This window comes from Phoenix dactylifera, chromosome 16, assembly GCF_009389715.1.
Source record: "Phoenix dactylifera cultivar Barhee BC4 chromosome 16, palm_55x_up_171113_PBpolish2nd_filt_p, whole genome shotgun sequence".
NCBI lineage: Eukaryota > Viridiplantae > Streptophyta > Magnoliopsida > Arecales > Arecaceae > Phoenix > Phoenix dactylifera.
The window spans coordinates 11,259,683-11,385,100 of record NC_052407.1 but is presented as its reverse complement, the minus strand read 5'-3'; the positions used below and the strand labels follow the sequence as shown (position 1 = coordinate 11,385,100).

Below are 125,418 nucleotides of genomic sequence, written 5' to 3'. Positions count from 1 at the left end.
AGAACGGAGTCCGAGCAGAGAAGCGTCTTCAGTCGCCTCGGCGCAAGGACGCATACGGTACAAGGTACCCATTTATTTAATGTTTTTACATTACCTATTATTGGATTTCTCTGTCGACGCCCTCCAAGAATGGAGTCCGAGCAGAGAAGCGTCTTCAGTCGCCTCGGCGCCAGGACGCACACGGTACAAGGTACCTATTTATTAAATGTCTTTACATTACATTACCTATTATTGGATTTCTCTGCCGATGTCCTCAAAAAGCGGACACCGAACAGAGGAGCGTCTTCGATCGCCTCGGCGAAGAAGTGCTCATGACACCGACACATTGTTGCAAGTCCGGTGAATCCCCGTCACGGGCTGACGGGTATGCAGTCCATTTGTAAGAAAAAAATCCGGTTCGCCCCGGCAACCCGAGGCTCGGATTCGAAATTCGCCGCATTAAGAAGTCCCAAGTCCTAACGACCGCCCTAGGGCTTAGTCGAATTCTGGACTAGGCTCGGAAAAACGTTCCGAGCCCAAACCCTTGGTATAAGCACAAGCGTTGCTATACCATTAGTCGAAGAACCGAGCAATGGAGCTCGGCAAGCCAAACTCTAACTCAAAACCCTGTGGCGGGAAAAGCTGAGGCCCTAGAGCCCATATCCTCGGAACCTAAAACGGATCCGAGCAGAAAAACTTAGGCTACGACAGACAGAGTTTTCAAAAAAAGAAATGGATATTCATTTCAAAAAGGCCCGTAGGCTAAGTACAAAATCCGGGTTTGGCCCTTACAAGTATGGGAAGCCATCCCGATTTTACAAGAAATAACAAAAATTACATCGGAGGCTCAAGCTCGACCACCTCGGCCTCGGCAGTACTAGGAGTGGTTGGCTCGGCTGCCGGGACCTCTTCGATGGCCTTGGCGGCAATAGGAGTAGCCTCGGGGGCGACCTCGGGGGCAACCTCGGTCACTTCGGGGATAGCTGCGGCCGCCTCGGCCCCCGAAGTTTCTGCCTCCGCCTCCGGGGTTTCTGCTTCTGCCTCCGTCCTCCCTGCTTCCGGCTGGAGCAGGTTAACATCAAAATCTGGGAGAAGCCGCCGCAACTGATTGCGGAAATCCCGGAAGCCTTGGATCAGCCCATTCACGCCCTCCTCAGCCATGAGTTCGTGAAACTCTTCCGACTCACGGAAGAGCTTCACTGCGTTTTGGGCGTTCTCCCGGGCCTCTATCTCCCGGGCCTCGTGGTAAGAGGCTCTCCGCTCGAGGCCCCTCAGCTCTTGCTCGAGCTCTGAATGTCGGAGGCGGGCATTTCCCACCTCCTGCTCGCGGGAGGCCAATGCCTGCTCGGCCTTAGCCAATCGAGCCTCCGCGGCGCGCAGCTCGGATCTTGCCAATGCGTGCGCGCCCTTCTCTTCATCGAGCTCGGCGGTCAGAGCTCGAATCCTTTCATCGGATGCTCCGACCTTCTCTTGGAGCACCCGTTGTTCGGCCTCAGAGGCCTGGTACTTCTCTTCGGAGGCTTGGTACTTCGCCTCGGCGGCCATGTACCTTCTCTGGGCCTCCTCATAGCCGCGCTGGCACCTCCGGGCTTTCTCCCGGTATTCTTCAACTAGGTGCATCAGCATCTCCGTCTCGTGCAAATACTGTAAAGAAGACGAAAAGGAAAACATAAGACGCCGCTAGTAGAAAAACAATACAGATTACCCAGGCGAAAAATTTTGCTTACCCGGACGGAGTTGCAGCGCGTAGCGTCCATAAAAGCGTTGTAGCTCATGGACTGCATTATGGCCCGGTCGGCCGGGAGCAGCGCGAGCCGAAAAACTTCGCGCGCCACTCGCGGGTTTTCGAGGGCCGAATCGCCCTCGAACACCGACCAGGTGGGTGCGAAGGGCACCCGTTCTTCCGAGCTCAAAGGGCCCGGGAGGCCAGCGCCATCTGGCCTAGGTGGAGCCGACCCCGAGGCTCCTTGACCGCTCCCCGGCTGGGAGCTAAGGGGCTGGGGTCGGGCGAGCGGCTGGTCTAACCGCCGCACAACTACAGCGGGGCGTGCAAGCACGGGACCCGCTGAACTCCTCCCCTGGTCGGCAACTGGAGCGTCCTGCCGACCAGGGACTTGCATCAAGGGCGCCGGGCATGGGGGCGCCATCGGGGTTCTGGAGCCCGAGCCCCCGGAGCCCGCGCCCTCTTCCGATCAGCCTCAGGGCGCGCGGGCTGAGAAGGCCCCGCCTCGGAGATAGCGGGGCGAGAAGGCCCCGCCTCGGGATGTGTAGGGCGGGAAGAGCCCGCCTCGGCCACCACTGCCGCCGAGGGAGTCGAGGTTGCCGAGACCTTCTGCTTCTTCCTCGGCTCCGCAGGCTCCCCCGAGAGCTCAGCTGCCCTCTTCTGGAAGCGGGCGTAGAGGACTTCGCTCTTGGTCACCATTTTTGCGATGTCTGCAAAGATAAGCAAAATTAGAACAATAAGGAAATAAGAAGTTGCTGTAACTATCCTTACCCTGAGGACGTGCCGAGCTCAAGCCCACGTTCACCAGGGCGTCCTCGCTAATGAGGCCGTTCAGCAAAATCCCGTCCCCAAGGCTGCGGATGGTATCGAAGATCTCCTGCTCACGCGGAGAAAGCTGGGGGAGCCTGTTGATGGATTTAAGTTGGGCCGGCCTCCACCTGGGGTCAAACCCCCAGGACCGTTCAGAACCCAGGAAGAAGAATTTCTCCTTCCAACCATGAATGGATGAGGGGGCACCATGAAAAGTGGCCGACAAACCCGGAGGGCGATGTAGAGCCACTCCCCGTCTCCCGGGTTCGACTTGAAAATAAAAAGTCGCCGGAAGACGTTGACAGAGGTAGGAATCCCCTGTAGTAAACACAGTGACAGGAAACCCATCACTGTCCTCCAAGCGTTTGGAGTGAGTTGCGCCGGAATCAACTGGCATACCGCCAGCAACTCATTCACAAAGCTGTGAAGAGGAAATCGGAGGCCGGCCCAGAGTGACTCCGAGTGCACTCCGATCCGGCCTACCGGAGGATCGGTTACCCGATCCCTTCGCCTGGCGGGTTCCAAACGGAACCCGTGAAGAGGGAAAAACCACTCTTCGGTCATCTCGACCTCCAGGACACTCATGGTGGATACTACTTCGCTAGGCAAAGAACCCATTACAAGAGAGGGAAATCAAAAAGAAGGGGGACCTGGGAAAGATGCCGGAGAAAAGGGACTTCGGTCTGAGGAAGGCTGGGAGAATAGGAAGCTGGAAGCAGAAAGCAATAGAGAGAGAACAGGGGACCGGGGGAGAGTTTATATAGACCTCCCCAATAGCCTGGATCAGCAAAGAAAGCGCTGCATCTTGGTTAGATGATAACACGTGTCGGCCTAAAAGACAGAACGACGCATTTAATTAGGGCTAGCGCTTCGAACGTCGAAGCGCCCCATCGGATCGTGCGGAAAGGCGTCCGCAATCGAAGATCGTGCGGCCCCATCATGAGCCCACGACGCGAGGACGCTTCGCAAAAGGTGTCCCAATAATGAGGCTCTTCGGGAAAGAAGAGACGCCGCCTATTAAAGGCACCTCGAAGCGTTCGATAACTCAAAACGCGCAGTAAATCAAAATTTTCGGAATTCGTAATGACCCAATTAAAGCTACTTCCCGCGCTCCAGCTGATGGCCAACTGGAGCTCGGAAGTCGGGGGGTAGTGTTGGGGGAAGAACCCCAAGCCATACATTCACGGAGGCGCTCGGCCGAAGAGCGCCAGCCGGAAAGTTGCTCGGCCAAAGAGTGCCGAACGGAGAGCTGCTCGGCCAAAGATCGCCGACCAGAAAGCTGCTCGGCCAAAGGATGCCGACCAGGAAGGCGCTCGACTAGAAGGCGCCGACCAGAGTGCGCGCCAAGAGGTGCCCAACCAAAATAAGCTGCTCGGTTAGAAAGTGCCGACCAAAGACAGCGCCGAGGCGCTCTGCTAGAAGGTGCTCGCCTAAAGGGCGCCGACCAGGAGTACTCAAAGCAGCCCCGCCACAGGGCGCCCCATTGGGCGATCAGCTCGGCTCGGCACCCTTGCCGAACCGATGCCTTTACCAAATGTTCAACCCCCGCCTAAAGTCCAAGGGACTTGACAACTCCTACGGCTTGCGACCTGCCACTATCTCCAAGCCATCAAGGCATAAGATCTCCGCAGGCGTTCGGCACAACCTGCCATTAATGCATGAGACTCCCTCAAGTCTCCGATACACTCAGGCATTTAATGAACACGGCCCAAGACAATCTCCGGATCACTGAACCATCAGAGCGTATGGCTCTACCTGGCCGCCGGTTCATTCGGTAATAAATGCACTTACCATCCATAGACCCCAGGCCCGCTACGGCCGGCGGTTCAACCACTCCAACAGGTCCGATCGACCGTGACAACTCCCTGGTTCCGGTCTGATTCGGCCCCGTTCTCCACTACGCCATAAATGGGCCAAATCGTGCCCAATTATCACAGACAGGGACAAATCCCCCGGTTACCTCCCAGGTAACGTAATCCCCCTCTATAAAAGGGAACATGGGAGAACCAAGTGAGGAGAGAGAAAAACGGAAACAAAAACAGATCCCCGGGACTGAACCCTCCGGGAAGCACAGACGCAATTGAGGACATCATCCTCTTCGTCTTCTTTATCTTATCCAAATGTTCTTGCTGTCTTCTCCATATACTCTCTTCCCTGCTCTCTCCACATACTTGCCCCCTCTGACTTAGGCATCGGAGGGCCGGCGCCGGGGAGCCCGGCCACCGGTTTTCCTTGCAGGACTTGCACACCCCCCGCAGCGGAGGACGCAGCCGGCCGGCGCACCGCCGCCCGCCTCCTACAGCAGCGGAAGCCCCTCCTTCCCCGGCTTCGCGGCGGCCCCCGGGTCCAATTTCCAGCAACATGATTGGTGAAAGATTGGATGACCCGAAAAGTGACAGACATTGAGAATCCAATTATTAAAGTGGCAGCACACAATCAGATAATGATTGTGATTGAATCTTAACAACATGAAAATATCTTTCTCATTGACATATGGGTTCATCAACAATAGCCATTATTCAGTTTGTTTTGGAAAGGCTATGGGAGTCATTGTGGTCAACTGCCTCAAATATCTGACAGTTCCATCATTGGTCATGGTCTAAGAAAGAAAAAATAAGCTACAAATTTGCCTAAATTCTTCTTTAAAGAATAAAGTGAATTATTGCCCTTGTCCATTTTTTAGTTTTCACTCTCGATCCCCCCCTTATATTTGGCCTTCTGCAAGCACCTTTAGTATATTTCTTAGGGATGCACCTTACTTTCCTTTTTATGCTGCACATTTTTCTAGTAATATAACTCTTAATTTATGAAATAATAATATTATTATAACAACTCAACTACATCAAAAAAAACAAGCTGGAGGTGTTATTTTGATTTGTTGGCACTATATAAGCATCCAAAATCTATTCAGTGTATAGTCAATGTGTAACTAAACATATGTCTGCATGGATTCTTATATACTTTGCTCTTTTAAGTCCTACGTCTTTGCCAGACCAAGAATCCAAATTTGTTTAAATCCAATCACAAATAATATTATTGTTTTCTCATTATAGCCTTTTATTTGTCATTATAATATCATTAGCAATTATTTATCACAAAATTGAAATACTACTTTTCAAGATAAATAATAGCTCTATATAATTGTCATGACCATCAACAATGTTTACAGCTAGGGCCTGCAATAAAGGAAGATTGTTGTTTATTGAAACATTGGGTCTAACATGATGCATGTCTGAATATCTGATTTATTCTAACTAAATGAGTGTCTCTAATTGTCTCTGTGTGTGCTGAAAGAGAGAGAGGGGAGGAGGAGAAGGAATTATTACTTGGACCAGATCCATCATGGATTATTAGTAAATTTATCCTAGTGTGTGCTGCTATTATACATAAAAGAAGAAATGGAGGAAAAGAGATTAAATTCATCCTAGCTTGTGCTGCTATCACACATAAAAGGAAAAAAAAGAAAGAAAGGAGGTAACAGTGACTACGACTATATGTGTTGCTTTTTGGTTGGATTGATCCATGATAGACCTAATCCAACTAATAAGTTTGAGAGAGAGAGAGAGGGGGAGAGGGAGATAGTTGCATTAAGTGGGCATGCAACTTGTATTCTTCTAAGAAAAGAAGATCAACTCAAATCAGATGTTGCTGGCGTCATGGGAGATAAACCACAATAAGTTGGCGTTGCTCATGGGTGAAGAGCACGATGGTTGTGCAAAAGCTAAATTATAAAATTCAAGTTCCAATAGAAGCTTTTAATCATTATTGACCTGCACTCTGGTGGAGGGACCAACAAGTTCGGCAGAGAGAGCTCTATTTTATTTCTTCAGACCGTTACTTTATAACTTTAGCTTAAATTTGCTAGGTTAGATCTTGAAGAGTCCAAGGCATAGCTGTCATTACATTTAAACTTAAGCTAGACAATTCAGTGCCAATGAGAACGATAATGACCACAAAGCTATGTGGTTATGCCACATGGAAAACATGGAGAGAGTCATCCATCATTAGCCATACTGAATGTAATTTAGTGTCAGCTTCACCATTATTAAAGTTAGCTTTAGGTGCAGATCCCCATTGCATTATGATTTTTTCCATTGCATCATAAAGGCGATCTATTGCTGTAACTCCTAGTTTGGTAGGGGAGATGGATCCTTAGGAGATCTAGAAAGCATATTATTAATTATTTGTATGTTTACACAAAGGAAATGATACGTGGACGCATTAGAAACACAATTTGGAGTGGCAGCTCTCTTTGTGGACCCAAAAATCTTTCATATGTGCTTCTTGTGTGGCTGCCACTCCCACCTTGAGTTTTAGACTTCATTTTATCTTCTTCCTTTCCTTCACACCTTCTTGTTCTTTTCTTATTATTAAAGATGCCCGGTCTTTGGGTCACCTCCTATACAACGCAGTTTTCTGGGAAGGTTCTCTGGACACATCAGGAGACTAACCCTTCACAGTTATGTCATTTTGTATCTCTTGACTTTGTTGGCTGCATCTACACCAAGATAGGATAAACAGCCGTTGTACCCCGGTCTAGCTTAAACCAAAACGGCCATAAGGATCATTTAAAGCTGGTTTAAATAGGTCCACTAGCAGGCATTAGACTCATTAAGTAGCCTAGGTTTAACAAAAGTAAACAACAAATGACAATAACAGCCAACTGAACCGATGGAGATCGGACACGAAATGCATTCTCAAGTAGACCAGGTCCCTTTGAAGCTTGACCTATGCCAACAGACTTGTTAATTGCTATCTCTTACCTCAACAGTGAAGGAGACAAAGTTCATATCTAATTAAACATAAAATTGCAAATCATATCCACTGTTACTTATAATTGGATTTTTCTGGTAGAGATGATAATGGTTCCACTCTTACCTTGTGTTTGGTTGGGGTCATAAGAAAGAGATAGATGGGATTGAAAAGATGGATGACCTCCATCCATCATTTGGTTCAAAAAGTTTTAGAAAAGATAGATGAAAATGAGGGATTACCCATCCATCCTGACCCACCAATCGAAGTGGATTTCTATGATGACAAAATTATCCTTCACTAATTTTTTGATAAAATCCTAACACTTTTTCAGTTTTTCATTCATTTTATTTATATATATTTTTATTTTACCTATACTATTAACCCTATAGTATGAAATTTCGTAATTTCGTTACTAACTATATTAATTTTAGTACATTATTTCCATAATTATAAGTAAATAATTAAATTGTCTTCTATTTTCTATTTATATGCACTCTTTTTAGCTAGCTGTCTATATAAAATTAATTAAATATTTAAATTAAATTATAAATTAATTAGTTATTTATATAATTAATATATGAATAAATTAATGCATATATAATTAATTTATAAATTTATTTATTTAATCAAATTTAATTCAAAATAAATATTTATATAATTTTTATATATTATATATTATAAAGATTATAAGTTTATATATTGTCCTACTTCTTAAGTATAAATAAGTGTTATAAATTGATAATAATAATACTTTTTTTTAATCAAAAGTTAGTTCAGTAAAATTATCATACAAATATCATCCATCCTTCCTTTCATTTCTTTTATATCAAAAATGGAAAAGAATCATTCCCATCCATTCTTCTACGTTTTACCAAACACACGGAAGGATGGATGGAATACCCATCATTCTTCTCCTATCTATCCTTCATCCGATTACTCCTTTGTACCAAACAAAAGATTAATAATGTACAGAATATAGTTGCACAATAGAGAGAACAAAACAATCTACAAAGAATAACCCTAGGATGCCTCAAAGCGGTTCATCTAGGTATCGCTGATGTTAGTTCCCTATGTACGGTAATTAAGGTTGGAGTTACCGTAAGGGCAAATGAAACAAAGTTGATACCACCAGAACCAATCCCAAGTCTCTTTAGTGGAAGCAACCTAATGAAATAACAAGGTTACAAGGATAGAAAATGTTCCAGTAAGAATGATTCATAGATTTACATCGGTTTAATATAAAAATGTTGAACTAGAATCTTAGCTCCTACATCAAAAACCTAATTCAGTTGACCTGATGAAATTATAGAATACATGACCAGCTGACTTTTGAATGAGTCTAACAGGGGTACCCAGCACGCAAAAATGATAGATTATGTCATTGCTTCAGGACAAGCACTGAACACAGTAGCGACATTTCTGCTCAGTTAAATTTAAGAAGCATTGTAGTCTTTGCTGTATGATTGGAACATTAAGCATCCAAGATCAACTTGGTCAAGCAATAATCGTATAATATGACTCACCAACAACAATGACGCTCAAGGGCAACAACCACCACCAGAAGCAAATGAATAAACAATCCAGATGTTCGGACTCCAAAAAGAAACAGAAAATGAGAGATGAAATTTACAATGGCAAACAAATGAATATGGTCAAGCACCAGCAAATACATGTGGATTACAGGAGTAGACAGCCTTGACTTCAAGCATCAAGCAATTTCACAGCAACTTCCAATACAGAAGAAAATGTATGGGAGACATGATCAAAGAAAATTACAGCAGCAGTTCCAGCAAGGAGTTTACCCAATCCAACAAGCTAGAAGATTTTGTTGTACTGGCCGGTGAGAGAATCTCTAAGGTTGGAATACAGTCCATAAAGGGAGTACTGCTGGAGGTTGGAAACCTCATACCATGAATTGAGGACAGCATAATGCTTATCTGTTCCTGAGAAGGCCAATTGTATTCCAATGCTGCAATCAACTGAGCCACCCTGGTTCGCGCTCTTGCAATTGGATGTTTTAATTGCACATTCTTGTTTGTTCAGACAAACGAAGTCTGACTTTCCTGAACATGAAGCACAACCATCTCTCTTCCAATACAAGTTCTGAAGTGTACCCTTTTGGAACTCAAGTACCTACGTAAGCATTCAAGTAGACAAATGAATATACAACAGAATTTTCTGGCTTAAATTTCTTTATTTCCAGGATCTTATGTTACTAGAATACCAGGGTAAAACTGGTAACAGTGTATGAACTGTTACTGACAAATGTTGGAAGGGATCGTGCTGCATACTTCCTACCGGCAAATGCTACCATGAATCCACCATTAGTCACCTAGCAGTTGCATGAAACTTCTCCATTAAGAACTGCATTTTCAAATTGACAATCTATATATTTGAACAATCCAAAGACAACAGGCCAGGAGAGAAAAAGTTTGTCAAGGTTTGAATCCAAGCATGGCTGTCATTTATAAATTAAAACTAGATAGAAGTATGGAGCTTTGTCAGTAAAATTATCGTGGAATAATCCCGTCTGATGAATAACCATGCATATGGTTATGCCCATAAAGAAAAAAGATGACAGAAATGTGCCATCATCAATTTTTTTTTATAACAAAAAAGCATAGGAAAGCAGCATGATCCATAATACAAATCATTGACATAATGCAAGACATAATTAAATCCAAAAAATTGAAGAATAGACTGACTCAAGCAAGAGATTGCAATGGCAAAGCCCAAAGTTTAGCACTGTCAATTTGAAATCCCACAACACAAGATGTGAATTTCAATTTAATCCTAAGTAAGATAATGCTGATGGGCAAGAAAGCATCCTTTTAACTGTTATTATGATCAAGATTTGAGAATAGTCCATATCGATCTGCATCTAACAGTTTTGCAAATGGCATGTTTGGGATTTCTACATTTCAGTGTAGAGTTCTTTACATTAAAAAGTTCCTTTGAAGTTTGTGAAACACAATCTCAAGATGACTTTTCCTCCAAAATGAAAGGTGAAAACATGTCTCCACCACCACTGATTTTATTACTCAGAAAAAATGGTCACAAAACTCGGGTTCTTCACCTCTGGAAGGAGACAAATGCAAGGGTTGATGATCACTTAAACAAAAAAATGATAAACAAAACCTGTAAGTAAAAGATGCATCGCAACAAGGAATTCCATACTTACCCAGAATGTGGGGTTAAAAAGAAATGTCAAAATGCCATCATATATAAGAAGATGCTCCTCACTTTATTAGTTGAGCAGCAAGGAATAAACTCAAGTGAAAAACTAAAGCTACATTTCTCAGCATATTGTCAACTAGTTATTTGCTATACATAAGCAAAATATGATAAAGTAGATACTTTGTTGTTAGGTGCTCCAACTACAGAAACCATACCTACTCTACAAGCATATGGAGATGTAAATAAAGAAATTAACTCCTGTCTTTTTGAAACCATGGCCCTGAAATACGCTCACTTGAAGATTCACATTGCAAGCAGATATTCTAAACGATATCAATAATAAATACAAAATTAAAAGTATGGCACATGAAGCGACACCTCAATAAATTTCCTACCTCATCCCCTAGAAAAAGCTAGAACATTAACTGGATGTAATTAATTCCACAAAATCATCGCAGGGCAAACAAATGGAAAGTGTCGGCGATAAATCTTATGCTACATATCTAAAGATAAAAAAAAGGGACCATATAATTTAAAAAATTATAACAAATTAACTAGAGTTCAGCAGTGTGGTTAAGCCCATACATGGGTTGATACATGATGCCAACAGCTCTCACAATGGTATCGAGATTCTTCTTGAAAAATATGTGCATGCATCCGAAGCAAGGATGGTAAGAAATACTAAGAAGCAAGACAAAAAAAAGGACCAATGAGACTATACAAAGAATAGACTTGACCTCCCACAACTCTCCAACTTATCACCCATTCATTGTTAACTGTGTTATAAAGACGGTTAAGCATATAAACCTTATCAAATATCGGGTAAGGAAAGAAATTCCAGAATAGAACAGAATAATACCAATGCTTTTCTCACATATTCTATAACGTTATAGGCTCTGGATCTCTTTTTCCACCTCAAGTCCCATCGTTAAGTAAAAGAAGTCATTTCCAAAAGCTACAGTTTTGCAGTTAAATTGTGGATTAGGTGGCTATCCTTTCCACAACACACAGCTCTAGATGGAGCAAGTTCAAGCCAAGCCCTTTTAAAGAGAATATTAAAGGCTTATATGCACGCAAGTAATAGAAGAAAAGAGTACTGTCTCTACAAATTCAAATAAGCCACAACAAAATGACAAGAATATTGCTGCTGCCAAATCCAAATTGAAGACTCTTCTCAGATTCTCACAAACCACATCTTTCTTTTGGATCTTGCAGCAGCAAAAATTGAATGTATACATAAACCAGACAAAGATGTGGGTAATAAAATGGACCTGTCCACATTCAATCCTTCCCACAGCCATCAACAGTATTCTCCAGCCTTCTAGGAGAAAACAAATATCCGAAATAAACAGCTTCCAAACTTTGGATCCCTTAGAATGCATCTAAAGCTATAGCTCCAGGATATTTCTTCTTGTCTCCATAATGGCCATTGCATATGTAACCCTTGGGTGTTATGACAAGCTTGCAAGAACAGAATAATTGCATCAACCCACTGTCATAGATCAACTGCCATGTATATTTTGATTCTCACCCAATACATGTATAATCTAAGCTCCACTTCAAAACAATGCCACTTTCAATGCGCCTCAACAAATTGATATGGCACATCATTAAGCCCCCAGTTACCCTATTACCTCAGTGATAGCTTCCATATCTACGTTCCAACCTACAAAAGCAACTATAAACATATTTCCTTTGGAACATAAGAAAACTATCATATTTCCTCTCCATGTTTAATGATGACTGCCATCCAATTATACAGGAAAAACTTGTGAGCCAGTCTATAATAATTGGAAACCGGTGAACTGAAACCTCACATGAAGAGATAATGGATCAACCTACTCAATAGTTGCATGGCTAAGCAAATTAAAGCTACCTTTCAAATTCACAATATTTAACACTCAGTTACATCTCAAGTCAAGGGATTTGCACAGACAAAATAGAGTCAGCATCAGTTGTTAGTATTCAATGCTATGATGCGTCATGTATGTAGAATGCATGTTGGAGCAAAATGCACCTCATACCCATCTGACAATTGAACTAAACTTGGTATTGTAAATGTGGTTTGCAGATTTATGCCCATATTCCATCATAATCTCACAGAGAAGATATATTTGTACTGATCCACTATGTAATGACAATTTTTTGGGGGCTAATTGCGAGAAGCTATTTCAAAGAGATGTAAGAAGTTTAACTAATCATGTATAATGAAACAATACACTATATTTTACCAAAACATGAAAGTGTGAATTCTGGGAAAAAGCCTGCATGACCTTGGTCTTGCTGAGACCATTGTGGCTTTTTGGTAGATGATTGCCTGCATGTCTTCATTCTTTACATCAGTTCCCATACATAAAATAACTCAGACCCAAAATCTCTGAGTCCATTTGTTCTCTTGGGTCAAACTTCCAACTGAAATAAGCTCCATCAGTCCACATTGGTGTGTTACTCGGTTCCTTTCTTCTCTTGGCTCCACACAGATCTTTTCTCCATGCAACTTATGATTCTTTCCTTCATCGTCCCACATCAATAGAAAAATTATAGCCACTTCTGAAGAAGCTGTTTATTCACACCATGAGCAAGCAAAAATATGAAGCAAGCTATCAGACCCATATTAAAGCAGTCATCTAGCAAACATGAATTGAAGTCCACTAGACGTGCGTCACTCCAGTGCTAAGCAAAGATAAGATGCAAGCAAAGTTGCTGGATAGTCCATGTTAAAGCAATCATCTATTGAACACAAATCAAAGTCCACTGTACATTGCATTTTACAACTGTACAAAATTTTTGACCAAAGTGCGGAATCTCGGTACTAGGTGCTATACCGATACATTATTTGTTTGGTACGGGTTGGTATGATAGGATATACACCCTATCAAAATGGCCATCGAACCATTTTTCTCACCTTTTTATCTCAGTATACCTTGGTACAGATTTGTACGCACCTCGATACAACTCGATACAGAAGAGTTGGCAGTTCGAGACGATATGGCAATCCATGCCCTTGACTGTTTAATGGACCAAAATTGGGACACTATCTCCCTAACTTCGCCCATGCTTGCCTCCCCGTCATACTTGTAGCCTAATACTTGGCCAATTTCCTCTCCTTCTCTCTTTCCATCATGTCCCCTAGCCATAATTGCCTCCAGCCTTTAGTTTAGTCAGCCCATTGATGCATCAATATTTGCCCTCTACAATGGATACAATCCATGTACCCAACCTCTACATTCTTTCTCGTAAGTCCATGGGTAGGGCCACCTACAATTATTTTGATCCATGGAACAAAGTCTTTCTCTTCTTCTCCAGGCTCGTTGATCGTCTATGAGGAAGAAGAACTAGATCCAAGTAGTGCCATGATCTAAATGAAGCATCAGGCCTCAGACATGTTAAACATCTACTCTATGGCACAATACAAAAGGTGTTAATGGTACCAAGCCATGGTGGGTTTCAAATGAAGAATAATAGCTTCAAGACAAATAGCTGGTTACTATGATTTATTTGCAAAGTTACGACATGTTTGATCCCATTGGGAAGTGGATTGTGTTCTTTTTTTGATCAAGGAATTTTGTTGTCTTCAAAGATGAAGTTTGCAAGACTTTCTAGCTTTTGGTTTGCTTGTGTTTGGGTTGACATCTTAGCTTTTGCTCAAGGTGCCATAAATCCTCTTCTCTAACATCATCAGTGACTGCCCTGATTTCTTGACAATTTTCTTTAGTAGTATTATGCCTTTGATTAGAATGTTGAGGTTGATGCTGTAAGTAATGAACATTTCTCTTCTATTAGCAGTTGGGCTTGGAAAAACCATACAAATCCATGAAAAAGTTCTAGACAGACATGCATGTAGGCAAAAGCCACATACATCCCCCTCTCAGAAGATGCCCCACATCCCATTAACCTAGCCTCTGGTTAAGCAAATAAGGGTGTGGTGCAAATCGCTTGTAGGTCTAGCACTAGTGTAAAAGGTTGTGAACTACTATGCCTAGACTTGCACCTTGCGGGTTGACGTATTGTGTGCCAAGTGGCCTACAGATGCAGTAACAAACCACATCTGTAAGTTTCTATTAGCAAGGAGAATCTCAAACTATTTTAAGTATTTCATTCTTCTTAGAGCATAAATTGAGGCAGCATGCAATTATTCTTGCACAAAAAACCCAACACAACTGTGAAAAACAAACGAAGAAAGTTCATAAATATTCTGAGAAATACAAAGCATCATATCTTTCATGGTAAATATCACAATTATAAGATGAGATTTAGTTGCATCAAAATTAAACATAGTGAAAACAAAGTATCTCCTAAATGCATAAAAATATATCTCATGGTTCTTGAGTATACAAACTTTTGTGTAGTTTCGATATCCCATGTGATTAAAAAAGGAGTGAGAGAAACATGCTACTATGACTATATGCATCCACCAATTCTAGCTACTTGGCCCATTAAATCAAGGTGATGGCTAGACAAGCCCATTCATGTATGTACCTTATTGGACAAGATAACTAAGAGAAATTTGATTAGATTAAAGCCCATCTAAATTGTTTTACTTCAGAATTACAATAATTTCTTTGAATTCATATATTAACTAGGCTACCATGGGTTTTAGCAGTCTAGTCTCGTATGTCATAGCATTATTCAATCTAATTGTGGTTTGAACCCAAGCTTCCAAATGGAAATGGCCCCACCAAGATATGATGCTAGCAAGCCTAGGTTTCTGCTTCATCTGAAATTGCACTGTACTTATAATTTTTCTTTGATAACTATCAATGCCTAACACAACCATTAACATCCATATGTAAAATTATTAGACATAGTAACATAATATAACTTACAAATCCAAATTCATTCCTTAGACAGGTTGAGTCATTTTACTCTACCATCTTTGCAACACCTACATTCACATGCTTCTTTTTATTATAAAAAAAAAGAGGGCAGACTAGTGCACGAGGCTCCCGTCATTGTAGGATTTAGGAAGGGTTAGATGTATGCTGCCTTACCCCTACATACTAAAGAATTTTTTCTATATTTCGAACCCATGACCTCCATGTCACAATAGAAAAACCTTACTTTGCATAAAGGCTCACACCCTCTATGCTTTATTTTTATTACTTAATGCCAAATCTTCAATAGTTTCTTGCTTAGGAAAAGGTTTAAACCAAGATTCGCCAAATCAATATCGAGTCGCACTGGCTGGCGACCGGTACGGTACCCATACATACGTACCAAAATGTGGTGTACCAAAACTAGAGGGAGGGAGAGAAAGGAGAGATAGAGGAAGAGAGAGGGTTGAGAGAGAGGCCAAGACCTTCGAACTCACCTGAGAGAGGCATTTGACGACGGCTTTGCAAGTTGACCGAGGCTAGAGGAGGATGCAGAAGTGGGGGAGAGAGGGGAAGCAAGGGCTTCGAGAGCTTTGAGTCCATCTGACCGACTCCGGATCCTGGCAATGGGGACCCCGAGAGAGAGAGAGAGAGAGAGAGAGAGAGAGAGAGAGAGAGAGAGAGCTATTCTAGTCAAGACGTTATCATCATCATCATTGTCGATGGGAACCAAGGACTTCAACTAAGGTGTCGGGAGAGTTCCAGCAGCTCCGAGCCTTAGATAGAGGGTTATTTATAAATCTTGTTCGGATCGGTTGAACCATGCCGATAACCAATTGGTCTAGTTCTGTACATCCTGAACTGGCAGGTTCAGCGCAATTCGACTTACTTTGCTTTAATTTTAACCTTTCTGGTTTTAAGTAGTCCCTACGGATTATAATTGAATCATTCTACATTAAAGCAATAGATTAAACAAAAACCTTTTCAAATATCAACTCTACCATACTTGCAAATTTTCCTTTTAACTATGATGAGCTACACATGCATTTGCACATACACTTTACTAGCGGTGGTAGAAAGTACCAAAGTTTTAAGCGCTGTTGGCATGAAGCATGCCAAACAATGGCCAGCATAACACACACCATGTTGTGTTCTTTAGTGACAAGCAATATCATGATTCATTGAAACTCAATAAGTAAATAAATATAAAGATTTTTTCAAGGTTCGTCATATCAATATCCAATCATACTAGCTGGTGACTGATTTGGTATAGTACCAATGCATACCATAGCAACCTAAGGCAAATTAGAACTAGGATGATGGAGAGGGAGAGGGAGAGGGGAAAGGGAGGAACAAAGAGACAGGGCGAAGAAACCGAGGTCGTCTGTCTGAGTGAGAGAGAGAGAGAGAGAGGGAGAGAGAGAGATTGAGAGAGCGAGGAGAGAAAGGAAGGGGAAGTGAAGTTGCCGGGGTTATCGACGTCTTTGAGAGAAAGAGCGAGAGGAGAAAGATAGAGGAGGCAAAGTGGGGAGAGAGACTGAGAGAAAGAGCGGGGGGAAGAAAGAGAGGGCAAAGCCACCCGAGTGGTCATCTTTAGGAGAGAGACTGAGAGAGAAAGAGAAAGGGCGAAGTGTATACCTATGGTCGTCGTCAAAGGTGGCAGCGATGATAGCAGGATGGCCACGTCAAAGCCCTAATCCTAACCTAACACGAGAGGGAGGGAGAGAGTGATCGGGAGGCGAGGCAACTCAGGATTGGGTCGGGGGGTTATAAAGACAACGACCACTTAAAGCAAGCAAAACAGGATGGTTTTGCTCGATTCAAGTCGGTCTAAGCCAATTTGAGGTTTCCAAACTAAAGTTGCATTTCGACCCAGTTGCCACTCAGAACTCGATGGGTTTGCCCCGAACCGAGCAATTTGGGTCAATACATCAGACCTTGGTTTTTTTGGCTCAGTAGCAAGTGATAACAAGACACATTGACCAAAGCCAAATAGGGATTCGTGGAATTTCCGTTTTTGAATTGCGTTGGGGAAAATCTACACATTTGTTCTCAAACCCTCTTTTTAGACGTCGAAATGGGCTTTCGCCTCACAAGTCAATATAGGTTGACATTGGTTAATACTCTTGCTATGCAAGATACCATGGTACACATGCATGTCTTGTGCTAACATCAATACAGCCAACACTTGAAAAATATCAAAAGATCTCTAGTAATCAAAAGATGGAAATACCTCAGTTGAATGCAAGCATTTGAAGCAATTTACCATAAAGCACTGTATTAATGGATGTTCTAAGAGGATCTACTTTGCAAGAAAAATGGATACATATTTAAAAAGGTCCAAAATGATTGATTGGCATCACTCATAAGAAAGATAAGCAGTGGCATCATGGACTAATGTGCATAACTAGTGGTTGTGGTGCATGGACCAAGAAGGGGGAAGAAACTGAGCTATGTGGTTCAAACTTCAAAATGCATTAATCTTATATTGATTGTGAAGATTCCCATGGAGCACAATTGAGATTCTTTTTCTTTCACATATGGAAATGAAACATCTACAAGGCCCAATGAGAAAGCTTTAACATGATTGGCTATTCTCTTTTTTTTTGCCATGATTAGGTTGGTTGTATGATATCCCTACCATAACTAACAAGTTTTAACCCATCCATATTGCACAAATTTTCCTGAATGCATGTCAAAAACCAAAGTGATAGTAATATTCATTTGATGAACGCAGAGCAGCAGAAATTACAATCTGAGACCTTTAATAAGGTTGAATATGCTGTAGAATATCATAATGGCGGGAGCACAAACTGTTTTTTGTGATAGGTGGAAAATATGGAAAGAAATAGAATTATGGTATCAAGGGAAGATTTGAGGATAGAGTTGGGCACTGGGTCGGGCCGCCCACAGCCCGGCACGGCCCAGCACGAAGCGGGCCGTGCCAGCAGTGCCGGGCCGTGCCTGGCACGGCCCATTTGAGAGGGCCCGTCACAGGGTACTGGCCCGCGGGCCGAGCCCGGCACGGCCCGCTTCGGGCCTGGGCCGGCACGGCCCGCTCTAGGCCCGCGGGCCAGCCCGGCACGGCCCATAAGGGCCTGGGCCGGGCTGGCCCGCGGGCCTGGCACGGTCCGGGCCTGGGCCTGGGCCCGGCCCGACTCGATAAAAATTAATGCTTCATAAATTTCCTAAAAAAATTAATAAATATTGAAAACTAAGGATTTATGAATATAAAGCCACCTTAATGGTGGGGGGTTTGGCATAGACCCCTACCAGTTTATTAATTTAACTCAAAATGGTACATGAAGGGAGGTTTGGACCTTGGTCTGACCTCTAGAATACAATAAGAAACTAAGAAAGGGCCGAGGTTTGGACCTTGGTCTGACCTCCAGAATACAATAAAAATGTACAATTTAAAAAATTAAGAAATCTTACTAATCATCAGTGATTCAGTGAATCAGTATTCACTCTTCAGTCTTCAGTCTTCAGTCTTCAGTAGTGTTTGTATCATCATCATCAGAGGATGTTGTATTATGTCCACCTTTATCTTGAAGTCTTGCCTCAACATCCAACCAATCCTTGAAGCAGAGAAGCATCTCCACCGTTTCGCCCGTCATCCTACTTCTCTTTTCGTTAAGAACACGCCGACCTGCACTAAAAGCGGATTCCGATGCTACCGTGGACATCGGCACAGCTAAAATATCGCGTGCAATTGCAGACATAACAGGATATTGATTTCTAACACTCTTCCACCAAGATAATACATCTAGATTCTCTATTTGATTTTCATCATATGCAGACTGAAGATCATTTCGTAAATAAAATTCTAGTTCACTACTTAAAGATGAAGAAGATGAAGAGGAACTTGAAGCATGTGTGTGTCTTCTCTGTGCAATGAATGAAAAAATAGATGACGAACGAGAACTACTAGAAGAAGAAATAGAGGTTTGTATTTGTGTTCTAGATCCACGAATTTTTTCATCATATATAGCATAAATATCATAAAGAAGTTGTTTTACCTCATCTTTAGCAGATTCAGAATCTTGATTCATATTTTCAGAATATGCATCAAGTAAAATTAGCACGCCATTTAATTTAACTCTAGGATCAAATACAGCAGCTAAGTTATGCATAGGACATATCTTGTCCCAATACTCATTCCATTTAGATTCCATTAGGTCAATAATAGGCATTAAAACATCATCATATCTATGTTCTGCAAATTTTTGACTAATTATATATGCTTGTTGTAAAAATGAACATGAAGTAGGGTAATAAATACCAGAAAGAACATTGGTAGCATTATAAAAACTAAGCAAAAAATCATCCAAAATTTTTCCTTTATTCCAATCAGTTTCAGACAATGTAAAGCCTAATCCACGATCATTAATATATGCACTTAATAAGTTTTTATATGGGTATGCATCATGTATCATGCTATATGTGGAGTTCCAACGAGTAATTACATCAAGTTTAAATTTTTTAAAACGTTTACCATGATTTATGCATAATTCCTTAAATTCTTGAAGTCTTGATCTTGAAGCATGAATAAAAGAAACTGCATTTCTAATTTTTGAAATCACATCTTGAATCATGCCCATGCCAGCTTGAACAGAAAGATTTAAGATATGACATGCACATCTAATATGCAGTAAATTTCCATCTAATATGGGATGCAATGAGTCTTTTAATAATGCAACAGCAGAATTATTATTAGATGCATTATCAAAAGTAATAGACATAATTTTATCATTAATATTATATGAACATGCAGTTTGATAAATAATATTTGAAATTTGTTGCCCAGAATGTGGAAAATCAAAAGCACGAAAAGCAAGAATACGTTTATTTAATTGCCAATCATTATCAATATAATGAGCAGTAATGGCAATAAAACAATTACTACCTACAGATGCTGACCAAATATCAGAAGTTAATGAAATTTTTACATTTAAAGTAGAAAGTGTTTCAATTAAATTTTGTTTCATTGCTAAAAAGTTGGTCATAGCTACTCTTCTAAATGTACGCCTACTAGTTCTTTTGTAAGCAGGTTGTAGGTTTAATTGAACATATTCTTCAAAATTAAAAGATTCACATAAACTAAAAGGTAATTCATCCTTAACTATCCATTTTACAAGTGCTTTTCTTTGATTTTCATGATTATATGCAAAATTACCTACAAGTAATCTTCCTTGTATATTAAGGGTACTTTGAGTTTGAGCATGAGAATCATGCATCCTATGACTCTCTTGATGTCTTTTTAAATGCCCTGTTCCCCCACTACTACTACAACTATAAAGTTTGGGACATTTTTTACATCTAGCTTTCCAGACTCCATCAACCATAACTCTATCAAATTCATTCCATACAGCACTAGTCCTCTTACGAGAAGAGGTTTGATCTTCACTCGGTTCACCAGTTCTAGAGGAACTAGGAACATGGGGTTGGGGATTAGTTTCTTCTCCTTCAGAAACAGGAATGCCAAACTGACTTTCCTCAAAAGATGACATATCTATGATTAATTCAAAAAATAAAAACTAACCACAAGGAGGAATTGAGTAGAGGGTCGGAGGGCAGAGGCAGAGCCGAGATTCCGAGCTTCCTCTTGTGCTCTCAACAGAAGCGACCTTCTCTTCTCAACAGGAACCTCCTCTTGTGTAGCACTTGAACAAACTAAAAATTAAATTGCTAGAAGAGCACTTTAGAAGAGAGAAATAATAGCAGTAGAGAAGGAGAGAATGAGAGGTTTGGTGTGGTGAGAATGAGGGAGGAATGGGCTATTTATAGAAGCCCCAAAAAAAAAAATTTCCCAAAATACCCCTCAATTCAGCCGTTATTGGACTGTTGGGAGGGGTAAAATGGACTTTTTCCCGAAAATAGCCGTTGGAAACGGCTATTTTCCTCCCCCCTCTCCAGACGGGCCGTGCCGGCACGGCCCGTCTGGAGCCGTTGCGGGCCGTGCCTGGCACGGCCCGTTTGCGCCCGTTACGGGCCGTGCCTGGCACGGCCCGTGGCGTGTCGTGCCCGGCCCGGCCCGCCAATAGACGGGCCTGGGGCTGGGCCGGGCTGGCGTTCCGTGCTGGACGGGCCGTGCCAGGCACGGCCCGTTTAGTCCTTTGGCCCGGTGGGCCTGGGCCGGGCCGGCCCGGCACGGCCCGTTGCCCAACACTATTTGAGGATTGAAGAGACCAACAGTTTATGCCATTAAATACATGGAGTTGAGTAACCCAGTGGTCAGGCATGCCTGTAACTAAATCAGATTGAAATATACCAAAGATAATATTAAGAAAAGAAAAGGAGAACAAGGAAAGCGAAGAACTGAGAGTTAGATGCTAGGAATTCATCCAGGAAAAATATCAATAATCTAAGCTACCTTTTAACTGAATGGAACAATCCTAATATAATAGCTAGATTACTCATAACTATATCACTGATGAAGAAGGAAAGAAACTAAAAAGAGCTATGCAGCTGTATTCACGATATTTTATAGGACAGCATTTAAAGCAGCATGCTTTCTTGTAGCAGTAGAATCATATTGCAAAATCCTTCAGTAAGTGGTCAGATCTGATGACCTCATGTCCCATCCTGTCCCACTAATCATGTCTTTTAAATTGCAGATATTTCCCATCCTGTCTGCTAATCACATCTTTAAAAAAATAAAAATACCAAACAGTGAGCCCATGTTTAGAGACACAAAATCCTTGATAGCTCTCAACAAGGCCCAACTACGACACTTATTCTAGAGTTTCAGCTGAAAACATCTAAGTGAAACTTGTTTTCATTAATGATTCTCATATACAAATTGGATATAAGATCCAGCTGATGCAAGTGGAAACATCACTTTTGCTCAACAAAAAGACTTCAAATGGTTGCGGCCTTGGCTGGACTCCACAATTGCAATGCCAACTTCTTATGCCCATTCATGAATGTATATTTGCAGCTAGATTATTATGACAACACTTTCTCACTTGAGCATTATCAGCCAAGATATTGGCAGCAGGCAATAGAAAACAGATCGCTCACATCTACTAGCAAATATGTCAACGGAAAATCAAAGAGCAACTCTCTTGTAATCATTTTAAGAAGCAAATGAATGAGGTCATATTTTGTACTTCATATTGAGGTTTCATTCATCTACAAAATCCATAAATAATTTAAAGCAGTTTGTAATAAAACCATCAAATAACAAGGTTGCATGTCTTCCTATGAGAAAGAAGTTTCGTTAAAAATACAGTTGTTTCTCTCTCAATCATGACAAATAATATGCTTCTAATAAACATCTGTCACATGATTCATAAATACCATCATTGTCTTCAATACCTGACACACCTAAGGTCTCAAGCCAAGTTCAAAAACTCGGTTTCAGTTTCAGCTGGGTCTGCGGAGTTTCGGTTTCAGCCATTTCACAAGATTCACTAAAAGTTTTTAAGTTTTGGTTAAAAAAATCAAAAAAAAATAAAAAATTAATATAGGAAAAATAAAAGATACCAAGAAAATTAATACACAATATCTTTGAAGTATTTCTTATTAGAGGGTGAGCCATGGTGCAATAGTAAGGTAGCTTTATTGTGATCTGGAGGTCATAAGTTCAAAACATGGAAACAACCTCTCCATAAACGGCGGTAAGGTTGCATCTATCTAACCCTACCCAGACCTCGCAATGGCAGGAGTCTCGTGCAATGGGCCACCCTTTATTTCTTGTTATATGGATTTTTTATTAGTGTTGTTATTGACAATTTTAAGCTAAAGTTAGCATTACATATAAGTGAAATTCATTAAATACGCTGGTATTTTGTATTGTAAAATAGTTAATTCTTGAACTTTGATTGTTCAAAAATATTAATTCTGAAGCTTTTATTGACTTGTGGATTCGAATATCTATCCACATTTTAGAAGAATTTGTAAGTATATTAAATCTTGGTATTTCTCTCATATTCTTGACGATAAGTAACCATCTAATCAAACACATGTAATGTAATTAAAGTGTTGTATGTTATCAAAAAAATATGTTGCTTATATGAAAATTCTTGTAGTTAGTTATTCTTTATTCTTTACAATATACTATAGTAATTGATAAGGGCCTTTCCGGAGGTAACAACTTGTTAAGGATTTTTGTCTATCTCCCTTCTCAATGAAAGAAAAAACATTTGAATTGATACTCGATAACCTATGTACTAAATAATTAAAAAAATCCCCTTATATTATTGAACACCAAAAAAAGAAATAGAAAATTCATTTATAGTCAATTTCCATCAATTTTGACTAGAACTGGCTGAGACCCTATGAAACCGGTTAGTGTTGGCTAGAAAAACCGATAGAAATTGCTAAAACTAACAAAATCCAGAATAGAAGTTCAATTTTGGTTTGGTTTCGGCCAAAGATCAAAACCTTGGTCTCATCTTACCCACTTTTATCACCCTAGGAAATTTTTGAGCCATGGTCTAAATATTTGATTAGAAAATGGTACAATCTTTTAATATACTAGTTCAAAAGAGATTGCCTTGAGAAAACTTCTATGTCGTTGCCGACTTGCTCCATCAATTTTGAGCAAAATATAATCAATTTTCATTTTTAAAAAAGGTCAAAAAATTGACCGAAATCAATATTGAGGGGTTGCTTCCAATTAGTTTCAGCCAAAATATCTACTATATAATGTGAAAGCCTCAAAGTCCAGCTGGCAAGGCTGGACTCCGAGGCCTTTGTGTACTGAATTTCCTGCCGATATGTTTTTTTTTTTAATTCTTACAGTCCCAATGGCAATGTTTCTACCAAGTGAAGCCTCTCTCTAAAGGGGTGGGGCATACTGAGTACTATTTTAGAAAATAGAATTCTATTGATCAATGAGTTTATAACTTTTTTAAGAAAAGGTTTCTTAAGATACCTATTTTATCTAAAAACCTCATTACCACAACAATTTTATCGCAATCATCAATCAAATATTCCTTATTAAATAAATCATGTCTCTTGTACATGCAGAAATCTAGTTGTCAATAGTGGCCTCAAGGCAATAACTTCTGAAGCCAAAATCTTAAACCTTAAGATGCCCATTTCTTTGGATGCATGTGTGAAACATGACTTATCTAGTCACTTGTAAAAACACTTGAACATGACATCATCTCTTTTCTACCTTCATACTAGGTTTGAAGAGTCAACATATCAACTCCCACATAATGCAAAACAGCAGAAGTATAGAAGTTCAATGAAAATCAACAATCAATCATCTTTTTATATCGCTCCCTAGCAATTTAAAAGTATTATCACTAGTGTTGACCAAGTATCGTAATTAATCATGCCATCCTATATTGCAACTCTAAGGCCGGCATCCTACATTATTGTGGCAGTGGGTCGGGTTCGGTAGGGTTGAGTAAGGGCAATAACAGAGAAAATCTTGACCCATACCCGTTTGACTCGACATTAGGCCAAGAACTCTTGACCCATATCCACCCATGGGTCATTTTGGGTCACCCATTTGACCCTAACCTAATCTATTTTGGAAGACTCAATACCTAATAAATCCATGCTAATAAATCAAATCTAATATTTATAAGTCTTACAAGTTAACTAGTATCAAGAAAAGGACTAATTACTTAAACAATTAATATCCAAGATAGAACTCTACTCGTGATCCAAGTCATATCTTCGACCCGACGCATTTAAAGCTGGGTCAGAAAATCTGACCACCCGACCCTTACTTGAAAAACTCTTGACCCAAACCAACCCGTCGAGTTCAATCGAGTTTCCGGGTAGGGTCAATTTTTTCCATTCCAACCTATACAATACATTACTAGAAAGCACCAAATTTCATAAATTCCCATCCTCATAACCAAGGCAAGTGTCTTCTCCTTTCAAGCAAGAATTGGTTCATCCTTAGGTCATAACTAATGAAACGTACATAAAGTGAAAAATACTAACATGAGTATGAGAAAGTTTCTATCAGATCTTTTTATATGATTTTTCAAAGATAAAACTTAAAAACGACTTTTAAATAGTCATAAATTTCTTTCAATTACAGAAATATATTTTGAGCAAGTCAAGAGTTGTTATCCAGCTAATGCAACAGAATGTAAGGCGTGTTTGGCAATGCTTCTACTTCGGCAGAAACCCATTTTAATAAGCATCTTAAAAGATTAAAAAAGTAGTATTTCATACTTCTAGTGCATGGTAATAATGTGTTGTAGGAGGTGAATCACATGGGTTGTAAGTGTAACAAAGGTGCAAGGGCGATTAACAAGATTCAACTCTCAATGAAAGCTAGAGCAAACTGAAATTTGAATTTAGAAATCAGACTTAACTACAATTACTCAATTGCATAAAATTAATCAGGACTGTTCTAGATTGTTTGCATTTGTATTAATATTTAAATTACACCATTCCCAAGTTATAACCAAACCTTCAACAACTTTTAATTCAGACATACCCAGAAATACGTAGCATTTATTCAATTTTATAAGATCATTTTGCAACTTCAATAACGATTGAGGTTGAGGTTCAAGATTTGCATGAAACAAATTACTCTAGATGCCATTTCGCTTCGAGCAGAATCAAGTTTGGCTTTGCAGCACCAAGTATGGACCAACTTGCATAATCGCAACTTGTAACCAAGAAACAAGGGAAAACTCTTTGAAGAATAATCTTCATACAATGGTTAATAAAAAATTATATGAATGCTTGACCTCAAAATCAACCGCAATCCGCAACTCATATATAAAAAATCATGATCAACTCAATATAATCTTAGGATTAGCAAAAGAAGAGATTAAGATGTTCAACTGTCCAAACCAGTCAAGCCTTTTATGTTGATAGAAGAGACCTTGATTTGTTTCAGCCCTTAACTCCAATTTTTAGTGAGGCTTCCACCATGTTAGTTCTAAAAAGGTAAAAAAGAAAGAAAGAATTCACATACCATCTTAGACCATTCAAAGTCCAATAACTACAAAAGGGACATGTTTTTGAAATTTAATATATCGACAGGTTCAACTCATCAAACTTCTCCATAACTTGTATGGTAATGCAACAACATAATCATGGATTGTAAAAGTTACATCCCTTTGAAGTATAAAGGGAATTGAAAATTTTGGAAACAGACCTTTAGAGTTATCAAGACACCTTGTAACAAAACAAATTGACTTCTATATATAATCCTAGACCTAAAGAACCCTACATAAACTGAAATTAGTTCACAAAGGACCCAAGTAACCTAACAAGAGTTTGTGACAATCAAGTTATGAATAGTAAGCAACGTAAGGTTTACAGTAAGCATCAGAAGAAATAATGATTGAGAACCCTAAGTTCTTCTATTTTCAGTTCTTCTCATGCAATCTTCTAATAGAACAAGCTTCTAGGTCCAACTCTCATGCCAACATCCTTAAAATCAACAATCTAGAATTGGATTTTTTTTTTCTTCTTCATTTTTGCTGATATAAGAATCAAAGGCATCTGAAGACATATTAATGTTCTAAATTGCTTTTTCCTCTCCATTGGCAATGAGATCTTATGCATCCTCAGTTACCCCACATTTTGGAAAATTATATAATTCCAATTTGTACATGTAATCCATATTGAGGAAGCAACAGCACCATGGCTGGCAAAGAACCTAGGTGGTGAACCCTTCAAATGCTGAGATAGATGCCTCTTCAGCCAGGTGGCCACCTAAAGAAATAGGATCAAAAGGTTTAGGTGTCTGTACTTTGGGAGGAAAAAAAGGAAAAGAAAAAGGATCCACACAAAGGAGTCATTCACCTTGACCACTGTAGTTGAGTCGTCAAAATCAGTGGTTAACCATCCCTATCTCCTTTTCAATGTCTTATGCCATCTCTCTTACTCTCTCTTATTTCCTCTTTTACTAGTGGGTCCGAGAGAAAGGTGCATTTGATGCTTGCATGTGATTAATTACAATGGAAAAAGTATTAATTGTTGAGAAGCTCAATACAAGCAGCTCCCAATTTTAGTTGATATACTTCTTTCTCATTCTCTAGAAGTCATTATTTGGATACAATCAAGAGCAGGCAATCATTGCAAAAGATCGTAATTATATGATGCAAATTGTTACATGCAGGACAGATACAACTTTGCTATTGCACTCTTCTTCAATTTATCTTAATATAAAGGTGACCAAAAATCCAATCATGTGCAAGTTAATGTCATTAATGATGAGAATAGCCAGAAAACAGGTTATTACTACGCTTTTCCGAAATCCTGTCATCTCTTGCATTCCTTTTTTCTACTTCCCACTTCCCAAAGTGTCTCAGATAAGAAATTTCTGAAAACTTTGCTGAAAGATACTTTCCCACCTCTCTTTGTTGTTCTTATTCAAATTTTTTAAACATTTTTTGCTAGTACTAGATCCAAATATTTTTAAAAACGAAAAGCACGCCACAGACAAGCATCTAAATCAACAAATATAACAACAAACATTCAAGATTCCCATCCACTAACTTTTTGAAAAAAGAGGAGGGATGGCCTAAATATACGAAGCCCTAGCCAGATTTGAATCCAATAAAAAGATCAAATAAGAGGGGAGGGGAAGAGCGAAATCTTACGGCAGGGTAGGAGGTGGTGTTGACCGTGAGGAGGGAGATCTCGTCGACCTTGGGGCGGAAGAGGGCGAGCTGGGCGTTGCCGCCGGAGGCGAGGGAGAGGCGGCGGTCGCAGGGGGAGAGCTGGGTCTGGTTAAAGAAGAAGGACTCTCGGGTGGAGAAGGCGATGCCGAAGGTGAAGCCGTCTCCTTTCTGGATCTTGGCGTCCGCGCACGGCTGGAACACCCGGTTGTTGTCCCCAGCCTCCGCCGGCGTCGCCACCATCCCTAGAGCCACCGCCACGACCACCGCCACCACCGTCGCCGCCCTCATCGCTCTATGGCGACCGCCCCGGCGTGGATTGACCGGTTTGAGAGATCAGCAGAGAGAAGGAGGAGAGAGGCCTACGGCCATGACCGATGACCCCGAAATGGATACCTGGGGACCCTGGTCTTGCTCGGTCCAAAACGGGTATGGCTGGCAACGGGTCGGGTTCGGGTTGTATCTTAGCGACCATCAACTGAATCCGAATAGCTTTGCAGGGACCCATAACGGAAATCCAAACCTGAAATATCCGAGCGTGCGCGTTAAATATAACAAAAGCAGAATTGTTGGATCCAAACGCGGACTCAAGTCCCATTAAATATGTTTTTTTTTTTTTTTTTTTTTTTTTGCTGAATACGGATGCTTCATACAGTACGGATACAAATACACCCAATAAGATTAAAATACAATAACTCACGGAGTGCCAATGGCAACTCTCCCTCTCTTGACCAGAGGGCATACCCCGAGTGGTGGGCCGCGTAGGCCGCCACCCAATCGGCTGCCCTATTGGCCTCCCTAAATACATGCTTGGCCTGGATGGCCCCCTATCTCTCATCATTATCATCACAATGTTGCGAATCAAGGGGTAGTCTATGCCCTCACCCCCAGTCCCCTCTGAATCCACCCGATGACAGTGACCGAGTCACCCTCCAAAAAAAATCGCACCACGTTTCCGCTCTCTCTCTCTCTCTCTCTCTATATATATATATAAACATGATACAGCTTAAATTCTCTATCTCAAATCTCGTATGACAACTCAGCCGCTAGACGACCACATATGTCCCACAAAATCAATAATAATAGTGCAATCGATTACACCTCGGTATAATCACGTCATGTCCAAAAAGGAATATTGTAAACACCTAGATCGATGAATTAAAAAAAGTCTAATTTCGGCACTCCCGAAGAGAAATGTTGTAACCATCTAGATCAATAGATAAAGAAAGAAGTTCGCTGCTCGTCTGCAAATCACGTAATCCTAACCATGCAAATCGGCACCCTCTCCTCTATAAATTACTAGGCACAAACCCTTAGGTATGAGAAATCTGGACCCTATGATTTCATTCTTCCATCTCTCATTCATCTCTCCTGTTTTCTCTCGAAACTCTGCATAACTTAGGCATCGGGGGAGCAATGCTCCTCCGGCCCAACCGAGCAAAGCAGCATCACTCGTCAGCTTGTCAACCATCATATCAAGTTTTGAGCGACAATGGATTGGCACTAGAGGAATGACCCTCTTCTTTTGAGGTTTTCTTGGAGATTTAAGAGAGATGAAGTCTAGAAAAAAAAATCACCAGTTCACCAACCAAACCCAACAGGAGTCTAATGACACCCAACCTAGCCCTCAACGATCTCAAGCTCTACAGCCAGCTCCTAAGATAGTAATTGCCGACTAGTTCAATCTGCTTATGGAATAAGTACTAACTTTGACAAAGGTAGTCCGAAGTATGTAGAGCTCAAACCAAAAACCTGTTGCTGCACAACCAGATCGCCAGGATAGCCTAGCATAGCACACTGCCCCTCATCCCAAAAACTTCAACCAACATTGAGGACATGATGGCCTTGGTGCTCATTCTGAGATGGGCTATAGCCTGAGAGATTCAAAATTACCCCAGCTAGAGAGGCTCTCCAAAAGAAAAGCAGAACTCGATCAAAAGATTGGGAAAATAAATAACAAAATCGAGACCCTAAGAGAAAGGTAGGCCAACCAAAGAGAAGATCTGGAGATAATGACAAACCCACCATAATGGCACATTATGGAGAAACCATTGCCATGGAGATTTAAGATGCCCTAGTTTAAGGTGCATAATGGCACATTAGACCTGATGGACCTCCTTGAGACCTTCAAGGCTCTCATGATATTACAAGCAGCAACTGATGCAGTTTTATGCCGAGATTTTCCATCCACCCTAAAGAAAGCGGCTTGCCTCTAGTATTTTGGTCTTCGACTAGGATCCCTTTATTCTTTTGATTAGCTCAATCGTTAGTTCATGACTCATTTTGTGAGCAGTCAGAGGTAGAAGAAGGATACCACTAATCTGTTTCCTATGAAGCAGGGGAAAATGAGTCCCTCAAAAGTTATATTAACCACCTCAATATGGAGATGCTAGAGATCCATAACTTAGACTAGAAGATTGCAATGTTGGCAATAAGGAATAGGTTAAAATCTTTCTATTTCTACTTCTCCTTAGGGAAGAAAACTTCCAAAGATTTGGTTGAACTATTGTCTCAAGCTGAAAAATACAACAGGGTCGAGGAGGCCATGGCAGATCAGAGGGAGGTAAATAAAGGTGGAAATGGAAAAGGAAAGGGCCAAGAAGAAAGAGAAGGTCTAAAAAAGGGGCTCTGATATGAGAGGGAGAGCTACCAACGTCTAAGGAGCACACCTTCAAGATTCAAGAGGTATACTCCTCTCAACACGTCCAGGGCCCAGATTCTGATGGAGATAGAATGCGGAGAGTATTTGCAATGGCCAAAGAAGATGAAGCTCCCTCCTAGTTGCCGGAACCTCAAGAAATATTATCGATTTCACAAAGATCATGGCCATGACATTGAAGAATATGAGAAGAAGGAGCACGACAGGACAGACACTTCTTCGAGAAGCTGGAAAACCACCGACCCACTGCAAAAGTTATCAATACTATTTCAGGTGGGCCTGCAGTAGGAAGGTCAAGCTCATCAGCCCGAAAGATATGCATGAGTGGGAGATCTAGCCTCAAAGAGACCATAAGCCAAGGAGGTCATATCTTTCTCAGATGCCGATCTAAAAGGGGTGCAAACCTCACATAATGATTCAATTATAATATATGTTATTGTAGCGAACTATGATGTAAGAAGAGTTTTAATAGATAATGAAAACTCTGCATATATCTTATTTTATAAGGCATTCCAGAAAATAAACCCACCAACAATGAATTATGAAAAATTGACTCTCCTTTAATCGGTTTATCTAGAGACCCTATACTTGTGGAGGGAGTAATTATCCTTCCGATCAGACCAAGCCGAGAACCTCGACATGTGACTATCATGCTAGACTTCCTAGTCATCAAGATTCCCTCAATGCATAATGCCATTCTTGATCAGCATGGCTTAAATACGATGTGAGCTGTGGTATCTACTTAACACCTCATTATGAGATTTCCTACCAACAATGGGGTCGGCGAAGTCAGAGGCGATCAAGTGGTAGCTCGGCAGTAATACATAGCTACCCTCAGAAGGAATTCCAAGCCCCTGGAAACATTGCCCATTGAAGTTTGGACATTCGACAAGAACAGAAGCAGCAACACGGGGAACCCACTGAGGAGCTCACCTTCATCTAGCATTTTGGTGAAGGAGATAACCAAGCTGTCCATATTGGCTCGTTGCTCGATGAAGACATAAAGGACAAACTCATCAAGTTGCTCTGCTCCAACACCGATATGTTCGCCTAGTTAACTACTGACATACTAGGTATAGATCCTTCTATTGTGATGCGCTGGCTAAATATAGACCCTAAACATCGATCGATATGGCATAAAAATGGGAGCTTGGCCCCTAAATGGCAACAGGATATCGACAAAGGCATTGGCAAACTCCTTGAGGCCGAGATCATCTGTGAAGTCGACTACCCCAGAATAGATAGTTAATGTGGTGCTTGTTAAGAAGGCTAGTGGGTATTGGAGAGTCTGCTTTGACTTCACCGATCTTAATAAGGTCTGTCTGAAGGACAATTTTTCACCACCAAGAATTGACCAACTTGTTGATACTACATCGGGCAACCAACACCTTAGGATTATGGATGCATTCTTGGGATACAATCAGATCATGATGTACCCAGAGGATGAGGAAAAAATAGTGTTGGGGGGAATAAAGTTCCCCCAAATGACATAAATGCCCCTAAGAAGCCGTACAACCTCCGACCCCGGACAGCCGAAGTCAGCGTCCGACCTCGGAACGCTCGGCCACAAGACGACCGACCCCGAAACCTCCGACCTAAGAGAAACCCCGATGTCCGAGGACCGTACTCTAACACCCCTCCGGCATTTATTGCGCATGGCCGCTGTAATCTTCCGGCACACTCAACAATAAATGCGGATCTCCGGCTTACTCCATAATAAATGCGGATCTCCGACTTACTCCACAAATGCGCATGGCTCCTGACATCTACGGATCCCCAGCTCTCCACGGCAAATCGACCCAGCAGGGTCTAGTCGACTATGATAAGTCTCTGATCTCGGCCATACCGCCGACATCAGCGCAATGATTCGCCTGACCGAGCGCCGACCTGAACAACATGCCAAGCCGTACTACGGCCTCGCCCTGTTACATCACAGGTAAACCGACCCCCGCATATAAAAGGGAGCCTTGGCCTCTCAAGAGGGGATTGGAACATTCATACACCCAAAAATCACTGTTTATCTCCTTCTCCCTACTATTTGCCCCCTCCCTGACTTGAGCGTCGGAGGGCCGGCGCCGGAGAACCCGGCCACCGGTTCGTGTGCAGGCACCCGAACGGAGGACGCCGCCAGCCAACGGATCGCCGCCCCGCTGCGAGGACCTGCTGTTCCTTCTCTCCGACCGCCCCGGACGCAGGACGCCGCCCGCCGACAGACCGCCGCCCCGCTGTGAGGACTAACAGTCGCTCCCTCTCCTAGACCGAAGATTGCCCCCGGGTCCAATTTCCAGCAACAGTTGGCGCTAGAGGAAGGGACCGAGTAGCAGTCATGAAGTTGAGAAGTAAGGGAGCCTCTAACGTCTCCCGGCGTCCCCCGCAAAGTCCTGGACACTCCGTCCAGAATTCTCCAACTCCGGCTGACCCAGCTCCTCAGGTCCAGCCGGAACAGTTCAATGCCCTGGCACAGCAAGTCCAGGCCCTGGCCGCCGCCGTTCAGGGCCTGCGGCGCGTGGAGGCTTTACCGGCACTTCCCTCGCAGGCCCAGGCCCCGCCGGAGTGTCTCCCCAACGGCTCGGTTCTCCCCAGCCAAAATTTGCATGGCTCCTCCAGAGCCAACAATGGAGAACGAGCTTCTCCCCGGAGAGAGTTACCGGGAGAAGGTTTCGACCGGAGACCCCAACTTTCTGAGGCGGAGTCAGCCCCGGATCACCGTGAGCTGGCGCATACCACAGCGACAATCCCACGGGTGGGGGAGCTCGACCGAAAAGTCGAGCATCTGGAGCGCCAGATTGCGGCACTCCACAGCAAGAAGGCAAGACAGGAAGGGGACTTTGAGTTCACTACCAAGTCCCCCTTCTCCCGCCAGATCGAGGACGAGCCAGTTCCCGCGAGGTTCAAAATGCCCCAGGTGGAGCCCTACAGCGGAATCACCGACCCCCTCGACCACTTGGAGAGTTATCGGGCCCTCATGGCCCTACAAGGGTCCTCGGAGGCCATACTCTGCAAGGCCTTCCCAGCGACCCTCCGAGGGACCGCTCGGCTTTGGTTCTCTGGTCTGAAGCCGAACACGGTGTCCTCTTTTGAGCAGCTCGGCAGGCAGTTCGCCACTAACTTTGCTGCCAGCCGGCGCCAGCGACGGACATCAGACTCCCTCTTGGACATCAAGCAGAAGGAGGGGGAGTCCCTCAAAGAGTACCTGGACCGCTTTACCACCGCCACATGGGAGGTTCGCGAGCTAGACCAGTCGATAGCCATGTCGGCTCTGAAGACTGGGGTCCGCTCCTACCGATTCCTCTTCTCCATCGAGAAGAGCTTCCCGGCCGACTTCACCGAAATGCTGGCCCGAGTCCGGAAGTACGCCAAGGCCGAGGAGGCAGTCGCCTCCAGGCGGGGGGCAATTGAGCCCACCTCGAAGAAGCGGAAGAAGCGCCGCGAGGAGCGCGGTCGACAAAGGAGCCGGTCTCCCCGCCGAGAGAAGAATCTCCCCAGACTGAGGAGCCCGCCCCGTCAGCAGGGGCGACCTTAGCAGAGGACACCTCCTCGTCCGAGGTCTCCACCACGGCCCCGGACGTACCAGGCGAGGTACGAGAACTATACACCCGTCAATGCTCCTCGGGCCGAGATCCTGATGGAAATTGAGGGTCGGGACTTCTTCCGACCCCCGCCTCCTATGCGAGACACGGGATTTCCCCAAAATTCCAGGAAGTACTGCCGCTTCCACCGAGATCGCGGGCACGACACGGAGGACTGCTTCCAACTCCGGGACGAGATAGAAGCGCTCATCAGACGGGGAGTACTCAACCGGTTCGTGAGGAACCGACATGAGGAAAGGAGGCCGGCGGAGGATGTCGCACCAACCGAAAATCCTGGCGGCAACAGGCCTATCGCCGGCACCATCAACATGATTGGGCGGACCTCGGCAGGAACAGCCGCCTAGGGAGCACCCCCGAAGCGCCCACGCACTGATGAAGTCATCTCGTTCTCGGACGAGGACTTAGAAGGGGTCGAGACCCCTCACGATGACGCTGTGGTCATCTCAATGATTGTAAATAGGTTTGATGTAAAGCGTGTCCTAGTTGACAATGGAAGCTCAGCCAACATTTTGTACTACCATGCCTACCAAAAAATGGGGTTGACAGAAGGACACCTCCGGAGAATCAATGCCCCGCTGGTCGGGTTTACCGGAGATGCGGTCCCGGTTGAAGGTGAGGCTAGCTTCCTTGTCACAGTTGGCCTCGCCCCCCGGGAGAGCACTGTGAGGATGGACTTCCTGGTGGTCCGTTTGCCCTCGGTCTACAACGCCATCCTTGGGCGCCCAGGGTTAAACGCCCTTCGAGCCGTGGTTTCAACTCGCCATTTGCTCATGCGGTTCCCCACCAGCCAAGGAGTGGGCGAGGTCCGTGGAGACCAACTGGTCGCCAAGCAATGCTACATGGCGGCCCACACAGTAAAGCAACCAGCCGAGGCACCAGACCGCCCGATGGGCCCTTCACTGCCCATAGAAACCCTCGATGCGAGGGACACCCTCTGGAAGAAGCAAGTAGAGCCCGGTGAGCTCCTTATTCAAATCCCACTACAAGAAAATTTTTCCGAGCTAACCGTGCAGGTTGGCTCCGGCCTCGGCGCCCATGAGAGGAATCGCCTCGTCAGCTTCCTGCGGGACAACGCTGACGTCTTCGCCTGGTCGCCCGCGGACGTGCCAGGAATTGACCCCGAGGTCATGGTCCACCGACTCCAGGTGAGGCCAACCAGCAGGCTCGTAAAGCAGAAGAAAAGAGGCTCCGCCCCTGAGCGACAACGAGCTGCGGCCGAGGAGGTGGACAAACTCCTCGGAGCCGGCTTCATCCGGGAGGTCTCCTACCCGGATTGGCTCGCCAACGTAGTCCTCGTAAAGAAGGCCAACGGAAAATGGCGTATGTGCGTAGACTACACCGACCTGAACAAGGCCTGCCCAAAAGACAGCTTCCCTCTTCCGAGCATCGACCAGCTCGTCGACTCCACTTCAGGACACCAACTGCTAACTTTTATGGACGCCTTTTCAGGATACAACTAAATCCGAATGGCGCCAGAAGACGAGGAGAAGACGGCCTTCATCACTGACAAGGGCACCTACTGCTACAAGGTGATGCCCTTTGGCCTGAAAAACGCTGGGGCCACCTATCAGAGACTGGTCAGCCAAATCTTTAAAGACCAGATCGGCCGGAACATGGAAGTCTATGTGGACGACATGCTGGTAAAGAGCCAAGCGGCGGAACACCACATAGCCGATCTCAACGAGACATTCGCCAAGCTCAGAAAATACCAAATGAAACTCAATCCGGCGAAGTGCGCGTTCGGAGTCACCTCGGGCAAGTTCCTGGGTTTCATAGTGACCCAACGCGGAATTGAAGCCAACCCGGAGAAAATCCGGGCACTGCAAGAGATGTCGCCTCCAAAGACAGTTAAGGAGGTGCAGCGGCTCGCGGGGCGGGTAGCCGCCCTGGGAAGGTTTGTTTCTCGATCAGCCGAGCGTTGCCTCCCCTTCTTCAAGAGCCTCAAACGGCCGAAAGACTTCCGGTGGACAGAAGAATGCCAGCAAGCCTTTGAAGAGCTTCGGAGCCTTCTGGCCTCTCCCCCGCTGCTCACCAAGCCCCAGAAGGGCGAAATTCTTTACTTATATCTGGCCGTCTCCCCAGCTGCAGTAAGCTCGGTCCTCGTCCGGGGAGAAGACAAGCTCCAAAAGCCGGTCTATTACACCAGCCGGGTCCTCAGGGATGCTGAGACCCGATATTCTAAACTTGAGAAGACCATCTTCGCTCTCATCATCTCGGCTCGGAGACTCAGGCCTTACTTCCAAGCCCACACGATAGCTATATTAACCGACCAGCCTATGAAGCAGGTATTGCAGAGGTCGGATCGTGCGGGGAGGATCGCCAAATGGGCGGTCGAGCTCGGGGAATTCGACCTAGAATATCGGCCCAGGCCGGCTGTCAAAGCTCAGATACTCGCCGACTTCATCGTGGAGTGCACCCTTCCGGACGACCCCGAGCCGCCATCTGAGTCCGTGGAGGAGACCCCGAAGCAGCCATGGGTCCTGCACTCGGATGGGTCTTCGACCCCGGGGGGCAGCGGGGCCGGACTTATCCTCACCAGTCCAGATGGAGTGGTGGCCGAGCAAGCTCTGCGCCTCGAGTTCCCGGCCTCGAACAATGAGGCCGAGTATGAGGCTCTCATCGCCGGGCTCAAGCTGGCGAAAGAACTAAAAGTGGGAGACCTGACGGCCTTCAGCGACTCCCAGCTGGTGGTGAATCAGGTCCAAGGAGATTTTGAAGCTAAAGAGCCATCCATGCAAAAGTATCTCCAAAAGGTGCGGGAACTCACATCTGCCCTGAATTCTTTCAATATTCAGTATATTCCCAGAGCGGAAAACCTCAGGGCAGACCAGCTATCCAAACTGGCCACCTCCCGCATGAGCGAGCTTCCCAAGGGAACAGCGCTCGAGTATCTTCGGGTCCCCAGCACGGAGGAACCCGAGCCCACTATGTGCATTGACTCCGAGCCAAGCTGGATCGACGGGCTCGTCTGCTATCTTCAGGACGGAACTCTACCTCATGACGAGACGGAGGCTCGCCGAATCAAGTGCCAGGCTCCCCGGTATGTCTTGTACGAGAATAAACTCTATCGACAATCATTTACTTCTCCCCTTCTCAGATGCCTCCGCCCCTCCGAGGCGGACTACGCCCTCCGAGAGGTCCATGAAGGGATCTGCGGAAATCACCTGGGGGGTCGAGCCTTGGCCCATAAGATCCTGCGGCAGGGATACTACTGGCCCACACTCCAGAAGGACGCAACAGATTTCGTCTGCAAGTGCGATCGGTGCCAACGAAACGCCAATATCCAGCGCCGACCTTCAGCTCTGCTGACCTCCATCATCGCCCCCTGGCCGTTTGCCCAATGGGGGATCGACATCCTGGGGCCCTTTCCCCTGGCCACCGGACAGAGAAAGTTCCTGGTCGTCTCCATCGACTACTTCACCAAATGGGTCGAGGCCGAACCTGTTGCCCGGATCACCGAGCAAAAGATGCGGGACTTCATGTGGAAGTCTATAATCTGCCGATTCGGACTACCCCGTATCCTTATATCTGACAATGGTCGACAATTTGACAATGTTCATTTCAGGGAGTTTTGCTCTGAGCTCGGCATTGATCATCGCTTCACCTCGGTTGCCCATCCCCAGACAAACGGGGAAACTGAGGTAACTAACCGAACTATTTTGCAGGGACTCAAAGCTAGGCTTGATCGGTCCAAAGGACAGTGGGTCGAGGACTTGTACAATGTCCTTTGGGCGTACCGGACCACGTTCCGACTGCCCACGGGAGAGACCCCCTTCAACCTAGCATACGGCACTGAGGCCGTCATCCCATTGGAGATCGGCTTGCCTTCTCCGAGGGTGGAGCATTACGACCCCGATACCAATTCCTCCCAGCTCAGGAGCAATTTGGACCTCGTCGAAGAGACAAGAGAGGTCGCCCGGGTGCGCATGGCGAGATATCAACAGCGAACGGCCCAATACTACAACTCCAGAGTTAAGCCCAAGCTCTTCAAAGTAGGGGACCTCGTCCTCAGGAAAGCCGAGGCTTCTCAACCAACCGAGCAAGGAAAGCTCGCCCCAAACTGGGAAGGACCGTATCAAATCGCCCGGGTACAACGGCCAGGGGCGTACAAATTGAAGTCCCTGGAAGGGACTCTGATCCCACGAAGCTGGAACTCCGAGAATTTACGAATGTACTACCAGTGAGACCCCAAGGGGTTCAAGATAATCAGGATAATGGACTCAGCTCCTTTTTCTGCAAATATTTCTCTCATTTTGATGACTGTAATCCTCTTCTAATATTGGGTCGTCTGTGATCCTCAGATTCCCCGGCCAAAATCGGGATGCCTCGGGCTCGACCGTAGAGTCCCAAACTCCCTCGACTTCGGGAAGAATCGCAGGACGGTGAAACGTCGACTGGTGCAAGATTCCTCGACTAAGGTCGAGATGCCCCGAATGTCGACAGTGCGTGCCCAGACTCCTCGACACTTCGGGAAGACGGGGTAGTACCTTCGCAGTCCCCCGTGGCGCTCAACACCAACAACGGGGTAGTACCTTCGCGGCCCCCGTAGCGCCTCCTCGACTAAGGTCGGGATGCCCCGAGGGTCGACCGTAGAGAACCAGACTCCCTCGACCTCGGGAAGGCGCCGTGAGGGGTGGAAAGGGTGGCTCCACCCGGGGCGCCACAAAGTGGACCCCCGGGAGCGGTCGACGATCCCCGATCCCCGAAGCGAGCGATCCCTCGACTAAGGTCGGGATGCCCCGAGGGTCGACCATAGAGAACCAGACTCCCTCGACCTCGGGAAGGTGCCGTGAGGGGTGGAAAGGGTGGCTCCACCCGGGGCGCCACAAAGTGGACCCCCGGGAGCGGTCGACGATCCCCGATCCCCGAAGCGAGCGATCCCTCGACCAAGGTCGGGATGCCCCGAGGGTCGACCGTAGAGAACCAGACTCCCTCGACCTCGGGAAGCATCGCCGGTCGGTAGAGCGTGCCCAGACCAGCCGACCTGATGAACGATCCCTCGACTAAGGTCGGGATGCCCCGAGGGTCGACCGTAGAGAACCAGACTCCCTCGACCTCGGGAAGGCACCGTGAGGGGTGGAAAGGGTGGCTCCACCCGGGGCGCCACAAAGTGGACCCCCGGGAGCGGTCGACGATCCCCGATCCCCGAAGCGAGCGATCCCTCGACTAAGGTCGGGATGCCCCGAGGGTCGACCGTAGAGAACCAGACTCCCTCGACCTCGGGAAGGCGCCGTGAGGGGTGGAAAGGGTGGCTCCACCCGGGGCGCCACAAAGTGGACCCCCGGGAGCGGTCGACGATCCCCGATCCCCGAAGCGAGCGATCCCTCGACTAAGGTCGGGATGCCCCGAGGGTCGACCATAGAGAACCAGACTCCCTCGACCTCGGAAAGCGTCGCCGGTCGGTAGAGCGTGCCCAGACCAGCCGACCTGACGAACGATCCCTCGACTAAGGTCGGGATGCCCCGAGGGTCGACCGTAGAGAACCAGACTCCCTCGACCTCGGGAAGGCGCCGTGAGGGGTAGAAAGGGTGGCTCCACCCGGGGCGCCACAAAGTGGACCCCCGGGAGCGGTCGACGATCCCCGATCCCCGAAGCGAGCGATCCCTCGACCAAGGTCGGGATGCCCCGAGGGTCGACCGTAGAGAACCAGACTCCCTCGACCTCGGGAAGCGTCGCCGGTCGATAGAGCGTGCCCAGACCAGCCGACCTGACGAACGATCCCTCGACTAAGGTCGGGATGCCCCGAGGGTCGACCGTAGAGAACCAGACTCCCTCGACCTCGGGAAGGCGCCGTGAGGGGTGGAAAGGGTGGCTCCACCCGGGGCGCCACAAAGTGGACCCCCGGGAGCGGTCGACGATCCCCGATCCCCGAAGCGAGCGATCCCTCGACTAAGGTCGGGATGCCCCGAGGGTCGACCGTAAAGAACCAGACTCCCTCGACCTCGGGAAGCGTCGCCGGTCGGTAGAGCGTGCCCAGACCAGCCGACCTGACGAACGATCCCTCGACTAAGGTCGGGATGCCCCGAGGGTCGACCGTAGAGAACCAGACTCCCTCGACCTCGGGAGGTATCACAGGTCAGCAAAGCGTCCACGAACCCGCCGACCTGACGTGGGATCCCTCGACCAAGGTTGAGGCGCTCCGAGGTCCGACCATAGGGTCTTAAGCCCCCTCGATCTCAAAAAGGGCTACAAATCAACAGAGCCTCCCCAGATCCTCTCAACTCCGGCAGGAGTCGCCGGGTCCATGGGAAGCCCGAGCCCCTTTTACAAGTCAAAAATGACTCCGGAAATCGACGAGGAAGGGAAGCGACCTACTCCACCATGCGAAGCATGACCCCGAGAATGCAAGAGGTACACCCAACTAGACGCCCTCCTTATCAAATTTTATCTACATATTGCCGAGCGGGATCTCGTCCAATGTTGGAGTCTTATTTTGCCCCAAAGCCGGGCTTCTTCGCTGGGTCGGCTTAAGACCGACCTCCCAACTTCATCATGCCTGCTCTGTTCGTCAAGTCTCCGCAATCCGTACTAAGGCTTCATAAAGTAGGGCCCAACTCGGCTCTTCTAAGTAAACTCCGACGTCCAGCTGAGAAAGTGGTCCCGGCCACGAATGTACCAGCCAAGCACAGATACCAAGGCAATCTTTGGGAATCCCAGCCTTGTTCACCGAAATCTCGGCAGGGTCCGAGAACGATAACTATGAAAACCTTCGGCAATAACTTGTTTATTAGCCCGCGCTCCCTATGAGAGGTTCGGAATTGAGTTCGGAAACCCGACTAAACTCCCCGAATAGCGGCACGAATAGACCTATTCCGGTCCCACTTGAAGGGCTAAGGCCCGACCTCGGTGCCTTAAGATTTTCCTAAAGGCCAAACGTGGCAACTCCCACGACTCTAAGATCCGAGTTATAGGACTTAGAGAAATTTTCTAGAAACCTAAGCTCGGAGCTCCCTTTGGTCGAGACGACTGGAATCCGAGAAGGCTAAGATATAGCCAGGGAAAAGGGCAGCTTCGTTAAGCAGCCCAAAGATTAAAATACGAAGTTAGAGGTCGTCGATGCGGTTAGCTAAGGTTCTAGCCTCATCCACGACAACAGAGGGAAAGATGAACACAGAATGACAAAAACATTTCTTCATTAACAAAGGGCCGGAAGGCCAATTACAAAATTGGAAGTCGGCCACTCAAGGGCCGACCCCGGATACAATGAAAAAGAAAAGAAAAATATGCTTAAGTCCTAAGCGGCGGGAGCCACATCCGGGGGGTCATCCGGCACATTGATGACCTCATGATCTTCCTCCGGAACAGGCTCGGGGCCGGGAGCAAGAGCTTCGGGCGCCGCCTCCGGGACAGCGTCGATCTCGGCTGCCGGAGCCGATCTTGGGGCCTCATCATGGGTCCACAGAATCAAATCGTCTTGAGGAACGAGCGGACGTAACCCCCGCTCCCCTCGTTTAATAAGATCTGGGACACGTGGAGCCCCGATGAGGCCTCCACTTCTTCGGAATTATGATCCAGTAACATGAAATCGAAAGCGTCCGACCTCGGGTCGCGCCGCGTGTCCGTTTCAAACCCCGTAACGGCACACTCATTAATGAGCCAGAAACGTCGATTACGGAATCGAGACACCGCCTCGACGAGCTCGAGGTCCCCCATCATTAATCCGCCGTAAAATGATCCTGGCGATTCGAGAAGCATGATGATACGAGCTCCATCATTAGCTCACCGGATAAAGCAGCCTCGAGACGCCAAAGGGCACATATCTCACCATGAAAGCTCCGGAAAGCACAAGGGGGCGGGCGAGACCTTCCCCCCAACCTTAGTGACAGACTTTACTTCCCACGTCCGAGCCCCACAAGCCGCTCGAACTCGGAAGTCAGGGGGTAGTGTTGGGGGGAATAAAGTTTCCCCCCAAATGACATAAATGCCCCTAAGAAGCCGTACAACCTCCGACCCCGGACAGCCGAAGTCAGCGTCCGACCTCGGAACGCTCGGCCACAAGACGACCGACCCCGAAACCTCCGACCTAAGAGAAACCCCGATGTCCGAGGACCGTACTCTAACACCCCTCCGGCATTTATTGCGCATGGCCGCTGTAATCTTCCGGCACACTCAACAATAAATGCGGATCTCCGGCTTACTCCACCATTAATGCGGATCTCCGACTTACTCCACAAATGCGCATGGCTCCTGACATCTACGGATCCCCAGCTCTCCACGGCAAATCGATCCAGCAGGGTCTAGTCGACTATGATAAGTCTCTGATCTCGGCCATACCGCCGACATCAGCGCAATGATTCGCCTGACCGAGCGCCGACCTGAACAACATGCCAAGCCGTACTACGGCCTCGCCCTGTTACATCACAGGTAAACCGACCCCCGCATATAAAAGGGAGCCTTGGCCTCTCAAGAGGGGATTGGAACATTCATACACCCAAAAATCACTGTTTATCTCCTTCTCCCCACTATTTGCCCCCTCCCTGACTTGAGCGTCGGAGGGCCGGCGCCGGAGAACCCGGCCACCGGTTCGTGTGCAGGCACCCGGACGGAGGACGCCGCCAGCCAACGGATCGCCGCCCCGCTGCGAGGACCTGCTGTTCCTTCTCTCCGACCGCCCCGGACGCAGGACGCCGCCCGCCGACAGACCGCCGCCCCGCCGTGAGGACTAACAGTCGCTCCCTCTCCTCGACCGAAGATTGCCCCTGGGTCCAATTTCCAGCAACAAATAGAATTTGTCACCGATAAAGAGTTATATTGTTACTGGATGATGCCATTCGAATTGAAAAATACTGAGGCTACATACCAACAGATCAGTTAAAATATGGAGGCATATGTAGATGAAATGCTCGAAAAAAGCTAGAGAGCCAAACATCATGTTACCAATCTATACTAAGCCTTCTAGACCATGAGGGAATATTGTATAAAACTCAATTTGAGCAAGTGCACGTTTGGAGTCACCTCGGAAAAGTTTCTGGATTTTATGGTGACCCAATGGGGGATCGAGATCAAACTAGTGAAGGTCCGAGCAGTATTAGAAATGGCAACACCGAGGATAATTAAAGAGGCCTAGCAATTTGCTAGTCGGGTGACTTCTCTCAGCCTTTTTGTGTCAAGGTTAGCAGAAAGATTTTCCCCTTCTTCAAGGTCCTAAGGAATGCCAGAAGTTTTGAATGGGTTGAGGAATGCCAAGTAGCCTTTGATTAACTAAAGTTGTACCTCAGATCACCTCCACTTCTAAGTAAATTTGAGAGCAGAAAAAACTTGTATCTCTAAATGGTCATCTTCCCCTAGCAATCAGCTCGATCCTTGTCAGGGAAGAATACGGGAATCGAAGAGCGGTCTACTATGTGAGCCAACTACTCTAGGATACCAAGACAAGGTACCCGAGGATAAAGAAAGTGGCCTACACCCTGATCACTTGAGAACAAAGACTGTGGCCATACTTTCACCGATCAGTCATTGAGGCAGGTATTACAAAAACTAGAAACTTCTGACCGCCTAGACAAATGGACCATTGAGCTAGGAGAATTTGACATAAATTATCGACCTAGGTCTGCCATTAAGGCACAGGCACTTACCGACTTCATAGTCGAATGCACTGTGCCGGAAGAAGCCGACACCAAGATCAGAGTGGAAGCTGAAGTTGAGGTTAGAGTAGAAACCGAAGCCAAGCATGATTTAAACAAGTTAGAGGTGTAATCTTTCTAGACAATTCCACGTTGACGGGTCCTCCAATGCAGGTGGATGTGGAGCTGGCTGATTCTAGCCAGTCTCAAGGATGTCATCGCCGAGTATGTCCTGAGGTTCAATTTCAAGACCTCCAATAATGAAGTAGAGTATGAGGCACCAATCACCAAGCTAAAATTAGCCCAAGCTGTCGAGATAGCCCGTCTTAGGACCCGTAATGATTCACACCTGGTTGTCAATCATGTTCGAGGAGAGTATGAAGCATGGGACCCGACTGTTGCAAAAGGTGAAGGAGATCTCCTCAACTTTTGACAAGTTTAAAATTCAGCAGATACCTTGGGACGAAAATGTGAAGGTAAATGTTCTATCCAAACTAGTTAGCTCAAATGCTCCGACTTAAGTAGAACCACTTATTTTGAAGTGCTTGATAGATACAACATTGATAGAATTCATGACTAGGTACTCTAATTAGAGGACGAGCCGAGCTGGATAGATCCTATCATCCACTCCTTACTGACTAGAAGAAGGCCCATAAACTTAAACATCAGGTTACTTGGTACATACTGATCGTCGGCAAACTATATACAGGGGTATTACTGGTTGACATTGTAGAAGGATGTTGCACAGTTCATAAGTAAGTGCATCCAGTGCTAGAGACATGCCAATGTCCAACACCAACTAGTCATGGAGTTAAATCCGATTGGCACCTCTTGGTCATTCGCCTAGTGGGGAATGAACATTCTTGGCTCTTTTTTGCAAGCCATCGAGCAAAGAAAACTCCACATCATCGTCATTAACTACTTCACAAAGTGGGTCAAAACAGAACCCTTAGCTCAAATCACCAAGAAGAATGCTCAGAGTTTCATCTAAAAATTCATAATCTGTCAGTTTGGAATCCTCTAGGTCCTTATCACTAACAACGATCGACAATTTGACAATGCCCAATTTAAAAAATTCCACACCGAGCATTTGGCAACAGATTCACCATTCCTAAAATCTCTTCTAATAGCTCAACCCATAGACCAGATGATGACATATGTCCCACAGAATCAACAATCGATCAAATCTTCGAATGATCAGCATGATAATAGCGCAATTGGTTATAGTTCAACGCGATGCCGGCGTGCCTGAAAAGGAATATTGTAACTGTCTAGATTGGCAAATAAGAAAAAAGAAAGATCCCGATGCATCCTAAGAAGAATGTCATAACTGTCCAGATTAATAGATTAGTAAAGAGCTTAGTTGCTCATCCGCAAATCGCATGATACTAACCACGCAGTTCGACAACTTCTTCTCCATAAATAACAAGCATCAAACATGTTTTGGTGACCTCTGATCATTTTTTTCTAATTGCAGATCAGACCCAACATGGTGCAATACTCCTCCACCCTAATCAAGGAGTTCATGGCCTCTAATCTCGTCTATAGCCCTAAGGTATTACAATCAATTAGATAATTGATTCTAGCTTGCTTTGCTTCATGATCTATGTTAGATGGCTTTGTTTTTCTTCAATTAGGTTTTGCACTAGATGTTTTCTTCGATCGGGTCGGGTCCACCGCTACAATTTTTGACCCAACATATCATTCGGGCCTAATTAGATCCATGTATAACTCAAACCTAATCCAAAAAATTCGGATCCGGTATGGGTCAACCCATCAATAGCTTCAAAACTTATGTTTGCATCCCCACGGGCTGCAGCTTATGTGCACAAATAATTTTACAGATCCAGATTAGATCGGATCAGCTTGTAGAATTGAAAACCTAAAATTACCCAAATTTCAAATGATCGGGCCGGGTCCGAATTCAGTAAATCCAACCCGACCCGAAAAATGGAACGGATCCAATTTTAGAACCCGACTTGGCCGCACAGATTCTTCAAAACAAATCAAATCAAATCTAAGCAGGTCAGATCGGGTTACGAGTCAACCCGACCCATTTGCAGCCTTAAATCTGTATATAATCAATAGAAAAGCAGCACATCTTACATAGAATAAGACCCATGCCTCCTTGGCCCCAACCTAATACAAAAAGACCCAAATCTTATGAAGGATGTGGACCCACCAATCCTATTTAACATTAAGAAAATAAAATAAAACAGAAGAATAAAGAAGAAAAAAATCAACTAAACCCTTCAACTTTTCGCGATCTGCGGTTGCATCCAAAACTTTTCAATTTTTTAATTAAACCCCAAAACTCAAGAATTGGTTGCAGTATAGGCTACCCGTCCATGCAAGCTCTAACACCATTAACGGCATAAATGAAATAACTAATTTGCCCTCAAAATTTACTGGTGGTTCCAGCCAAAACATAACCTGTCTTCTTCTCCAGATAAAAAGGTTATTAATAAAATTTTAAATATGAACTTATTGCATGCGACAATCATATATTCATAGATCCTAGCAGATACATATTACAATCAAATCTTAAATTTTGGGGTTTAATTGAAAAAATCTGAAAGTTTGGGATATAAATGCAATCTAAAAAAGTTGAAGGGATGCCACCAAACTTTTTTTCTTAAAAAAAAAAACCCTGCTGGGTCCCACCCAATGCCGGTTGAGTCGAAGTCCGGTCGCTCTTCGGTCCCAACCAGCGGATCGAAAAAAGGACGGAAGGAAGCCCAGCAAAAGCAAAAAAGCAAGAGCGGAGGGGGAAAAAAGAGCACAACTCCTGCACCCTGTAGTGAAGCCAAGGGCCCCGCCCTACTAATGGAGATCTTAGGGCTTGAGAGCCTCGCTAGAATCTAATCTAATATAGAAGATAGATAGGTAAGGGTAGTAGATAGACTGTTGTACCAGTATTGGCCTTACCAAAGGAAAGGATGAGAGAGGAGAAGATGCCGCTTTCACCTTACCTACACCTTTATTAAGAAGCAACAAACAAAAAAGAAAATATAAAGAGGACAGGTCAGAATCCACTGATCCAAAAGACTAGAAGCACCATATAAAGGTTTCTCTAAACCTTTATTTCTTTCCCAAGCAAAGGACCTCACTCAATGAATATACTTTGCCTACACCAAACTACATGATTTCACATAATCTTTATATAAACTAAGTCAAGGGACCAGCAAGAGAGAGAAAAGAACTACACTGTCATGACCATAAAAATCACTATATGTATTGATATTGGATGGACTGAGTTTGTGTATTACATAGGATGGGAATGCTAAATGCCTAAGCATGGTTGCTTTCCATTGTTACTAATCACACTTAACAACCTCACTTAATTCCTCCTAACTCTCTAATCAGCCCATCTTGCCAGGTCTGGATGAGTGGAAGAAGAAGATGGGAGTAAAATAGTTGTGACTCAGAGAGGGATAGATGCTGTTCCCAGATGAAAAGGATGAGATGGAGCAGCCTTAGTACCTCTCACTTTCTCATCAAACCCTGCAGGAAATGAGAGAAGAAAAGAACTAGTCATCATTCAGTCTTGCCTGTTTACACTCACCAGCTCAACAATGCCCAAACGAACAGCACATACCAAACAAAGCTAAGCATAGAGATCATTCCATTTTATGGTTGCAGAAGCAGTAGCAAATTAGAGAAAAGCATCCACAATCCTTAAAAACTGTTAATCAGCAAACAAGTCAGTTTGTGGGACTACCTAGTATCTCACAATCACCAAACTTAAACCCTGGTAAGATTTCTTCCCTTTTTCCTTGCACCTAGAAGCAAAATTAGTCCCAAAGGGTGGACCTTTGAATCAGGTCTAGAAGATTAGAACATGAAGAGAATAATAAGAAGAATCCAGGGAAATGTGGACCTAAAAACATGAAGCCCTAGAAATCTAACATACAACACAATCCAAACAAAGATCTTGGAGTGAGTGACCATATCTAATGCTCTATATTTCTGCAAGGTATCACGAAGAGGATATATTGTATGTACACAATTCTTTCTCGTGAACAGCTACTATATTCCATGAAAACCCGACAATGGCAGTGCCTTGCAACACGATAAGAAAAAGCTCTCCTTTTAGACAAGCCACCACAAGACAACCGAAAGAGGCGATCTTGCGATACAATGGGGATGGGCTCCATAGTCCGTACCTCGTTCCATTGGTGTCAGCATCGATCGCCCGGCATAATTTGGGCAACCAAGAGGACTAATTTGATACTAATCTCGGAAGATGACGGTGTCGGCGATCTCGAGCAGGGGATCGAGGCAGTCGGGCGAGAACTTGCGGGCGAAGAGGTAGGAATAGGAGGAATTGGACTTCCTCAGCTCCTGGATGAGATCGCCGGAGACCTCCGGCGGGCGATAAGTGTGCGGGTGGCCGCCGACGCTGCCGGTCCAATTGACACGAGTGAGGGTGTAGCGAGTGCAGCCATCGGGGTCTTGCATGTCGAGAAGGGTAGGGAAGTAATGCTCCTCCGGGTAGCAGGAATCCTTCATGGATTTGAGGCACGGATTGCGGAACTTGTTCCAGAGGCGACGGTCGCGGACGACGAGCACGGCGTGGCGCCGCGCGAGGATGAAGAATTGGGAGCCCACGCGGAAGCGGTCGAAAGGGACCTCCGGCAGCATCACGTTCTTGCCGCGGGCGTTGTAGCGGTCCCAGAGCAGGGAGGTGTTGGCGAGGATTTCGATGAAGCTGCGGTGGCGGCGGCGGAGGCGGCCGCTGGAGGAGAGGGAGGAGGAGCCGGGGTCGGCGAGGAGTGCGTGGTAGACGAAGCGGAACGAGTGGAGGGGGATGCAGTGCTGGGAGATGAGGGCGAAGAAGGCGTTGGCGGGGTCGTCGATGAGCGCCGCCGCGAGGAGGCGGCGGGCGGCGGAGATGAGGGTCGGGGAGGCGCGCTGGGTGGCCTTGGCCGGGATGAACCGCCCGCGGAAAGAAGGCGTCGGCGTGTGGTGGAGGCGGGCGGCGGGGTCGGCGTGGACGTAGACGTTCATCAGCTGCCCGTGGCCGGCGAAGAACTTCTCCCACAAGGGGGCGAAGAAGAGGTCGGAGTTGGTGAGGAAGAGGAACGCGATCTTGGGCGGCGACGCCGGCCGTCGGCGGAGTCCGGCGCCAGCGCCCGCACCGCCTCCCGCGGAGGATAGGGTGGCGCGGCGGAAGAGGGCGAGATCGTCGATCTCGTCGGGATCCGGGATGCTCGGAAGCGTCTTTGGGGTCAGAATCCGGGGGCCAAGAACGAAGAGGAGGGCAAGCGATAACAAAAGAAGAAACGACAGAATAAACGGCGAATTGGAGAGCATTTTTGGGCCAAATCTCTCGATCTCGATCGCAATTTCTCCGCCTCAAAAGCTTCGAAAAACCGATAAAAATTGAAACGGTAGGGATTAGTGCTTTAAGGAGAGCGGAGATCGGAGGAGAGATCGATAATGGAGGACATGGATCTCTCCGTTTCCATCGAGTCTCTCGATTTTGGGATCAAAATTGTATCTTTTGTGGATTTTCGGAATCAAAATTGGATCTTTTGGGAATTTTTGGAATCAAAATTGGATCTTTTAGGGTTCGGAGAGGGAGCGGAAGAGGAGGGGAGTGAAGGGAAGCGGAAGTGAAGGGATGAGGGTGGAGGTATCTAGTTGGATTATATTTGTTTGTTCCTTTTCCCATTTTCTTTATTTCTTATTTTGTTTTTAATTAATCACTGTCGTTTTTGAATGAAATGGAGTAAAAGCGTCGCTGACTGGCGGTGTACTGCAGTTATGATGTACAAGTGGGAGATTATTTCTTTGATTTTGGATAATTGAATTCAATGGCAACTCCAGCTCTCCAAAGGCTTTGAATTAATTTTTTAGCTTATTATAGCGGCACAACTTAGCACTTATTAGTGACAAAGAAATCACATACATATACAAACACATACAAGTGGACAATAAATGTCGATTTTTTGGACGGTTTGCGATCTTGAAAACTGGATGGTTTTAAGAAGATACATTGAAGTTGTTGCTTGGATCTTTGTTTTGCTGAATTAAAAGAAGAGGAAGGAATGAAAGCCAAAAAAATTGGTCAGAGTTAGGGAAAATATTATTGCTTAATGCATCGCTATCAGCGGATTTTTATAATAATATATTAAAAAATATATTTGATAAATAATATTTATAAAAATTAGAAGTTATAATTGGGCTATACGGTGCTTATAGCATAAAGCATTTGTCTCTCATTATCCAGTAAATTTTTATTTTAGAGCTTCTAAAATTCTTAAAAAATAAAAAAAAAATCTTAAACATGCTTTTAGTGATCACATATTATTTAGATTTTTTTTATATAAATTTTTCAAGGAGGCAGGCATCCTTCCATGCCCATACATAGAAAACCGAATTAATGGGCATCACAAGATACAATACTTCTAACTATTTTATACAAAATATTGCTATAAATATATTTTTTGGTAGAAAAATGATCTAAAAAATTTTAGTTTCCACCTACCCATCATTAGTATGATGTCTCGTACATGAATGTTCTTAATAAAATATATTATTGACTCAAGACAAAAAGAAAGTTGAAGGAGTCAAGTAACACTCATTTATACTCTTCATATACGGCCATAAAAGATATATTAGAACGGTATGCCAAAATCCTCGATGCTATGAGCAAATTTGATTTAAGATATTTATCAAAACAAAAGCCTTTTCATAAAAAAAAACACTTGAAAACACAAAATAAACATCTTATCATTCTTTTTTGTGGGTATAATATTTGCGCACGCCAATCTAATGTGAATATGATCAACAGAGTCAAAAAAAAAAAAAAATAAGCAGCAAAGAGATAACTAAATTTCATTCTCCAGTAGCGAGTCAATTTTGCATTGAAAGAACGGCATTGAAAGGCATCCAAATACCTTCTCAATCACTGGATACGTGTTGTAGACTTCATTCCAAATACCCTTTAAACTGTCCCTATCTACCATCATCTCCCTTAATTTTGTGTGATGCAACCGAGCCAGTCCACACGACGTGTATGATAAGAGATTACAGCACTCACGCTTCTTCTGCTAAATACACTCCAGTTTTGTATCTTCTTCTCTCCAAGTAGCGACAAAAGATAAGCTGAGTATTTTTAAAACAACAAAAGGTAGACAACAGTTATATAGAAGATATAAAGTATCTGAAATAATAGAAACAAACAGAGAAAATACAAAATTCGACAGCAGGGCACTCAGATACGAGAATAGTCGCGCACTCACACCGACAGGTGCCAGGGTGGCAGCCTTTGTCGGCTGCTTAAAATAATAATAAATAAATAAATAAATTATAAAAAATAAATTAAATTTATATCTAATAATTTAAAAAATAAATTTATATTTTTATTCAAGTCCATAATTTAACAAAAAATTAGTCAAATCATTAATCTTAAATAAAATCAAACACTTAGTTAGAAAGTTTTTAAAAAATAACTAAAATAATTTTAAATAATATAACAGGAACAGAAAAAAAATTTAAGCAATTTTTTTCTTATTTAAAAGCAATTTTAATTTTTCACATGAAATAAACAATTTTCCTAATAGTTTTATGAATTATTAAATATAAATGTAATATACATAAATCTCAAAAAAAATATAATTTAATAAAAAATAGAAAGTTCAAAAAAAAGAAGACGAGGGACATTCCAAACACTACATTTGTGTTCTCACCCATGGGTCCAACCGTTCAGCATGCAAAGAACATAAAAATAAACCAGTTGAAACAAAATCATAGGTCACACTTTTACCATTTATTTTTTATAAAAAAATATAAAATATATAAATAAATCTATCGCATCCTATCAGCTTAAACTTTCGAAAGATTTCAACTTGATATCAAAGAAAAAATTCTAAGTTTGAACCCTGTTTCGTCCACTTTTAACTCCATTATTAAAAATTTCACTATCACACTCACGCATTAAAAAAAATCCGACCCACATATAAAAAAAATATAAAATATATAAAATATATAAATAAATCTATCTCATTCTTTATCTCATTTCACCGGTTTAAGCTTTTGGGATAAATGATGATTTCAACACTTTTTAACAAGGACCAAGGCTGACTGCTGCGAAGGTCTTCAAAAGGTTCTCGCTTGAGATGACAATAACCATATGCTAAACAAATCAGTAGTGGAACAAAGAGGAACCTTCTTCCCATTAGATGGACACTTGGATAGACTCACAGACCCATCCATGGTTTGCCCCACTCCATTCATAAAGCTGCATCCCACTAAAGATTGGGCACACAATCCATTATTACCAGGAATCCAGGCTATGGTGCTCATATAAGTATAGAACATGAGGAAATTAATTCATCACAGGTTACCAAAAGGTTGAACCAAATTCTGAAGCAGTTGGAGTGCCCATAAGAGCAGTGGCCTCAAACTCATTAGTGTAGTAGAAGGGTCTGGTTTTCACTGACTGATGGGGCGAAAGAAGAATTCAAGAAAGAACCTAGGATGATACAGTGGTATGTAAATGCCACCCATTGTAATTGTAGCTTAAGATTGTAACATTCAACGTGAGAATTTTGCAATACCAAATGGTTTCCTCGTCAGACATCTGTGCCCGTTCTCTTTGGATGTGTTAAAACTCAGAAGAGGCCATCACCACTCCACTAATGCAAGACAATTCACCACTTTTGCAAATAGTTAGGGACTCAAGTGCCAACGGCCATCCAACAATAGATTAAAATGACGAGAAAGTAACTTAAAACTCAACAAGAACAAATAGAAAACCGCATGGTCATGCAACTAATAGTACAGTAATAGAATGAGGTCTCCCTATATCATTGCAGGCAGCAATCAGCATTGGCATCTTCAGACCTCTCGCCGCAAGTATCTGCAAGACAGATGTGAGACCCCAACCCCGGCAGAAAAGAACATAAATATATATACAGAGAAAGTTTGATACAGCATGAGAACATCCTCAGATCAGCTACTATACTATTGTAATCAACTGAAAATGGCGTCTCATGTCTGCACCTCAACTCTCTTTGGAGCTGGATCTGTAGGATTCAAACGGTGTTTTATTTCAGATTTAGGCGTGTCTCTGATGGCTTTCTGAGCAGTTGCAGACCGGTTAGCTGCAGTTCTGCTGGCAGAATGTTTTCCTGCTGCCACACCTGCTTGTTATTGATAACATGAATGTCAGTAGCTTTCACAGCAGCAGTTACATGTTTTTGTATACGTAAGTTTCAACGAGGTATCAAATTGATCAAAGCAAATGAATAGATAAGGATGGCCAAGGGATGATGAATAATGCCGAATCAGCCAGTCGGAACATGCAAGCTTGAGTATGCGAGTTTCATGCTTGCAGGTTGCCACCTGACTCATGCCATATTACATGTTTATTAGGAAAAGCACTGCACGTACAAAAATATCGCATATATAGTAGAAATTAAGAAGTCTATAGCTATCTAATTATTTCAAAATAGATGTATGCATGTACAAGAGATTGTAATTATGTCACCCCTACATTATCAATTTCATATAATCCATGTTATCTAATATGACGTGCAGCAATGACAGAAAAGGGAGCCAGATCTTTAAGCTTATGGAGCAAGCCAAAATGCATTGTTACAAGATGGCGTCCTACCACCATTAGATAAAAGCCTGCAAATTGTTTTGGAACAAAGATGCGGTAGCTTGAAGAAGATTTTAAAAAAAGTATTCTTAGAGTATGAAGTGGACTCACCACTGCTTGGCAGGGACAGCCGCTTCTTAGCCTGAGAATCCAGATGTGATGGCCTCTCTTTTGGATTGCTATACGACCGAGTACCAGGTCCAGGAGGCCGAGAGATGGCTTCTCCAGAAACCTCCTCAAATGATGGCTTTGATTTTCCCTTAGCTGATGGCATAGCAGAAGAGGCTAGCTGGCTCACAGATCGGCTCGATGAAGAGCCACTCCCCTCAGAATGTGATGGGCCTGATTTCTGCATTAGGACATTGGAATGAAGATTTGAAAAAGTTTTCTTCCCAGGAGGTTTGTTCTGAGCCTTAGTTCCTTTCTTTCCCTCAGGTAGTCCATTCTCATGAACCATCACCCCATCTTTGAGATTAATGTCAAGGAATCGGTTCTCCCATGGACGAACAGCCATCCATCGCTCCAACCAGTTCCATCCCCAGTTGTTTTTATCTGGCACAAACCCTGCAGGAGCTGCAGTCTGCCTGGAACCTGCCTGCCACTATAGTGGTGGAAAATTGTGAAAGATACCCTTCCGTTAATAAACAACATGAGAAGCATCATCCATTCAATTACGAAGAATCAATAACATCAGCTCATAAACAACTACTTGATGCAATTAACAAGTGCTTCAGAAAGGCTTGCTATTGCAGAAAAAGAAAATGGAAGGAAAAAAAATGTAAGCCTTAAAAACCCCTAAAATTGATTAGCCTTAAGGGCTGATGTAATTATGCAGCCCTAGAAGTTGCTTTTCATCTATTAATAGATCACGCTCTTTTTAGTTATGTAATACACCAAATAGGGGACTAGGTCAACAACTAAAAGGGGTACTAAGTGCCCATCCGCTCATGCCTGATTTCCCTTTATCCAGGACAATGAGAAAAGAACATACGGAGAGAACATAAGATAGTGCAGGTTGAAAGGGCTATAAAACACAAGTTTTGCGTCTAATGCCTAGTATGGAGTTGATTGCTGATGACTACTCGGCATCTTCAAACAACATGGTCACAGGTGCCTCCACAAATGTACCTGTTTTCAGGTAGAGTTGGGACAAAACTGACAGCTATACAATTTTTGGTAAATATTACGCATTGATAAAATCTAACAGAAAAGTCAAAACCCATTTTACAAAACTTAAATGGAATTCAAATCATAGATTTATTTTAAGAAAATGAATCGAAGGCATAAAAGAATTTCTTCCATTTGTACTGTAACAGTACTAAATGTCTGAAAACTAGGATACACATCAAATTTCAGTTGCTACTTTCTCCAAAAGGTAGAGAAAGCAAATAATATCAAGTTTATACCACGACGGAAGATAAAATCCAACATTTTAACCATTCTAGAAGACAAAGACTTAATAGCTTCTAGAAACCGTGCCTTTTTTATATTTTTTTTGCAAGTGTAGATTATTAAATATCTTGAATGGTCTAGCAGCTAAAAAGTATAAGCGCCAATATTCTTGAAAGTGAGATTTGGTCAAAGCGAACAGCTATCGACACAATGGCCATTGAAAAAGAACAGATTCACTGATTATATTATGCAAATGTATTTTGTCTGATACTCAAGGAAATGCAAAATCGATCAGCCTTTTCAGCTATTTTCATGAGATTAGGACTCTCAAAAAGGGTAAGCTTTGGCACATTTGTACATCTCTTTTATCGTCTATTTTACTACTTTCACAAGCAATAAAAAACCCAAGCTCCTACTTAACCATGTAATTTAGCAGAGTAAAATCAACTACAACAAGAATGTTCTGAATTTCAATGCGATGAAGTGCCATATTTTTCTTTTGAGAGAAAGGGCGGGAAACACACCCTCATTATAATTAGCTGGGTCTAAATTTTTGGGGATCGACCATCCCAGAATCAAACTTAGAAACTATGCTTGCTAAACAGAGTGGTGTTACCATTGAGGCAAGCCCAAGTTCATAGAGAAATGCCCAAACTTAAGATGCTCTACTTCTCAAACACATAATAGTGTATATTTAAGAAAAAAAGTTAGGCTTAAATCCTCCCAACAACCTCAGAAAAGGGTATGTGGCAGACAATCACACATCCACTAACCTATATGTTTCACTCAGCCCCAGCCTAATAGTCAAAAGTCAAAACCAGATTTATTCTCTCTGGAAACAAATCTAAAAAAGGACCATTACACAATAACAGTCATGGAAAATTCTGGATCCTAGGAGTAGACTGAGGACAAACTTAACCTTTGATATCTTTTTACAAAGTGGCTACTAGGACTTGAACCTGCGTCATTACACTTAGCAACCCAAGCCTTTACCATTACATCAAGTAATGCTCGCAACCTCGGTACCAAGGACCGTATCGGTTAGGTGCTAGTGCAGTACAATACCGAAATGAATAGTAACATAATTGTGTACTAGTTTCGTATCGATTCATTGTTTTTTGCCTTTTTCAATTTTTGTAATTTTTAAGATTACTTAATATTATGGATATTTGATTGTTATAATATTATTTTATTCAACAATGATCTTAGTAGACCATATTGCTTGCTTGATGGATGCAATTGTAATAACAAAAAATTGATTTGGATTACAAAATAATTACCGATATCTGGTCCCTCATGGAGTGCCTATGCCACTTGTAAGCATCGGAATCGTGTTCATGGTTGGGGGCACGGACATGATTCCAACATAGATACTGTGCCCACCCTGCAATCAATAATTTGGACCTTCTGGATAACCATCTGATACTAATTCTCTGTTAGATATTGGGCTAGCCATCCCACTCCCAATTGAGGAAAGATCGTGGCAATGAAATCTGACCCACAATCTGGTTGAGGCCATGGGGGATAGGATGCCTCAAATGAAGGATATGCATACAGATCATATCTTGATTGTGCCAAATAAGATCCAGTGCACGATGAGGATCCATAGATATCCAAGGACCCAACTTCGCATGCTATATTATCACTTGCAACAATGTCGTGTCCTAAGGGGACCCATCCTCTATATGCTATCAAATCCTCGCGGGTCTTATGACATGCTTGGTGGATCGCATCCACTAAGACAAAAATGTCCAAAAATGATAGAGGAAAAGTGGGCCATAATATTCTACATGCATTTGCTTTTGTCCCAGGCCTTGCCTGGATAGATGATGTCAAGGTGGCATCCTATAGTGGAAGATAAAATGGAACCTGGTTAGACAGAGAGAATCCATGCGGAAAACACAATAGATGGCTGAGGGTTTTGGCTATAATCTGGAAAAAAAATGTGGTGCTGGTACATTTATAAGATCTCTTTGGTTAATTAGCATAGGCTCCGTTTGCCTCATTGTTCTTTTCCTTTTAACAGGAAAAGTTAGCTGCAATTTAGCATCATCAAAAATTTGAAGCCTATAACACAAGAAACCATCAGATTATGAAGTTCCATGTCCATCAAACTCTAACAGCCATTGTGTCATGAGGATTTTCATGCTTCACTGCAATGTGGCTCCGCATCACGTCAAACATTTGAAATTCACTATGTTATGAAATGACATATATTACATGGTGCAATGCTTTTATTAAGGGATACCTGATGAGTGAGAGCATAAGCCATTGCTCTCTCACGCCTGGCTGCTGCTTCTTGCCTCTTCAACAACTTGGCTTGAATTTCTTCCACGGAGCCAACACCATCACACCAGCCTTCCTGAATTTAAATCACAAAAGTTAGAACTATTCTTTTATCATGTTATCAAAAAAGATCAAAAGTATTTGACCATGCTAAGTGATGCATCCGATTTACCAGCACAACTCAATTATAAAAGGTAGTGAGAATTTATGTTCTAGGCACATGGTAAAGAGGGAATTTGACCCTTTCCATCAGTTCAAGTATTCCACTAAATGCTGGGAGAACAAGTGATAGAAACCAAGGGACTGACAACACCAAGGAGCAAGTGTTGGCCAAAGCCTGTCGTCAGGCAGAAGAAACAGAGTGCAACAAAGAACAAAATAAGTGATTCATTCAATTTCAAAGATGCTATTGCATGCCCAGCCCCTAGCATTAATATATCTGTTAAAAGATCAACAATTTGTTGATGTACATCTCGAAACAATCATCATGGGATCTCTTGATAGATATAAAAGGAAGATGAAGCTAAAAGAGCAATGTGAGGGGGGAAAATCTTTAACCTATCAGGCACTATTAGTAAGAATACAGCCACTATTTTAAAGCTTAGGCTGATATGCTCAAATTTAAGTCCAGCACCCCTTAATTGATAATACCAAAAAGAGCAAAAATGTACATTCCATAGTGAATATTCCCACAAACTTGACTATTTCCTTGTCTTCAACCAAACAGTTGCTTTTGAAATGACTCCACACAATTGAGTCATCATGAAGACAGTTATGTCCCAGCACACTGCATATATAAGAAAGCCAAAGATTCGAATCATTTTCCAATTTCTAAAAAGGAAATTTCACATCCATTGACCAGTTTATTACACTAAACATGAGAATTATAATCAAATGACATGCTTATCTCATCCAACAATATGTTATTGCTCATTAAATGACAGCCGTTTCTTCCTTTCCAACTTTGCCAAAAGCAGCTGTAAGATCCCAAATCTTTTCTACCAAGCTAAACTTTGGTGATAGAAAAATGTACGAGGACATGTATATTGCATCTAGATGAAGTTAAGAAGATGCATCCACATATCTAGCCACCTTGCATGAACAAGAAGATGTTTTATGAATGTCAGATAAAGACTAAAACTTCTGTAATGAGCTAAATATTCCACCTCCCATGCATGCATAAAAATAAAAAATAGAAAGAGCATATTCGTTACCCAATTGCAAGAGGTTGCTAAGAGGTAGGATTGTCAAATAAGCGAGCTGTTCGTGAGCAGCTCATGTTTGGCTCAAATCCAGCTCAAAATGGTCTGGCTCGATGAATAAACAAGCTGAAATGAACCAAGTATTTAAGCTTGATATACAAATACGCCGAACACAAGCTGGGTGCAGCTTGCTCGTGTTTGACTCAAAATAGCTTGAAATAAATGTATCTATTTATATATGTGTAATTTTATGTTATTGTTTTCATTTCTTATGGGTAAGATACTCCCTTTTATCTCCTTAAAGTTATTTATTACAATTTTTTTAGTTTTTATGTAACTAGGTAAATGCACTCCAATTTTGGCTATATAAATTCTCTTTTGTTTTCTCCGTGGCATAAAACTGAACCAAGAGGTATGAGTTCAATAAAAGAAAACGAGTATCGATAGCTGATCAAAGAGGGCCAAATCGTGTTAGCTATTAGATCAAGCACCTGAGATGAGGCTAAGTCTTTCATGGTAGAGACCGACACTAGCACTAATTTTTTACAAGCTGGTCCCTCTTCATCTCTTATCTTCTTCCCTTCTTCCTAATTTCACTATAACCTCTACCAGTGGCAGTGGCAACAATTTCAAGATATAGCAATCTCATCCCTCTTCTCCTCTCCTCTCCTCCTCCTCTTCTCTCTCCCTGACAGCAACAACATCCAGAACTAGCAACATCTTCCTCACCTTTTTCTAGGTTTACTAGACCATTGCTTCCCCGCTACCTCTCCAGTCTCCATACAGCTCCCCCTTCACCAGACTTTCTCTGCCCAGTCCCTCATAGCCGCCTCTGCATTGAAGTGCATCCCTTTGGCCATTTCTCATTTAAATATGATCTAGCTGTCTTGGTTTGTCATTAGTCAAGCTCAAAATAGCCTTTCATAGCTTGATTCAAGCCAAGCCAATCTAGGCCCAACTTGCTCATGTTTGGCTTATTTTATAATATAACAATAATGGTGGCATAACTATGATTGCAAAGTTATTTTTTTGGTCTTTCGTTTTATATGTTTGGCTATAAAGTACTTAACAAAAAACCCAATAATCAAACCAAAAAGCATATAGGTTGTCCACATATCTAGACTTGCAATATAACCCAATGTAACAAAAACATGAGTAAAATAAGAAATGATAAACTTCTGTAAAACATAGTCCATTACCCTTAAATACCTAAAGCGGGAGCAAGTACAGGAGTAGATATAGGTGTGGGGAAGTGGACCACTCAAAAAAAAAAAAAAAGAGAATGGAAGGCACTTAGGAAGCAGGTGCAAGAGCACATTTCCTAATAAATTCCATAGCAGGTGACTTACCTTATATAAGAGTTTGCTGTGACTAAATTATTACCTCCTCTGGGTTATAAACATATAAGCTTTGCACATCCCATCCAAATAAAAATAGAACATAATAAAAAGAGATGCATGGAAAAAAAATCACTTTTCTTAAAAAGTCAAATACAATTTGTACAACTCTTATCTTTGTATTTGTTATTATGTAAATTAATAACCGATATAATGTAGTGTATGAGGATTTATCCGGTGTACAGCCTACGCTATGGTTCCCACGCGTCTAAGGGTCCTCCGAGATAGTTCGGCTCGATCTCCTCGGTCCGACGTGGAGGACAGGCCAAGCAGGGCAGAAGTATTTGACCCCTGAGGCAGATCTCCTCCCAGCTCGGCTCTGCAACCACGACCACGACCCATGCCAAACAGAACTTTCCAGCAGAAGGAGCAGCTCGGCTTCCATCGTCTTGAAGGCATGCCTAGTCCCGCTATGTGCCAGGTCATTGCGACATGTCCCCAAGATTGTTAGGCCATATCAGCAGTCCATTGCGGCATGACGTCGAGTTTGTTAGGATGTGATCCTTGAAAAGGAAAACTCTCTCTCGGTTCTCCATTCTTTCTTTTTTCTTCGTTTTCCATCTACAAAATCTTTACTGGCGTAAGCATCAAAAGGCTCGACCGAAGCCAATTCGGCAAGCCTTCACCCTTTGTCTGTTGTTTTGTAGATCCACATCGATGTCCCAAGATCAACAACAATAGATTGGCCCCATCTGAGGAAAACGGAAGAAGAAAAGCCCTGAGACATCAAAGGAGCAATCATCCGGCGCCCACTTGACCTACTCCATACAATTGCCCGTGCAGTTCTTTGGAGCCCCAATCTTCTCAACCTGCGGTAGGAGTCATTGATAATGAACGATGTGATCTGCTTGCCTAACAAGTACAAGTCCTGATAGCCGCAGTGCGGAATCTATAGCAACAAACCAATAATACTCCGGTCAGTCTACTAAATCAAGGGGTTTCGGCATAGAACGGTGACCTTCGTCAAGCCTAAAGCCCAATGCAGGGCCAGAAGCATGACCTCCCCTTTCCCGATATGAGCTCTGACTCTGAAAACTCTCCCCCAAGAAGGCCGAAAAATCCCAAACTGAAAGGCCAACCTCCGATGCGAGATCGAAGAGATGCGTCGCCAGATTGAGGTCCTGCGAGAGTAGAGGGCCGATGTAAAAGATGACCTAAAAGCGATCAGAGATCCCCCTTTCACCAAGAAGATCCTCAAGGAGACCCTACCAAAAAAATTCAAGAGGCTGCAGTTGGAATATTACGACGACGCTACTGACTCGGTGGATTATCTAGCGAGCTTAAAGGTTCTCATGCAAATCCAGGGAGCCAATAATGTTGTGATGTACGATGCTTTTTCGGCCACCCTCAAAAGGCTACATGACTTTGGTTCTCCAGTCTACAACTATGATATGTTGGCTCTTTCAACCAACTCAATCATCGATTCATAGGCCACTTCCTCAGCAACAAAAACTAGAAGATTTTCACCAACCACTTTGCCCTCAGGCAAGGGAGGATGAGACGCTCCAAGCACATCAGTCGATTCAACACTGAAACCTTGGCAGTGCATGAGCTAGGCCAGTCCATTGCTGTGGCCGCAACGATGAACGGATTGAAGCCTTCACGTTTCAACTTCTCAATGGATAAGAAGCCCCCAAGAGAATTAACTGAGCTCCTCTCATGTGAGCAAGTACATAAGAACCGATGAGGCTAGGGCTGCTCGGAAAGAAGCATAAAGAAAGGGAGAATTGGAAAGCGTCAGAGTCATGCCAGGAAAGTCAAGATCAAAAGTAAGCGAAGCCAAGATGAAAAGGTTGCCGCATGACCTTGTGATCTACCTCGGAGGTTCGAAAGGTATACCCCTCTCAACGCTCCACGGGCCCAGATCATGATGGAAATCCAATATCGGGGATACCTTGATCAACCTCGGAGGATGAAGACTCCAACAAACAAAATGGATCCAAACGAGTTTTGTTGGTTCCACAAGGACCATAGGTATGAGACTGAAGAATGTCTCTAGCCCACGGATGAAATCGAAGCCCTCATCCGACATGGGCATCTTCGTCTCCGTCTCTATAGTGGGATCCCGCATGAAAATGCCAAGCAAGCCAGTCGGCCCCCAAACGGACCGAGTATTTCCATACAAACATACAAAGAAAAGGTTATGATTATGGGCTGAAAACAAGGTTCCTAAGGTTTAACATCTAGTAAAGAGCCTCAGTATCAAAGTTTAATAGGGGCAGCATTGCCCGCAGACAGTTTTTAGTATTTATGATCCAAAAATTCAACCAGTAGAAGATCAAAGCCCCAAATCCCTAGAAAACCAAAGGAGGAAGGATAAGAGAAGACTCAAAAGTCTTGCTAGTAAATTGCTTAACAAAGAAAAGTGTGGATCAAATTAACTTGAATTTAACCAGAAAAATTGCGGGCAGGCATTTTTGTCCAATGTCCGCATGAGACTCAACAAGCACAGTAAACAACAGAGGAAAAGGATGTTCATAAATAGGTTGAGTTTGGAGGCCTGCAGATGATTGAAAATGGAACAATTTTCAAGCGGCGTGTGATGGCACGTTTTACCAGGACCGTTAACCTTCTGAAGCTTCAGCAACAAAATGGGATTCAGAACCTGTTCAATATTTATCCAGTACGATTTGGCACCATTCATCAGTCTACTCAATCGATTCCAAAGCCCATCAGGCAAATATAATTGATGATTATATCACAATGCTTATGAAACCACAGCAATTTAATCCAACTATTTAGTTGCCTAGAGATATGGAGCTTCCATAACAAATTTTAGAATATCATATCAGAGCTCTGGAACCATGGAAAGTGAAATGCAGTGGCAGACATCATTTGGTCATGAAACTAAATTACTCACTGAGTGAGACTCCACATTAAGAATGCAATGTATACAGACTTATTATTTGAACAGATCTTATGAAAGTTTAAGGAATTTATCAAAGGTGTCCGAAACACAAGCATGTCATAGCATACATATACTATAATAGGCAAGTAAATTATCATGTACATCTGGTCAATAGAAACAAAACAATATTCCTTACCCATAAGATAATAATAGAGGTCCAATACTAGGAAAATGTTTTTCAAAAGAGACAAAAGCAAGAGTTCAGCTCTACCATTGTCCATATCTTTAACACTGCAAGTTGGGGTTTTGTTGTATTCATTAGAGACCTTATACCAGTTGCTTGAGTGATTTTATGGGAAAAGACATTACCTGATTTTGTATCAATGTAATATGAGACTTATAACAAAACGACAATGAGTATAACACAAACAATAAAAGAGAAAGCTCTAATCAGATTTCTCCCAGTTGTCTACATTAAACATGTAGGAGAAAAACTCAAACCCTAAACAAAAAGAAAAAAGAAACTTCATAATATAATGGTATCTTAGAAGATAAAAAGCTTGTCAAAATTCAACAAAAGGTTATACATAAGTCGATAATAAACTGATTGTGATGGTAGCAAATCAGTCAGCAGGTATTAGGTAACTGTACCTCTGTTTCTCGAACACGAGCGTCATGTGCTTGTTGTTGCTCAACCTTTTGCTGCCCCAGTTGATTCTCTAATGACATGCGAACTCGCCTGGCTCTCACACGAGCCTGAACTCTTACCAAAGCTTGCATGCAGCGAAGAGTTATCGCAGCTTGTTTTCTCACAGCATGACCCCTAACAAGTGCCTGAAGTCTCACCAGTCCTTTTAGAGCTCGTAATGCTCGTCTAGCCTGCAACAACATAAAGCATTCAACCATTCAAAAAAAAGTCAAAATGTAGCAATTACATGCATATCGTAATCAAACAAATTGCATGAGGTTAAAGTAAAGTGTCATTTTGCAAGTCTGATCAGAATGTTTTTAACTGGAAGCACCGGCTCTGAATGCTGACCCAGATAGGGTGCCAATAGTGTTTGTTATTCTCAGTGCTTATTCTCCAATTAGTTTACTTTAATAATACACAAGGTGTTTCTGTAGAGTACAGCTCTCTCTCACCCTAGAAAAATTTGCACGGAGCTCATGCTAGTTCTTTTTTCTTAGAAATACTCGTGAGAGATGTTTACTGCAAAAATGCCATATTCTACAGCATGAACAGCTATATCCAACCACCATGTTAGGTCAGGTGAAAGTTGACTTTCCCGGTCAAAATGTACATGAATGTTTTCATAATCTAATTGCTACAACTGATGTTGGTTTGAACTCAAATAAATTTAACAGGACTTATTAGAATAGATTAAAGTGCTGATCAGCACGCATGATACGCCAAGGTACACACCATGTCGGTGTCTTTCTGCATGTAGCTCCGACATGGTAGCAACTGTGTGCCAGTGTTTAGTACACAACACATGAGAATGTCAAGTTGGCATATTACCGGCATGAGATACTTCTCATGCCTGATGGCGACAACTTTCAATAGTTAACACTTCAATTAGCATAATTTGTTACTATGCTAACATAAAGTATAAACTATAAAGCATCATAGGCGGAGGATCAGTTTTACCTTGACACCGGCAGATTTCAGGTTTTATACTGTGTCCACACCAAAACATGACACATTCATTAGGATATGAAACTGAAGCATGGCCTTGCATTCATATTCAGAATCCCATGAATAAAATTTTCTGATAAAAATGTGTCTAAAACATATAAATCAAGCATAAAACAAAAACATAAAGGGTTTAAGAGACATTATTCACGGTAGTATAACATGAGATGGTGTGGCACTCAAAGATAATTGAGAGATCAAATGTCCCGAAACTCATAACTCTATTGACCTCAGTTCTGTGATATTCAACAGGGAAGACTGGACGATGGATATGGAAGGCACATGGGATCATATTTATCAAGTCCCTGCATATCCTTCTAACTAATTAACACTTCAGTTATGGGGGTTAAGTACTGATTCAAAACAAGAAGTTGAGTCTTTATATAAATGATTGATACAGAAACCTCCTACCTGCCACAATCGATAAAGCATGGATGGACAATTGATAATTACATCCTGTACGACAATGAGTACTCCTTTATCAACTGATTTACACAGAATAGCTACTTGGCCATTTGGCCTGGGAAGAAGAATTGGAGCAGGGGATTCTTGCATCTAATCTTAGTAGTTTCATCACTTCTGTTATTTTGTTGGGGGCCTCTTTGTGGGTGCCCTCTATAACACCTTCACTCAGCTAACAGGCTAAAAAGGCAACAAAAACTGTATTCTACAATAATTAAGATTTGTTAAAAAAATTATTTGCAATTCAAGATTTCGATCCTGTTCATCATAAAATATATTCTACCAGTATAGTTATACCTGATAATATTGTACACCAGATAACTTGATACAAATACAATACTACCACATGGTATTTGCTAATTTCTTAATAACTTGAAGTGATGTTCGTCAGCAATACGAAATATAGGCGCCTACATGTCCATAATGAGAGATATAGAATCCAGTACCAGGAAAGCTCGAAAAGCAGTTTGAATAACTGTAGCAGCCCAGTCCTCTTTTGCATTCTGTTCAGTTTGACAAGATGCCTGTACTTGCAGTGAGGTGTTGGTTGGAGAAGACGTGGAATGAGAGCTTGATTGGATATTGGCATCTGCTGTCAATGGAGCAGTTCCAACAGCAAACTCGTCATCCACAATAGCACTATCAAGATTGATAGATTGTTTCCTCCGGTGCCAAAATCTATTTGCAATGACCCTTCTCTGCAATGTCAATTTCTTATGAAGCAGGTAAGAAAAAGAACAGATCCGCTTATATAACAAAGAGAGTAAATGGATTTTTATAAGCATCCAGAAAAGAATGTACAAGCATGTCTCTGTTATCATGGAATTCTAATAGGAACATATAGAATGTTAGTTCAAATTTCACTTATATATTCTTAAAATAAAAATATTTTCCTAAAACTGGTACTAATATTTCCCTTATCCTTGAGATTTCTCCATTATAATTACCATTCCCAATAAGTAGTCTTCTAGGGTTTGGTGAAATCTTCAGACTTACTTTTAGGTAAGCTTTTAAACTTTTTAAGGTGTCCAGTCAGATTGTGTAGGCCTAGGAGATTGATGAAAAGCTGATCAAGAGTCCTATAAGGATTATGAGAACTTTGTTTTGATCTTATTTTGGGTCTCATGATATGGACCCTGTATAGTGACAGAGATAGGTGGACTTACGAATTCATATACTGCCAAAGTAGTGGCTATTGCTGGAGTTCTAATAGCAACCAAATGTCACATGAAGGAAGAATTACCAAATTGACAGACTAATGGAGAATGTTACCTGTATGTTCACAATCTTAAGCAAATCCATTTTTTAGGTGCCCCATGCCCCTTCTTTTAGCGGAATTTCAAGTAAAGGATTCCACTTTAGGAGCTGGCCAATAATTGGAGTTCTTGTTCATGAAGGATATCTAAGGAAGAGAATGGGAGGTGGAACTTTTCTTGGTCCCACTTTATGAATTAACCTCTTTTTGAGTCTCTCAATATCTCATAAGAAGTAAGAAATGGTGGAATGATGTGATAGATGATTCTAAGAGATATTTTCAGAGGTAAAGACTAATGTTCACTTTCCTAAAATTGTAGCACCTTTCTGCTAGATCCCGAATTTTAGATGAATAATCAGCCAGCTTCATAAAAGTGTTTCACAAATTAAAATTTAGTCAAGTCAGTGGCTAAAGTTAGCATCACTTTCAGTTTTCAGTTTCACTTTCCATGAAAACCAAAATGAGTTTCTTATTCTTTTTCTTTTTTTGAAAACCGAAACACAAAACTTGTTTAATAGTCACTTGGCAGTGATGGTGGTTGTGGTGGGTAGTAGCGGCGACAGTGACGATCAGCGAGCGGCAGTGACAGTAGCAATGGTTGTGACAGCAGCCGGTGTGGCCACGGCCAATGGATGTGGTGGTGATGGTGACAAAGGCAGTGGTTGTCGCGGCTATGGGCAGTTTTCATTATCAAAAAAAGTGAAAGCTAGTCCTAAGAGCTTTCACTTTTTTCAGAAACTTAGAAAGAGTTTTGCCTCAAGTTCCTTGTTTTCTGGAACAAAAACCAAAAACTAGAAACTAGCAGTGATGCTAAACAGGCCCTAAATAATCGGCTTCATATTTTGGTGAGCAAACAACAATTGGCATGCCATTTTTAAGATTCGATAAGTTCTAAAACAACTCTAGAAGGACCAGAGTTCTCCGGATTAAGCAAGTTGATTGAATCGGTATCCCAATTGCAATGCTTATGAAAAGTATAGACAAATCTGCATTACGTTGCAAGATTATTGAATACCATGTACTATCCGCCTATAAAATGCATTTAGATTCATTATCAAAATGAGCCAGGAAAATACAATTTTACTCACATTTTCATCTTTATATGGATGTTGTGACTTCTCTGGTTTTCCTAGCCCAACCAATGATTTAAGCCACTTTGCAGAAATACCCATTGTTCTATCACTTCAGCGTTCAGATAACTAATACCTGTTAACAAAAAGACAGCAAGACCAGTATTAACCTTCAGTGACTATTACTTCTTTTCTAAGGCAGACAAAGTATACAGAAACAAGGATGAATAAATACAATCATATATGCAATAGTAGCATTGACATCTGCTAGAACATGGCTTGATACTTGAAGATGCATAAAAATGTCCAGACAAAATTAAAAAGCAAGGGGCATTACAGTCCAATGAAAAATAAAACTTATTATAAAAAGGGGAAAGATGATTAACTTGTAGGCGAATCGTATTATGTTCATTGCAGAGCATCCACATGAATATTTGACATTTTTCAAGAAAACTGGCACCTATTCTTGTATTATTCTTAACAAATGAGAAATCAATCTCTTCTTAGATATACAAGTATGGGTTGCCCTATGCTACCTCGAGATTATTTTCCAAGTTAACCAATTACTTTCAAAGTTAATCAATAAACCTTATAATGATCACCTAAAAGCATCAAAAGGCCTAAAAGATTGCTACTCAATATTTAGAACTGATGTATGAATAAATCATTAATTTTTGCCAAACAAATCTAGGTGGCATGTGATTAGTTCATCTACTATCAAGCGAGCTCTTTAGCCAACATATTTGGAACTGATGTATGAATAAATCATTAATTTTTTCCAAACAAATCTAGGTGACACGTGATTAGTTCATCTACCATCAAGCGAACTCTTTAGCCATACTAGTGGGCATATTCCCACATGCAAGGACATGCATGAATGCACAAATATGCACACAAACCCAAAAAAAAGGAGCTGCTGTACAAGGAGGATGCCGATATCGTATGCTACACAGAAAGAGAAGCATAGTAGTGCCACCTATCGTGGTGGTGAAACAGATGATTTTGATTTAAAATTGATATAACTTGTGAACATTTGAATTCTTCTTTCATATTTAAAATGAATTTCACGCCCTAAAGGTGCAGAAAAGGGAAAATGGGAAAGAGGACAGGGGAACTAACAAGAAACTAAAACTTCTTGATTAATTTATTAAAGTTCTCCAAAAAATATAACAGCGTACAGTCTTCTTTATAAGTTTTTGGCCTCTCCTTGAGGAAACATGGTTTTTTTTATAAAAAAAAAATCTCCAAGAAATTCCTCTAACAATGAGGTGCAGCACATTGCTTTTTTTTTAAGAAAAAAAACTTAGATGGATGCTAGGTTGCCAGTTGACCAACTGCTTAATATTTTCCTGCTTCTTCTCTTTCTCCCTTCCATTTTTCCCTCCCACTTCCACGTGTTTTTCCTTCCCTTATCCCCCATTTTTTATTATTTTCCTTCATTTTTCTCGTCTTCCTCCTCCTCTTCCTTAGTTTTTTCTCAACCTCCATGATCAGTTTCTATCCTACCAATAATTATAGCCCTAGCACCTAGAATTGAAGAGTGCTCCTGACCTCTGCAGGATTTTGAATTAAAAAGTTAAAAAGAACCAAAATCCTCTAACCACAAAAATACCTTATCCTATGCTCGATCCAACCATTTTTCAGATCACAGCTCAAAAAGTCCAAGGATACAATGCAAAATATTATGGTAACCAATAACTATAATATAATCAGGGCAGATGTTGAAATCTCATGTTCCATTCCATGCTCCTCGCAGGAAATCTTGCATTGGAGCTTCTACAAAAGGTGAAGACCTTTAATTTTCTCCAGTATCAGGTATTCTTTAATGTGGTATTATCAGCAGCATTATAATTTGATACTGCTGATATATTCTAGGTATGAAGCTTTTCTGAGTATAACAACCAAAGTAGGTGTTGTTCAGAGAAGGAAGCTTAATCACACCTACAATAAAACAATGAATATGAGCAATACCTGCTGATTCATATTATAACACTTAAAGAAATGTTTAAGAAACTCAGAAATGAAATAATTATACAGGTTGCTTGGAAGCAACTTGAAATTATAAATTGCCATCACAATGTTTCAGGAAGCCCAAATTTGGATGGGTCCTTCAAATACTTCTCAGAAACCAGGAACAAAACAACCAAGAGGTGACTAGTGCGAGAAGATGCGAGGCAGTAGGTCCATGGTCACAACCGCCAAGTAATTATTAAATCACTACGGCACAAGCAGAGCATGCTAATAAAATATAAAGCAAACGGACAATAAATGCATCAAATTGCATTTATAACCGATACTAAACAATATCTTCAGATAATCACACACAGAAACAGGAAAAAAAACCATTGGTGCATTGCTAGAGCCACATGCTGGAGTTTCCGTACAAAACTCTACACAGCTGGGCAAGCATGCATTTTAAAAACAGATACTTCCAAAAAGGCTTCTTACTCTGGATGAAGGTGGCAGGAATGGTGCATGTCCCGCAACCAATTTTCAGCCCAAAAGATTCAATTTTGAGCCCTAAACAGCTAGACTTCACGAAACTTGCATCTAAAGGATGAGAGCGATGAATCCATGACAAATCTAAGAATTACGCACAAAATGCGCCAACAAATCACAATTCCAAACCCTACTACCAAGACTCGAACCGCAGGTAGACTTCATAGAAGACAAAGGAAGGAGAAACCACAGTAGATTTTGAATCAAATAAACCCAAAAAACAAACAAAGAGCTCGCATTACCCAAAGATCGCACCCTATCTAAACAAATTCCAATGGTAGAAGAATTCAACGAAAAGGAGAAATGGAGGACGCCAGCAAGGAGGAAGGTGAAGCGAAAGCACAGATCTGGGCAAATGAAGTTCAAATTATATCAAAAAAGAGAGGGAGAGAAGGAAAACATATCCGAATCCGGAATTTTTTTACCTGAAAGAGCGAGAGATGTACCATTCCTCCCTTTTTCCTTTTGCTTTTCCTCTTTTCCCCGTTTCTTTGGCCGGCAATCAGTCAATCCCTCTCATTCTCTCTCCAAAAAACTTTCTCTCGCTGTCGGATACTGATGAAAAGAAATCCGCTTTCGATCCTATCTTTCTCCCGCTGTCCGAGACTGGGAAGGATTCCCCGAAAAAAGCCTTCTTTTTTTTTTTCTCCTGCGACCCTGCTGCTCCCTTTAATCCATGGGGTCACCAATAATCCTCTCACTTAATCTCGAGTTTTACGCGTGGCTGGAATCCATTGGACGTCACGTAACCGGCTTTTGGGTGTGGTGTGGGTAATCGCCTGCCACGTGTCCAATTGGAGGTTAATTTAGTTAATAAAGCCGGGGTAGTCCGCTGATTAATTGTGACCTGGTTGTGGCTACGATGCGCCGACGGGGGCGGGAAGCATCTGAGTGTTATAATCTTCCATAATTAGGTATGTACATTCTCCGCATTAGCAAAGGTAAATTAAGTTGATGTTATTATTAGGACATGGTTTACATGTAATTGGATAGCAGCAATTAATGGTGCTATCTTCTATTGATTAGGACAAACTTATATAGTGCATGTCTCAAACTTTGATTTCCTATTTGGATGTCCCTATAGTTGATTAATATTCGATAGTATCCGAGATCTTTGATAACAATGATTGAGGAGAAAGGTGAAGGAGTAGAGTTGTCATGTGTTACATTATACCTAAAAATTCAGGATTATAGAACATCGAACTCCTTCGAGTACCCCAATCTGATGGGGACATCAGAGCCCTTCATCCAGATGATCCTGAGCCTCCGGATTGAGCCAGACGCATTTATTTGCATTTAGGGATTTATTTGTGGTTTATTTTATTTCTGAGTTTATTTGCATTTTAGGGCTTATTTGTGGTTTATTTGTGTTATTTGTGGGCTTATTAGGATTTATTGTTGTGTAAGGGGGTTTATGCAAGTTGTGTATTTGGGCCCTATATATAGGGAACTATTTTCATGATTAGGGTTTAATGAATGATTAAGAATTTCTTTTCCCCCAGATCTTATTCTTCCTCCTCCTCCTCCCCTTCTCTTCTTCCTGTGTCTCTAGAACCTCTTCTTCCTTCTTCCTCTCTTGTTCTTCCTTCTTCTTCTCTTCCCCGCACTGGTGCTGCATCAACTTGGTATCAGAGCAATCGGTTTTGCTTCTATTGCCAAAGCCCCGATCCGTCAACAGTTTTTTCTTTCCCTCGGTTACCATCAACAACAAGAACAGGCCCCTTCCCTCTGTCAGTCCGCTCAACAAAAAAAAAAAAAAAAAAAAGATTTCTTGTCCTCTCAGTTTGCACAAAAAGGGGCAGAGGGGAGCAACCCTGGTTCACCGAGCTTCTCTCGGCTCCCGCACAAAAGTAAAAAAAAAAAAAAAAGTTCTGCAGCCGAGAGAGAAGAAAGAGCCACAGCCCCTGCACCAGACTCTCCTTCGCGTCTCTCTGACTTGATCCATCAGTCGCCGCCGCTGCCCAGTGAAGGCCCGAGCCCACCGTCGGAGGAGCCAAATCCCACCACCCGTCGCGCCCACGGCCGCCTTCACCCCGCGCACAACGTCAGCAGCGCCACCAGCTCGCCCGCGCCGCCCACGGCCGACCCGTGGCAAACCCGAAAACGCCAGCCATCCCCCGCTGCAGGTCACGGAGCCGCAGCCGTGACTGCCGACGCGTCACCGGAAGCGCCGCCGGCCGGAGCCCGTGACCGGCCCCGCCCGCCGCCATAGGTCCCAGAGCCCCGGCCACCGCCATCGCCGTGAAGATCGGAGCCTTCTCCCAAAACCATCGGGAGGTTGAAGAAAACAAACCTAGCGGGTAAGATCCAAACCCGTTACCCATTTCTCTGCTAGCCCGGATCCATTCCAAAAAAAAAAAAAAAAAAAAAAATACACGTGCCTTGCACGTGAGGAACTAACGGGTTATCGGAGCGGTTCACGCCCGACAACCCGAATCCGACCGGATCCAAGGTTATAACAACATGATCTCACGTGTCTCAAAAAAAAAAAAAAAAAAAAAAAGTCGGATCACGTGACCTGCACGTGTTTCCCCTCAAAAAAAAAAAAAAAATACCAACCTCTGTTCTGCCGAAAAGGAAACCCTAGGGTTTCCACCGTCCCCTTCGCCGCCGTCGCCGAGCTCCGCCTCTGGCCGCTCCGCCTTTCCTCCTCGCCGCCGTCGTGCCACCCCTTCGCCGCCGTCGCCGAGCTCCGCCTGCAGCGCCACCAGCAGCCGCTCCGCCTTTCCTCCTCGCCGCCGTCGTGCCAACCCCATTTCCGCCGCCTCGCCGAGTCTGCCGCCGCTCATCTTTCGCGGCAGCCTTCTCTCTGCCGCTCCATCTCTGTTGCGCCACCTCCGCCGGGCTCCGTCTCCACCGAGCCTCGTCCGCCGCCGCTGCCATGTCCGCCTTCACTGCGACCCGAGGACGTCTCCCGTGAACGACACCGGACCCACGCCATCCTCGCCACCGCCACCCCGAGCACCACCACAGCACCTCCCCGACTTCGGCCGCCATCCCAACCGTCGCCTCCCTCATCTGCTCTCCCCCTTGGCCATCACCGTCGCCTCCCTCATCTGCTCTCCCCCTTGGCCATCCATCTTTCCCGCACGAACCAAGGCCCCAGCCGCTCTTGCTTCTGTACTGGCCCAAGCCCGTGCGCCATCAATTGAGCGCGGCCCAAGCCCAAGCGGCTGCAGGTCCGATCTCAGGCCCAAACCAGATTGTTCTTCAGCCCATTTCAACAACCCCGGAAGCCTTGTGCTGTAGATGCAGGTCCATAACTCCAGCTAGCTCTGCCCGGCGCCAACTTCGTGTCCGAGACTCCACGAGCAGACGATTCTGGTTGACTGCATCCGCCACAGGTGATAGGTTTCTACTTTTTCTGGCTTGTTCATTTAATTATGTTCTAGTTCTCTTGCATGATAGCCACATTTTGAAAACTTATATTGCTGTTATAATTCAGAACATTGAACCTCTCACTTCCGAACCCGTCCTATTACCCTTTAAATCTTGACATTAAATTAGCACACCCTAGTAACAGGATGTTTCTCAACATTATTCGATCATATTGATTTAGGATCAGAACAACTGTACTACTTGATTGCAATCTAATTTCTTAAATTGAATAATCTTAATCCTTAATTCTGAATAACCGAAGTAAAAATCAGCAACATTTAAATTTAAGCTATTATTGTGAAGACTTGCTGATTTCTGAAATCATAATAGATTGCATTAGTAGGTTGTCCTGCATCAAATCTGGTCCTGCATCATACTTATAAGGGTTTCATTAGTGACACTACATTTCACATCATCACCCAGTGTCATCAGTGCAAGCCAACCTGTAGTGATATGGAGCACTATCTCAATCAACCTAAAACCCCTGTAGCTACCATGAATTCCGACATTTTGAGGTCTCTCTTAGAACAGATCGTTGCCATGCGGGCTGGAAACAAGGAATTCCAACAAGAGATCCGTGAGCTCGTGCAAAATTCTAGGACCCCTAAATCGCCAACCCCTGTTACAGCCCAAACTAAAATCGGTTTGGTCGCACCACCTGTAGTCCTTCCCCACTCTCCTAGGCACCAAACCCAATACTCTAGGTGTCAACAATTCGGCCATATAGCGCCCCAATGTTCCACTAAGACCTACCCGATTACTGAACCAGAAGTTAGGAACCAAGAGGCCGAATATGTCGAAGAAGTCTATGAACCAAATATAGAAGACTATGAAGAAGACTTTGAAGACGAACCTACAGAATTAGACTTTGTCCAAAATGATTCCCAAAGGGAGACTATTGATCTAAGCACAACCAAGCCACTTCACATCACTATTGTGGAAGAGGTAGTGACAGATATTGAGAGCAAGTCACCTGAATTGGCACTTGTAGCTAAAGATACCCATGCAGAGTCCAACCTTAAACATTCCCCAGTAGTAGTTTCTCTTCTAGAGGAGTTTCATGATGCACTCCCTGATGATCTTCCGGATGCACTTTCTCCAATGCGTGATATCCAACGCGCAATCGATCTAGTTCCCGGAGCATCCCTGTCCAACCTTCCACATCATAGGCTCAGACCGAATGCATATGCTAGGACCTGGAATTTAATGTTACCAACAGTTGAGTTTGCATATAATAGTTCGGTTCATAAGTCCATAGGCATGAATCCATTCGAAGTGGTGCTTGATTACAAACCTAAGCAACCCATAGACCTGTTTTTCATGTCTTATCAGTATAGAGTCGTTGAGTCTGCACAATCAATTGCATCACATCCACATTCATTGCATCAAGAAATCAGCAACTGTAGTCACTTTAATAACTTAAAATATAAATCCCTTGCTGATTTAACTAGACGTTATAATGAGTTAAGTGAAAGAGATTACGTCATGATAAGAATTAGGTTTGAACGACTTTCTTCGGAGACGTTTAAGAAATTGCAAATTTGTAGTGCAGAACAGTTCAAAATCTTAAAGAAAACCAGTTCGAATGCATATGTTGTGGATCTTCCTGATGACTATGGGATTAGTGCGACATTTAATATTGAAGATTTAATCCCATACAAAAAGTTAATATTCATGCCTTCTGACCCCTTTATTGATATACCTACCCATGTTGGACACCCTGACCTCTTACCTGCTGTTGAGCCACCACCTTCCAAATCTCATGCACGCAGAGAACAAATAGAACATATATTGGATGAGCAGGTTATTTCAACCAGGAATGGTAGTTACCAACGTTACCTTGTTCGGTGGAAAGGTCGACCAAAGTCTGATGTGACGTGGATTTCCAGAGCACAGTTGCAGCGCCTTGACCCCGATCTTCTGGAGCAGTACGACAGCCGGCCAGACTTGCACTCGACGGGGTCGAGTTTTTCTCACCCGGGAGGAGTTGATGGGGACATCAGAGCCCTTCATCCAGATGATCCTGAGCCTCCGGATTGAGCCAGACGCATTTATTTGCATTTAGGAATTTATTTGTGGTTTATTTTATTTCTGAGTTTATTTGCATTTTAGGGCTTATTTGTGGTTTATTTGTGTTATTTGTGGGCTTATTAGGATTTATTGTTGTGTAAGGGGGTTTATGCAAGTTGTGTATTTGGGCCCTATATATAGGGAACTATTTTCATGATTAGGGTTTAATGAATGATTAAGAATTTCTTTTCCCCCAGATCTTATTCTTCCTCCTCCTCCTCCCCTTCTCTTCTTCCTGTGTCTCTAGAACCTCTTCTTCCTTCTTCCTCTCTTGTTCTTCCTTCTTCTTCTCTTCCCCGCACTGGTGCTGCATCACAATCACCCTATCATCTGGTCTCTAGATTATAAAGTACCCATCGAGCATTAGTTATCGACGGAGAACATCTGCAACCATCCAAATAATGCTATTTTGCAAATTGGATTCATATTCAGCAACTTATTGATCTATCTAAAATCAATGTATCCCCTTCCAGCCTTGTTATCTCATTTTTCAAGTTAATTGATTAATGCACCTAGAGGATGTTACAACTGTTGGTGGATATTCTATGCTAGGAAGTCAATACTGCCATGACTTTTGGGATTATATGTGGTGTCCAAATGATCACCATTACGAAATAGCGAGCAAACATGGCTAATTAATATAGTTCACTTTAGTTTCTAAGCATTATTTATAGCTTAAACCATCTTTAATTTGGATATCACAACATCGATTTTAAAATTATTAATACTATAAATTGTATAGTCTAACTATTATAACATTGTATTATTACATAGTTATATTGACGTTATAATATAATATAATGTAATGTGAAAAAAAGATGGATTATGCTACTCTCAAGAGGAAAGGATATCTAATTTTCCTGGCTTCAAAATTAATAATAAGACATTCAAGTTACAAATCTATACTTTTGATCATGCTCTATACCTTTAAAATTGTGCAAAAATTAAAAGTCATATGTTTAGATGGTCTCTCCCCTATGCATTACGTGGATATAAAAATGAATGGTTAAAAATAAGAACCATATTTTACTATAATCTAAGCATCGAATCTATTTATTTTCAACAAATATATATTTAATCATGTAGATCATGATCAATAAGTTGGATTTTTAGTTTAAATATTTTAGCATGTATTTTAGCATAGTAGTACAATAAAAAGTATTCATTTTTGTAACTATATGATGCATAGATTATAAACCATCAAAATATGCGATATTTGATTTCTAGGTATTTTTTTGATATAGATCATAACCGATGGTTTAGATTTTGATTTGGATGCCCCATTATTAATTTTGAAGTTGAGATGTGTAGATATCCTTTCTTTTTGAGAGAAGTATAGTCCATCGCATAAAAATACTCTATAGGTTGGCTTGAGAGCAAACCCTCACCTAACTGTATCTTTATATCTCTTAATTATAAACTAACCAAGCCTAGGCTCCATTAGGATTTCTCCAACCTAATGCAATCCGACCCCATTTTATTTTCATATCTCTCTCTCATGCATGTCCCGCATGATCCACTATCCGTTCTCAACCATTTATTGGGTAATACCCATATTCTCCATCTGCAAAAATTTTCACACCATACTTGCTCTCTTTCTCTCTCTCTCTCTGGCTCTCCCACATTCACACAAAAATTTCTTCTTTAGATCTCTTTGTATGATCATTCACTACTTGCTATTAGAGTTAACTCTTAAGTTATTAGATTGTATTCTAATTCATTATTAATATAATATTTCTAAATTGCTTTCTCTAGTTAGGGGTTCATAGGCTATTTAATATGTTACTAATACACTTTTCAAAAAAAGAGGCACATGAAAGGAAAATTACTATTATTTTGTTTTTTTTGCCTTCTGATTGTTTTATTTTTTCATGCAAATGCTGGACTTTCCAATCTATCCTTTCCTTATATGCAAAATACATAGGTAGATGAATAAAAAATCTAAAAAATAATTAATATGCATATATGGATCAATGTATCATAAATATTACCTTTAGCACTTTGTACATATACTCCAATTATATGTTAAAGTTACTTTATAGACCTCATGCAACCTTGCGGGACCACCTAAATCAAAATCAAACCTCCCCCTTTTTTATAACTTTTCATTCTAAATGTGCATTTGTTTGAGTTGTACTAGATGCAATTTGTTATTTAACTTTTCTCATTGCAGATGGTACACAAACTTTAAACCTCTTTGTATACATAATTTCTCAAATTATTATTTTGCTTCATTAATGAAAGTGTGTTAGCGGAATATAAAAATATAGTCTAATTTAATTAAGTCCAAGCAGGTATATGCATGTTCGCAAATCAAAATTTGGATTATTTGACTTGAATTGCATTGTTTGTTTCTCTAGGCTTGGTGTTAAATGCATATTGTCTTGTATTATTTTTGTCGCCTATCTCGATAGAGAGACAAGCTTAAGGGGTAATAAGCTTAATGGATGGGTTGTGATAGATGTGCAGGCATATCACTGGCATTGGACTGGCTAGGAAAAAGATGATCGAAGGAAGATGATAAAAATAGCATGGGCCTATGTGCCTTAACTTTTAAAGACTTTTATTGTCGTCACACCATCCATTTAAAAGAAGATAGATAGGATAGAATAGGGTGTGGGCAAGGTTAGGTTGAAGTAATCTATTATTACTGTTACTTCTAAAAGTAGAGTCCTATTGGTAATCTAAGAGCAAAGTAAAGATAAAATAAAATAAAATAAGTGTAAACTAGATTTATTGATGTGTTGAAAGATTTATTCATTCAGATTACGCCCACTTATTTATACTAGAAGACAAACTGCGTCATACATGTACATTTTGATGGTCCACCTTCGGCCTTTACTTTCTTAATAATTTTGGTAATTGGTGCCAGCTATCCTCTACTATTCATGTTTATCATAATGGCAAGATCTTGTATCACTAGCTACACTAATTATTAGACTCAATTAATCCTAATTTTGTTGTCATGTCTGCTTTTTGCATATCACGTAATAATTCATATTGCTCGTTGTTGTCTATTCAACTTATAGCATGATACCATTCAGTCAACTCAGTTAGCTTCTCTATATTGCCTATTACGTCGGCCTAAGCTTTTACATGGATATTCACCTAAGATCCCATTATGCTTATCATGTTCCAATCCCACCATGTGGTTGAACGAGCACGTGTCCCCCATGTGCCACCTTGAGTAAGGATGTGAAACAATTATGTTTGTAACAAATGAAAAAATTAAAAAAATAATTTATTTAGTATAAAAATAATTATTTTGAAATTATCAATCTTATTAGTGTCCACTAAGATACTTTAAGATTTCCATTGCAAGTTAGGTCATTTAAGATCTACCAAACCTGTTCACATCTAAATTTGATAAATAATAACCATTAAATGTATTGTACTAAGAAAGGACACCAAAATTATCTTATATATCAAACTATATTGGAGTTGTGTGAAATCAGGTCCAACTATTCTATATGTGATTCTTATAGATCCAATTATGTTTCAATAGTTAACCTACGTAACATGTAATTCTAAAAAGCACCTGCATTAGTATCTAACAAGATCAAATATTTAGTCAAAAAAGTTCAAACTAACATGACAAAATTGATCTCTAAAACTTACTTTGCTGCATTTATATGGAGCAAGACAAATTAACTAGAAGCATTCTTGGTCATGCAGTCACAGACTTTACGTGATCTACTCATAGCCATGAATATGATGCGTAAATTATCATAAATATAGCGAATCCAAAGAAAATTTCAAGTATACGATATATAATAGTTATTGGTGTATTTGGATTTTCTGAAAAATCATGATACTTTTAAATTTTTGAAATACTAATATGATTTTATAATACAAAATCTATAGTTGTGCAACAAAATATCGAAAATATTTTCAAATCACAAAACTAAATGTTTTTGTTTTGAGTAGACATTTTTATAATCACAATCAAACACCTCCTAAAAGAATGTCAATTGTTTAAAATTTAAATATTTCAAATCATGAAAAATAAAATCATATTTTTGAATCCAAAACCTCCAAATACAACCATAATATTTAATACATAAGTATATATTTAGTATCCTAAGATTTAGAGAAATATTCGACTCAACGTTTGATATGGATCATGATAGATTTTTTTTTTGTTAGATCTTAAGCAAACCATGACTACCTTTTAAAGTTGAACTTAAACTATTTAACTTTTTGGACCGGATGAACTCAACTTTGTGTATATCCAAGTAGATTGGGTTCAATTTCATGAGATCCATGATGAATCCAATTTGAGATCAAGTCTTAATTTAGACTTATGTTCAATTTAATGAGATACATACTTAACTCTTTTTGAGTTCTAATTTTAATTGTGACCCATATATGACCAATTGCTATTACTTTAGGAAGTTGAGTGAGAATCAGGTCAAGTATTGGCAAAGCCACTTTTTTTCCCTTTTTTATCTTTAGTACTTCCATTCTTTCGGTATTTTCATCATTTTTTATTCAATTTTTTTTAAACCATTGATTTTTCAAAATTCTTTAAATTTTAAGAGGAAAAATGAAATCTTTATTTTTTATTTTAATTTACCCGATATCTAGTATTTTGTTGCCATTGTATAAATTCATTATGTTTTATTTGGTAAATTCTTTTGATATATATAAATAATTAAATATCAAGTCTTTCAACTTATTTTATTTAAATTATTTTCAATATTTTGATAATTTTTTTAACTCCACCAGGAATTATTTTACTAATACACTAATTGATAGATGTAACTGATTTTTCAACAATATTTAGGTTGCAATCTTGTAACATTTTTACTTTTTTTTAAACAAAATTAGAAACATAAATTCTGTTTCTTTTTTTTCAAACTTTTCACAATAGAAACATATTTTGGTAGTTATTATTATCTTTTAACAATAAAACTAAAAATATGTTTAGTAAATGAGGCCAGAGATAGAGGAAGAGACATCTGAGGATGCCACCAGCCTTGTGCCCTTGGCGAAGTTGGTGATTATTGTATGGGGGCAATTAGAGAGCACGATTAGGGTGGGGGAGAAGTGGGAGAGGGAGTTGAGGACGCGAGTGATGGAGGCCCTGGTGGAGGTGTCGAAGAGGTATGCGCATTGAGGACAAGGAGGCTAGTAATGATAAAAAGAGAAACACAAGAAATAAAAAGGTCATATATAAGAATAAGCAGGGTAAGAAGGAGGTGGTGGATATAAGATTGTCAGGATCTTGGAAGGAGTTGGGAAGGAAGCGGAATGATAGAAAATTAAAGAGAGTTGGGGCATTTAGGGGATTTGAAATGCTTAAGAGAAGTTAAAGGGGTTATTTTAAAAAAGTGAGTAAAATTTTTTTGCTCCTCTTTTTTTTTTGAGAAGTAGTAAAAATAATTTTTATTTTCTTAAAAAAATATGATACTAAACAGGCATTACTCTTCATTAAACAACCATCGGTTCCAGCCCCACCGGTGCTTCCAGGCTCCAGCCACACGTTTCGCACGTGTCGCAGCGCACGCTGCTATCTTATTCCCAAGCCAATCAATTATGACACGTGTCATCCATGAGGCGGCAGAACGGGTGTTCCCACCTGATCGGCTAATACAAACTCGCAGTCCGTGAAGGACTCACACCACACCTTCCACGAAAAGACCAGAAGCGCCATCGACAACCAAGAAAACTCTAGAACTGCAATCCCATCCGTCCATAACCATCCGACGGACACAGTTCTCGTTCGCCCCCGAAGGAAAGGAGCTTCTGGAGTCTTCTTTTCGACCGCCCTCCCCACCGACCCGCCCTTATATCATCCACCCCCTTGACCTAAAGCCATCGGAATCCCTTCGCTCGCGACGCCTAGAGGGTTCTCCGCTTTCCCTTCTTGATCGAGATCGGTTGAGTGTTTCGTTCTTTGGATCGAGATTTAGGTGAGGATTTTTGGGCGATAGAAGATGTTCGGGAGGGCGCCGAAGAAGAGCGATAACACAAGGTACTATGAGATCCTTGGGGTTTCGAAGAGCGCGTCGCAGGATGACCTGAAGAAGGCCTATCGGAAAGCCGCCATCAAGAACCACCCGGACAAGGGAGGCGACCCCGAGAAGGTAACGATTTGTTGATCCCTTTGTCTTTAGATCGTTTGTAGACTCTCTTGATCTGATCGGCATTCATAGATCTATGGATCGGCGGCTGAATAGTTGGAGATGACGTCTGATTCACGTCGATATTAGGAAATTTCGCTTTTTTGGATCATTTATTTGTTTGTTTCTTGTATCTTTTGATGGATCTCTGGAGATCTTTTATGGAAAGTGGGAACAATTAGGTTTTTCATGATAATTTGGTGATGCTAATGATTATCTTGAGGGGAAATTGGGGCCGACGTAGCCAGGAGGAGATCAGGTTTCATCGTGTGACGCAGAACAATCTTTATGTCTTTGTATTAGGAATTTGTTTCAAATATTTAGTTTATTTGAGATGATTTAGGCATGGATGTTTGGCTTTCTACTAAAATTTTTCCTCGGATACCTTTTAGATTTATTAAAAATAATTAATCTTTGTTTATGTAATACCTAGTTTTGCTTTTTTTTTTCCTTTCTTTCACTTAGATGTTTCAAGCCTTATGTATGAAGTGTTTTATATGAGAAAAAAGGGACTTTGCTGTGATTGTTGGATGTATTCTTTATAATTGTTAATGGCTAGTAGTGCCCTGGATGGAAGATGACCTGGAAATTATGTTGCTCTCTTTCAGTTCAAGGAATTGGCCCAGGCTTATGAGGTTCTGAGTGATCCTGAGAAGCGTGAGATCTATGATCAGTATGGTGAGGATGCCCTCAAGGAAGGAATGGGCGGTGGAGGTGGCCACGACCCATTTGATATCTTCCAATCTTTCTTCGGTGGAAACCCCTTTGGAGGTAAACATTGTCTGTCTGTCCCTTGCTAGATGAGAGCGTAAGATAATTTTGTTCTCTAATGGGGGAAGATCTTGCTTATGGTTATGATGTTGGCTTGGATGAATGAATAGGTGGAAGCAGCCGGGGCCGAAGGCAGAGGAGGGGAGAAGATGTGATCCATCCCCTCAAGGTTTCTCTGGAAGATCTGTACAATGGGACAGCAAAGAAGCTTTCTCTTTCACGAAATGTCATCTGCCAGAAGTGCAAGGGGTAATCTCTCTTCCTTTCTCCGCTGCTAACATTGCTGTGCGTTGTTTTCTGGCTTTGGGTAGCTTTCGATCATTGTTTCTAACGTGCGTGCGCATCCTAATTCGGATGGCAGTAAGGGTTCCAAATCCGGAGCTTCCATGAAATGCTCTGGTTGTCAGGGTTCAGGTATGAAGGTCTCGATCCGTCAGCTGGGACCTTCGATGATTCAACAGATGCAGCACCCATGCAATGAGTGCAAGGGAACTGGAGAGACCATCAATGAGAAGGATAGGTGCCCGCAGTGCAAAGGTGAGAAGGTTGTGCAGGAGAAGAAAGTTCTCGAGGTCGTGGTCGAGAAGGGCATGCAGAATGGCCAGAAGATAACCTTCCCTGGAGAGGCAGATGAAGCGGTATGTTCTTGTTTGCATGGAAGACCTATTTGAGCTTCGTGTAAGAGTCATCAGAAATTTGATGCTTGATGCTGGTGAATTTTGTATGCAGCCTGATACGGTTACGGGAGACATTGTGTTTGTGCTCCAACAGAAGGATCATCCCAAGTTCAAAAGAAAGGGCGATGATCTCTTCTATGAGAGCACGCTGTCCCTCACTGAAGCCCTGTGTGGCTTCCAGTTTGTCTTGACTCATTTGGATAACAGGCAGCTGCTTATCAAGTCTAACCCTGGGGAAATTGTCAAGCCTGGTAAGGCGAACTGTGGAGAATAATCTAGTGTGAGGAGAGGGGGCAGCCTGATGCATTTTATTCTAACAATCTGTTGATTGCTGAACAGATCAATTCAAGGCCATAAATGATGAGGGGATGCCGATTTACCAGAGGCCCTTCATGAGGGGAAAGCTCTACATCCACTTCACTGTGGATTTCCCAGATTCGTTGGCGCCTGAGCAGTGCAAAGCCCTTGAAGCCGTGCTTCCTCCAAGGCCTGTTTCCCAGATGACGGACATGGAGCTGGATGAGTGCGAGGAGACTACTCTTCATGATGTTAACATAGAGGAGGAGATGAGGAGGAAGCAGGCCCAAGCTCAGGAGGCATACGAGGAGGATGAGGAGGCTCATGGTGGTGCTCAGAGGGTGCAGTGCGCTCAACAGTGAGAGAGCAATAGCCTTTCTGGTTCAATGCCCACGTCTACAGACTAATTTTGCTGGCTATTATTGGAGTCGTTGCTCCCTATTTGCTGATGTGGTATTCATCTTGCTGTGGTAACTATACAGTAAACTGGTGAATTCTGGTTATCTGTTGAATGCTTTAATCTTTACCCTTTCCTTCTAAATGTTTTATTTTTATATATGGTGTCTGTCTTTAAAATTGTTTCGGTTTTGATTGTTGTGAAAGATGCCATAAATCCTTCATCAAACTCTCGCCAGCGTTTGAAGGTTGTTTTATAGTCAATCTGAAATTCTGGTAACTGGAAATATGGACGCATGCTGAAAACAAAGTTATGCACGGTTGCTTTGAAAGCCTCCTGTAGCGCAAACTAAAATCTTTGGCATTTAGAGATATATGCGTACTTGCTGAGTTTGGAATAAGAGTTGGGTGTGAAATGCTGGCTGGTCTGATCTTGTTAAAGATAAAGCAGTTGCCGGAGCTTATTATTCAAGTCTGTTGATTTTGATTCAATCCATGATGGAGCCGGGATTATTATTTCCCCTCTAATTGTTTATATGAGTGCTGTTTATCTTTTTTTAACTAGGGAAGGTTATGCAGGCAGAAATTGGCGGGCGTTGTGTGTTCTTGTGAAGAAGACCCGCAGCACTGCTGAAAGTGGTCTCAAGTGGCGGGCGTTGTGTATTCTTGTGAAGAAGACCCGCAGCACTGCTGAAAGTGGTCTCAAGTGGCGGGCGTTGTCGCTTCAATGGTCGTTAAAACGTAGAATTTATGAAAATAGAAGGTGTTAGAAATGAACAAAATGAACAGACCACCGGCAAGGTGCCACGTCCAACAGCCAAGGCTTACCATCAGTGTTATATTTTTAAAATTACAACATATGTATTTCCAAAAAAAAATGCTGTATTGGGAAAAGTATAGTTTTTTTTTATCATACAAATAGCACAACATTTTTATTTTATTTTGGATTTTGAAGTGAAAATCTAAGAGTAATAGGAGAAGAAAAAAAAAAATCCTTAGCTTTAGCTTTAGTTCTCAAGCCCGGTGGCAGCGGTCTCGCATGTACGCCTGTAAGTGTCACCTCATGTCGCTTGCTCATATATATCTTTAGCTTACTTCAGGTTCATGAAAAGAAAGTCACACATAAGATTAAAACCATTGAAACGTATCTCTGTGGACATGATTCCGCATAGAAAAGTATATATATATATATCGGCCTTGCGTCCGCATAGGACGGTTTATCCGCTAGTCGTCTGCATAGGAATATCCATACGGAATCATCCGCATAGTACGTATTATGCGGAAGCAAGGTAAGATCGCATAATAATTCCTATGCGGATATGAACCGCATAATATTGTCTATGCGGACACGGACCGCGTCATAATGACTATGCGGACGTGATCCGCGTAGTAAGCCTATGCGGATGTGTTCCGCATAGTAAACATATGCGGACAACACCTCATAACAAGCATATGCGGACATGTTCCGCAAGACTGTCTATGCGGACATGTTCCGCATGGTATTGTCTATGATGCGGTCTCCCGCATAGTGATGCCTATGCGGACAAAATCCGCATAGTGATGCCTATGCGCAAGACTATGCGGACGTGATCCGCGTAGTAAGCCTATGCGGACGTGATCCGCGTAGTAAGCCTATGCGGACAACACATCATAGCATGCATATGCGGACACGATCCGCATGGTACTGTCCATGCGGACACGATCCGCATGGTACTGTCTATGATGCTGTCTTCCGGATAATGATGTCTATGAGGACATCTTGGGCATAACGATGCCTATGCGTCCGCACAGGAAGGATATATCTGCTGACCTGCGTGCGCATTGGACTCTGTGCGGGTTAGTCGTCCGCTTATGAATAATCTATGCGGGAATCATCATCATAGTACTTTTATGAGGTCGTATATGCATACGCATAATAATGTCTCTGCGGATGATGACCGCATAGTAAAATCTACGCGGAAGATGTCCCGTTCATAAATTATGAGGACAGTGTCCGCATAGTAAAATCTATGCGGATGGAGTCCGCATAGGAACGTCTATGCAGACGTAAGGACGTCTTCCGCATAGTAATGTCCATGCGGACATACGTCCGCATCGTAAGTTCTATGAGGAACTGCGTCCAAAGTACGACGTCCTATGCGCACGTCGTCCCATGTGGACCACGTCCCATAAAGTAGATATTGTTCAAATTGATCTTATTCTCCTCATGGTCACCCTCCTGGAAAAGAAATTCTATTTAAGAAAACGTGTATTCACATATCCAATATGGGACTAAGAAAGAAAAGAGTTCTAACACAGAAGATAAGATTGGTTTTATTTTTTTAATAATAAAACTTTTTTATAAATTAAAACTCCAGCGAGAGCAACATTCAAACAGTACAAATGCTTAAAGTATTAGCAACCAGGCCAAGAAAGGAAAGGAACACACAGCCACAACTAACGGACAACAAACATGAAAAAGATGGGGAACCACATAAGCAAACAAAAGATAGAAGAGTAACACAGACCGCCGCTCAATATTCATCACCTTCGTCGCCCTCTTCACCCTCAGCGGATTCCGCCCCAACTTCCTCATAATCCTTCTCCAATGCAGCAAGGTCCTCCCGAGCTTCAGAGAACTCACCTTCCTCCATGCCCTCACCAACATACCAGTGAACAAAGGCTCTCTTGGCATACATGAGGTCAAATTTGTGGTCGATGCGGGAGAAGACCTCAGCAACACTGGTGGAGTTGGAGATCATGCACACAGCCCTCTGCACCTTGGCCAGATCACCGCCAGGCACAACAGTAGGTGGCTGGTAGTTGATACCACACTTAAAGCCGGTTGGGCACCAATCAACAAATTGGATGGTGCGCTTCGTCTTGATGGTGGCAACCGCTGCATTCACGTCCTTGGGCACCACATCTCCTCGGTACATGAGGCAGCAAGCCATGTACTTCCCATGGCGAGGGTCACATTTTGCCATCATGGAAGACGGCTCGAAAGCACTGTTGGTGATTTCAGAAACAGACAGTTGCTCATGGTAGGCCTTCTCCGCAGAGATAACGGGAGCATACGAGGAAAGCATGAAGTGAATCCTTGGGTAGGGGACCAGGTTCGTCTGGAACTCAGTAACATCCACATTCAGGGCACCATCAAACCTCAAAGATGCAGTCAGAGATGAGATCACCTGCGTGTACCAACGGGACCGAAATCAGAAACCGTCAAAGACGAATTCAAAAGAGACCAGGCCATTTTATAATGAGGAGCAAGAGCGGACCTGAGAGACAAGGCGGTTGAGGTTTGTGTAGGTAGGGCGTTCGATGTCCAGGGAGCGCCTGCAGATGTCATAGATGGCTTCATTGTCAAGAAGCACAGCAACATCAGTGTGCTCGAGGAGGGAGTGGGTGGACAGAACACTGTTGTAGGGCTCGACGACGGAGGTGGAGACCTGGGGAGAGGGGTACACAGTGAAGCCAAGCTTCGACTTCTTGCCATAGTCAACGGACAGGCGCTCAAGGAGAAGAGAGCCCAGGCCTGAGCCAGTGCCTCCGCCAACGGCATTGAATACAAGGAAGCCTTGAAGACCAGTGCAGTTATCAGCAAGCTTCCTGATACGGTCAAGGCAGAGGTCAACAATTTCCTTGCCAACTGCAAAAATGCGAGCATATATATATATTATTAGGTATTTGAAAAGAAAGACTAGGAATGCACAGAAAATCTATCAAGGGATGAAGGAATGGGGAGATTACTGGTATAGTGGCCGCGGGCAAAGTTGTTGGCAGCGTCCTCCTTGCCGCTGATGAGCTGCTCAGGGTGGAAGAGCTGGCGGTAGGTTCCAGTCCTCACTTCATCAATCACAGTGGGTTCCAGATCAACAAACACAGCGCGAGGGACATGCTTTCCAGCACCAGTCTCACTGAAAAAGGTGTTGAATGCATCATCACCACCGCCGATGGTCTTGTCACCGGGCATTTGGCCATCAGGCTGCAAGAAAGCACAGAGTTAGAGGGGGAAAAAAAGAAAGAAAAAAGAAAACTAACAGTGCAGAGCATTACCAAACCAAGGAAGGAAAACGGATGCAAATCTTTGTTCGAAGTAAAATGGCTAAAACCAAAAAAAAGGATCGCACAAGTACAGCATATATGTTTATGAATTTGTCGTGATGAACAATGTAAAGACACCATGTTTATATGTAGGTCAAGTACGACATGCATTCAATTTCTCTGTAGCATATATAAACTGGTATAAAACAACAAAGCAAGGAAGGCAAGAACAAAGAAAATCACTCTTAGAAGATCCATAGCGAACAAAATTATAGATATAAACAAGGCATTTGACATCATCAATAAATGCTAAATTTGCACATGACCTACAAATGCTGATGATAACCATGGATTAGAAGAGATGATTAAGGGAATGAAAGCATAGATTCGGCACACATTGTCCCAGAGAACAGCATTCACAGATCAGACTAAAGATCCAGTAAAGAAATGGGCAAACAACTTCAAATCACGGCAAATCAAGAAGGTAACAAGATTTGACAGTCTCAAAGACACAAAATTGGGAACCAAATTATCCACAAAGCAGAAGAAAATCATCAAATGCCTAGATCTAAGGATACAATACTCAGTTTACAGGATCTGCTAAAAATAGCAATAGATAGGACAAGATCTACAGCTCCATGTGAAGAAAAAGAACTAAAACACTGCAAGAGGGTTTGGCGATTCAGATCAAGCAAAATTATAATGAGAATGAGACGGTGGCAGATCTCAAAGACGGGGAAACTTGCATTTTCAAAAATAAAAAAGAAGACGCCATATGAAACGCCGAGATCTGAAGGAATACCCTTCATTCCGCCAGATCTGCGGTGATGATGCCTACAAAACCCTAGATCTAAGATCTAGAGCGGCTACATTAACCATTAACTACGGGGAGACCTACAGTTCCTAAAGATCTCCGACTAATTAATCCAAAAAATCCTAGATCCGACCACAAACCTACCAAGAATCTCAAGAATGATAACCATTCGACGAAATAGATCGAGCCATCGCCAGCCAAAAAAAGGTCCAAAACTCAAGAAATGCACATATGAACACGGAAACGAAACCGATTGTGGTAGATCCAAAGAAAAGATCGAAGGACAAACAAATTTCATGAGAAAAATCTGTGATAAACAAAAGTAAAACACACATTTGCCACATTTCCAGCTATTTCATCACAAGAACCCAGATCTGAGCATAATCCGACAAGAATAGAACAAATCAACATCAATCTATCGAGAAAAATCGAAGAAAACCAAAAGAACCAAGAAAATCATCCAAAAGAAGAGAAAAATAGAACAGATCGAGGCAGATCTAAGGAAGACATCGAACCTGGATGCCGTGCTCGAGGCAGTAAAGTTCCCAGCAGGCATTGCCGACCTGGATACCGGCCTGCCCGATGTGGATCGATATGCACTCTCTCATCTTCGCTAAGAAGAAAAAAAGGAAGCGAAAAAGAGCTAGAAAACTACGGCGAGAAGGCGAAAGAGAGGAGAGGAGAGGAAGACGAGAGATTTGAAGGCCGGCGTGTACGAAGACGCCTTCCGATGCCACCACCCCCCTCGCCTCGCCTCTCGTTTTGTAGAGGAGTGGAGCGTGGGGGACAGGGAGGCCAGGGTGTTCTCTTTAACGGAAGTCGTTGGCCGTGATGAAACGGACGGCTGGCAGCGGAGAGAGAGAAGCTAACCAACCTGGCGCCGTTAAACGTCACGTTCTTGTGCCTAATTTTGTGGTGGTTCTATATACACCCCCCCTATTGCTCAGGACACCCCCCAAAAATTAAAAAAAAATTAAATACTCTCTACACCCCCCCATTTGCTAAGGACACCCCTAAAAAATTCAAAATTCCTAAATTACCCCCCACCCTCCCCACCCCCTCACCTAAATTGCTCTCTACACCCCCCAAACCCCCCCCCACCCCGCTCTTCCCCTCCAAAACACCCGCCGGCTTCTCCCTTCCGCCCAAAAAACCTCGCCTCAAGCACCTCCCCGGCCATCTCCCGAGCAACGAGCACCTCGCCGGCGGAGGAGGAGGGGGGAGGCGGAGGAGGAGGACGGGGAGGCGGGGGGAGGCGGAGGGGGAGGTGGGGGATGGGGAGGAGGAGGAAGGAGGACGGGGAGGTGGGGGAAGAGGAGTGAGAGGAGGTGGCGGAGGAGGAGGGGGGAGGCGGAGGAGGAGGACCGGGAGGTGGAGGGGAGGACGGGGAGGTGGAGGGGAGGAGGGGGGGAGGTGGGGGATGGGGAGGAGGAGGAAGGAGGACGGGGAGGTGGGGGATGGGGAGGAGGAGGAAGCGGGCGCAGGGGGGAGGGGGGGAGGAAGACGAGGCGGAGGGGTGATGGGGGAGGCGGAGGAGGAGGAGGAGGAGGCGGAGGAGGAGGACGGGGAGGTGGGGGATGGGGAGGAGGAGGAGGAGGGGGAGGGGTGATGGGGGAGGCGGGGAATCAGGAGGGGTAGGAGGGGGGAGGCGGAGGAGGAGGACGGGGAGGTGGGGGATGGGGAGGAGGAGGAGGAAGCGGGCGCAGGGGGGAGGGGGGAGGAAGAGGAGGAGGAGGGGTGATGGGGGAGGCGGAGGAGGAGGAGGAGGAGGCGGCAGTGAGGAGGAGGGGGAGGGGAGGAGGCGGAGGGGGAGGGGAGGAGGCGGCAGTGAGGCGGAGGAGGAGGAGGAGGAGGCGGCAGTGAGGAGGAAGGGGGTGTACTGAGAAAATTTCAAGGGCAATATGGTAATTACACTAAAGGTTAGTTTGGGTATTTTTTTTTTGGTTTTTGGGGGGTGTCCTTAGCAATAGGGGGGGTGTATATAGAACCACCCCTAATTTTGCCGCTCGCTGTTTGATTTCGATTTCAAAGGGGGCTGAAAGTTATATTAAATTACGGAACCACCATTCCGTTCAAGGTTGGTCCATTTCGCGCTGGTCTCGTCTGATCCAGATCTAGCGGGTGAAGAAATCGGAGTTGGTTTGGGTAATCTGTACCTTCGGGGCAGTTTAACGGGTGAGCCAGTTGTAGTTGTGCGTGATGCGACGCTTCAACGGCCTTTTGCTTTAAAAATATCTTACTCTAGTGATTATTTATATTTTATTTATTGCTGCCTTCAAGCAAACTCGGGTAGCTATTTCTACTGCAACATGTTAGCTTTCTCCTCCCACGGTAAGTTGACAGCAGCCCTACTACTGCAACTTTGTTTCTTCAGCTCAAAACTCCTGGCACAAACATAACAAAATTTAGAAAATAATCAACCAACGACATCAATTTATGGTGCATCGCGGGCAAGCCAAAGCTCTAGATTATTCTCATGCTCGGTAGGATAGACTGGGTGTAGCTTTGTGCCGTAGTCTCGCATTGACTAAGCTTGGGTTTGTGAGATCGGGCTGGTCCTTTTCTCAACAGCTTAGCTCTTAGGTTGTGGATACATGACAAGCGATATCAGATATGTCATGTTAGCCTCTCATCGAGGTTAGCAGTTGAGGAGGACCTAATAAGATTAGGTCCATAGGCTGGCTCTTTCTCTCAAGTAGGAGCCAACTGTGATGAGGGTTTCATAAGGTTGGAGAAGGAGGCGGAGATTACCATCTTCCCATATTGATTAAAAAAAGAGATGCCGCATGGATTTATTAGCCTAGGCCGGTCCTCTTTCGGCAGCTTAAGCTTTTTTGACTACTAGTCCATGCATAAAGGACTGGCAGCAGAATTTAATATTCAATCTACTTTTGAGTCTCAATGCACAAGAAGGTGTCCATCAAACGCCAGCATGGTAATGGGGATGCTATGCCAGCTTTGTCTGAGAATTTTAAGTTTTGCTCTCAACATCCATGATTTATGAATAGAAGTTGATAGGATTTCGGCAAAGCGGCACTAAAGACACTCACTTCCTTAGCAAATAACACAGGCATCCAAGTCATCATATGTGACTTGTAGACTTTAACAAAAAGAAATCTAAATCAAATGCCCAACTGCACCTAGTGACCTGCATTTGGGAAGAAAAGAAATGTGACCTAAGTGGTTGCAAGTGGTCCGGCTGTAGGAATCACTAGGGAAATAAGCCAAAATCTCATGAGGCAAGTCTATTATAACTGGTTTGTTGTCACTGAATGTGGGTAGTAAACTTGTAGGCTTAACCAGGAGGCAGCCCATCCCCTTCTCCCAAACAGGACCAGCTTCCCCAAAGCAGGGCCCCTAATATTATTAAAATCCATGACCTGAGCCTAAGAAAGCTGTGCTTTTACCAGCTTGGCCGTGTGCTCTCTGTGCATCATATTTATCATCGCTCAAAAGAGAAGGGGGTTGCTATGAGATGGTTAGAGCTTCATAGATCTCTGAAATAATTAAAGGGAAATCCATAGTCCCTGCTCAGACGTATATTTCCCATGTCGCCTCTCTCCTCTCTGTCTCCCTCCTCTCTCCACTATGATGTTGCTACTGTCTTCTCTCCTTTATATTCACTTCTTTCATGCCATGGTCAGTGTCAAAGAGACCTTGCAAAAAGAGTGAGGAGAGAAGGAAGACATGCCCATGCCTTTCGCTGCTAGGGCTCGGCCTTGGGTCGGGTTTGCCTGGGCTCAGCCTTCGGACACGGGTCTGCCTAGTCTTGATGTAGTCGTTGGCCCATTTGGGCTTCGGTCTAGCTCAAGTTTGCGTTTGGTTTGGGCTCCAGCTCGAACTTTTAAAAAGGTTTTTGTGCGTAGAGCGATTCCAAAATCCTAAATTTTTCTTTTTGGTCAAAGCCTAGGCTGCATCAAAATCCAACAAGACCTGGTGCAGTTCCAACACCAAAGGCTTGTTTGGTTTGCGAGAAAAGGAAGAAGGAAAGTAATGAGATGCCTCTTGTTTGATTGGACTTTTCAAAGGAGAGATATGGAAAAGTTGTATTTCCATGGGAATATGATTCCCACATTTCATGGAAAAGACAGCAGGAATCACTTTATTTTTATTTTTTTTCTAAAAAGGCCCTTCAACATTAAAAAAGCATTAAACAGGCATTAAACACCTAATTTTTATTAAGGGTATAATAAAAATTATACATAACTTTTTTAGGAAAGTGGATGATTAACCAAACATAAGCACTTTGAAAATCTGTCACTTTCCCATGGTCAACTAAACATGCCCAAAGTACTTTCCTAGGTATCCTCTTCCTAGGAATCTGTTTTTCAGGAATCATATTCTTAGGAGGAAAAATACTTCCCGCGAACCAAACGAGCTCCAACTATCATACACATGTATGTATGTATGTATAGATGTAAGTTTGTTTTGAGCTTAGTAGTAAGATTTTAACTACTGTGCCGACTTATTAAAAACAACGCTACCAATACTATTATTGTTAATTGTAACAGTTATTAGGGCCGTAACTTGCCTCAAAAAAATAGATTTTTATATTAAAATAATAATCATTATAGCAATTACTATAATAATAATTATAACTAAAGATTGTATCGAATTAGCCGGTTCGGGTGTACCAAACCGGGCTGGTAAGTTATTGGCACAATTTAGCCAGTCATTTTGTAAGCCTCTTTGGTTGTGCCTTCCTCACTTGTCACTTCGAAAAAGTCTTGCTCCATTTGTTGGAAGAAGTCGTGTTTTGTCATCGAAAGCTAAAACCCTAATCAGTGAGGTGAGTCGACTCCCCCCCCCCTCTCCTCCCTATCTCTCTCTCCCCTTGGTCCCCATGGTTCATTGCTTGTGGTTTTGAAGAAGGAAGCCTTCATCCACGAAGCTCCATCATCGAAAGCCAAAACCCTAATTGGCGAAGCCTAGGTGAGTCAACCCTCTCAGTCCTTCGCTCCCTCCCTCTCCCTCGGTCCCCATTACTGGATTTGGAGCTCTTGAAGCTCTACAACGATAGATCACATCCTCAACCCCCTCTCTCTCCCCTCCTCTCCATCTCTCTCCATCCCTTTCCTCCCCTTCCCTCCCACCCTCTTTTTCTCTCTTCGGCTCTTCTTATTTTGGTACTTTCTAGAATGATCTGCATGGATCCGTATCGTGTTGGATTGGTCATTGACGTGCGTATCTTTTCTAGTATTGATTTGGCAAACTTTGTTTATAGCGGAAAATAAAAAGCAATAATTGAAAATAATGCCATTAACTTTTCATCCACTTTTTATTGGATAAAAATATTATTTTTAAACCACAATCACTTTCGAAGTAAAACTTGGCACAAAATTAAATTTTGAAAGAATATTTTGTTTAGAGAAAGAAATTCTCGTGTTAAGTGGCTAAAAGAGGTAAAACTAAAACTAAAAGTAATAGTATTTTATTTAGATAAATGTAAAAGTAAAACTAAAAGCTGTTATTTATGTTATAGTGGACAGCTATAAAACTAAGTAATATGCTGTAACAATAATTATTTTCTCTTCCCTTATTATATATTTATGTATTTATGTATGTGATGTAACAGGAATATGCCAATATGCTATCATTTAAAAGTTTAAACCTTGTCGTTCAAAAGTTCAAGTTAAGAAGACAATGACATGTAGTACTTCTTCCTAAATTATGCCTTTAGAATTAGCTTAATAGTCCCCTTCAGCCAAAATACTAGCGGCTATATTGCATCACTAAAAATACCGGGTTTGAATCTCAGACAAGTAAATCCAAAAAAACAAAATTCTTTATTGCCATCATCTTCATCTCAACTCCATATCAAAAGATCCATAGTTCTAGAAATTTTGAATTCTGAATACTAAATTTTGAAGAATTTCGCCTAAGAATTTATTTGTTATTTCTTTCTATATTTATATCATTTTAGTTGTAATCTCTTATACTTTGTCAACTATAAATATGCATAATAATTATCTTATAAGGTAGGTAAAAAAGTTTTTTATAATATTTTTTTTTCACATATTTTTTTTTTGCATTCTTGAATTATAACTCAAACAGAAATAAGCATCCAACCTATATATCAAGCTTGATTTCCTAGCACTACAGCAGCATCCCGCGTGGAGATGGTGGAGGGAGTAGGGGGAGCCTCCCACTTGCACACCTTTCAGCTGTGCACATATTCTCCTTTTCGCATGTCTCATCTACCCACATTTGCACAAAAAGAAACAAGCATCTGCAAGAAAATGTAAGAAGCATTCTTTATGTATAAAAGATGCAAGTATCAGCTCCTTCCAAATGACTCAAAATGACAATCACCATGTAGTTCTGCTGCAGCCATTGCCTTCTTCAATTGTCTCTGTGATCAAACCATCCATAAAGATTTATTTTAGCTTGGCTGCCCTTAAGTTGGTTGTAGCCATCAAATGATGGCACAAAAAGATTTATTTTGCTATAGTTCATGATATACTTTTGCCGATGTTTATCCTATGTTTGGTTAGGATTAATTATGAGAGGGAGAATGGATGAGGTTGAAAGGATGGATGGCCCCGTCCATTTCTATCCATCCTGGTCCATCAATTTTTGTCCTTTCAAATTGGAAAGATGCAAGAAAGGATACATGCTTGAAGCATGTAAAAGATAGGTTTCTAAGTTGACAAAATTACTTTTCATTAATTTTTTGATAAAAACCTAATATTTCTTCACTCTTTTTTTTTGTCAAAGAGTAGTGTAGTAAAAATGTCATGCAAATATCATCCATCATTTCTTTCATTTCTCCTATACCAAATAGAGGAGCAAATTATTGCCATCCACACTTCCATCCATCCTTCATACCAAACAGAAGGATTAAATCCTAGATCACCATGATCAAAATTCTAGACTACCCTATGTGGTGTTCAGACTTAACCCTCCTCAAACACATGTTGATCAATTTAGCCTGTTAGCCCCGGTAGAAGTCCAAGGGAACTTGATTTCCTTTGAACATAGCCTGAAAGCTACAATCATGGACCCAATGGGTGCTACAAGACATACATATTGGACTCGATAGAGTCGAATCTAAACAGAGAGTATAAAAAGTACCCAAAAAGTTGACTCCACTGAAATGCAAAGAGGGGGAAGAGAGAGATTCTGTAGTGGCCCATTCACAATCAATGGACCCAAAACCTCTAAATTTGAACGAAGAGCATTGGAAATATGGCTTTCTCAATGACAGCCATGACCCAACATACCACACGCATCTATTCCCATTCATGCGTTTCAGCCACATACATAACTTCACCTTTGTGTCCGTTCCGGAGGATTGTGCCCAGGATCTATCACCTTTAGCCTCTGGTCACTAATTTAGCCCATCCATTATAGCTGGGACCCAATGATCCTGCTACACTAGTTGTCTTTTGTTTGGGACCGCATGGGCATTGAATCAACCCTTCACAACCCGAAGTTGTGAGAATATTTTTGCACAACCTGCATTTGTTCCTTTTCCATAGTTTGTGCCTTTTTCGGGTTTGGATTTTTTATTGTATGAATTTTTCTTGTAGGTTTTGAAACTTTTTTGTTGGTTCAAATAATTTTCATGCCAAGTCCCTCATCATTACTTTTGTTCTCTCCCCGCCAGCACTTTAATAGTTAAATGCTAAATAGCTAATATTGCAATATGTTATAATATTACAATATAGTAATATATATAATATAGTATTAATATTATTATAATAGCGTAAAACTAATAATATAATGTGATAATAATATATTATAGTATTATATTATTGTTATTATAATATTATTTTGTTAATAATAATATTTTATAATATTCATTTAGTAATAGTATTATTATTATCGTAACTACAAAGTCATCGGGGAGAAAGAGAAAAGAAATAATTGGAGTGGCATGAAGATCTCTTCCAAGAGACATTCTTAATTATAAGATTTGTTGTACGTGGAACTGAAATCAATTTTAGTTGAACTACAACTTGCATTTACAATTTCGAGGTATCCCAACACTTGTTTTGGATACTTGCACTTCAATTGGAGTCGATTATAATTGCAGGCAATCAAACAACCCCCAAATAATATAGATTTTATTGTTAGACCATTGCATTTATTTATTTTCTTCCTTTTGATTTCCAATGGAAACATTTGTTCGGATGTCATTACTTATCACCATCCATCTAATAAAGAAAAAAATACACTAGTACACATAGATGTTATTACCATCTAGCATGATATGGTCAATTATTTTTTTTTCCTTTTTTATCCCGAAGAAATTATCAAATGCTATATTAGAGTATCGGTTCTGATATACTCATTTGAATGTCAAACTCTAGTGCATTAGTTTTAACATGGTTAGATCTCGAGAGGGGAGAAAGAGCTAAATTTGCAATTTTGAGCTCTTTTATCGCATATTTTTCTCTTAGAGATAAATTTAAAATAAAATTACATTCAAGGTTTCGGCTGATGTGTCTTTAGATTTAGGCTCGACCAGGACCAAAACATACTCGACCACTCCTAATAGCATGCCAAACCCTAGGGACATTATTTAATGGGAGAACTTGATGGCCTATGGTTCATCCACTCAGGGATGGTAAATGAGGCTCAAGTGGCGCCCAACCCATGATGATGCAAAAACACTGAGAGAGAACCACAATAGAAAAGATCCAAGAGGACCCCCTTCATTTATCAAAAAAGCTTGTCCCACTCACAAGTGGACTCATGGCACTATGTATGGTTAATGAAGCACTAGTGAAGCTACCTAGTTAGTGCTTCATCTACTTATAATTACCCCTTATCTGGATAGGGGAATCACAGTCACAAAGATGGGGCAAAGCTAATTTTTTTGAGGAAAAGAATTGCCTGCTTCGATCGAAAAAGAGATAAAAGATAAAAGATATAACACAAATGTGCCTGTACTTCTCCTAGTTCATAGCTATCAATTAAGACAAAGACTGATAGCAATTCTCTCTCTTAATGGGCAGAATATATTAACTGGTCCCAGCAACTCCTTTTACATTATAATGATCAGAGAACCCACTTTGGGGAGAAAGAAAACCAGATCAAATGTCCAGCCTATAAACCCTCCCCTTCTTTTTGGCCTCTTCTTTTAGATCACTCTCATCAAGTAAAGTGGGCGACAAAGGCCAAAAAACAGAAAAGAAAGAGAATAACCAAAAGAAGGTGAACGTTGTATATAGATGTATATATGTAGGTCCATCAGAGGTACCAGATGCTGCGTGAGTACAAAGCAGTGTATGATAGACTCAACAAAATCCTCGCCAAAAGAGAAAATAAAGACAATGATATGATGCAGAGCAAGAACCTTTACAGTTCTAAATGCTCCTCTTCTTTGCAAAAAAAAAGAAAAAAAAGAGAGAACTATTCGTAGTCTATGAGTTTATAGTTAAAACATAGTGTAGGCACTCTACTACCAAGTCACTTAAACCCTATCAAAACCCCTTCTTTCAGTCATATCTTGGTTGGCTGTCTAGCCTTTGAGGCTCGCCAGATGCTTGAACTTGAATGATCCTGCTACGTCGAACTTGCTAGGGTCAACCTCCAACAAGAGCTGAACAACCTCATTCATGGATGGCCGGAGGGCCGGGGTGCGGAGAGTGCATCGAAGAGCAATCCGCAGTACCTGGATCATCTCCTCCTTGAAGGGGCTCCATGACAACTGCTTGTCTATGGCATCCATTGCCCTTTCTTTGGTTCCCATCTTGCTCGAGACCCAATGGATGATATCCTGGTTCTCCCCGAACTCGGGCTCGTTCGGCTTCTTTCCGGTCACCAGCTCCATCAGCACCACGCCGAAGCTATAGACATCGCATTTGGTGGTGGCTTTGGTGGAATAAGCATACTCTGTCATTACAATTGAGTCATTTGCGAACAGCAAATTGTACAGGAAAACTAGGCAGGAGTTTACTTGGACTGGAAAGTAACAATTCTGTGAGCTTATTCTTGCGCAACAGTTTAAAAATTCAAATTGAGTGCGTCAAACGGTTATAACAACAACAAGGAAAGAAGTATCTACAGCATAGCAGCATATCAAATTTTAAAAAGAGAATTCCTGAATGACAATAATGTTGAAGACATGGCTGCTGAAATAAACGAACCGATCGAACCATAAACCAGAAATATATAGCTGAATCTGAAAAGAATTCGATGAAAGGCGAAAAATTACCCGGGGCTAGATAACCATATGTGCCTGTAATGACTGTAGCTGACGACTCATGATCTCCTCTTGCTTGTAAGACCTTTGCGACGCCAAAGTCGGCCACCTTTGGCTCGAAATCTTCATCGAGGAGTATGTTGGAAGTCTTGATATCTCGGTGAACAATTGGAAACAAGAGATCATGGTGCAGATAAGCCAATCCCTGAGCTACGCCGGACGCAATCCTGTGCCTGGTAGGCCAATCCAAAAAGCTCCCGCCGCTGTGAAGAGCATCCCAAAGATTTCCATTTGGCATGTACTCGTAGACCAGGAGCTTGCAGTCCATGCTCGAGAAGCAGCAATAGAGCTTTACGATGTTCTTGTGCCGGATGCTCCCTAATGTCTCAACCTCAGTCTTGAGCTCTTTGTCAAGGTACGATTGATAGGGTGGCGGGTTCTTCATCGTCCTGCTCCAGAGTTTCTTCACCGCAACCATTTCACCATTGCTCAGAGCAATCTTGTACACAGTCCCTGAACCCCCATGACCCACTATATTCCTGTCCGTCAAGGCCTCCACGATCTCATGCTGATCGAAGCTTAGCTTGTGGAAGCTTGTGACATCATACAAGGAGGATGGAGAAGACGAAAGGCCATCTTGTTCGATCACAGCATTCTTCCTACTGAGCCAACGCTTCAAGAACAAGAGAACTGCAAGGATCATGAGCATGAGAGAGACTCCGATGACCCAGACATCGTTGAGCCCCCTTCTAATGCTGGGTTTCGGACAGAGAGGAAGGGTCGGTTTCGTCAGGTCAGGGTGGAAAGGAACGCAGAGCTCTGGATTGCCATACACACTTTCTATTAGGCCTTCTTTGATCAGAGGCAGGGGGACCGGCCCCGAAAGCCGATTGTTCGAGAAGTCTAGTGAATTGGGAAGCAAGTTACAGAGGCTCTGAGGGATCTCCCCAGTCAAATAGTTATTGGAGAGGTTGAGAACATTGAGAGACTTGAGTAAGGAGAGAGATACTGGAATGGATGAGTCTAGCTTGTTTTCCTGCAATGACAACTGGTTTAGCTTATACAGATTGGCTATTTCAGGGGGAATTGGACCAGATAGGAGGTTGTGGCTGAGATCTATCTTCACTAGATTTGTATCCCATGAGATTTCAGGTGGCAGAGCACCAGAAATCAGATTGTGTGAGAGAAACAATGCCGATAAATTCTTCGCATTCCCTATGGTTTTCGCGATCGTACCTTCGAAACGGTTAAAGCCCAGATCGATGATCGCCGCATGAGGAAGGCCGAAGAGCTCTTCAGGGATGGAGCCATTCAACTGGTTGTTGGCAACTCGGAACCGGATCAGAGACTTGCATTGTGCATAGGTCTCTGGCAATTCCCCACTGAAGTGGTTGTTCAATACTAGAAGATAGAGCAGCTCACCAGCAGCACAAGCATCTCGTGGCAGCTGACCGGAGAGCTGGTTATCGGCCACCTCCAAGAGGATCAATTTGGAGTGCCGGCCAAGGTCCGGTGGCAGCTCCCCGGTGAGGAAATTACCATAGATGGATAGGAGGCTCAGCGCCGTGGAATTCCCGAGCACACGAGGAACTCCTCCGGTGAGCCTGTTGGTGTAGAGCTGCAGCACCTCAAGGCCTGATATGGCGCCGAGCTTTTCCGGTATCCCGCCGGTTAAATGATTGTCCGACATGTCCAGGTCAACTAATTTTGTGAGGTTCCCAAGTTCATCAGGGATTTCTCCACTCAGATGGTTATAATAAAGCTCCAACGATCGCAAGCTCTGAAGCTTCCCGATTGTCGCCGGAATTCGGCCGGCAAGCCTATTCCCACTCAATTCAAGGTCTGCAAGCGACGTCATGTTCCCGATACAAGGTGGGATTTCTCCTCCCATGGAGGTTGTCGAGAGGATCAGAACCCGGAGCTTTTTCAGCTGGGTGATCGTCTCCGGCAGCTTCCACGGATCGAAGCCCGGGTTCTGATTGAGGTCGATCACCTCGAGGTTGGTGAGGTTGATGATGGATGTTGGGAATTCACCGGTGAAGAAGTTGTTGGAGAGATCGATCAAGCGGAGGGATTGGAGCTGGGATATGTCCGGGACGGTGCCGGTGAGGCCGGAGTGGCTGAAGTTGAGCTCCGCCAAGGAGGAGCAGTTGAGGAGGTCCTTGGGGAAGCCATTGCGGATGTCGTTATCGGCCAACCAGAGGGCACGGAGCATGGGGAGGGAAGAACACACTCCAGATGGGAAGTCACCTACGAGTTTCCATGAGGACAGGTCGATCTCCACGACATATCCATGGTCGTCGCAGGAGATTCCCGAGAAGTTGCAGTAGGGACTGCCGCCGACGGCGCCGGCGATGTCCCAACTAGCCATGGAGGGCCCCGAGAGGGAGTCTTTCATAAGAGAGAGGAAGTTGGATTGAGTCCGAAGGGTGGCGGCTCGGAGGGAGAGTGCGAGAGGGAGGAAGGAGAGGCTGAGGAGAAGCGAGAACAGACTCATGGTGGGATTGTTGTTGCTGTTGTTGTTACTGGTTGGTGGTCTCATGGGAGGGGATGAGAAGACTCAGGTATATAAATATGTGATGGCTGGAGAATCATGGCCTTGGAGTGGCAGTAAACACGCAATGATATAAAGGTGCTTGCATGAGAAGAAGATGTGCATGTCTTCCAACCAAAAAGCCGCTTTTAGGTTTATGCTTGCTGATAGTTGGTGTCCCTCTAAATTCGTGTCAACATCCGGGTGACGCCTGGTTCGCACGTGTTATTGGGGGTCTGGGGGAGTTAAATGAGCTGGGCTCCGCATGTGTGGTTGACTCGCACTTCTTCACATTTAACCATTAAAGAACATCAAGAGAGTGTGTCAAGAAGAGTGAGATTTCCATGAATCCATAGGTCCTTGATAATTTGAAGAAAGAAAAAAAAGAAGAGTAAAATGTGAGCTTGGTATTTCCTGAACTTCGAACGAAGCTGTAGTCGATCTCTATATGCTCAGCTAATTCGGTAAATATCCAAGTCTTGATAAGTATAGATTTCGAATGATCATCAAGCTCATCTCCCTGAAAGGCGTAGCCGATCCTATCATGATAATTAGGTTTGTCGGTAGATGTGTTAAGAACATTACGATTCTTGGTCTTGATTTTGTTGAGACAGGGTTGAAAAAGTGTATGGCACAATCTTAATCTATGACAGTATATCGTAACGTCTTCAGTGGTGTCAACGATACAAATAAAATCTGCAGTGTTCTGAAACAAGCTGAAATTTTTGTAGGTGAGTATTTGTGATGTTTCAGAGACATCTTCTAGTTCTTAACAGATGATATTTTGTGCACTTGCATACTAGCTTATGTCTCATTTTGTCGTATAAATTTTGTATTTGAGTTGACACGAGATATTACACATTCAGTATAAGCACAAATCATAACAGAATTTGAAATAAAATAAAAGAAAAGCCTCTTCATCAGACCAGTTTATGAGAAATCTGTTGTGTTCCAAGTAAAGACAGCTGAAGGCCAAGAATTTTACAGCCATCAGAGACTTGAGGTGGGCCTTTTGCATTTGATTGGGATCTGCCATTTTCCCCTCAAAACAAATATAAATCTTACCTTGCAACTATGAACATCAGGACAAATAATGTAGCTATTCAATAAGAGGTCACAGAGTGGCAGTTTCATTCCCCAAAACACCGGAAGCCCAAGTAGATGAAGCATCTACTCATTCCAGGAAGGATTATCCAAGGGCCCATGGCTTTCAGAAAGAAATCTCTTCTTGGAGAAGGAAAGAGCTTTGCAAGTTTTATATTGTGGAGAATACTGAGACCTAATGATCGTCCTAATTAAAAGAGAGGTTAGATTTTGTGTTGTACATTGATTTCTTCACGATAGCAATCGAGACTCAAATAACAATTAGAAGACTGTACTTAAACTTTGATAGATAATTTCACTCTGCACATCAGCTCATAAACTGTAGGGATATATGCTTAAAGGACAGCATGCATTCTATATGGGGAACAATAATTCAGTGGGTCCCAAGATCCTATTTATGTTCCATGAATAGGGAGAATCATGGCTAATGTTTTGGGGAAATGGGTGCAAAGTGATGCATGACGCTAACAGCAAATGAGAAGCAATGATGTCTCCAACAAATTAAAAGCGACAAGTTACTACAAGAAATTTGGAACAGATACGTTAATGCGAAACAATATTAAGTTGATGCTAATGGTTTTCGTGATGTAATGATTGGAGGATTAGAATTCATAATCCACTAACCCGGATAAATAGTATAGGCACGACGTCAAAAGTTTACAGGCTTGAAGGCTAAGGTTATCATCATAATTTGGTGTTGCTTGTTATCATTCATATATTCAACCATCTTGATTGATAGTTTCCTCAATCCTGATAACGCATTTATCGAAATAGCATTTTCGAAAGGTATGGTTAAAATTTGTTTCTTCCACTTCCATATCAAAACTCTTTCATACGAAGCTGGCACCTACCATAAAAAACAGGAAAAAAGTAGAGCCATGGAAGTTTGGTTGTGCAATAAGACTATAGTGGTGCCCTCATGATGATCACAAGTGAGTGGGTGGAATCTTGCACACAGAGGAGCATTTGGGCTAGTGAAAGCCCAAGAAATGCCAGGCCTTGTACAACCACTTTGACAGTGAGCCTAGTAAGAGGGAATCTGTAATGGATAAGGGTGTGCTCATGGTGCCAAAGGAAGATGCCCACCCAACCCACCCAAAAGCAAATGACTAGATTAATTTCTGGGTGGGGAGGTGGAAAAAGAGATGGAGACATGCCATAATTCCTTGCCTTCATTTTTCTTACCCAATGTTCTATTCTAGAAGTTTTGGCTATTGGATAAGCGGGCACTACTCGCCACAAGAGGAACCACCACCGAAAACAAATGAGAATAACAATTAGGTTCCTTGACCTCTTTTGAGATTGAACAACACTTACTTAGTCAAAGTCATCGAACTAAACTAATTTAAAGCTAAAACAGAGGTTCATTACAAGATATAAACTATACGATCATGCAAAACGTGAGTTGAAAGGTGGTCAAAGAGCATAGAAACTTCTACCATTTCTCCATAAGTTTGCACAAATTTTGGATATTGTGACTAAAATGAAGCAGAGTAGATCATTGTATGTTAGTAGTGTAGAAAAAAAAGAAATACAGTTGTGCTCCAATTCAACTATAAATAACTTCATTAATCTCACATATGACAAAGCTATCTCCTATCAAGGACTAATGCAGGTAAACATTACAAGGAGAGCTGCAAACTCTTTTTCTGAAACTCATACGGACAAACAAGGCCTTTCATGACCAGCAGCATTCACAGTTGATGCAACACTACTTCATGAAAAATATCGGGCCAGTTCTAAGTTCTTTACAGCTAAGAATACAACATGGTGTTCAAAATTCCTTAAAAAGAAAAAAAAAAACATGGTGTTCAAACTAAATAGGGACTCCATACAAATACTAAAATATTAAGACTGATTCAAGATATGAAAAACGAAATGAGGCATTACTAAACAAAAATCAGCTAACTTTCTCTTTATGAATCCATTTCTGTTGGCAGTTCATAGCACCATTGCAATTTTACATCAGTATATGGTTGAAAGAGATGACTGCCATGCCAACCATGACTATTACAAAGTCATGCAACCTGCCTAGTGTGGGTAAGATACTACTTTTAGGAAGCACGTCACCGGAATAAGATCCCAAAGACCCAAAACAACAAACACCATGCGGGCTACTATGCCGGATTGGCTACCTTTCGATGGATAAAAAGTGTGCATGGCAGATATGAGAGTCCAAAAAAAAAGAAAAGAGCGTACCTGAGCGTTGCCGGATAAGGGATAAGAGGAGTAGACGTATCCATCGAGGTAGGCCAAAAGTGGTCTCTCCCACACGGGTCTTTTGTAGCTGCTCTCGGATAAACTTTCTGACTTCTGGAGAGAGCTGACGGATCACAAGACATTTGTTGATGTTTATAATGGATTAAATGAGACTGCTGCCTTTTTTTCCCCAAGTGATACTTGGATTGGAAGGTGGACTGGCTGGCCCAATTTCTTCATGGGTTGCCCGTGCCAGCCAATTAGATCGTTTCAGTTGTAGCCGCGTAGGCATATGAAAAACCTTGTAGGAGGGAGATGTGTGCCAGGGCTTCTATGGTACTTCCGGCGATATGATGGGCTGTTGGAGACAGGACCTCTATTGATATTCTCGAGGACAGCTGGGTGACTAAGTTATCGATTAGTAGACTACCGACCATGGTAGACTTGGGTAGGCTGGTGGGACACAAGATATGTGATTTGCTGGCTCCAGGTGAGGGTAGATGAAATGAGGGATTAATCTAGGAGGCTTTTGGTGAGCAGTTGGTAGCGAAAATTTTGGCCTTATTGATTCCGTCATGGGTGGAGCCAGACAGATTGATTTGAATCCCGACGGGCTGGACGAGGATGCGAGGGCTGGACGAGGATGCGAGCCAGAGATATTCATGCATGGACCACCAGAGATCCAGACAAGTAGATTGATGGAAGATGGATTTGGAGGATAAGGGTGCATCCGTGGGTGGCACTTTTCCTTTGGAAGGTAGCTTGGAGCAGGCTACCGACTAGGAGTGTGCTTGCTAGGCGAGGGATGCGGATAACTCTGACATGTGAGATGCGTCCGGACGCTGAGGAGACCATCAGCCATGCCCTTCTAAACTTCCCAACAGCTGTGGAGACTTGGAGATGCTCACCAGTGCCTCTCCCTTCGTTGTGGAAGTCAGTGGAGGATATGCTCAGGTACCTGAGGGATTCTTTTTGGAGATCAGGATTGTGGTTGCCTATGTGGCCTATCACATATGGTTGGATAGGAACAACCGCCTGTTTGAGAACAGGAGGTTGTCCCTATGGGTCGTGATGGATAGAGCGATGCGGCATGCGCCAGAGGTCATTAGTTTTGCTACATCGTCATCATCTAGAAGGGCTAGGAATATTTGGGGTACTTGCACTGCTGTCTCAGCGTCCAGGTTCATTTGTTTCTCTTGGGTACCCCCATCCCCTAGTTATCTTAAGGTGAATTTCAATAGAAGCATGGCAGAGGATGGCGCTTTGGGGGGTTTGCGCTTTGTCATCAGGGATCATGGAGACAAACTTATTGCAGCAAAAGGGAGGAGCACTCCAGGTTTGACCATGGTGGGAGCGGAGCTACGAGCAACCTGGAAGAGTATTCTATATGCTAGATGAGTGCTGGGGGCCGACTACCTATACCTAGAGCACCACTCATCCCTGGTGATCGACTGGATTCGAGGAGCGGACAGATACGAGGACGACCATCCTCTGATACGGGGCATTCGCAGATTGGTGAGAGAGCTATTTTCCTGTCAGATAGCTTATTTATATCAGAAGGCGAACAATGCAGCCGACTGGGTCACTTCTTATGTTGCTCGGTACTCTAGGAAGGTCGTCTAGACAATTTTAGCTTGTATTCTAGTCCCATTGTCCTATTTACTTTTACTTGATTTGGCTAATTGTACTCACGTTAGATTTATATGAAATGGAAAGCCGCTTTAACCAAAAAAAAAAAAAAAACCTCGTAGGGAAAGAGGAAGCTATAGCTTGTGTGAGTGTATATATATAAGTTTATATATATATATATATATATATATATATATATATCTGCATATCTATATATATGTGTGTGTGAGTGTGTGTTTGTATACATATACATACATACATACATACATACATACATACATATATTTGTTGCTACCACTTCTTATTTTTTCTCTCTTTCCTGGTAATTAGCCCTAAAGGATAAATTGGATGGCCCAAGGAAACCACATTGCTTGGCCTCATGAGATTATGTGTGTGTGTGTATGTAAGTTTATACACACACACACAAAAAAATATTTATATATATATATATAGTCATACATAGATACATAGATACATATATGTATATATATATAGATACACACATATATATGTGTGTGTGTGTATATATAAGCTAGAAGATACTTTTCTTAAGCAAGTTTTCTTTATTTTTTGGGAGAAATTTGGTAGTTGTTTATTTAGGATACTTCAATTTATCTGTAACCAAGTTTATGTTTGCGATTGGATCCAACTGATGATGCATTTTTCTGGGTTGGAAAAGCATAGGTTTGATCTGAGCCTTAAAAGCCCACTAGAATCCTAACCCATCTATGGATATTCAGGAATCATGATTGGCCCATGCCCTAGGTCGCAGAGCCATTATTTTACTTAAAAATTTTTTTTAGTATAAATTGATTTGGATAAAACAATCACCAATCTCTAAGATGACCTAGGAAGGGAAATGTTTATAAATAATTGAACATAAAATTGGGATCATATAAAACTTATCAAAAACAATATTAAGTTAGCAAACCAAAAAAAATAAAAAAATAAAAAGGAAACTAGAGAATTCTTTTATTTAGAAAGAGCCAAGCTAGGCAACATGGTACATGCTCAAGGTCTCCCTCAGAGCCTCGGCTATAACTCAGGTTGCTGGAGAAGACGGAGCCTAAAGACCACCCACTAGCATATACGGACAGGCCCCACATACATGGGCCAACACACAAGTCTAAGGCCCAATACAAGCACAATATTATAGGCAAAGATCAGAAAACCAGCTCGTATGTGCCATAGGACGCTGATGATTAATTATTAGATAGATCAAATCCACTGTAAGCTTAGCTAGATTGAAATCATCCTAGGTGGATTTATTGCACCCTAAGGTTAAATTATTAGAGGGTTTAATTTCACCTTAGGTCCACAATGTACCGGATCTATCTAGTAATTTCTCGATGTTGCGCCCTAGGAAGACATGTCTTCTTCGCCGAGATATAGGCATACAAAGCCAGTTAGGATATTGGTAAGCCACCTCATTTTCTTTCTTCGCAATTATTTGAATAAAACAAAAAAATAATAAAATTAGTAAAAGAGGAAATAAAATTCATGAACTTGCGTGGTCATTTTTCTGAGTTCACGCTCTTTTTCTTCGTGACTAAGAATAGGAGGAAAAGAGAATAGAGTTTCTCTCCTTTTTTTTTTTTCTACCCCCTTTTCTAAAGTCCATTAACAAAGGTGCTCTTCAATTAGGGTTCGGGTTGTATCTTTCGCATGGAAGAATGATTAATCTTTTTTCGCGACATTGCCTATCAGATCACGCTCCATGCAAATCTTAAAGAAATCTTTCTTTCATCCATTTATGCATATCTCGAAGCAACCCTTGCACGATCCAACGGTTCATTCGCACGAAGGAATGTGAATCCTTCTTTTGCACAAAAGATGCAACCATCCCCTTCAATTAATACCTATGCTTGTTGTCTCGTATAGCAATTTTAAGCCTAGTATATAGTTATTATTATAGTTGGAATCGGGCGATACTCATGCAAGAGGAGTCTATATATATTGGATCTAAATTTTGATTTTTACAACTACAAAATACTAAAATTATTTCCCATCAAGTTCATGGTTGGAGGGAAGAGAAGGGTAAAAGGCTGCAGCATCATCAAGATTTTTTAGCATTAACATTAAATCTTATTTTGTAATCCTTTGCATTACCAGGACTAAGCATGGTAATATAGTTTTCGTTTTGAGCTCTTAGATCTAATTTACAAATACCAGGACCGAGCCTAGGTTCCTTAATTCTGTATAAGTATTTAAGATCTACCCAATGCATAGCAGATGTGGGACTAAATACATGCCCGCACGAATCTTAATATAGCCCTCTAATTTAAGCCATGACGTTCTCATCAGACTAAGAGTTCGAATCCATTCAAATCTAATCACAAGTACCACGACTGGCATGTGGACAACCTTAATGGGCTTGTGCTGCAGCATCCCTAGTCAACATAAATCATAGGCTGAGTCGGCTGTAATACCATTTGTTACAACTCAGGACCTCTTCCAAAAAGACCAGCTAAAAGTTCCTTAGCTCTGTATAAGTAGTCAAGATCTAGCTAGTGCATAGCTGATGTAGGTCTAAACACATGTCTTCACGAATTCTTATATGCATAAATTCACAATAGCATCGATGGGATCAATTAGGCCCTATCATGTATAAAAACAGATAATGAGCTCAAGTTCATATTACTTGTAAGGATGTGTCCGCGAGGAATCAGGGTATTCTAAGCCCGAGACCATGATGGAAGTATCTTTACCCTTACTTTTGCATTCCAGGCTTGGTCCAAACATTGTACTGAGCCCAAAACCAAATCTTCTAGGCCTGAAAACCATCTGGACTCTTCTGGCCCATTCCAATCAGTAATAGAACATGGTTTTGCACATCTAGAAGGATCCTCTGTAGGGTGACAGTATCATCTACAATCAAACATGAAGATAATGCTGGAGGAACATTTTGATAGGCCAATTCTCTTTCGGCTTAAAACAGCCGGGTTCGGGCTGTATCTTTCGTGCGAAAGAATGATTCATCTTTTTTTGCGACCTCAGCTGTTAGTTCGTATTTTGCATAGCTCTCAAAGCACTCCGACCTCTTCCTTCCAATGGTTGACATCATGGAAAAAGATCATTCGCTCTTTCATGCGAGAGATACAGCCTGAACCCAAAACAATGGGATACAACATTTTATTATGACATGGCATATCTCTGTGACTTTTGCTTTTTGTATGATCCAAATATTTTATATACAAGACATTGCAGACCAAGTAGCCCCGGATTACGTAGATAAGGTGGATCAAACCAAGTTGAGAGATAGTTTCGATACAGTTGGCCACAAATACGATGTACATGTGTGCTCTCACCATATTGCACACCAATGCGCTTCTTTTATTTTTTTTGGTATTCTTTCCTTTAATATTTTATTTACACTTTCACAAAATCTTTTGGCTTAGATTTCTCACATATTTAACATGTTACTATTTAAGCACCTAAGAGACTACCATATTTGTATTTGGCCACTATGGCTTGATTGGTTCTGCCCAAGTAACCATTTGTTCTATAACAGATCAGCCATTTCTTTATTGAGTGGCCTAGAAGGGTTACATAAAAAGGATTGGTGGAAGCATGATTTTTTCAGCTCTCTCTGCTTCTCCTTCCCACTACCAAATTCAGACTGACTACTGCTATGGTTTTCAAGTACCATGTATTGTATAGCTCATAGAAGGATACTAGGATAGTTGTATATTGGGAGAAAGCTGCCAAAGGTAACGTCTAATGAACTAAATGTTGAATTGTTGACACGTTTATTTACAAAATTTTTTCTCAACATGACACATGTCTCATGATTGTGACATCGTATGATTGAAACAATGTGCATGCTTCCTTTCAAAATGCTCATGGTTGGGAGGAAATAGAAAGGTGGTAACGGGGCTCTTATTAAAGATGCCACCTTTCAGGTATTTGGTTCAACAGAAAATCTTCAAAACCATTAACTTTGGCTTATAAGGTTGGAGTTTGAAATCGCTTTGAAGAAGGAAACACTTGCCATTTCAAATGATTCCATGGAATCAAACTTGTATCCCGGAATGAATTGTGATAAAACTTAGACATAGAGGTTCTTATGGATGTACGAGTAAATAAAAACTCTTCGCGGAGGCTATGCTAACAAATCATGTGCCTAATGTTTATATCAGAGATCATTATGCATTCATGAATTGAGACTTGTCCCAATGGTTTAGTTTCTCTGCTTTGGCAACTAGAGATTTAATAAACAAAACTTTTTGCAGATCCATTCTAATATATGATGTATCTAATGTTGATTTCATCGTCATTTTTTTTAATTCATGAATTGGGAATTGTCTTGGTGGTTACATTATTATATTTGCCAACTTCTAAGCATCTTCAGGCATTGAGATCTGAATATTTATAGCACCTGCTTTCTCTCTCTTTTTTTTTCGGTTAAAATTTTTTTACCGCACATTATAGTCCATCTTTGAAAATTTATAATCATTGTTTGTTATATTTTTATTAGGACTTTATTTTAGTTTTCTATTAAAATTTTAGTTGAAATAGTTCGTCATTTAATGCTTATTGCAGTTTAATTTTACTGAAGACACGAAGGAATTTTATGGATTCCTGTAGCCACGATCAAGGCCAATGCCATATGAAAGATCCTGATGATACAACCAAGCTCATCGTTGTTCTCACATGATATTATTTCGTGAGCTTCCACGCAGCAAAAAGTGGACCAAAAACCTAAACTAGGACAGCTAAAGTTGATACAGATTCGCCATGAATGGATCCAATCACATCACGTTGGACCCTCGAATTCACCGACTTTTGCCTTTCGGTGTCCCAAAAGCGCCGTATCTCTTTTCCCCGGCTTCAGGCCGTGGTCCAGTCACCGCCAGCACGAATAATCCGACGCTATGAACCACGTCTTCATCTGCTCGACCAAAGTCCAATATATATATATATATATATGTACAGATTTGAGCTCCTCCGATTCCATCTTCCTCTCTCTACCCTTTAAACTGATACCAGTTGGACTATTTATTGCAGGCTTGGAGACTTCTTAACACTATCTATTATGGGCTCAGCTTAACTTTCTCAGATCCTATTTCTTTCCCCTCAAATTTATAGCCTTCACCCTCCACCTTGTCAACCTTCAAGCGCAAGTCCCTGGCTTCGGCCTCCTCGAGCATCTGCACCACCGTCCTCATGGACGGCCTCATCGCCGGAAGCCTCGCCGTGCAGAGCACCGCGACTCTCAGCACCTTCACAGCGTCCTCCCTCTCCCAGTCCGGAATTGTCCTGTCCACCAGCTCCACCGCGCTCTCCCCGCTGTTCATCCTCCGGGAAACCCAGCAGACTATGTCCTTGTTCTCACCGAACTCGGGCTCTATCGGCCTTCTGCCCGTCACCAACTCCATTAGAACCACTCCGAAGCTATACACGTCGCTCTTCTCGTTCACCTTCCATGTGTAGGCATATTCTGAACCAACCCAAACCAAAGGCAATGAGTTCCAATTCAATTAACGGATAACAAAAGCTAGCCAGTTTGCCACTATCACAAGCAAGCATGTCAATCAGTAGCCTTAGGGAAATGACGTTAGAAAGCTTCCGAAAAGGACTTAAAAATGAACGGATCCAATAATAAACATCTTAAAGTCTAATGGATCGTCACTATCACAGGTAGCTTAGGGCATGAGATATGGTGTAGGGATGCTCTGCATGCCTACGCCTTGCAAATTAGATCATGATAAGATGCACAAAAGTTTACTAAGAGCATACGTGGAAAAAAGTTTCTTGCTAGTTTCCCCTTGTCTTTTACTTATTCCTGTTGTCATTATCATGCAAAGTTTCTTGCTAGTTTCCCCTTGTCTTTTACTTATTCCTGTTGTCATTATCGTACTAAAAAATGAGGGACGTATCTCTAATCAAGCTATGTATGAATAAGAGAAGACATCGGCGAGAGTGGTAAACTTACCGGGGGCGATGTAGCCGTGGGTGCCGGCGATGACATGCGCCGAGGAATCACCACCTCCGGCGGCGTAAAGCACCTTGGCGAGCCCAAAGTCGGCAATCCGAGGCTTGAAGCACTCGTCCAGCAGTATATTACTCGATTTGACGTCCCGGTGGAGTATAGGGCGGTCCCAGCCGTGGTGCAGGTAGGCCAATCCCCTCGCCGCGCCCACCGCGATCTCGTGCCTCGTTTCCCACCCCAACCCACCTAGTTTCCCACACCATTCCGTGTGCAGCCTGTCCCAAAGGCTACCGTTGGGCAGGTGCTCGTAAACCAGAAGGCTTGCGTCCTCGCTCGTTATGCTGCAGTAGAGCTTCACCACGTTGACGTGCCGGATGGAGCTCAGCGTCGTCACCTCCGCCTCGAACTCCCTCGACCTCACCGACCCCGACCGCCGCGTCCCCGACAGCATCGCCGCCGTGGTACCACCCTTCTCCCAGCTGCTGTTCATGTTGGCGGCGGCGGCGGCCATGGGGTCGTTCCAGATGTGCTTCACGGCCACCACCTTCCCGCTCCCCAGCTCCACCCTGTACACGTTCCCCGACCCGCCTTTGCCGATCAAATTCTCTTGCCTGATCGAGTTGATGATCTCCTGCTCGTCGAAGCTCAGAATCCGGAATGATTTCAAATCCCACGACGGATCTTTCGCCATCCGCTGGTTGCGGTCGGACCGGCGTTTCTTGATGAAGAGGAAGAGGCCGACGGCGGCGAGGAGGAGGGCGGAAACGGCAAGCAAGCAGGTTAGGATGGTGCGGAGCTTGTCGGATGAACCTCCGAGCTTCGATGAGCAGCGCCGGAGGTAGCCGGTATCGTCGCTGCAGAGGCCGGGGTTGCCGGCAAAGCCAGTGATGTAGGCGTCGATAGCAAGGCCCGCCGGCACCGGGCCGGTGAGTTGGTTGTTGGATAGGTTGAAAGCGCTGAATTTGACAGAAGAGAGGCTCGCCGGGATCTGGCCGGAGAGCTGGTTGTTTGAGAGGTCCAGCGAGTTTAAGTTAGGGAGATCGCCGATGGTCGCCGGGATTGTGCCGGAGAGGCTGTTGCTTGCAAGGTCAATAGTGGTGAGAGAGCTGCATGAGCCTATGATTTCCGGTATCTCGCCGGAGAATGAGTTGTGCTGGAGGTAGAGAGACTGAAGCTGCTGCAATCCGCCGATGCTTGCCGGGATCTCGCCGGAGAATTGGTTATAGGTGGCGTCGAATTGCACAAGCGACGACGCTCCCGAGATCTCCGGCGGCAACTCGCCGGAGAACCGGTTGTTGTCGATAAACAGCTGGGCGAGTGATTTCGCCTTCCCGATGCCGGCGTCGATCGTACCTTCGAACTGGTTCAGGGCCAGATCGATTATGTTCACGTTCGGTAGGCTCCAGATCCCGGCGGGAACCACGCCGGAGAGCGAATTGTTGCTCACCCGAAACCGGATCAACGAAGAACAATTCGCATAGCTCGCCGGAATCTCACCGGAGAAGTTGTTCTCGAGCACAAGCAGCCTCGTCATCGTCCCCAACCGGCACATATCCGGCGGGATCTCGCCGGTGAAGAAATTGGTCGACACATCAATAAAATTAAACTTCGCCCAGCTCCCTAGCTTAGCCGGAAGCTTCCCGGAGAGACGATTACTATACAAAGAAAGATTCACCAGATCCCTGAAATCCCCGAACTCCGGCGGGACCTCACCGGAGAAATCATTATAAAAGAGCTGGAGAGAGAGCAATTTGTTGAGGAACCGGAGCTCGGAGAGATCCCCTTCCAAATTATTCATCGACGCATCGAAGAAGACGAGATCGGAGAGGTTCCGGAACCCCGTCGGGATCTTTCCGGCGAGCGAATTATTGTACAGCTCGAGCTGCCAGAGCTTGTTCAGATTCACGATCTCCGGCGGGATCTCCCCGGTGAGGAAGTTGTCGGCGAGCTCGAGATCCCGGAGCTCCGTCAGATTCCCGATCCACGGCGGGATTTCGCCCTTGATATTAGTATCAGAGAGGTAGAGCCAGGTGAGCTTGGTTAGATCCGCCACCACCGGGGGAAACGGGCTTTCATCGAACCCGTTATCCCCCAGGCTCAGAACCACCAACTCGGTGAGGTTACCGAGAGAGCTCCATGGGAACAGACCCGAGAACCCGTTATCGGAGAGATTCAATACCTCGAGCTTGTTGAGAGGGGACAAGTCGGGGACGACTCCGGTGAATTTGTTGAAGGCGAGATCCAGTCGCTGGAGCCCGGTGCAGGTCCTGATGTCGGCGGCGAACGTACCAGACAGGTGATTGGATCCAAGGGAGAGCTCAGAGAGGGCGGGGAGTCGGCAGAGAGAAGAGAACGGTGGCTTTCCTGAAATACCCTTGCTGTTTAGGTTGATCTTGGCGACGGAGTTGGCGGAATTGCACACAATTCCGGTGAAGTTGCAGGGGGAATTGTCCGGCGTCCAGGACTCGAAGCCTTCGATGTCGTTGAGCCCGAGAGAGGTCTTGAGGTCTAAGAGAATTTGGAGCTCGTCTCCGCTGCCGCCTCCTGGGAGGAGGCAGAGGCAGAGGAGGAGGAGATAGAATAGAATGGATGGGGGCATTTTTTGGAGAAGGGAAGAACAAATTGGCTTTTCCTTTCTTTTTTCTTCACTCTGCTCTTCTTGGCTGCCGCTGCTGCTAAATAATGAGGGACGGGAGTCTCGGGAAATGGGGGAGGTGGGGCGGCTTCGTTCTGGGTGGGATCAGGTGGGTCCCAAGTCCACGGGCGAGTGGGTTTCATGAGCTGGTTTGGGTTTCTGGTTTGCTGGTTAGCGGGACGGTGTGAAACGAGAGCTCCTTCGGCCGCCGATATTGACTTGGGGTTTATCTTTTCGTGGCGCGGTCGTGCTGGCTTTGTTAAAGTGCGGAATGGTGCGGAGTTGGGTGCCGGGGCCACGGGGGATTTGTGAGTCTCACGTGCTTTATTACTATGTAGCCAATGATATGAACAACTTATATTATTGTTTTTTTAAGGATATTTTATGCTTGTTAAGTTGGATAAATAATGTAAATTATCGCTCAATTGATAAGGTTAATGTGGCGATTGAGATTTGATACTACATGGTCAATACTTGATGGTGGATCGAGCCAATTCTCGGGGCATATGACACATGTATGGCGGATAAGATGATGAATTCTATACCGAATTCATCAAGCAGACCCATCTAACTCTCAGCCAAATACCGAATTTTATACCGAACTGATAAATTCAATGGCGGTGCAATAGGTGATTTTTAGTATTTTTTCTAATAGTAAATTGATGGCGCATCGCCATCTTCTAGAGAGGAGGAAAAGGGCAGAAGTAAATATTTATTCTCCGTTTCTCTCCATTTGGAAAGGGAGAGCAGGGAAGAAGAGTTAAGAGCTCTTGAGAGACTGGTTAGGTTAAATCTTGCTGTCATATACAAGAACAACCAATAAATAATGTTTGATTGGTTGAGATTGTAAACGAAAGCGGATTGCCGGAAGAAAAATCAGACCATCACCTCTAGAAGGACAAACCATGGTCGCAGTAAGTTCTAGATGACGGTCAAAAGCCTTATGTCTTCTTCGGTGGAGGAACGGTTGGAGGTTCCCATCAAAGTCTTTGGAACTTTTCAATTTTCTTGCTACAAAACCTCTCCCTATCACTGTTTGCAAAAAGATCCAAATAAAGTCTATCTATATTACATTGAGAAGCTTGAGTTAAGGTTCTATCAATAGATCTTATGAGATCATTATCATAAGCATTCTCGGGGACTCTACTACATTTTATGATTAATTTACGTACTTTAAATGTAATGTCGGCAAAATCTTGGGTGTGATTATTTGCAAAAAATCCTTTAGATCCAAGCTTCACCTGTCTGAAGCATAGTAATTATTTACAGCTGGGTTAAAATCCGGTTCAAGTCTGGGCCTTATAAGATACCGCCAATGTTTTCTGTATAAAGGTCAATAACCTCATCCAACCCAAAATTGAGATATTACATAATTTATCATAGTGAAAACATAGCTATGCTGTTATGTTTATTTGACTTGGTTTGACCACATACAACCTAAGCTAGCTCGAGCTCGAACTGTGCTTGGATCGAACATTTCTTTAGTCAAGTCTAGTTTGGGTTCAAGTTGTTAGTTTTCCTATTTGGCTAGGTTCGAGTTGAGGATAATTAATTATCTCGAGCCTAAGTTAAGTGAACACCCAAGTCGATTTGCTTACCTTGCATCCTTCAACTAATTAACAAATTCGAGTAGGCATGCTTACCTTGGGGCTTAGGTCAAGCTGGGAACACATAAGTGTAGACCTCAAATCTACAGTCAGTTACACTTGTGGCATAGCTGAGTTAGATCTCATACCCCTGGATTTTTCTAAATATGTAAAATACTGACTCGACTACAGTGCTGCAGTGAGGACACTTCATTACCCTCTCTGCACCATGATTTCAGATTACATGGCGGTTAACAATAGGTCCTTCTTATTAATTGCCTATAATTTTTTGATTTGCATGTTTCATTTGTGGGACAAATCATTGGCAAGGTTGTTTCAATTCTTTGTGCACTCTGTGCCCCTCTCAATTAACCACCCAAAGAATAAAGGAGCTCTCCAAGGATGGTCAAATAAAATTGGTGGGGCCTATACTAAAGAAAATATATTAGTTGGTAAGTTGATCATCGGTCATGAGCTATTCCTAATTTGTTCTTCCTGATTTCAAGTCCACTATTAGTAAATAATCATAGATTCTTGAATTCAATGTCCATGCCGCTTTTTCGTGAGTGGAGGAGTCAAAATGGTGCTGGAAATCATAGCCTAATTGATAGGGTTGGGGAAGAAGATATGGGTATGTTAAGATGGTAGATATAGTTCGGCATACATCACCATCTTGTTTCTAAGTTTCTTCAGAGTATTGAATTTAAATATTCACTGATGTTAGAAGATGTATCATTATGTTCTCTTCTTTTAATAATCCACTGTGCTGGCCCATAATTTTTTCTAGATCACCAAAGTTGGTAAGTCAGAAGCAAGCTAACTTGAGGTACCTAGCATTGGTCGAGTAGGTAAAGTTGTTAGGTTTTATATACCAATGACATGCTGCGATTTCATTTGGCTTTTGTTTCTTACCTTCCTTTATGCTTTTTTCAGAGAAAGCAGGTTAGCTTTTTATTATCAATTTTATGATAACAAAATTTAATTGAAAATAATAATCTAAAATAATAATTTTATGATAATGGAGCTTTGGATGAATAATGATTTAATGAAAAATATGATCAGTTTTTTTTGAACAATCAATAAATTTGTACATACACAAGAAGGGGAAACAATTTACCAATTATTCAATGAATACTTCAGAAGCTACTAGTGCTAAAACTATGTAGAGATCTATTTGTAAAGTGTTGTCGTTGGCCAACAATTATGCAATACTGGATTATTTATTATTTTATTTTTTAAAAGAGAAGGAGGAGCTAAAATGAGCATGCTTCATCAAGGGTAGTGTTGCTGGAAATTGGACTCGGGGGCCGCCACGAAGCCAGGGGAAGGAGGGGCTTCCGCCGCAGGGGCGGCGATCGACGGCGTGCCGACTGGTGGCGTCCTCCTGGAGGGGCTGAGCTCCGCCGCTGGGAGGGTGGTCGACGGTGCGCCGGCTGGTGGCGTCCTCCTGGAGGGGCTGAGCTCCGCCGCTGGGAGGGTGGTCGACGGTGCACCGGCTGGTGGCGTCCTCCACTGTGGGGTGCGAGTCCTGCAGGAAGAACCGGTGGCCGGGCTCCCCGGCGCCGGCCCTCCGATGCCTAAGTCAGAGGGGGCGAATATGTGGAGAGAGCGGGGAAGAGAGTATGTGGAGAAGACAGAGAGAATATTTGGATAAAATCAAGAGGATCAGTTTCCTCAATTGTCTGTGTTGTTTACTTCTTTCCACCCGGTCCAGGAGGGTTCTCTCCGGCTTCGGGTTTTTCCTCCCGTTTTTTGTCCTCCCTTCCTCTTCCTCCCAGGTTCCCTTTTATAGGAGGATTCGGTTGCCTGGGAGGTGACAGTAGGTTTGTCCCGTTCTGTAATAATTGGGCACGATTTGGCCCATTAATGGCGTGATGGAGAACGGGATCGGATCAGACCGGAATCAGGAAGTTGTCACGGTCGATCGGACCTGTTGAAGTGGTTGAACCGCCGGCCGTGGTGGGCCTGGGGTCCGTGGATGGTAAGTGCATTTATTACCGAATGAACCGGCGGTCAGGGAGAGCCATACGCTCTGATGGTTCAGTGATCCGGAGATCGTCTTGGGCCGTGTTCATTAAATGACTGAGTGCATCGGAGACTTGAGGGAGCCTCGTGCATTAATGGCAGGTCGTGCTGAATACCTGCGGAGATCTTATGCCTTGATGGCTTGAAGATAGCGGCAGGTTATAGTGGAGTTGTCAGGTCCCTTAGAGGGTCAAGCGAGAGTTGAATTATTTGGTAAAGGCATCGGCTCGGCAAGGGTGCCGAGCCGAGCTGGTCGCCCAGTGGGGCACCCTGTGGCGGGGTTGCTTGAGTACTCCTGGTCGGCGCCTTCTGGTCGGCTCTTTCTAGCCGAGCATCCCTACTTGGTTATTTCGGTTAGGCGCCTCTTGGCGCTTTCTCTGGTCGGCGCTCTTTGGCCGAGCGCCTTCTAGCCGAGCGCCTCTGCATGGCGCTGTCTCTGGTCAGCGCTTTCTACTTGAGCGCTTCTTTGGTCGGCGCCCGCTGGTCGGCTCTTTCTAGCCGAGCATCCCTACTTGGTTATTTCGGTTGGGCGCCTCTTGGCGCTTTCTCTGGTCGGCGCTCTTTGGCCGAGCGCCTTTCCGATCGGCGCTCCCTATCCGAGCGCCTCCGTGGCGATGACTTGGGGTTTTTCCCCCAACACTACCCCCGACTTCCGAGTTCCAGTTGGCTACCAGCTGGAGCGCGGGAAGTAGCTTTAGTTGGGGCATTACGGATTCCGAAAATTTTAATTTGTCGCGCGTTTTGAATTATCGAGCGCTTCGAGATGCCTTTAATAGGCGGCGTCTCTCCTTACCCGAGGAGTCTCATTATTGGGACACTTCTTGCGAAGCGTCCTCGCGTCGTGGGCTCATGATGGGGCCGCACGATCCGATGGGGCGTTTCGGCGTCCGAAGCGCTAGCCCTAATTAGATGCGTCGCTTTGTCTTTTGGACCGACACGCGTCGCCATCTAAACCGGATTCAGCATTTTTCTCGCTGATCCGAGCCGTTGGGGAGGTCTATTTAAACTCTCCCCTGGCCCTCTATCCTCTTTCTATTGCCTTCTGCTTCCAGCTTTTTATTCTTCCAGTTTTCCTCAGACCGAAGTCCCTTTTCTCCGGCGTCTTCCCCAGGTTCCCCTCCTCTTTTGATTTCTTTTTCTCTTACAATGGGTTCTGTCCCTAGCGAAGTTGAGTCCACCATGAGTGTCCTGGAGGTCGAGATGACCGAAGAGTGGTTCTTCCCTCTTCACGGGTTCCGTTTGGAGCCCGCCAGGCGGAGGGATCGGATAACCGATCCTCCGGTAGGCCGGATCGGAGTGCATCTGGAGTCGCTCTGGGCCGGCCTCCGATTTCCTCTTCACGGCTTTGTGAATGAGCTGCTAACGACGTGCCAGTTGGTCCCGGCGCAGCTTACTCCGAACGCCTGGAGGACGGTGGTCGGTTTTCTGTCCCTGTGTTTACTGCAGGGGATTCCGACCTCTGTCAACGTCTTCCGGCGACTTTTTATCTTTAAGTCGAATCCGGGAGACGGAGAGTGGCTGTACATCGCCCTTCGGGTGGGTCGGCCACTTTTTCATGGCGCCCCCTCATCCATTCATGGCTGGAAGGAGAAATTCTTCTTCCTTGGTTCTGCACAGTCCTGGGGGTTTGACCCCAGGTGGGGACCGGCTCAGCTCAAGGCCATCAACAAACCCCCCAGACTTTCTCAGCGTGAGCAGGGGATCTTCGACGCCGTCCGCAGCCTCGGGAGCGGCATCTTACTGAACGGCCTCATATGTGAGGACGCTTTGGTGAACGTGGGCTTGAGCTTGGCGCGTCCCCATGGTAAGGGTAATTTCAAGGTGTATTTATTTCCTTACTGTTCTAATGTTCTAATCCTTTTTGCCTTTGCAGATATCGCAAAGATGGTGACGAAAAGTGAAGTCCTCTATGCCCGCTTCCAAAAGAGGGCAGCCGAGCTCTCGGGCGAGCCGACCGAGCCGAGAAAAAAGCAAAAGGTCTCGGCGACCTCCAAGGCCCCAACGACAACAGTGACCGAGGAGGGTCCTTCTCGGCCCGCTCACTCCGAGGCGGGTCCTTCTTGCCCCGCTCGCTCCGAGGCGGGTCCTTCTCAGCCCGCGCGCCCCGAAGCTGGTCGGGGGGAGGGCGCGGATTCCGGGGGCTCGGGCTCCAGAGGAGCCTCGATGGCGCCCCTATGTCCGGCGCCCTTGGCGCAGATTCCTGGTTGGCAGGACGCTCCAGTTGCCGACCAGGGGAGGAGTTCAGCGGGTTCCGTGCTTGCACGCCCCGCTATAGTTGTGCGGAGGTCTGATCGTCCGTTCGTCCGACCCCAGCCCCTAGCTCCGAGCCGGGGAGCAGTCACGGAGCCTCGGGGTCGGCTCTACCTAGGCCAGCCGATGCTGGCCTTCCGGGCCCATCGGGCTCGGGGGGACGGGTGCCCCTTGCACCCACCTGGTCGGTGTTCGAGGGTGATTCAGCTCTCGAAAACCCTCGAGTAGCGCTGGAGATATTCCGGGTCGCGCTGCTCCCAGCCGACCGGGCAATGATGCAGTCCATGAGCTATAATGCTTTCATGGACCATACCCGCTGCAACGCCGTCCGGGTAAGTAAAATTTTCCACCAGTGTAATCTGTATAGATTTTTTATTCGTGGCGTCTTATGTTTTCCTTTTCGTCTCTTTTACAGCATTTGCACGAGACGGAGATGCTGATGCACCTTGTTCAAGAATACCGGGAGAAGGCCCGGAGGTGCCAGCACGGGTACGACGAGGCCCAGATGAGGTACACGGCCGCCGAGGCAAAGTACCAGGCCTCCGAAGCGAAGTACCAGGCCTCTGAGGCCGAACGACAGGTGCTCCAAAAAAAGGTCGGAGCATCTGAGGGAAGGATTTGAGCTCTTACCGCCGAGCTCGATGAGGAAAAGGGCGCGCATGCGTTGGCGAGGTCCGAGCTGCGCGCCGCTGAGGCTCGATTGGCCGAAGTCGAGCAAGCGCTGGCCTCCCACGAGCAGGAGGTGGAGAATGCCCGCCTCCGACATTCGGAGCTTGAGCGGGGAATAAAAACCCTCGAGAAGAAGGCCACCTACCACGAGGCTCGGGAGCAAGCTCAGAGCGCGGTGGCGCTCTTTCGCGAATCGGCGGAGTTCTGCGACCTTCTAGAAGAGGAGGGCGTGAACGGGCTAATCCAAGGCTTCCGGGACTTCCGTAACCAGTTGCGGCGGCTTCTCCCGGATTTTGATGTGAACCTGCTCCAACCGGGAGCAGGGGTCGACAGGCCGGATGCGGAGGCAGAGACTCCGGAGGCCGAGGCGACCGAAGCCGCCCCCGAGGCTACTCCCATCGCTGCCGAGGCCGAGGAGGTCCCGACTGCTGAGCCCGCCGCTCCCGACACTGCCGAAGCCGAAGTGGTCGGGAGCGGGCCTTAGTGTAATTTTTGTTTCGTTTTGTAAAGTCGGGATGGCCTCCCGTACTTGTAAGGGCCAAACCCGAATTTTGTACTTAGCCTACGGGCCTTTTTGAAATGAATATACATTTCTTTTTTGAAAACTCGTCTGTCGTAGTCCTAGTTTTCCTACTCAGATCCGCTTTAGGTTCCGAGGATATGGGCTCTAGGGCCTCAGTTTTTCCCGCCACAGGGTTTGAGTTTAAGTTTAGCTTGCCGAGCTCCATTGCTCGGTCCTTCAATCAGTGGTATAGCAACGCTTGTGCTTATACCAAGGATTTGGGCTCGGAGAGTTTTTCCGAGCCTAGTCCAGGACTCGACCGAGCCCTAAGGCGGTCACCAGGACTTGAACTTTAGCGAGTTTCGATCCTCGCGTTGCCGGGGCGGACCAGATTCGTTTCCAACGAATGGGTCGAATGCCCGTCAGCTCATGACGGGGATTCGCCGGACTTAGCATAATATTGTGCTGGTGTCATGAGCACTTCTTCGCCGAGGCGATCGAAGGCGCTCTTCTGCTCGGTGTCCATTCTTGGAGGACATCGGCAGGGAGAAATCCGAGAACAGAATAGATAATGTAGAAACATTAAATAAATGGGTACCTTGTACCGTGTGCGTCCTTGCGCCGAAGCGACTGAAGACGCTTCTCTGCTCGGACTCCGTTCTTTGGGGACGTCGGCAGAGAAATCCAAAAATAGAATAGACAATATAGAGATTAATGTAAAAACATTAAGTAAATGGGTACCTTGTACCGTGTGCGTCCTTGCGCCGAAGCGACTGAAGACGCTTCTCTGCTCAGACTCCGTTCTTTGGGGACGTCGGCAGAGAAATCCAAAAGTAGAAGAGCAGGCTGAGCTCGTTGGCTGAAGACGATGGAGCACGAGCCGAGTTCGTCCGGTCAGAGAGGACCGCTACTCATCTCGATGTCTCGAGCATCCCTATAGCCGGGGCATCCCGACGTCTCGGGGCATCCTGACCGTGGTTAGGGTAGGAGCACGAGCCGAGCTCGTCCGATCAGAGAGGACCGCTAACTCATAGCCGATGGAGCACGAGCCGAGCTCGTCCGGTCAGAGAGGACCGCTAACTCATAGCCGATGGAGCACGAGCCGAGCTCGTCCGGTCAGAGAGGACCGCTAACTCATATCCCGACGTCTCGGGCGTCCCTATAGCCGGGGCATCCCGACGGATCGGGGCATTCCGACGTCTCGGGGCATCCTGACCGTGGTCAGGGTAGGAGCACGAGCCGAGCTCGTCCGGTTAGAGAGGACCGCTAACTCATAGCCGATGGAGCACGAGCCGAGCTCGTCCGGTCAGAGAGGACCGCTAACGCATAGCCGATGGAGCACGAGCCGAGCTCGTCCGGTCAGAGAGGACCGCTAACTCATATCCCGACGTCTCGGGCCATCCCGACGGATCGGGGCATCCCGTTGCGGCAGGGCATCCCAATATATTGGGGCATCCTGACGTCTCAGGGTAGGAGCACGAGCCGAGATCGTCCGGTCAGAGAGGACCGCTAACTCATAGCCGATGGAGCACGAGCCGAGCTCGTCCGGTCAGAGAGGACCGCTAACTCATATCCCGGTGTCTCGGGCCATCCCGACGGATCGGGGCATCCCGTTGCGGCAGGGCATCCCAATATATTGGGGCATCCTGACGTCTCAGGGTAGGAGAAATAAACCTGACACCATGAGATAATCGGTGAGCTCAAAATGAGTATGCGGATCATAAGTTTGTTATGAAATGGAATTCATAAAATGAAATTCAATAATTGAATTATGGGGAACCCCTTAGGGTTCTACTGATGGTACAACGCGGAGATTTTCAGAGCTCCAGCTCCGCGGAATGAGAGTCCCATCTAGAGACTCTAGCTGATAAGTCCCGGATCGGCGGATGCACGTGACTCGGTATGGTCCTTCCCAGTTTGGGGCCAGCTTTCCTTGCTCAGTTGGTCGGGAGACTTCAGCTCTCCTGAGGACAAGGTCTCCTGGTCTGAAAGATTTGATTTTGACCCTGGCGTTGTAGTACTGAGCTGTCTTTTGCTGGTACCTCGCCATACGAACTCGGGCGGCCTCCCTTGTTTCCTCGATCAAGTCGAGGTTGCTTCTGAGCTGCGAAGAGTTGGAGCCGGCATCATGATGCTCGACTCTTGGAGAGGGAAGCCCAAGTTCCAGTGGGATGACGGCCTCCGTTCCATATGTTAGGTTGAAGGGAGTCTCACCGGTGAGGACACGGAACGTGGTCCGGTAAGCCCACAGGACATTATATAGGTCTTCGACCCATTGTCCTTTGGATTTGTCGAGCCTGGCTTTGAGACCCTGCAAAATAGTACGATTTGTTACCTCGGTTTCTCCATTCGTTTGAGGATGCGCGACCGAGGTGAAGCGGTGGTCAATGCCAAGCTCGGAGCAGAACTCTCTGAAGTGAATGTTGTCGAATTGGCGACCATTGTCAGAGATGAGGATGCGGGGAAGCCCGAATCTGCAGATAATGGACTTCTAAACAAAATCCCGCATCTTCTGCTCGGTGATCCGGGCAAGGGGCTCGGCTTCCACCCACTTGGTGAAGTAGTCGATGGAGACGACCAGAAATTTTTTTTGCCCGGTGGCCAGTGGAAATGGCCCTAGGATGTCAATTCCCCACTGGGCAAAGGGCCAAGGGGAGCTGATAGAAGTCAAAGGAGCCGAAGGCCGGCGCTGAACATTGGCGTTCCTTTGGCACCGGTCGCATCTTTGGACGAAGTCCATAGCATCCTTCTGGAGTGTCGGCCAATAATATCCTTGGCGCAGAATTTTATGGGCCAATGCTCGCCCTCCCAAATGGTTTCCGCAAATTCCTTCGTGGACTTCGCGTAGGGCATAATCAGCCTCCGTTGGACGGAGGCATCTGAGGAGAGGAGAGGTGAAGGATCTCCGATAGAGCTTTCCCTCGTACAATATGTACCGGATAGCGAGGCGTTTGATCCGGCGAGCCTCTTGTTCGTCGGTGGGGAGGACTTCGTCTTGCAGGTAGCCGATGAGTTCGTCCATCCAGCTTGGCTCGAACTCAGTGCAGAGGGTCTGCTCGGGCTCATCTGTACTAGGCTTTTGGAGATACTCCAGTACTGCCTCCTTGGGAAGCTCGCTCATGCGAGAGGACGCCAGCTTTGATAGCTGGTCGGCCCTGAGGTTCTCCGACCTGGCAACATGTTGAATGTGAAAAGAGTCCAGGGTTGAGGCGAGATCCCGTACCTTCTGAAGATACTTCTGCATGGTCGGGTCTCTGGCTTCGAAGTCGCCCATAATTTGGTTGACGACGAGCTGAGAATCGCTGAAGGCCTTCAAGTCCTTCACTCCTAGCTCTTTGGCTAGCTTGAGCCCGGCGACGAGCGCTTCGTACTCCGCCATATTATTGGAAGCAGGGAACTCGAGGCGCAAGGCTTGCTCGGCGACCACCCCTTCTGGGCTGGTGAGGATGAGCCCTGCTCCGCTACCCCCCGAGTTTGAAGAGCCATCGACATGCAGAGTCCATGTCAAACTCGGGGTCTGCTCCACTGGTGGTTCAGGTTCGGGCTCGATCTCATCCAGTATAGTGCACTCGACAATAAAGTCTGCGAGCGCTTGTGCTTTGATCGCCGGTCTGGGTCGGTACTCGATGTCGAATTTCCCGAGCTCGATGGCCCATTTGGCGATCCGTCCCGCGCGATCTGATTTCTGCAGGATCTGCTTGACCGGCTGGTCGGTCAGCACAGCCACTGTGTGGGCTTGGAAGTAGGGTCGGAGCCTCCGAGCTGAGATGACCAGGGCATAGGCAGTCTTCTCAAGCTTGGTGTATCGGGTCTCGGCGTCCCTCAAGACCCGGCTGGTGTAATATACTGGCTTCTGAAGTTTGCCCTCCTCTCGGACCAGGACCGAGCTTACTGCCACAGGGGAGACGGCCAGATACAGGTAGAGAAGCTCGCCCTGGTGAGGCTTTGTGAGCAGGGGAGGGGAAGCCAGGAGGTGCTTGAGCTCTTCAAAAGATTGCTGGCACTTGTCCGACCACAAAAAATTCTTCGGCTTCTTGAGGGCTGCGAAGAATGGAAGGCAGCGCTCAGCCGAGCGGGAGATGAATCTCCCGAGGGCTGCAACTCGGCCTGTGAGCCGTTGTACCTCCTTGACCGTCCTGGGAGGCGTCATCTCTTGGAGAGCCCGGATCTTCTCTGGATTGGCCTCAATTCCTCGTTGTGTAATGATGAAGCCGAGAAATTTTCCGGAGGTGACCCCGAATGCACACTTGGCTGGATTGAGCTTCATCTGGTATTTTCGGAGCGTGGAGAATGCTTCATTGAG

At 43.7% G+C, this 125,418-nt stretch overlaps 7 protein-coding genes across 11 annotated transcripts; 1 reads left to right on the top strand and 6 right to left on the bottom strand.

Annotated features, from left to right (window-relative positions):
* Positions 1 to 8,799: 8,799 nt before the first annotated feature.
* LOC103705763 lies at positions 8,800 to 28,212 on the bottom strand. The gene is made up of 3 exons (XM_008789614.4): positions 27,798 to 28,212; positions 9,492 to 9,599; positions 8,800 to 9,400 (listed from the first exon to the last, which is right to left on the bottom strand). Exons 1-3 carry the CDS (start codon positions 28,104 to 28,106, stop codon positions 9,083 to 9,085), a joined length of 735 nt encoding a protein of 244 aa, XP_008787836.2. The 5' UTR covers positions 28,107 to 28,212; the 3' UTR covers positions 8,800 to 9,082.
* An 18,569-nt stretch (positions 28,213 to 46,781) lies between these two features.
* LOC103705718 (glycosyltransferase BC10-like) lies at positions 46,782 to 49,272 on the bottom strand. Its single transcript, XM_008789542.4, has 2 exons — positions 47,794 to 49,272; positions 46,782 to 47,131 (listed from the first exon to the last, which is right to left on the bottom strand). The coding sequence occupies exon 1, from the start codon at positions 48,941 to 48,943 to the stop codon at positions 47,861 to 47,863; it is 1,083 nt and encodes a 360-aa protein (XP_008787764.1). The 5' UTR covers positions 48,944 to 49,272; the 3' UTR covers positions 46,782 to 47,131; positions 47,794 to 47,860.
* A 3,004-nt stretch (positions 49,273 to 52,276) lies between these two features.
* LOC103705717 (protein IQ-DOMAIN 1-like) lies at positions 52,277 to 69,994 on the bottom strand. 3 transcript variants are annotated; one of them, XM_026804135.2, is made up of 8 exons: positions 69,770 to 69,994; positions 69,294 to 69,691; positions 66,864 to 66,981; positions 64,967 to 65,218; positions 63,017 to 63,244; positions 56,881 to 56,994; positions 53,352 to 53,841; positions 52,277 to 52,779 (listed from the first exon to the last, which is right to left on the bottom strand). In XM_026804135.2, the coding sequence occupies exons 3-8, from the start codon at positions 66,945 to 66,947 to the stop codon at positions 52,628 to 52,630; spliced, it is 1,320 nt and encodes a 439-aa protein (XP_026659936.2). In that variant the 5' UTR covers positions 66,948 to 66,981; positions 69,294 to 69,691; positions 69,770 to 69,994; the 3' UTR covers positions 52,277 to 52,627. The 3 variants fall into 3 exon arrangements, with proteins under 3 accessions (XP_026659936.2, XP_038970455.1, XP_008787762.2); XM_039114527.1 differs by having other exon boundaries at positions 69,587 to 69,691; XM_008789540.4 differs by lacking the exon at positions 69,294 to 69,691 and having other exon boundaries at positions 69,770 to 69,993.
* A 10,528-nt stretch (positions 69,995 to 80,522) lies between these two features.
* LOC103705715 (dnaJ protein homolog) lies at positions 80,523 to 83,287 on the top strand. Its single transcript, XM_008789539.4, has 6 exons — positions 80,523 to 80,881; positions 81,526 to 81,688; positions 81,799 to 81,937; positions 82,050 to 82,326; positions 82,418 to 82,616; positions 82,705 to 83,287. The coding sequence occupies exons 1-6, from the start codon at positions 80,732 to 80,734 to the stop codon at positions 83,022 to 83,024; spliced, it is 1,248 nt and encodes a 415-aa protein (XP_008787761.1). The 5' UTR covers positions 80,523 to 80,731; the 3' UTR covers positions 83,025 to 83,287.
* A 2,058-nt stretch (positions 83,288 to 85,345) lies between these two features.
* Positions 85,346 to 88,685, bottom strand: LOC103705714 (tubulin alpha chain-like). The gene is made up of 4 exons (XM_008789538.4): positions 88,414 to 88,685; positions 86,791 to 87,025; positions 86,319 to 86,689; positions 85,346 to 86,228 (listed from the first exon to the last, which is right to left on the bottom strand). The coding sequence occupies exons 1-4, from the start codon at positions 88,504 to 88,506 to the stop codon at positions 85,572 to 85,574; spliced, it is 1,356 nt and encodes a 451-aa protein (XP_008787760.1). The 5' UTR covers positions 88,507 to 88,685; the 3' UTR covers positions 85,346 to 85,571.
* An 8,362-nt stretch (positions 88,686 to 97,047) lies between these two features.
* Positions 97,048 to 104,187, bottom strand: LOC103705713 (receptor protein-tyrosine kinase CEPR1). Of its 3 annotated transcripts, none has more exons than XM_026804118.2 (3): positions 103,888 to 104,187; positions 98,064 to 101,875; positions 97,048 to 97,741 (listed from the first exon to the last, which is right to left on the bottom strand). In XM_026804118.2, exons 2-3 carry the CDS (start codon positions 100,591 to 100,593, stop codon positions 97,368 to 97,370), a joined length of 2,904 nt encoding a protein of 967 aa, XP_026659919.2. In that variant the 5' UTR covers positions 100,594 to 101,875; positions 103,888 to 104,187; the 3' UTR covers positions 97,048 to 97,367. The 3 variants fall into 3 exon arrangements, with proteins under 3 accessions (XP_026659919.2, XP_008787759.3, XP_038970454.1); XM_008789537.4 differs by having other exon boundaries at positions 98,064 to 101,863; XM_039114526.1 differs by having other exon boundaries at positions 98,064 to 104,187.
* A 5,876-nt stretch (positions 104,188 to 110,063) lies between these two features.
* LOC103705762 (receptor-like protein kinase 7) lies at positions 110,064 to 114,122 on the bottom strand. The gene is made up of 2 exons (XM_039114524.1): positions 111,452 to 114,122; positions 110,064 to 110,956 (listed from the first exon to the last, which is right to left on the bottom strand). The coding sequence occupies exons 1-2, from the start codon at positions 114,045 to 114,047 to the stop codon at positions 110,550 to 110,552; spliced, it is 3,003 nt and encodes a 1,000-aa protein (XP_038970452.1). The 5' UTR covers positions 114,048 to 114,122; the 3' UTR covers positions 110,064 to 110,549.
* Between the last annotated feature and the right edge of the window lie 11,296 nt (positions 114,123 to 125,418).

Excerpts from the sequence above, each read along its gene's own strand:
- LOC103705714 (XM_008789538.4), bottom strand. The coding sequence starts at position 88,506 with ATGAGAGAGTGCATATCGATCCACATCGGGCAGGCCGGTATCCAGGTC. Across the intron at positions 86,690-86,790 it reads TGCCCGCGGCCACTATACCA|TTGGCAAGGAAATTGTTGAC; the intron begins GTAATCTCCCCA and ends GCATTTTTGCAG. Across the intron at positions 86,229-86,318 it reads TCAACCGCCTTGTCTCTCAG|GTGATCTCATCTCTGACTGC; the intron begins GTCCGCTCTTGC and ends TGGTACACGCAG.
- LOC103705717 (XM_026804135.2), bottom strand. The coding sequence starts at position 66,947 with ATGGGTATTTCTGCAAAGTGGCTTAAATCATTGGTTGGGCTAGGAAAA. Across the intron at positions 65,219-66,863 it reads ATCCATATAAAGATGAAAAT|AGAAGGGTCATTGCAAATAG; the intron begins GTGAGTAAAATT and ends TTGACATTGCAG. Across the intron at positions 52,780-53,351 it reads GCTGTCCCTGCCAAGCAGTG|GTGTGGCAGCAGGAAAACAT; the intron begins GTGAGTCCACTT and ends AATAACAAGCAG.
- LOC103705713 (XM_039114526.1), bottom strand. The coding sequence starts at position 100,593 with ATGAGACCACCAACCAGTAACAACAACAGCAACAACAATCCCACCATG. Across the intron at positions 97,742-98,063 it reads ATATGGTTATCTAGCCCCGG|AGTATGCTTATTCCACCAAA; the intron begins GTAATTTTTCGC and ends TTGTAATGACAG.
- LOC103705763 (XM_008789614.4), bottom strand. The coding sequence starts at position 28,106 with ATGAGGGCGGCGACGGTGGTGGCGGTGGTCGTGGCGGTGGCTCTAGGG. Across the intron at positions 9,600-27,797 it reads ACACCACCTCCTACCCTGCC|GTGACTAATGGTGGATTCAT; the intron begins GTAAGATTTCGC and ends TGCAACTGCTAG. Across the intron at positions 9,401-9,491 it reads CTGTTACCAGTTTTACCCTG|GTACTTGAGTTCCAAAAGGG; the intron begins GTATTCTAGTAA and ends ATGCTTACGTAG.
- LOC103705715 (XM_008789539.4), top strand. The coding sequence starts at position 80,732 with ATGTTCGGGAGGGCGCCGAAGAAGAGCGATAACACAAGGTACTATGAG. Across the intron at positions 81,938-82,049 it reads ATCTGCCAGAAGTGCAAGGG|TAAGGGTTCCAAATCCGGAG; the intron begins GTAATCTCTCTT and ends TTCGGATGGCAG. Across the intron at positions 82,617-82,704 it reads TGGGGAAATTGTCAAGCCTG|ATCAATTCAAGGCCATAAAT; the intron begins GTAAGGCGAACT and ends ATTGCTGAACAG.
- LOC103705762 (XM_039114524.1), bottom strand. The coding sequence starts at position 114,047 with ATGCCCCCATCCATTCTATTCTATCTCCTCCTCCTCTGCCTCTGCCTC. Across the intron at positions 110,957-111,451 it reads CCACGGCTACATCGCCCCCG|AATATGCCTACACATGGAAG; the intron begins GTAAGTTTACCA and ends GGGTTGGTTCAG.
- LOC103705718 (XM_008789542.4), bottom strand. The coding sequence starts at position 48,943 with ATGCTCTCCAATTCGCCGTTTATTCTGTCGTTTCTTCTTTTGTTATCG.